The 111,017-nt window shown below is 32.0% G+C and overlaps 16 protein-coding genes across 17 annotated transcripts; 10 read left to right on the top strand and 6 right to left on the bottom strand.

The window, feature by feature from the left end:
* Positions 1-6,065: 6,065 nt before the first annotated feature.
* LOC110994675 (band 4.1-like protein 5) lies at positions 6,066-10,965 on the bottom strand. The gene is made up of 2 exons (XM_022261470.2): positions 10,686-10,965; positions 6,066-9,383 (listed from the first exon to the last, which is right to left on the bottom strand). The coding sequence occupies exon 2, from the start codon at positions 9,366-9,368 to the stop codon at positions 7,836-7,838; it is 1,533 nt and encodes a 510-aa protein (XP_022117162.2). The 5' UTR covers positions 9,369-9,383; positions 10,686-10,965; the 3' UTR covers positions 6,066-7,835.
* Positions 10,966-11,380: 415 nt separating this feature from the next.
* On the top strand, positions 11,381-13,307 carry LOC110994657 (eukaryotic translation initiation factor 3 subunit G). The gene is made up of 6 exons (XM_022261448.2): positions 11,381-11,536; positions 11,720-11,908; positions 12,044-12,208; positions 12,403-12,526; positions 12,733-12,950; positions 13,111-13,307. The coding sequence occupies exons 2-6, from the start codon at positions 11,720-11,722 to the stop codon at positions 13,252-13,254; spliced, it is 840 nt and encodes a 279-aa protein (XP_022117140.1). The 5' UTR covers positions 11,381-11,536; the 3' UTR covers positions 13,255-13,307.
* Positions 13,308-13,723: 416 nt separating this feature from the next.
* LOC110994658 lies at positions 13,724-15,272 on the bottom strand. Its single transcript, XM_022261449.2, has 2 exons — positions 14,691-15,272; positions 13,724-14,458 (listed from the first exon to the last, which is right to left on the bottom strand). Exons 1-2 carry the CDS (start codon positions 14,909-14,911, stop codon positions 14,095-14,097), a joined length of 585 nt encoding a protein of 194 aa, XP_022117141.2. The 5' UTR covers positions 14,912-15,272; the 3' UTR covers positions 13,724-14,094.
* A 1,011-nt stretch (positions 15,273-16,283) lies between these two features.
* Positions 16,284-17,566, top strand: LOC110994656 (probable tRNA N6-adenosine threonylcarbamoyltransferase, mitochondrial). The gene has a single exon (XM_045630555.1). The coding sequence runs from the start codon at positions 16,320-16,322 to the stop codon at positions 17,559-17,561; it is 1,242 nt and encodes a 413-aa protein (XP_045486511.1). The 5' UTR covers positions 16,284-16,319; the 3' UTR covers positions 17,562-17,566.
* Positions 17,567-17,916: 350 nt separating this feature from the next.
* Positions 17,917-24,895, top strand: LOC110994687 (cytochrome P450 302a1, mitochondrial). Its single transcript, XM_022261482.2, has 8 exons — positions 17,917-18,215; positions 18,867-19,098; positions 19,631-19,815; positions 20,170-20,371; positions 20,666-20,828; positions 21,058-21,306; positions 24,429-24,635; positions 24,779-24,895. Exons 1-8 carry the CDS (start codon positions 18,056-18,058, stop codon positions 24,893-24,895), a joined length of 1,515 nt encoding a protein of 504 aa, XP_022117174.2. The 5' UTR covers positions 17,917-18,055.
* A 2,019-nt stretch (positions 24,896-26,914) lies between these two features.
* On the top strand, positions 26,915-27,633 carry LOC110994688. The gene is made up of 2 exons (XM_022261483.2): positions 26,915-26,980; positions 27,257-27,633. The coding sequence occupies exons 1-2, from the start codon at positions 26,972-26,974 to the stop codon at positions 27,611-27,613; spliced, it is 366 nt and encodes a 121-aa protein (XP_022117175.2). The 5' UTR covers positions 26,915-26,971; the 3' UTR covers positions 27,614-27,633.
* A 7,421-nt stretch (positions 27,634-35,054) lies between these two features.
* On the top strand, positions 35,055-38,007 carry LOC123689611. Its single transcript, XM_045630589.1, has 2 exons — positions 35,055-35,092; positions 35,236-38,007. Exons 1-2 carry the CDS (start codon positions 35,090-35,092, stop codon positions 37,996-37,998), a joined length of 2,766 nt encoding a protein of 921 aa, XP_045486545.1. The 5' UTR covers positions 35,055-35,089; the 3' UTR covers positions 37,999-38,007.
* A 2,278-nt stretch (positions 38,008-40,285) lies between these two features.
* Positions 40,286-42,809, top strand: LOC110994680 (endocuticle structural protein SgAbd-6). Its single transcript, XM_022261476.2, has 3 exons — positions 40,286-40,415; positions 40,755-40,900; positions 42,548-42,809. Exons 1-3 carry the CDS (start codon positions 40,407-40,409, stop codon positions 42,768-42,770), a joined length of 378 nt encoding a protein of 125 aa, XP_022117168.2. The 5' UTR covers positions 40,286-40,406; the 3' UTR covers positions 42,771-42,809.
* Positions 42,810-44,730: 1,921 nt separating this feature from the next.
* Positions 44,731-47,622, top strand: LOC123689590. Its single transcript, XM_045630491.1, has 3 exons — positions 44,731-44,803; positions 46,743-46,870; positions 47,245-47,622. Exons 1-3 carry the CDS (start codon positions 44,795-44,797, stop codon positions 47,468-47,470), a joined length of 363 nt encoding a protein of 120 aa, XP_045486447.1. The 5' UTR covers positions 44,731-44,794; the 3' UTR covers positions 47,471-47,622.
* Positions 47,623-48,501: 879 nt separating this feature from the next.
* LOC123689586 (putative mediator of RNA polymerase II transcription subunit 12) lies at positions 48,502-50,672 on the top strand. The gene is made up of 2 exons (XM_045630458.1): positions 48,502-48,511; positions 48,757-50,672. The coding sequence occupies exons 1-2, from the start codon at positions 48,502-48,504 to the stop codon at positions 50,670-50,672; spliced, it is 1,926 nt and encodes a 641-aa protein (XP_045486414.1).
* Positions 50,673-50,993: 321 nt separating this feature from the next.
* On the top strand, positions 50,994-52,564 carry LOC123689594. The gene is made up of 2 exons (XM_045630526.1): positions 50,994-51,104; positions 51,763-52,564. The coding sequence occupies exon 2, from the start codon at positions 51,763-51,765 to the stop codon at positions 52,273-52,275; it is 513 nt and encodes a 170-aa protein (XP_045486482.1). The 5' UTR covers positions 50,994-51,104; the 3' UTR covers positions 52,276-52,564.
* Positions 52,565-55,289: 2,725 nt separating this feature from the next.
* LOC110994694 lies at positions 55,290-92,446 on the bottom strand. Its single transcript, XM_022261491.2, has 5 exons — positions 92,129-92,446; positions 86,465-86,514; positions 58,194-58,362; positions 57,117-57,235; positions 55,290-56,719 (listed from the first exon to the last, which is right to left on the bottom strand). The coding sequence occupies exons 2-5, from the start codon at positions 86,489-86,491 to the stop codon at positions 55,994-55,996; spliced, it is 1,041 nt and encodes a 346-aa protein (XP_022117183.2). The 5' UTR covers positions 86,492-86,514; positions 92,129-92,446; the 3' UTR covers positions 55,290-55,993.
* Positions 92,447-93,040: 594 nt separating this feature from the next.
* Positions 93,041-99,431, bottom strand: LOC110994696 (protein lethal(3)malignant blood neoplasm 1). 2 transcript variants are annotated; one of them, XM_045630572.1, is made up of 4 exons: positions 99,327-99,431; positions 96,388-96,536; positions 95,094-95,225; positions 93,041-94,831 (listed from the first exon to the last, which is right to left on the bottom strand). In XM_045630572.1, exons 2-4 carry the CDS (start codon positions 96,533-96,535, stop codon positions 93,474-93,476), a joined length of 1,638 nt encoding a protein of 545 aa, XP_045486528.1. In that variant the 5' UTR covers position 96,536; positions 99,327-99,431; the 3' UTR covers positions 93,041-93,473. The 2 variants fall into 2 exon arrangements, with proteins under 2 accessions (XP_045486528.1, XP_045486529.1); XM_045630573.1 differs by lacking the exon at positions 99,327-99,431 and having other exon boundaries at positions 95,094-95,227; positions 96,389-96,532.
* Positions 99,432-102,736: 3,305 nt separating this feature from the next.
* On the top strand, positions 102,737-103,684 carry LOC111001668 (flexible cuticle protein 12-like). The gene is made up of 2 exons (XM_022271653.2): positions 102,737-102,845; positions 103,229-103,684. Exons 1-2 carry the CDS (start codon positions 102,837-102,839, stop codon positions 103,592-103,594), a joined length of 375 nt encoding a protein of 124 aa, XP_022127345.1. The 5' UTR covers positions 102,737-102,836; the 3' UTR covers positions 103,595-103,684.
* Positions 103,685-105,799: 2,115 nt separating this feature from the next.
* LOC111001667 (flexible cuticle protein 12-like) lies at positions 105,800-106,560 on the bottom strand. The gene is made up of 2 exons (XM_045630512.1): positions 106,514-106,560; positions 105,800-106,255 (listed from the first exon to the last, which is right to left on the bottom strand). Exons 1-2 carry the CDS (start codon positions 106,520-106,522, stop codon positions 105,890-105,892), a joined length of 375 nt encoding a protein of 124 aa, XP_045486468.1. The 5' UTR covers positions 106,523-106,560; the 3' UTR covers positions 105,800-105,889.
* A 2,876-nt stretch (positions 106,561-109,436) lies between these two features.
* On the bottom strand, positions 109,437-110,015 carry LOC123689608 (cuticle protein CP14.6-like). The gene is made up of 2 exons (XM_045630578.1): positions 109,959-110,015; positions 109,437-109,823 (listed from the first exon to the last, which is right to left on the bottom strand). Exons 1-2 carry the CDS (start codon positions 109,965-109,967, stop codon positions 109,458-109,460), a joined length of 375 nt encoding a protein of 124 aa, XP_045486534.1. The 5' UTR covers positions 109,968-110,015; the 3' UTR covers positions 109,437-109,457.
* Positions 110,016-111,017: the final 1,002 nt, after the last annotated feature.

Raw genomic sequence — 111,017 nt, 5'->3', positions numbered from 1 at the left:
TCAAATAATCTATACTGTAAATTATAAATATTAATTATAAACATAATAAAATTGTAAAGTAATAACATATCATCATAAATTCGTTACATCGTGAATCAAGTACAATCATCAAAATAAAGTAGCTTGTAAATTGAATATAAATATTATTTAAAAATAAACGTGATTTAAATAATAATTATGTAAAATAATAACAAGTAATCTTAAATTCATTACATTCGGCCGTCCGACTACGTGCGATCTCCTGACGCACGGTATATAATCATGGTAAGGTTTTATAAATTCAAATAAGTACACTAACAAAATATTTTAGTTTCATGTGACCTAATTGTAACCTATCTATACATTTGGTTTTTATCAATTATTCATTACATTCATATAATCATGGTAAGCTTTTATAAATTCAAATAAGTACACTAACAAAATATTTTAGTTTCATGTGACCTAATTGTAACGTATCTATACATTTGGTTTTTATCAATTATTCATTACATTCATATAATCATGGTAAGCTTTTATAAATTCAAATAAGTACACTAACAAAATATTTTAGTTTCATGTGACCTAATTGTAACGTATCTATACATTTGGTTTTTATCAATTATTCATTACATTCGGCTATTATTTTCTTATTTTGGACGTTGGGGGGAGAAGCTGGAAGACTGCTTGCGTTTCTTCTTTGATCACTTTTTGTGTCTCTTAGACTTAGTTGCTGCTTTGGTGGACGATCGTGAACGCTTTCTCTGAAGTTCGTCATTACGAGTAGGCGAGCCTTCGGGAGTCATCGCTTCATCAGTATTCATACCTCAAGAATAAAATATCATTTTATCATGTTAGTATATCAATTCATTGTCTAAACGTACTGAAACTATATGGATATTTTTAAAACATTTCAAAATTAAGTATTTAAAGAAATAAACTTCATTTATTTGAAATTAATCCTTGACTGAAAACAAAATACAATAATGATCCTTTAACGTTGAAGCGCCCTAAGGGGCACGAAGTATTCTAAAGGCATACTTAACTTCTTATTTCAGCACGTTTTTCTTCTTCTAGGTACACATGACCTCTACTCCAACATACTACACGCTCACAGAGACATACATAGCCTCGAGTATCTAAAGCACACATGGCTCGATAGGCATACATAGCCTCTAGTAGCTGAAGCACACTTGGCTTCCTATTGTAGGCACACATAACCTCTAACAACTGAGCACACATGGCTCGATAGGCATACATAGCCCCTAGTAGCTGAAGCACACTTGGCTTCCTATTGTAGACTTAGTTGCTGCTTTGGAGGACGATCGTGAACGCTTTCTCTGAAGTTCGTCATTACGAGTAGGCGAGCCTTCGGGAGTCATCGCTTCATCAGTATTCATACCTCAAGAATAAAATATCATTTTATCATGTTAGTATATCAATTCATTGTCTAAACGTACTGAAACTATATGGATATTTTTAAAACATTTCAAAATTAAGTATTTAAAGAAATAAACTTCATTTATTTGAAATTAATCCTTGACTGAAAACAAAATACAATAATGATCCTTTAACGTTGAAGCGCCCTAAGGGGCACGAAGTATTCTAAAGGCATACTTAACTTCTTATTTCAGCACGTTTTTCTTCTTCTAGGTACACATGACCTCTACTCCAACATACTACACGCTCACAGAGACATACATAGCCTCGAGTATCTAAAGCACACATGGCTCGATAGGCATACATAGCCTCTAGTAGCTGAAGCACACTTGGCTTCCTATTGTAGGCACACATAACCTCTAACAACTGAGCACACATGGCTCGATAGGCATACATAGCCTCTAGTAGCTGAAGCACACTTGGCTTCCTATTGTAGGCACACATAACCTCTAACAACTGAGCACACATGGCTCGATAGGCATACATAGCCCCTCGTAGCTGAAGCACACTTGGCTTCCTATTGTAGGTACACATAACTTCTCACGACTAAGCACACATGGCTCGATAGGCATACATAGCCCCTAGTAGCTGAAGCACACTTGGCTTCCTATTGTAGGTACACATAACCTCTAACGACTAAGCGCACGTGGCTCGATAGGCATACATAGCCTCTAGTAGCTAAATTACACTTGGTTTCCTATTGTAGGCACACATAACCTCTAACTAATAAGCACATATGGCTTGCTATTGTAGGCACACATAGCCTCTAACTCAAATCAAAATTTATTTATTCAATTTAGATACGACTTAGGGTATGCTTATGAATATCAAAAACGTTTACAAAATTCGCGAAAGAGCAAAACTATGCCATTCGTTCGCCAAACTAAGAGGAGGCCTTGTTCTAAGGAGAACGGGCAAGAAACTCAGCAAGTTTTACCCTCCCTCTATCTACATACAATAATTCAAAGGAAAATGTCATAAACTACAACGTCATTTAAGTTACATAAGTGAAAAAAAATTAAATACAAATCTGTTCTGTGATTTACCACATTCACCATTACATACATGTTCACAACACTTCCAAGATTACAAAACAAATTATAACAATATAATTAGAACTATTTCCAATCTCTTCAATCAATATCTTCTAGATAGTCATTAACTGTGTAACGTAATTATAGGTGTTTGTGAAGAGAGAAAAAAAAAAAAATCTTCAAAAATATCCACAATCTCTGAGCTTCTTATCATCTACCTTTAAAAATAATGAATTATTAAGGGATTTAAGGTTTTCCAGTTTCTCTATAAATTATGATATTCCAAGTAGTTTTAATTTTATTACTTGAATTCTTAATTTTCTTACGTATATGCAAGGCCTTTTTATATTTACAGACTTTTCTAAAAGTTTTGGAATAATTTCTGACATATTTTATAAACACTGCGTTGTGATTATATTTTTTTTGAATGCATATAATTCATATAGCCTATTCCTACTCTTATAAATACCACTCGTGGCCCAGTCATCAAACTTGATATTTTTGTTGCACTTTGCAGTCTAATGGGTAAACTAAATCAAACTCATTTTGAATAACATTTAAAAAAAATCTTTCGCATTGACTCTCCGAATTATTTAGAATTGAGTAATCTAACAACACAGCACAAACCTTGGAATTAACGTTATGCCTAAAACTTTCAATGCGACTTTTTGTGAAGGGTTGATATTTAACGTGCTTGCCTTAATCTAATATTTTATCAGAGAAGCCAACTATCAGACCACAATGGTCAGAAGTAAGGTTTGTTATTACTGATTTAGAAACACATTTGTCACTCAAAAATATGTTCACTAAACAAGTCGCTGAATGGGAGGTGATTCTAGTTGGTTCAGAGAATTGGTTTACAAAATTCAAACATTTAAAAATTGAAATAAATCTAGTGCTTACTGAAGTACTTTCAAGTATGTTTAGGTTAAGGTCTCCGTAAATATACATCTTCCATTACTGACTCAAATTTGTAGTAATCCCCGGAAGGGGGCCTGTACACGCATACTATAACATAATTCTCCAGTTCTACACAAGATAATTCAATAACACATTCAATTGATAGACTTACAATATCCTTACGATCTTTGTATTTGACACTACTATTTACTAATATTAATGAACCTCCACGAATAGTATACATATAATATACATACACAATTGGAAGTTGTCAATGACAACAGTTTCATAACTTCTTAGCTAATGTTCTGTCATGTAAATAACTTCAATTTCGCGACTTTTTGTAAACAGTTCTAATTCTAATTAATTGCCAGCCAAACCTTGTACATTTTGATAAACAATTCTTAATAAAACTGGCTTGGCTTTTGTCTTAGGTCCTAGTTTAAATTTGTAAAAAGTACATTTTTCGTGGCAGTTTTACTATGTGTCACGGATACCTTTTTATTATAATCACAATCATATTTCTTTATCAATTTGACAGTTTCTTTAAAATTATATGCTATAACAGCTTAGCAATTTGTTCTTTTTTATTTTATAAGAAAGATACAATGTATATCTTTGATCAGTGTAAATTTAGTATTTAGTAGTTTAATAAGAAACTTGTTTCAATCAAAATATAAAAAAATATGTCACTATGAAGACATGTCAGATGGTGCATAAATTGATTTAAATTATAAATCTGTCGATTAAATTTATAATCTTGCATATAGAAAGAACACAGTGTTATTTTACATTTTTTTTTTCTGCCAAACTCCAAAAGTTAGTGATTGTTTGAGTAATGTGGGTTTTTTTACTCCCCATACTGTCAACACACAATAATATTAATTAAGAGCTGCTACCTACACAATGATAATTTAATATTTTATCTACAATCCCTTGGTAAGACATTCCAGGTAAACAAATAATGACATTTTGAGGTAACTCATACCCCAGTAACTGTCCCAGCCCATGCCCTAACCTATCTGAAAATATGTAGGTATTATTATTTCTTTGAGTGTTTGAACTGCTTGTAGGATAAAACTCTGGCACGTGGGACTTTTGTGATGAATTATCTCTATTCAGCTGTGAAGGAACTTGGTCATTATAAATTAACTTATTACCTTGCTCAACAGCACAAGTACAATGCTTACTGGTGAGAGATGCATACCTCTCAGTACTATAATTACATAAATCAATGATGTCATGCCTTGCAGATACTTGGTAATCTATTTTTTTTTTAACATGACATGATGATTATGACATTATTATTTATACATTGCTCCAGTTGATTAATTTTAATATTTAATTGTTTACTTATGCTCACATATGAACATTGACTTTCAATTACATTTTCTTTACAAGTTTTCCATTTCTGTTTTAATAATGTATGTTGTTGTCTTAGTAATAAGTGATGTTTCAAATAATTTTTCCTTTTAATTAATTTGTTGGTTTTTTTTTTTAATAAATTTACTAAGCCGGACATAATTTTTTTTAATTCTTTTCCTACTTGTAAATAGGGAACCGATTGGGTATGACTTATTGCACCCACAGATCAATATTGTTACATAGTTCATTTACAATACCTGGATCACAGCTTTTTAACTTACTGAACAAGCTCTGAGAGGCATTAGCTTCTATGGCAACCTTATTTTCAAGTATTTGGACAGTTTTATGTGCCTCTGACAAAGTTAATTCCAAGTCACTGGTGCAATTCAAAGCCTGTTCCTGAGTATCATAGCACTCTTTATAAGAGTCAATCCTGTAAATGCACACACTGATCCACAATATCTGAATATTTCATATGTATTTCAGATAGTTCACATTTAAGTTCACTGTTTTTCCTAACAATATTCTGAATTCCCGTTCACTGTCCTCGCGTAGCAATCTATTATTGAGATCCTGCAATTTCTTCTGCTCCAACAAAGCCTGTTTCAGTCTCATTTCAATATCTTTAGTTGTGGCTTTGCGAGTCATTATTTGTGGTGTTATTGTTTTCTAGACTTAGATTGGGTCTTATGCCACTTCTGAATTGAGATAAATTCTCTCTATTCGATTCTCGGTGTATAATAATAAACGCCTGCTTTGTTACAACAATAACTAAGTATATTTCCAACACTTCTTATCCTTAAACAACCACACAGCTTACAATTTAACGTCCGTCTTCGTCAAGCGGAACGGTCCGAATAATCTCACTTATTTTAGATCGTATCAAGACTACCCTTCATTATCTTTGTCACTGTCGGTATCGAGTCAATCAACTAACTTACATCGAGTAAAACATATTAAACAAATACAATCATCAAATAATCTATACTGTAAATTATAAATATTAATTATAAACATAATAAAATTGTAAAGTAATAACATATCATCATAAATTCGTTACATCGTGAATCAAGTACAATCATCAAAATAAAGTAGCTTGTAAATTGAATATAAATATTATTTAAAAATAAACGTGATTTAAATAATAATTATGTAAAATAATAACAAGTAATCTTAAATTCATTACAATATGAAACCTTTTTGGTAACCGATGTTACGGATTTTTTTTCGTTTTGTCATTATGAAAGTACACAACGGAGACATTTCCAAGTTAGTAAATCAACGTTTAAGGTAAGCAAATGTTTTTTTTGTGATTAAAGTATCCTCAGTTATATTGATTAAGAGAAAATCTATAATTAAAATCTTTATTTCATTTGAGATATTGTTACAATAGTAATATAACTTAAATGTAAGATAAAATATAATTATACAAGTAAGAAATTATACATCAGAAGAATAATTAATTCTTAAAACTTAACATTTAAATTGAATGTCATGTTATATTTCTTGTAATACCTATTATAATTCATAATGTTTAAATTAATAAAATACATCATATAACCCAAACTTGATTTGGCTTAATATAACAAATCACACAGATTTATTAAATGTAAAAAACTTCATTAAAAGTCCCACAGGTCAATTATGTTTCATTTATAATAAATTAAATGTTTTTCATGACCAAAGATAAAATAACATTATCTATGGTTTGGGTCACAGCTAAAAACATACCCAATTTTAAATCTCATAAGGCCAATAAATTCATAAGTATTACATTTTTTTACTTACATATGTCAACAGGTATAATTGTATAATATGAATATATTTTTATAAATTTTAAGCACCATTTTAAGTAAAATCTCTAACTATAAAACATTATATAATTTCTTTATTTTTCCTTTTAAGTACTCGGGCACTTGTATAGGTTTAAAGATAACTTATTTACTAATACAAATAAAACGAATGTACACATGTAATGCTGAACTTGGGTTTCATATTAAAGTCTGATTATCTCCTTGATGTTTTGGTTACATTTATATAATTTAAAATCAGAGTTAAAAAAAACAGAAACCCTGCAACAAACATTCTAAAACAAATAAATTGTCAGTTCAATAGAAATTTGCTATTTGTTTTTTAATGTACTTTGTAAAATTAGTCTTGAACACAAATAATGTGCTATGGCACCCAAAATATTCGTTAGTTTTTAATACTGAATATTGTACTCAATTACATTCAATAGAATAATACATCAAGTCTCGATATGTTAGCAGGGACGGTTCAGTTTAATACTACATTAAGTAATGATTAAATGGAATGTGATTTGGAATTTTACTTACATTATATGAATGCATGTGATAAGTACAATAAGTAGTTTAGGACTATCATTATTATATGTATATTTTTAAAAATTTCATGTTCAAAGTTAAAAAAAATTGTATTCATTTCGACACTGATTTGTTAACATTCTATGCCTCATACAAATAAACGTAGGAGTATATGAAGGGGGAGGTACCACAGAGTGGTGTTATGCCTATCTCGTGATATCAAGTTACCAATTTCAAATGCTAATCTATGGTTAAACCCATCTGGAAAATAACTATCACCAAATCGCAAATTAACTTTGTTTTTTTTATATTTCGAGTAATCAGATCAGACCATAATATAGCAACATTTCTATGACATATCAACAGTTTGTAATAATAATTTAGTCACCCACATAACTAAACTATATTCATAATATCGAAATTGTTTTTAATATAAGATATTGATTCTTTCATTCAAAATTATTGTCGTAATAACTTGTAAAGCTTTCGACCAGCACAATCGATATTCGTTTTCTATATACAGTTTGTTATTTTTATCAACGCTAATCAAGCTTCAGTGTCAATTAGAAGTTTTCATGAGTAATTTATAATAAACAACAAACATAAATCTTTCTGTTCGGTAAATTAAACTAAGTTGTTTACTTGGAGAATAAAAGCATTATTCTGATTTGATCGTTGTGATGACACAGTAATTATTATTAAGCTAAAGTTCGAAGTAAATAATCATTAATATTGCAAGTAAAAATTTCATAGCTACGCGACGGACGAAAAAGTTCCTATTTCTTGAGCCACCTATTTAAGTTGGTAAATCAACTTTTGATTGCTTTTCATTTACAGAATCAAATGTAAACGAGATCGCTGGACGTATCCACAGGGGATTCGCGGTTTTTTGAAAACCCTGTGAAGTTTTCATATCTAAACTTCTACAGTGTCTAAAGACCAGGGTATACAACCAAGGCTCTACCTCAGGTTCATTCGGGTCTTTTTCTTCTTTTTCTTCAATCTCTTCTTCTTTGATTTCTACAGACTTCTGGGATTCAGCACTACCTTTTCTGGTAAAAGGTTCAATGGCAGTTTCAGTATTAGTAACAGGAGCACTTTCGATTGTCGTGGTTGTTAGAGTAGGGGCTTCTGCTGTGGATGTACTAGGCACCGTTTCTGAAGCCTCTGTTTGAGGCGCAATTTCGGTCTTAGGAGTGACTTGCTTCTCTCTCTCTCGCAGAACATGACTCTGCCTTCTGGCAAAACGTTGGCTAGGCCGCCTCTCAAATTGTACAGTACGGCGTGCACGATTTTGTTGAGTAGTCTGATATTCCGTTTTTCCTGAATATTGGAAGCGTGATCCCATTCTAAAGAAGTTCTGCCGCGCTGATGGTCCTTTGACTGGGGCGCGTAAACGAAAGAATGTGTGATACTGGACGGCACATTTCCACAAATGCTTACAAGCTTTTTCATTATGAAGCCGAAATACAAATGTATGTTCCTGTTCTCGTCCCTGGTCATCATCCTCAACAACCACCAATGTTAGTTTTTTCTTTTTAAAATTTAATTTAGTTATTTTGGGCCAGAAGAAAAGACCTATTTTTTGTGGGCCTTCAAAAACAAGTATGCCAGTGGGAGTAAGGCCCAAATGGTATTCACAGCCGTCTTTTCCCAATACTATATGCATATCAACACCATACATCTCAAGCCACTTAACTTTATTAAGATAACTGACTTCGGCCTGGGCAGGAGTGAGGCCTTTGCATTTTTTGTACTCATCTAAAATTTCTATTTCCATTTCTTCAGACTGATTAGGTACAAAACGAAATTCAGATACAGTTGCTGGTGTATGTATTGTTTCATCATAATCTCCCAACTCAGACTGCAAAGCTAGTGCAGATAGCTCAACAGCAGTTGTATGAGGACATTCCAATTTGCTTTCAAGGACATCTTTCTTTAGTTGCAAGAAAAACTGATACCTAGTTAATTCTTCTCTTAAATTATTTGGTTCGGAAGAGTAAAATTTAACTTTAAGCCTCAAAGTATAGGGAGGTCCAATTTTAACCTGCTTTTTAATTGTTTTAGTTGGATCCAGCCAATGTTGAACATTATTTGTATCTGTAAATTGTAGTCCAAAGTAATCCTTTTCAATTAAGTCCAAGGAGTAAAAGACCTGTTCATATAAATCGGCAGCACTAGCTTTTTTTGTTAGATTTATTGTTAAATCAGTATCATCAAGTAACATTACCTTGCATTGAATTAAGTTTTTGTTTGTTGCATTTTTCTGACTCTGTTTCTTTCGAGTCTGGCTGGATGATCTCCCTTTTCTACTGAGGAATCTTAACATTTTTATTTGATGTACCTGTAACAACAATTATTTAAAAACATACTTTTCTTAACAATTGAATGGTGTACTTTTAAAAAGTAGGAACTTTTAATTCATTTATTTTTCAACAGGTGTTTTTGGTTTAACTTAAGGTATGGCCTAGTCCATAATCTTTCTGGTTAATGTACTTAAATGAATACAATATACACTATATTGTATTATCGAAATGTTGTATCATTAATCATAATATGATAACAGATGTTTTACTATCAACTATAGCTCAATAACACTCATAGGTTATACATAATTATAGACACACTGATCAATTATTGTGTCAGGGTCTTTTCAATATGGGGCTTCTTAAAAGTACTTCTACTTGGTAAATCAATTAATGAATCCCAAATATGTATTTATTACAAACATAATAATCATCAGATTCTTCAGAAAATTTCATAACATGTTATGTCAATAATTTAATGTTAAGGTAAGTTATATATAAATATATGCTTTGAACAAAGTGATAAAAAATATTGATGCCCTCAATGTATGGATAACATGATTTACAGGAGTTATTGCCTTATCTTCAGTATTCTAACTGAATACTTAAACCTATTTATGAAATTACCATGTTTTATGAATTATTGACTATTTGGTTGAATATTTATTGTGTGAATTTTACCAACAATAATACTGTTCTGTGATGCAAAAGCTGTTTGTAGTTGTAAAAAGATTGACATATCTAAAGTAGAACCTGTTCTATTTTTCATTTTAAAATTATCTATTATTATATAATATATTAAATATAAAAACATCTATGAGATTTTCTACCTTATATTTTTTTTAATTAAGAAAAGAAATAATATGTAGACAACACAATTTTCTGAAATTTACTTACATGAATTTCTTTTTTGTTAAAAATTAATATGAACATTAAGAAAATCATTAAAATTTATTATTTATTTTGCTGTATAACTTTATAAAATAATAATGATATATATATATTAATCAGTAGTGTGCCTACTGTTGATATTTATTCATTGATTGAAGACAATTTACCTAGTTATAATTTAATTAATACTTGTATATAATATATACATATCGATGTGGTAAGAATTATGTGACTTCTATTTAAGATAATTAAGCATGTTCTATCAATGATGAGCTCATTAAAGCATTTGTACGTCCTATTAAATATGAACAATGATTGATTAATAAATAATGCAAGAAATATGGTGATTTAGTAATGTCGTAATCAATTACTATAAAAAATAGGACATGAAGAGATTAAGAGACGCTTTATTTAAAAACAGTATGAATGATTTATAAAAGTATACGTACCAAAATTATGCTATAATTTATTTAACACAGTCACATCGATAATACATAGGTAATTCGTCATCACAGTCCGCGATTTCAAGTAGTCATCGTTTCTCACGCCACAGCAATATGGAATCATGCACTTATGGAATCATTTCGCCGTTTACTTAAATAGAAATCATTTCATTTCAATATTATTTTTGTTATGTATATATTTAATACTTTTAAGTTTTGAAGTGTAAACTGTAAAGTGTAAACTTATAGAAGGCAGCAGTATGTATGTACTTCACAGAAGCACAGATGGCTGAGGTACTTAACAGAACTACAGATTAAAAAATAAAAAATTTATCTGTCACTGTGTCACATATAAAAAAAACCTTAACAAGGATCTCCTAAACTTTTACAGAAAAAATTTAACACTGTATTTTTTTTAATTAATAGATTGCAATTGGGCAAGAGGATGATAAGTAATACCGATGTTAAATAATTACTTTGAATATACGTGATATTACATTCACATTGCTAATGGGCCCGGTCAAGAATAATATAAATATGAAATGCATAATTCTCGCCTCATAAAAATACGAGACTAAAAAGTACTTCAATATTTTTTGCAGATTATTTTATAAACAACAATTTATATAGATCTCCCACATTGCTTAACCACTATGAATTTGCGTATATTATTAATAAACAGATTGAAAGTAGAAAATAGCGAGATAGCATTATCTGTGGACATGAAAGTTTGGCCTTTTTGGCATCTTTGTAGTTTGATGTCAATTTCCAGTTTCTTAAATGTGATAATAATCGTCGTCATCGATTTAAAAACTTAAAAACCATTCAACTAAGTGTGGTATATATTTATTATTAAGGTAATTAACGTATGATTGATAATAAAATACCTTAAGTGAACATAATTGTACTAAAGTTTCTATTAAGTAAGGTTAGGACAAACCGTTTATCCTGTCGTTAATAGGACATCATGTTAATGTAATTATTAGTACTATTTTATTTTATTATAACATTAACATAGTTTTTTATGTCTATGTCTTCAGATGCCAGTTGCTGATGAAATTCAATCATCGTGGGCTGATGAGGTTGAAATAGACCAAGGTGCTCTACCTCCGCCTTCAGAAGTTGTTGAAAATGGACTTAAAATTGTTACAGAATACAAGTACGATAACGATAATAAGAAAGTTAAAATCGTCCGTACATACAAAATAGAAAAACGTGTTGTATCTAAGGTAAGTTTATTTTAAAAGCACAATAATGAGGATAGCATTATTTTCAGTTTCTAGAACGCAATGCATTGAATATTATGTTATAAAGATTTGTAAGATGAGATACTTCATTTATAATCGCTTGAATTTCGTTTTCAGAGCATTGCTAAACGTAAAACATGGAGTAAATTTGGTGACTCTGCTGAAGACAAACCTGGACCAAACCCTGCCACTACCAATGTTTCTGAAGATGTATTCATGCAGTTTATTAGTAGCAAAGAAGAAGCACAGCGCCCTGATGACAGTGACTTGGATGGATTAAAGGTAATAATTGGAATAAATTGTTTAGATTTACATTATTTTACTGAACCGTGAATTTGACTGAGCGTGAAGCTTGAACCTCAAATTAAAAGCCTGAGAATATGTATGATTATATTACACACATACATTGTATATGGCTTGATTAAAATGCAACAAATTTACTAAAAAAAACAATCATGTACTAAACTGTTTTTCAGCCCCCAACAAGTAGTGTCATTTTCAAATGTCGTACTTGTCAAGGAGAGCATTGGACTTCAAGTTGTCCCTTTAAGCACACCCAACTTGCTCAGACTAAAGCTAACGAAGCTGCCAAAGCAGCAGGTATGTAAAAATTATTATCAGCTTACTGTCTCTCTGTATTTATTATGAATTGATTTTAAAATTGAACAAAATTTTAAACCAAAGACTAGAAAAAAATATAGAAGTGTAGATTAAATGTGCTTATTAATTACACTAACATTTCTATGACTAAGTTAAGACTAATATTCAAGGAAAGATGATAATGAATATTTTATTTATCCTCGCAGAAGCTAAAGCAGCTTCATCTACAAACAAATATGTGGCACCTAACATGCGTGAAGGAGCAAGCCGTGGACCAGGCCGTGAACCTCCCGGTGCGAGGCGAGGAGATGATGTTGCTGCTATTCGTATATCTAACCTTAGCAACTTTGCTGTTGAAGCAGATCTTGATGACCTTGTTAAAGGATTTGGACCAGTGCACAAGTTATACTTGGCTAAAGAGAAGGTATTATGTTTATTACACTTCATTATTTATCAAATCGTATTCACTTGACGAAAGTTATGCTATACTGAATTAAGCCACCTAGTAAAATTGTTGGAAAACTGTTGGATGTAAATTTCTCTTTGTGTGTGAAATTATTCCTAATTATTTAATTTTGTTACAGAGCACTGGGTTATGCAAAGGATTTGCATATGTTCATTTCAAATTCAAGGCTGATGCTGCAAAAGCTATCCAAACTCTTAATGGACATGGTTACGATCACTTGATTTTAAATGTTGAATGGTCCAAACCACCACAAAACAATTAGGCATACATTTCATGTATTTTTGTAATCTTCAAAATATAATTGAGTTACTTGATTCTTTGTATTTTTCCTTTATCCGAACATATTGCATATATGAAATTGTTTCTTGAACTTTCAAAAAACACTGTAGTGATTAGTCATTCCTTTCATAATTATATTTTATTTGATAATTATTTTACTAATTTCTAAAATTGGGAGAAATACAACTTAGTCAAAAATATAAAAAACTCAAATTCTCTGGTATATCTCATTTGAAGCAGTAACTCATATTAGTAGGCGATCCCACAATGCTAAATGAGAATATACTCAAGCATCATAAAGTACTATTGAGTTGCAAAGCTTAGATATTATATTTGGACAATTTGGATGTGACGCAAACTCACGGTCAGATTAAAAGATATATGGTTTATCTTTTTGTCCTAGATGTTGTGTCTCATAATCTGATGATTATGTACGTAATTGAAATACAATGACAGCAGAAATAACAGTATAATTAACAATTGCACAAGACTAGATACAAATTGAATATTACATTAAACTTATAATTAGGAGAAGAAACCGTACTTTTTCAAGCATAAAAGAGGAGATAATCAGAACATACTACTCTAATCATTTACTCAATACACCTATGCAGCATTTGTATATATTACTTATTGTTTCCAAGAAATAATATAAATTTCAATATAATATTGAACAGGTCTTACTTAGTATAAGGATTGATGCAGAAGATAAAATATACTTTACATTGAAATAGTATGGAAATGAAACTTATTTTGCACAAAATAAATAACAAATTGCATTACCTAAAATATTTAATATATATATTATATATAACTTATTACCTTAAAGATCAATATCATATTTTTCATCATCACTATTTGGGCTGTATGTTTCATCAGGTAACCGAATCTCTCCACAAAACATGAGTTCTATATATTGAAAATAGTCAACTGCTATATTGGTGAGCATTGCTCCTGTTGACACACCAATAATAGTACCAATAACAGGTCTTTGGCCAATTGAACTTCTTAAAATGGCCCATAGAAATATTGATCCTAGTGGCCAGAGACAACCTCCTAAAAATGCCCAAGAAAACCGTCTAGCTGGTGCAGCAGCAGCTACATGAGGTCTTGCCCAGAGCCAAAGCCCAGCTCCACCACCCGCTGATAAGAAGAGGATGTCTGTGATATCTCGACGAGGAAATAATCTAAAAAAAAAATTATGCACTTAAAATTACCATAACAAACTGTATTTCTGCATCCAACTTAGAGAGCTATACTTAATGTAGCAAATATAAATTATTCAAGTATACTACAATATTTAAGCAAGAGAAAATAAACTACTGTTCAAACAGTGACATTGGACTGTCCTCAAAAATAATTTAAAAAATTTATTACACAATAGCATTTGCTACTCAATTATCTGAAACACCACAGTACCTGACCATTAGATGTGGGTTCATAACACTCACTGACAATGTTGTGTAACTAACAAGCCCTTGCATGGGCATATAATAATAAAGTACATTATCTCTTGTTAATGGAGGTACTCTTACATTATTAAGAGATTTATTAACAATGTCAACAGTTTTATTAACAGTTACAGGTAGTTCATTTAATTTTCTCATTAAGTTACGATAGACTCTTTCAAAGATTTCCATGTTTAAAATGCAAGAACGCCACTCGTTAGTTAAATTAGAACTATATGTAAGGTTAAATACTTTATATTAAAACTTGGCACCGGTAATGATTTAGTTATCACAAACCACGATGCTTAATTATGTATATGTAGTTTGCTGCACTGAATGATCATTGCACTAGGTGGTTCAGAATTAATGTTAACTGTATTCAAGTAAATCTTGGAATATTTCTTTTTTGTGTTGTCTATATTTTTATCAGAATTAGGTCATACTATTATTAAAATAAGATGTGTGATTGCTATATTGTACTTTAAGAAGAAATATGATTGAGAAAAGTCGCTTTAGTTGAAACAACAGTAATAAATAACTATTAAAAAGTTGTGAAATTGATCTATATTAAATTTTCTTTAGACAGTATGAACTATGCAGTACTTATGCGTTAAGCATCTCTTATAAGTCTGTGGTAACTGGTAACTGGTGAGGTGGTCACACAATGGTCGTCAACCAGTGCTGCCAGATCAGGGGATATCCCCCTAGATTTAGGGGTTCCTTAACAGAGTTAGACGTTCCTGATTTTTGAACTAAATTGAAGTACGAACACATGGTAAGACTAGGGTCCGTATGTTTAACCTTACTAATGGTACATTTGTTTGAGCTGTCTGCTTGGCTGAATGTGATTTGTTGAGCTGAAGAATGATGTGATTTTAATTAACTTAAAATTCACTACACAAGACTTTTTTTGGTATTTTGTAGGCTTTTGATCATTTTTTTTACTAAAAATATTATATAAGTGTCGCATTGGCTTTCAGGTTGTTCTTATGCTGACCTAGATTTCGGTCACATGTCGGTATCTCTTAAACATGGTGATGGGCAGAGGAGGGCCTTTCACAACTGGTGAGGGCATCCTAGGGGATTTCTGAGGGGACATTAAATTAGTCTAGGGGTATATCGCTGAGATCATTTGGCAATACTGTCGTCAACCCTTGCTCATACTTCATATACCACTTCTTATTCCGCAATCCGCTATACTAATCTCATCACTTCGTTTTTAGAAATCGATTATCATATCTTAGCCCTAATCTTGACTATTATTCATAAAGATAATTATAATAAAATTAAGGATGTACTTAAAGGTTTTGTTATAAATTAGTTATTTATTAGTCAATATAAATAAATTATGAGAAATATATTATGACGAAAACCACAGATGAATAATTGGTCTACTAATCACTAGACAAGCAACCAAGTACGTTATATAAGAATAATATTCTGATATAACGTTTAAATTATAATACTTTTATCAGATATATTGTACGTCTACTGGTCTATACTCTGTGATTATGATAGTCTATGCATTAATTAAATTAAAGAATACAGACAATAATAAAAATCAAATACTATTATTATTTATTAATATATATATTTTATTATGTTCTTAAACGGCTCATATAGGTCATTTACAGAATCAATAAAATCTTTACTATGTTTTACAAAGCACAAGAAATATACAGGAATTAAACGATATTCAAATGCTTTAATCCTTGGTATTGAGACTTCATGTGATGATACTGGTTGTGCTATTGTAGATTCTGAAGGTACGCTTTTATCTGAATCACTGCACTGTCAAAGTTTAATACATTTAAGGAATGGTGGTATAATACCAGATGTGGCACAAGATCTTCATAGAAGATTTATAGAACCAACTGTTGAGGAAACATTAAAAAAAGCTGAAGTATCTATGAATGACATAACTGCTTTAGCTGTTACACTTCAACCTGGATTACCACTAAGTTTAGCAATTGGAATGAAATATGCCAAACATTTATCTAGAAAGTTTAATAAGCCACTGATACCCATTCATCATATGGAAGCTCATGCCTTAGTTGCTAGAATGCAGCAAAGTATAACATTTCCATATCTTACACTTCTTATATCTGGTGGACATTGCCTATTAGCATTAGTTCAAGGTGTAAATAAATTTAAATTACTAGGCGAAAGTATAGATTCTGCTCCAGGAGAAGTGTTTGATAAGGTGGCAAGAAAGATGAAACTAAGAAATGTGTTGGAATATTCCCAAATGTCTGGTGGTCAAGCTATAGAAACAGCTGCCTCTAAAGCAACAAATCCTCACATTTTTAAATTACCCTTGCCAATGGCTGATTATAAAGATTGCAACTTTAGTTTTAATGGGCTTAAAACAGGAACATTTTTACATCTGCATAAAAAAGAGAAAGAACACAACATTGAGGCTGATGAATTGATACCAGAAGTAAATGATTTGTGTTCTGCTTTACTCATGGCTGTGACCAGACATCTGGTCCATAGAACTCAGAGAGCCATGGAGTTTTGCAAAACAAGAGAACTACTTTCTGAGCATGAGGGAAAGTTGGTAGTGTCTGGAGGTGTAGCATGTAACAATTTCATTTTTAAAAACCTTACAATTTTGTGTGATGATATGGGATATAAAATTTTTAGGCCACCACCTAAGTTATGTACAGACAATGGTGTAATGATAGCTTGGAATGGGTTAGAAAAATGGCGAGAAGGTCTAGACATTGTTAGAGATTTAGGTAGCCTAGATATTAAAGCAGTTAGTCCTTTAGGAGAAAACCTCATCCCAAATGTGAAGGAAGCTAAAATACCAATGAAGTTGTTAAAAATAAAAAATTAATTGTTTATGCGTTTTATTGAATCTGGAAAAATTCAGTCTCTTAATTTTTCAATGACTAATACTGTAATTATTACCCGTTAAAAAATAGTTTGAGTAATTAAATTAAAATTTCTCCCTCCATTATGAAAATAATAGGCAGAGACAATTTTTTATGGTTTTTATATTACTAAATAACTATATGTAAACATTTCTACTACAACACTAAACACTGTCTCAAGCTAGTCTTGAGTTATTTATTCAATTCAGGTATCGGCGATTTAATATACATTACAAAATGTTGAATAAAATAACAACAATCCTCGAAGTTTTAAGGCCGGATATTAAGCTTTACATTGATACAAACAGGTAAAAAGTTGAGATGAATACATTTGTCTGGCATTGTTTTTCATACTAAAGTATGTGCATCTCATTTGTTATCGTAAGCAGAGGGTGTCCGATTTCAGTATATTTTCTGCTTTCTTAGCTAGCGTATTGTTTTAAGATAACCTTCTAAAATGCTTTATAATATAAAACCAACGAAAACATTTCGATTTATTCCGCTTATTGGTACTCTGCGACGTCTATGTACTAATACAAAACTTGGAATTAAAGACATTCCGGGACCAAAAATATTTCCCGTTATTGGTAGCCTTTACAAGTATTGGCCCATTATAGGTAAGTTTATTACAATATTACTTAAATTTTCAAAAATAAAAAAGATATCGATAACAGATTGATTTTTAAGTAATTAGGTAATATACCACTTATACGATTAAACTTATTTTAAATACCTATAAGCAGATTATTAAAAATAAATTAATTATTAGGTTCTCTAATTGGCTTTTAATAAACGTACAACGCATTTACTAAAAATTATTAATGTGTTAATTTATTTTTTGAGAGAAAAATCAGATAGGTATACATACGTAGAGTTTATTGCCAGTTCTTCTCTTCCGTTCTACGCCCTTGATTTGAGAACTGGTAGTAAATGTAAAATTAGAAGCATTTAAATACCTAAAAATCTTTTTTTTACGTTCATAAGTGTACATGTAACCAAAATGAATAAATGATTTTGAATTTGAGAAGAGCTACGCTGTATGATCAATGTTGCCTAAAGCTTTTAGATTTTTACATTAGCTACAATTAGTTTACATCTTGATATTAGGAGATCAGAACTGATTCAACAATACTTAAAATTTAAGTTCATTGTAACCACCATAGCATAAGTTAAGGATGATATATACCAAATAAAAACCTAACTTAAACTTCATTAATTAAATTAATAAAGAGTTTAAGTTTCGTTTTATGTTATAAATTTCGTCCTAGGCGATTATAATGCTGATACATTGGACAAAAATGCTTGGCTGAACTGGCGTCGTTACGGGGGCCTTGTGAGGGAGTATCCGATTGTAAACTTACTCCATATTTATGAACCAGAATTAATGGAGATAATATTCCGGCAGAACGATCGCTATCCAGCCCGAAGGAGCCATATAGCCATGTTACATTATCGTCTCGGCAAACCTAAAGTTTACAATTCAGGAGGTCTCCTTTCCACGTAAGTTACGATATAGGTCTACCAGTAACTAAGTCTTTTTTCGTGATAGAGGAAAGTTCGCAGTAGGCAGTAGAAAAAAATATGAACTATGAACACTAACGAAAGTTTGTTGAATTCGGTCTCTGTATTGTGTTTCAAAGAATATCTCTACAAATTACAGAGCGTGCACTGTAATTTAGTTTATTCAAGAACTAACGATTAGAATATTACGTAATATGTATACATTGTTGATAAACTTAAAAATAAAAAATAAGCAAATACAAACACGGCTTTATTTTTCTGTATCTGTTAATATTTTTTGAGGTACCTAACACACACCGCCGACTTTTGGGTTCCTCACGAAGTATTTCGCGTACGAGTGTGTGTTATATACGCTAATAGTAAAGTCCATTGGTGTGCAACCGTGATTCGGAAGATCTCAGGGTCTTGCTGAAGCCAATAAGCCAACATATCGTTTTAACACTGTAACGCCCTACTAGAATATCTAATAAACATTGTATCTTGTAACGGTTCTTATAAAATACTCTTTCAGAAATGGTCCTGAATGGTGGCGTTTACGGGGTGCCTTCCAAAAGAACTTTTCTGGTCCTCAAAATGCGAAAAAATACGTAAAAATTACAGATAAGGTCGTCACTGAATTCATACAATGGATAAAAGATAATAATCGTACATCGGTTTCCGACTTTCTACCGTATTTAAATCGTCTTAATCTTGAAGGTACCTGAAACATTTAGTTTAGTATATTTAAATTACTGGTTTTGATTGCGAATTCGTCTGTAAACTATACATTAATTGATATCATAAGTTTAGATAGATAGATAGATTGCCGTAGATAACACAATCATAAATTACAATTATTTGCAGACTTTCGCCGCTACTTCCAAAGGCGATACCCATCCCTTTTTTATTTTATGACCACCTTACTTTTGTGACGATCATTGATCAGTAACAATTAAATGGCTGTTAAACGGCTGAACCGACATTGATGATAGTGTAATAAATTCGCGTTTAAATTAGTTACTCATAAATTTATTTTATTTGTAAATGAAATATATTTAAACTTATTTTCAGTTATTGGCGCGGTAGCCTTCAATGAGCGTTTTAACAGTTTTTCTGCATCCGAACAGACTCCCCATTCCCGTACTAGTAAAATAATAGCAGCCGCATTTGGTTCCAATTCAGGAATAATGAAGCTCGATAAAGGAGTTTTGTGGAAACTTTTCAAAACACCTCTATATAGGAAATTGGCTAAATCGCAGGAATATTTAGAAAAGTATGTATTCTCTCGTTTCTATGAGTTAAAATCAAATTAGTTGAGTTATCCAGGCATCCAAAGGATAGGCGTTTGGCGTTTCTTGAATTTTTTTATTTTTTATAGAGACAGTAGGATTGTCAGCCTTCTCTGCCTGAACATTAGATTTTGGGTTTATATGTTGGTTTTCTAACGATATTTGCTCACACCGTAGAAATAAGACGTGTAAATTGTCTACATAAAAAGAAATCAGGGACTTTGAGGGGGCATGACAGCCTATAATCTTCAGTTTAAATATTTTAAATTGAATTTTAGAGTATCGATGGATATTTTATTGGAAAAATTAAATTTCTATGAAACAAAAAAACCGGAAGTGGAAGACCCCTCACTCCTAGATAATTGCGTCAAACAGGATGGTCTGGATATGAAAGACATCGTTGGTATGATGGTGGACATATTAATGGCTGGCGTGGATACTGTAAGTAATTATTTATCATAAGTTCTATATTCCGATAGTATTATTTGTATAAAATGGTAATATTACTAATAAAAAATATTGAAAACAATTAAGTAAAAGTAACACCTTGTGCGTGGTTTTATTAGATGCCTAAAACTAGCTAGTGTGTGAAGAAAATTTTTGTTTCTGCTTCAACTATTTTTAGGTATACGGTTGTTAACGTAATGCACGTTTTTAATGTTATTTCCAGACATCCTATACAACAAGTTTTGCCTTATACCATTTAGCGCGAAACCCCGATTGCCAGGAAAAATTATTCGAAGAAGCAACAACCCTTCTGCCGAATGAAAATTCAGACATTTCTTCATCTGTCTTCGCGAAGGCTGTGTATTTGAAGAGTTGTGTAAAAGAAAGTTTGCGTCTTAACCCCGTATCTATTGGAGTTGGACGTGTTCTACAAAATGATGTTGATTTAAAAGGATATACTATTCCTGCTGGGGTGAGGTATTTTTTTTGTATCTATATATGTTTTATATGGCAACAACTACCAGCTTAAAGACAGGTCTACTGCAGTAGTTTATGGCGGCCTATAGAGACGAGTACGCTTTTTAATATTGACGCTGTATTTTAGAGTTTACGTGTCTTCAATTAAATATATGTATGTGCGTATACCATACCATTTTTGCACATGCATATAGCTTTGCGTGGAATATATAATATTATCTATGAATTAATCTATACAAAATGTATTTTTGTATGTAAGACATAAACTCAAAAACAACATCACCGATATCAAACATTCTTTTATCATATTTCTACATTACTCTTAAGTTCTAAGCCTTATTTATTTCCAAAATAAATTCGTTTTCTTGAAGTCGGCCTCCAGCCTTCTGCTTAGACAAGATAGAGCAAATGGGATGCACAGATACTATCTTTTTTTAATATTATAAAACTTCGAGTTCGAATCGAATAATATTATGTTGGCTAGTCTATTTGTCGAAGAACTTATAGACGTACTAACATCACACCACGTGTTTCCTCACAGTGAAGTGAAAAAGCTTTCATAATAAGTGCAACTCTCATCCCTGAGTAGGTTCGATCTCCGGCTGTGCACAGCAATACATAAAGGTATATTCATGATCATCCTATTTAACATTCGCTCGAACGTTGAAGGAAAATATCGTGAGGAAACCGCCCATTCATTTGACACAAAATTCACCCACTTGCCTTGATTAACAAATTATCATGAAACAGAGAAACTAATACCCAACCTGAGAAGGTAGTTATTTATTTATCAAGCATTCACATCAACACTAACTATGCAAATCGTTTTCGCGCAGCCTGGTCATACAACGACCAATATTTAAGCCTTGAATTTTTAAATCTATTGTTTGTTATTTACTTTAATCTAACATCCTAAGCACTGTTTAAAATAAACACAATATCATATGTGTTATATACGATTTATTTGCGAGCTAAGTAATTAGACGATTGGCACTTGCGACGAGTCGTTGGGAACATTGTGCACATTGAGACTTCCAGATCGAATCCTGCCGCTTTCATTACCTACGAAGCGAAGTTTACTTTTATTTTATTTTTTATTTTTTTACCACTAAACAACAATGGAAGACCAATTTCAAATGTTGTTTGAGAAAATGAGAATTGAAATGAAGGAACAGAATAAAAAATTGGAAGAATCTTTAACTAACAAAATAATAAATAGAATCGATGAGAAATTAAAACCTATCTTAGCAGAAAATGAAAACCTAAAATTAAAAGTCGCAACCTTAGAAAACGAAGTCGAACATTTAAGAAGAGAAAAAAAGGAAAACAATTTAGTCATTTTTAACTTGAAAGAGGAGGAATGTAGTAGTCGAGTTATTGCAGAATGTCCAAAGGCAATGTCTGGCGGATTTAAATATAACACTCGAAAAAACAGAGGTTAATAAAATATACCGTATCGGAAAACCGACAAAACAGGAAGGAAAACCAAGGCCGATTTTAATATCCTTCGTTAATAGTTGGAAGAAACAGGAAATCTTAAAAAATAAGAGAAAGTTCAAGCAATTGATTATTTCTGAAGACTTTTCCAAAGAAGTGTTAGAAAAAAGAAAATTATTGAAACTAAAATTAATAGAAGAACTAAAGAATGGCAAGATTGCATATTTAAAATACGACCAACTTATAGTCAAGGAAAATGTTTCTAACACAGACAAAAGGAAGAGAGAATTATCAGCTTCTCCACAAGCTGAACATATGGCTCAACCAAAAAAACAACAGGCACTTCTTTCGTCTAAAACTAATCGAACAAGTGCTTTTGACATGATGAGGGCCCGATCGAACTCTCTTTCTAAACCTACTTCCTCTGATAAAAGATCATAGCAACCATGTGTTGGTACCCAGAAAACAAATAAAATAATAAGAACAATCTCCCCCAATACGGCTGGTCCCCGTGGGGGAAGTAGACCACCACCCTCCACCCAAAAAAATATAAAAACACTCTCGCCATATTCAAGACACACGAATTTGTACAATGAATAAAACAAAAGTTTAAATGTTTTAATAATTATAAGATTAACATAATTGAAGTCTATGCCCCCACAGCGAAGTCAAGCCAAGAAAACATAGATATTTTTTTATGATAGCTTAAATAATGCACTAGTAGATTCTCTGCCATATACAATTGTGCTTGGAGATTGTAACGCACAAATAGGCCGAGCCACTCCAGATGAAAAGTTGGTTATGGGTTTATGGGGACACGGTAAGAGAAGCGAGCGAGGCAAACGACTTATTGACTTTTGTTTAGAAAAACAACTGTTTATTGTGAACTCTTATTTCAAGAAAAAAAAAACACCAAAAATAAATAGACATGGTTATCACCAGGTACTCGAACCGCTAATGAAATAGACTTTTTTATTATTAAAGGCCCTATCATCATACCGTCGAAAATATAGATATAATTAATACCACCCACCCAACAGACCACCGTATGGTTCGGGCAACAGTGAAAATTTCAGCAAAAATTAAAAGTAGAAAACAATTTAAAGGCAGACAAACAGGACTGAACCCACTAGAACAAGGAAACACTTAAGAATATTTTTTCGGTTCAACACACTGAAAAATCTAACAATATCCAAGAACAATATAATAATATTATACATCGAATTAAAACCAGTATCGAAAAGTTACCAACAATACCAGGGATAAAGAGAAATAACTATATTATAACTTAAAAAATAAGAGATATGATAAATGAATATGCCGCGCCTGGCCCGCGACTGACGCGAGTGGAACCGGAAGGAGGAGGCCTATGTCCAACGGTGGACAAACCAAAACTTAACTGAATTACGTTTTATCATCCCTAAATTTTATAGTTTTTTGGAAATAAAGGCTATTATTATTATTATTATTATTATTATTGTTTGTTATATTTTCCTTCAAGAAAAGAGCGTACCAATTCTTAAAAGGCCGGCAACGCACTCGCGAGCCCTCTGGCATTGAGACTGTCCATGGGCGCTTTCACTTAACATCAGATGAGCCTCTTGCCAGTTTGCCCCCTGTTCTATAAAAAAAACTTTATTAAGTGTATTACGAAATAAATAAAGAGTAAAATTCTTTTAGACGGTGGTCGTAACTCAAAATATGGTAGCATCACGACTACCACAATACGTCAAAAATCCTCTGTCATACAAGCCGGAACGGTGGCTCCGTGGGTCACCTCACTATGAAGAAATACATCCGTTTTTGTGTCTGCCTTTCGGTTTCGGTCCACGGTCATGCCTCGCTAAACACTTGGCTGAACAGAATATGTGTATTACTATATTAAGGGTACGTATTTTATTACGTTAGTTTTTTTAGTAGTTGTAAGGTTTATATAATTTATTTATTTTGATTTAAACGAATATTTTAGTAAGTAAAAACGCAGTCCGAAGAAGATTTTTAATTATTGATCAAATATTTTTTTTTTTCAGTTAATTCGCACATACAAAATCCACTGGTTGGGTGAAGAGCTCGGAGTTAAAACGCTTTTAATTAATAAACCAGATAAACCTATTTCATTAAAATTCACACCACGTTTTGAACTTTAAGGAAATAAAACTAACAATATTAAACTTTTCTGTTTTATTTATAATTAAATATATTACCTCCTTTTACCATGCAGTAGTCATTGCGACATATGTAGCTACAAGTGACACGATTATAATATTATATATATATACTCATCCAAATGCTTGAGACAAATACATATATTATGTATATTTGGACATCTTCGGTCTGGCCAGTTAGTGCCAGTGCAGACCTGAAGATTTCGATTATCGAATTCGATAGCAAACGCATCTTTTCTCCACCATCTATGTGATTTGTACAACTACGATTCACAAAAAGAAATAATTTTTAATTAAAAAGGTGGTTTCACAGACTTGATAATCATTTCTCAATTCATTTTATTGATAGTCAATTAAAAATACAAATATTACCTTATATAAATAATACCTACAAACGTTTAATAAATTGAAAAGAAAAACACGATTAGAAAGAAAACACATTTATTATGATATTATACCTTAAGAGAGAATAATTCTGAATCGAGACTGTATACTGCTGGATTTACCTAATATAAGAAGGTTATGGTATCTACCGCTTGAAACAAACTAGTAATAATACTATTAAATATATACTACAATCAGTTATAATACTAGGCTTACGCATTATCTAGAGATATGGAACATATCCACCGCCTGGCATTTGACCAAAAGTTTCACGCATGTGCAATTCCTCCATTGCATTAATTTGCGGTCTGCACATGGGTCCACATCTCCTTCGATAATTCCTCTTCCCTTGTAACCTTTGGGGTTGTATATTATAAGGCACTGATATTTGCTTTTGTTCGTTTTGCATGTTTTGTAGGTACGGTTGAATGTATTGATATAAAATTGGTAATAACTCACGAACGTTCAATGAACCTTTTAATACTGGTAGCGGTTCTGCGTGCCCCAATATGACTTGTGTATCTTCACCCACTTTGGCTATTGGAATTATTTCTGCATTAGGCTGTTTTTGAGGCTCGGACAACTTTGGATTTTCTAATGAAGATAATATTGGTCCTTTGGCGTATTTTAATTCATTTTTAACATCCGCTTCTACAAACTTTGTTAGCGGTTCCATAGGTATTGTTTCTTTGTAATTCGGCGAGTTAAAATGATGTTTTTGGTATTTAGGTCCAAGATCGATGTTTGGTTTGAAGAAGAAATTGTTTCCGTACTGCGTGAAGCTCATGTATGGCGAATTAAGGATACCTTTTTCATAGTTAAGCCTTTCATTGTCTGATGGTAAGAAACTTTTGAAATCCTCTATGTCGGAGCCTTTAGAAGTCTTTATAAGTAGCAGAAACTGTATAATAAGTCCTGATCTTAGATAGAATAACTGAAAATATTAATATCTGCTTAGTTTAACAGAATTAGTTATAAAATATCAATGTATTTTTTACTGATGGTAGTTTGCATATAGACCTAATATTTAGAAAAAAAGAAATTACGGAGAAATTTTGATTCTAGTCTCTGAATAGTTTTAATACGAAAACTCTTTGTCAAACTCCAAAACATTTTGACGTTTGCGACTTGACGTCTCGTTTTTAGAGCGTCATTAATTCGAATACATTTTTAGGTTTATTTTACTATAGTAGTTTTATTTTCTAGGTACATGATCTTTACATGTAATTATAAAATCAATGATGACTAAATATTGTAAAAACTGTTTTAAAAGTGTAAACTATGGAGTTTCTTGCCCATTCTTCTCCATATGAAACTTAAGTCTATGAACTAGGAAAGTAAAACATTCTTACCATTTTTATTTGATTGTATTTTATAAAATTACAAAATCACACACTCGCGGCGCAACATCAAAGTGAACTAAGGAATTAGTTTCAAGAAACCATTATCAAAGAATTTTGATAATTACTAATGCTAATGTGCGAATACTTGAAATTTGCATTACTTGCACTTATTAATTATAAATTAGCTATATTAAGTAATTAGGTATATGAATTAATTGTAAATTAGTTTAGTATATAAAGTGGTACTTTCTTGACATTGACATCAGAAAGGAACCAGCAGTCCTAAGAGCTTCAATTGTAAACTATTCGTTTCAACTAAAACTTTATCAACATGAAAATGGTAAGTTCTCGATTTTTTCATTGTTCTAAATTTAAATATTTGAAAACTACATTTAACCTTCTTCGACTTTGAATTTCAAATTTCGAACAGAAGTATAAATTGTTAAATTTTTTTGCAAGATTTTTTATTATGGTGTTTTGGTTTTGGAAACTTATACGAAACATCTTTCGCCTTAATAAAATTAATTGAATACTTATTATTCTTAAAGATTTCACCTTACAACATATAAGTGTCTTGTATTAATTACATATACTGATAAAAAATTTCAATTTCCAGTTCGTAGTAATCTGTGCTTTGGTCGCGGCGGCATCTTGCGCGCCCAGCGTAGACCCAGAGATCGCAGCAAGACGCGCATTACCTGCGCTCGAACATGAAGAGATCCACGATGAATTCGGCCAGTACGCACTGCGATACGTCACAGCCGAGGGTACCGTGGTCTCAGAGCGAGGAAGGTTAGTCCCCACTGCCAAAGGGGACTACGTACTTGTCACTGAAGGTGAAATCTCCTACATCGGTGACGATGGCGAACTCTACATCACCAAGTTCACCGCTGGACTCGATGGATACCATGTTGAAACCAATCACCAGCCCATGTCTAACATTCCTGAATCGGCAGATGCTAGTGCTCAGTGATTTAGATATGTATGATATAGATATATTAGAATAAATTATAAAAATTATCAAGTATTTCAATTTATTATCCTTCATATTTATCTCCATTCAAATAAGGCCAACTTTAACCCGTATGTAATAGATAAAGATCAATTTTATTTAACTTTAGGTCGATAATTAATAGTGATTGTTGTCTGATATTAGAAAGTTATAATCTTAATATATATAAATTACGTGTTTGTCCGCTATGGACTCCTAAACTACCAAACCGATATCAATCAAATTTGCACACCGTGTGCAGTTTGATCTAACTTAAAATATAGGATAGCTTACATTTCAATGTATACCCGCAATGTTATTTTATTGCAAATATGTGCTTATTATTTGATACAATTCTAACAGATGGCGCTGTGTTAAAAGTACCAACGTTTCACATAAGTTCTCCTACCGTTTCCTTTGAATAGTTTACTACTATGTAATATAACAAAAACCTTAGCCACAGCAACACTTGGCCGAGTCTGCTAGTAATCATATTTAGTTTATTTGAAAAGAATTACATTCACATTAATCACAAAAATCGCACGATCAGCCATTTTAAAATAGGTATGCAAATGTCACGTTATTTATAATTGTTATTTAAACTTATGGTCTAGATACTCTCCCAAACAATATACACTTGCCTCTAAAAAAGTAATCTCTTTACTTTGAAAGCATTACACGGCAATAATCTATATTTTCTGGGAAGGTGATTTAATAGTTTAGTAGCCATGGCGTAATAATAAATACATCGTGGTGCAATACGCAGGCACCATTCATTAAAAACAGATTGTTATGTTATAACAATTATATTCGAGGAGTGTTTCTTATCCTATGGGACTTATGCCCGCGAAGCGTAACCATCCTATTTGAGGAGGTAAAACAGGAGAACCTTGTAATTTTTGATCTAAAGGTACATAATATATTCAGTCTACCTAATTCATTAGATAATAAGCTTTGGGTAGGGAATGTCATTAAACATCTAGTGAAATACCTTCCAACTATTTTATTTCTATATACAGAAACTTGGTTAAGTGGGACCTGGATAAGTGAGAAACCATAACTGGAACTCATGCTGAGGTCCCAACACTTTGGCACTGAATTACCTCTGTTAGTGGAACGAGGTAAACCTCTATATCTGAGATTTGTTCTTTCGATTTATCATCATAGTTACCTCTATAACTGAGACAGCGAGTAAATTTTATATGCATAAACCTCTGTAACTGAGATAACATTGTTTGTTTACTCATTCTTAATCTACCTTCTTCTTCAGTTTTAGTTTCGCTTGTCATCAATGTCCTGTGTCATCAATGTAATCAATTGGTGACCAAAGCATATTTGATAAAATTTATAACATCGAAAAACATCTCATGGCTGATACTTCCAAACGACAAACTAAAATGACAGATTTTTATAATTGATACATTCTGTTTCCATATTCGTACATATTACGTGTAAAAACGTGCTTGAATATTTTTGTTGATTACATTTGTATGATTACCTTTAAGTACTATTTTTTTTTATTAAAATTCATTTACATACATAACACGTTATTTTATTTAACGATCGCACCTGTATAGCTGAAATAACCTGTATTCTCACCTCTATTAATGGAACCCTCTGTAAATGAGACAGATATTTATTTATACCTGTATATCTGAGACACTGGGTAACTGGAATACCTCTTTAAGTGAAACGACATTGCAGGTCCCTTGATGTCTCACTTAACCAGGTTTCACTGTAAATAAAAAATACAAATAGCCTTAATTCGAGTACCTACTACATTACACTAAGTCCACGTCATTCGTTTTTCGATCTCCGATTGAGTAAAGACCTTCTGTAATTTCTTTATTAATAGCGCTGATGAAACTGCAGGTGGTTCACCTGCCGCCCATGGACACTTGATGCCAGAGGGCTCGCAGAACGTTGCCAGCCTTTTAAAATTTGGTACGCCCTTTTCTTGAAGGACCCTAAGTCGAATTGGTCTGAAAGTACTTCAGTGGGCAGCTGGTTCAAATTCTTCCACTTGTCTGTATTTCTCGTGACAATACTAATTTTTACTCTATTTCTTCTTCTCACTGGGCCATTACAAATGCGAGCAATGTAACCGGCCCATTTCCACTTTTACTGTTTTGTGTATGTATTTACTATGGTTCGATGTAGGGAATCAATTTAAAATGTCCATCTCGTATCGTGTATAATTCTACTTAATAATTATAGTCTTAGCTAGACTTAAGCATAATGTACGTATGATATAGGTATCTTATTTTATATTGACACCATATCTATTAAAAATACGAATTTTCATACAAATTGAATGAATGGAATCCGATTACGGATTACTGGCTTGTTTATTTGATGTTATGGTATAACGATGCAGTTCAGGAGCCTACCATGAGTCTTCAATCCAGTTGAGTTTAGGTACCTAAAGTTTATTGCAGTTGTATGTTGTCAAAAGGCTTGCAATATGAGCTCATGGTAGGCCTTCAGTATTTGTCCCAAAAATGGTTAAGTGCTTGTGTTATTTAAAAGAAAATTCAAGAAATAGGAAAATATATTTCAACCGTCATTGGAAATGACTTGAAACATTTAATACTATAATATATTTACTAATAAGTGGGGTCATGTATTAGTAAATATATTAACAATACATATTAATATATTATAATTTTTATAATATATATTAATATATTATAATATATTATATTCTATATTCGACTACATTAATGATGTCGAATCTATTTTCATCCTATAGAAGAGGGCTATTCGTGTAATTTATAATGTAGGGAATCTCTAAGCGATTTATAAACTCACCTTTCCATTGCAATATATTTATGAAAATATTATGTATAAATACAATAAGTATACTAGAATTGAACATCCGCACAATGTACATATCATTTGCTTTTTAAAAAGAGTATCGAGAATTTTTTACGCCGGCTTTTTCTCTCGGCTTACACTCTCTGTCTTCTTTGCCGATGAGTAGGAGTATGCCTACACGTTCAAATTTAATCACGTGGAATAAGTGATACCTAAACGTATTTTATTTGTATTTTAATATATTAATTGAAATAGTGGCAAGTCCAAATAATGTTGACGATGATTCATACGAATTTAGGCTCTTGGAATACGTTAATTGATATACTTAAGTAATCCCTTTCATTAAGCTAGGAGGCACATTAGCTTAAATTTACTGGGATATCATTAGGACCTCGAGGACATTAAAGATTAACTCAAATAGTATATAAAATGTAGCTACTTGCAAAGGACCATCAGTTGTCGTGAACAGTTGAAGCCTGAAGGTGTAGGTAAGAAAATATTTTGAATTAATATTACTCTAAAAGTCAAGTTTTGATTGATTTATTACTCATGTAAATTAATATTAAAAAGGAATTATATTTTGCATATTCATCTCACTAATAGGTATTATACACATATATCAATATTGTTTCTTTTCCTTTCAGATATGATGTCTCCCATCGCTTTTACGATTCTGTATTTCGCTGCAGTTTTATCTGCATCGCCTATAAATCCCGAGTCTCATCACCCTCATGAATTTATTATTGCAAAAACAGATTCCAAGGACTTGTCCGGGGAAGGGAAATACAAAATAATTGAGATTATCCCATTCGAAGATCTTTCTGAGACCGAAAACAATTCTACAGCAAATGTAGAAGAAACTACCACCAGTAATCCAGAAACTAACAAACCAATCTACGAAGATAACAAAAATAACCAAGGAAATTATTCAGATCCACAAAAAGAAAAATATGCAAGGATACTTGAAGAAGTTCATGAAGCAGTGCCTGAGGAACAAAAATATGACGAACAAAATCCCGAGCCAGAACCCGAAAAGCGCCTTCAGAACCCGAGAGAGAACATCGAAATTCTACTTAAAACAGCAAAACCTGAAGTTCAGAAATACGACGAACAAAACCCTGACCCAACAAGCGAAAAGCAAATTTCTGAGAACGACCTGCCAAAATACCAAAACTTTGAACCTCAATATACGCAAGATGTGCTCACCAGAGTAATCGATCAGACGCACAATGGACCGTCTTACGCGGAAATCATCGAGATCCAACCTGACTCAGAGACCTTGAAGCACTATAAAATTGACACGCCGCAAACTAGTGAAACACAAAACCCGGATACTGAAGATTCTGGGAAACCCATTGTTGAAGTAAGACATAAACCGAAATATGAAGTTCCCGAAGCACCAACATTTACTACGAGAATATCTGTACCTCCTCTACCGATTTCATTGTCATCTATTCGTTCTATGATGATACATTGGCCTCATGAAGTGCCATCTATTTTTAAGGCTCCCAGAATTATATATTTGGGACACCAGTAGAGATTTAGTATGATGTACAGGTTTTAAAATATTTATTTAATATTTAATTTAGTTTATAGCATAGTGTGTAAGTAATTTAAAATAAATTATTTTCCCAATTTTTTTCTTTTATTAAAGTCATTGTTTGTAAGATGTATAAAATGTACCTACCGCAGTTACCTACCGCAGTTTATACAATCATTTTACACATTTTAAATCGATTAAAGAAAATGGTTACAAAATATTCACAAATAGACAAGCTTCTTATGCAGTCTTGTAAGCGTATACAGAAATATATAGACGTATTTATACGTTTATGAACGTAGACGTATACGTCATCACACGAGTTAAGTTCGGTGGCTGTTGTTGTAGATATGTTCAAATATATGTTAAATGAATCACTTTGTTTGAACTGGATCCTTATGTTTTAAACAAGAGCTTATAAGAAATATAAAATTACACGTAGTGTGGTTGCAGTGCAGGAAAAACTAACTTGACTTATTGAAGAGTTCTTAAATCTAAGTGACACTTATGTTATTGGCCAATATAGGAAACGAGATTGTTAAATTTTAATTTATGAGTGTTGTAAAAAGTAAGGGGCTCATTTTGGCTACAGGTGTAGGAAGATTACTTACATTTTGTTTATTCTCCTAATTATTAACTTATTATTATTATAAGGTCTTTGACAGAGCCAGTAAACGATATTGGTTCAATATAATGTTTTTAAGTTTTTATGTTTTGCAATACACCACCAATGTATGTAGTAAACAAGGTCAATGCGTTATTGATATGGTGAAGAAGCATTTACAACGATAAAAAAGTCTTTTGTTTGTGTTATTTTTATTTTATAACAGGACAAAGTCAAAACTATCTATAACCTAAAAACAGAAACTCCTTACAGGTTTCACTAAGTCTTCCCAAGCTAGTCAAAAATATGCCTTGGAATTGAGAAAGGTTTATTCCTAATTTCTCATTATCTGTTAGCCCCTAAATATATAAACAATAATACTTAAAAAACTTGCAACTAATGTATAGGCATCAATCAAAATGGTTTTTAAAAAATAATACTAAGGGAACAAATTTTTTTTGAAAGCAACATTTTAATAGCAAGCTTGTCCTGGATAACTTTAGGATGTTCCTTAAATACAATTATTGCATACATATGCCATGATATAATAATGCAACTAAATAATCATTGAGGGAATGTTTAAAGTTTTTTATTCAGAAGCTGGGTGTTAACTAGCTTGGTCGTTTAAAATATATTAAGCTTATAACTTAATTAAGCTAAATCTTCAGGACCAGGACTTCTTCGCGTTCAAGATCTAGCGTCCTGCAGCTTCTTCGTCAGGTCCTAAGTCCACATAGTGATTAAAGTCATTATTGTGACTTTAAATGTTGCTCAAGTTTAATACAATGAGGTGTGTTAAAACTTAGAAGTATCACATATATACACTTTGTTTTTTTTTCCAATTCAGAACTGGACAGATGTTTCGTCACAATCCCATCTGATGTTAAGAGAGATGTGATCAGTCCAGAAGATTACTTTTTGAGCAGCGCTTGAACCCGTAACATACTGTAGAGGGAAAATGGAAAGGAGCAAGAAGTTTTATTTATTTACTGATTTTACATGAACCAAATCGTGTGGTGGGTACCAGATGATGTTAAAAACAAAACTCTAGAAACTCCAGCGTGCTTATAAAATTGTATTGAACCATCTAAAAGCAAATAATTTTTCAGTGAACATGGTAGTAGTATCGTGTTATAAAATGAAACAGAACTTCGTAATAAAATTGATTTAGTTTTGAAGTTATACCTCTTTTGGCGCGTTCGAGGAAAATTATGAGAGTATTTTTTTCGATCCGCGCTCACACCGTCATAAAAAACCTGCATCCTGAAGTCAGCTATAGTCAAAGTTTTTTTCTATTTTTAGTGCAATTTTTGTCTGGAAATGAAGAATAAGACGAAAGATAAAAAAAATTAAAATATTTTTTCTTGTTGCGCCAAAGAAGTATAACTAACTACCAACGCGTGACAAGTACACACACTTATTTTCATATGGGGAGAAATAATTGTTTTACTTTATTACTTAGGTTTGGATTTTAGTTAATAATCTTAAGGCCATATATCTTCTTCCTTAATCATTATATTTTAAAGGCAAGTCGGCAATCAAACTTCTGTGATACACGCATTGGAGTTTGAGGGAATACATATGACTGCTTCCTGACGATGTTTTGTATGTATGAGCAAGTCTATTACTTACGTACATAGAAAACTCAATTGGAGAACAACTGGGGTTCGACAAGCGGTGTGAGTCGTGCGCCTAGGTACTGTATAACTTAGTGTAGAAAAAAGTTGTCTGTAAACTGTCAACTTTACACTTAAAGATATTTTTCAGCAGATATTCCCTCTTTTAAATGCATATATTATGTAATATACAACAATGATAGCCTGTATATTTTTTAAAGCCACTCTTTATTGTGACTCTATGCAGGGAAACCACACTCTAAATGCTCTTTCCACCACATTTCATCTCATTTTTTGCTTTTTCTTTTAATAAACGTATTTCTCATAGCTTGATTTCTGTGACAAACAACTGTTACTATATGAATAATTAGCGGCCATCTTGTTTAACCCTCCTATACTAAGTAGTTAACTTTTTTGATTAATGGTTAGATATTTTACCATTAGTAACCCTAACCACGGATCAAAAAACGAATTTTGCTGAATTTTAACTAATAGTTACGATATTTAACCAAAAGTTGAGTTAACTACGGATAAAAAACTGGCCCTTATGGGCCTAGACATAGTTTTTAACAATTAAATATTTAAAAATCATTTTTAACCGACTCTGTATTAGGAACGTCTCCATTCATGCTTACGCAATTTTTTTCTCATTAGACGTTCAATTATTGTTAGTTTTTCATTAATTAATGAGTTGCGATTGCAGGTTTTGTTTCTAAGAAAACTTATTGGAATGCCATTAGCTTATTATAAGTGCTTTCATTTCTGCTAATGATAACAATTAACATAAAATACTTGCTTTGAGAATCACTTATAAAATCGTGTATGAAAATAAATAGATCAGTATTACAAGTGTTATCAAATAAGTCAGGTGATGTTATAGAATGGTAAGTTTCATTATTTTGTAATTTTTGCATTAATATATTTAATTTATATATTTTCTCTTGTTTTCATAATATATTCGACAATAATTCTAGAGTATTTTATGATCCTAAATCGAGGTATTAAATTATATTTTGATTTATTTCAGATGTATTCTCTCGGTTTGTTATGGTTGTTATCATGCGCAGCTGCGTCACCAATTGTCACAAAATATGATGGGAGTCAACCGTCGGAAGATGTATCAAAAATTTCGTATATAATTCTAGAGCCTGCTGATTTCTTCCAATTGGGTAATTTTCCATGGGGCTCCGAAGTAAATGATAACTCGGAAGGATCAAAAATATTTGTAATCAAAGGAACAGGCAACAAAAAATTTGGTCATTTAAATGCTTTAAAACAGCAACAAATAAGTGGGGGAAACCAATTCTCAATCAATGACTATACAGAAAGTAATAAATTAGATGGAGCAAGTAACATCGATGGAACAAATTTATTTGATCGACCATGCAATCGATACCACGCAAACGAGGCTACAGCTAAAGTAAATGTGGTAGAGCCTGAAGTAAAAATTAATAGTGTTAAAGAATATAACAAAAAAGAGGAAGACCAGAAACAAGAGCAACCTGCTTTCACAAGCAATAAAGAAGTAAATCGCGTTGACACGTTAGTCATCCCCCCTCCACCATCTATTGACGTCTCCACAACTATGGTCCAGAACCAAAATTCTTTAGTTTCAGACGAATCGAGTTATAAATACCAACCTGAAAGCTACAAATTAATCAAGAATAAACCTGAGCTGAATGAAGGACAGGGTAATTCAGATGTCAGTATAGGTATTTCTGTACAACCACCATCATCTATTAAGTCTTCAAATTTAGATGAACAATGGAGCCAAGACAATATGGATAATGGAAGTGAACCGGTTACAAATGACCTCAGCATAGTAAATCAGTCTAAAATTAAAATTATAGAGAACCCTGTGAAAGAATCTGACTCAAGCGAAGAAGACCCAAGACCCATAATAAAGTTGAATATTCCTGCGCCTCCGTCTATTGATGGTTCTATTACATTACCTTCAGGTTATTCTACATTGTCAGCTCTTCAAAACGAGGAAAGAATTCTTATGGAGAAAATAAAAAATCTGAAATTGCACATTCATGATCAACCTGGAAAAACCCCTAACATTCAAGAAACTTTAACTGTACCATCTATCGACGCATCAGCTATCCATAACACAGCACAATGGAGCAAAGTGGAGGAGACACCAAAAGAAACGCCAAAAATAGTTGAAAATAATAGTAACTTGGGATATTATCCTGAAACCGAAAGCGTACAAAAAGAATCAGAAGAAACAATGACAATCAGAAAAGAAAAGAAACCTGCCGTAAAGTTGAATATTCCCGCACCGCCGTCTCTTGACAATACTATTACATTACCATCTGGATACTCATCATTGTCAGATGTCCAAAATAAACTCGACAGACAAAACAAACAAGAAGCAACTGAAGCACTCGTACAAGCCGACAAATATGAAAGTTACCATAGCCATCCTGAGATATATAAATTGGTTAAGGGTAATATAAATCCCGTTTTAAATGCTGATATTGTCAATAATGAAGCTAGTGCACAGGACGTCAAACCTGTCGTAAGCATAGATGTTACTTCCTCGCCATCTGTAGATTCATCAGTGGTCCACGATACAAACCAATGGGTTTCTGAAACAGTTTTAGATGAGAAACCCTCTGAAGTAAACAGTGAAGATCTCACAAACACGAAAGATAATGAACCTGTAGTGAAATTAAATATTCCACCTCCACCGTCTATTGACAATAGTATCACGTTACCTTCGGGATATTCATCAATAGAAGCTCTTCAAAATGATGAAAGAAATATCCTACGTAGAATAAAAAATATTAGAATTATCAAACAAAAGCAACCTGGTCAACTTATAGAGTCGTCTAACTTCGAATATCATCCTGAACAATATAAGGTTGAGGCTGTGAAGAAAACTCCTGATGTCAGCATAGAAGACGTGAAACCTGTCATGACGGTGGATATTCCGGCACCACCGACAATTGATACATCAAATCTTTTTGATAAAAACCAAGTTGTGGAAGAAAATAATGGGAAGACACAAACAAAACCTGTGTACGTTTTACATCATAATAATGAAGAAAACTATTCCAAAACTAACACGAAAGAAGTTATCACTGAAGAGTCTGAACCTAACCAGGAACCATTGAAGCCTGTGGTCCCGTTACATATTCCGCCTCCACCATCTATCAATGACGCCATCGTGTTACCTGCAGGATATTCAACACTACCAGCGATCCGGAACGATGAAATTATTTTACTTCAAAAAGTGAAAGGAAATATTCAAAAAGGCCAGAAGCAACCAGTAAAAATTGTAAAAGAATCAGATAATTATCCTGCGCAAGCCAACAGAGTGGAAGTTGTTCAAAACCAACCTGAATCTAACGTTGTCGAAACGAGTCAAACAGTTAAGTACAATGTTCCTGTGGCACCTTCACTTGGTCGTTCGATAGCTCTACCATCAGGTTATTTAACACAATCAAATATTCATGATTTCGAAAGATGGATTATACAGAAAATTAAAGAACAAAGACAGAAACAAACCGTTAAGGTTTCAGAACAGAAGGATGTGGTGCCTGTCAGAAACGTTGTCGGGTTTAAACCTGCTGTCAAAACAAATATCCCTCTTCCGCCATCAATTGACCGTGTTTCACTGTCGTCAGAATACTCTGAGTATCCTAAACAGAACAAGGTGAAAATTGTCAGGAAGCTGCCCCCTGTCCACATTCGAGGACCAGTAATACGATGGAACACCCCAGCGCCACCGACTGTTACTAAAAGGGTAGTAAGTGTTTCCTCTGAATATCCATCATTGTAAGTTCGTAGTAATGAAAATAATTAATTAATAAATATATTTAATTTGAATATGTGTTTTTAATTAATGTTTATTGTTTATCTCATTACAAAAAAAAAAATTACATGTGAAATTTAATATTATGTATACAAGCGAGATACAACTGGCCATCTCAATCTTAGTCAACTATGTTCATTCTAACATGCATCTTTAATGCCTTTTTGAATTTGTTAAACGCACCAATGTTGCGAATTGTAGATGGTAATTGATTAAATAATTGCACAGCCTCATACCTATTAGACTTCTTCAAATAATTTGTACGCGGCTTCGGCAAGATAAGCCAACTCGCTCGACGAGTATTGCGTGTAGTTGTGTATTTGATTATTTTAAATGATAAGCTACTATGGAGAGAGTTATTTTTTTAAAATAAATAATTAAATAGCTCCTACTTAGATGTCATGTTGTCACGTTGTTCACATGATATACATCATATCAAAGATAACAAAGTTTTATTTTTTCATGAACGTACACAAAATTCTTCTATCATAAAATGGTTTAATGTTAATAAATATATCTAGTTTGATTTACTAATTAAAAGTTATATTAGTGCAAAGGTTAAGTAATAAATATTGAAATTCAATGATTTATTACCTTAACCTTTAATATTTGCTCTATAACAGAACTGAATCAAACGGCCGGCAACGCACTCGAACTCGCACTGTAGGTGTCAAGGGTAACGTGATTAAATGCCAGTTGGGCCTTCAGATTTGAAGATTCAAATGACTGTGTTCCATATAAGGACGGTCGTTTTGAAGTAGCACTTTAATTGGCTATAATATAAATTCGAAAGCAAGTCCAATATTTAGTCAAGATTTATGGGACCTTGGACGTGAACATAGGTTAAACTTTGACCTTGTTCAACGCAGACGATTAGTTTTACATAGAATACTTGAAGTCCCCGGCGATTTAGTGCTTGTGGAAATATATGTTCCTTAAATGGAAAATCCAATAAATAAAATCAATGAAATATTTTCCGCGACTGAACTTATATAAATTACGAATAAAGATATAAAGCAATAAACATTTCTGTTTATGATAAAAACACGTAAAAACCGGGAATTAGTTTTATATAGCTTGTTAAATTATTTTAGCATTTCGTCAATGATCAAAAGACACTATGAAAATGTCAGAGTTCATTTATTTAAAAAGCATAAAATAAGAGAAAACAAGTAAAATTTTATATCAAATTATATGTAAGGTAGAAAACATATTATTTATGTTTTATATAAAGGTCAGCCAACACATTTGAAACATAACATATTTAAACAGATTTTGCACTATAATTAATAGGTGCAGTTACAGACTGCACCTATTACACACTTATTTAGCCTTTGTACCAACAAATGATATCGTTTTCATCATTAAATAGGAGAGAAACAAAATGTTACATACCTCAAGCAAGGGAAATGTTTCGGTCATGTCATGAATTTGTTATTCTTCTAACTCAGGTTTGACTTGATCATGATTGGTGCCTCTTTTCAAAATTACCATTAATGATTCATTTTTGAATGGATACAGGACAAAATTAGCTTTATTTCACGCTGGCCGGATTGAGTCACATCAAATCTATGTTCTGTTTTCCCTGTTCTGTTCTGGAGTTCCTAATTGTCTTTTATTGACGCCCTAAGATATTAAGGTAGGGTCTGTGCCGGCCATTGATTTTGATGTAAAACGTTATTAATATTAATTAAAGTCATTATGCATTAGATGCTTGATTTTATTATCTTATTTCTTCTACTTCAGACTGGTTTAAGAAAGATTTACACTGGATTATTTAATTGGTTTTATTTTAAAACGAAGACGAAATTTGCCGTTTCTGTTGCCTTGGTTAAGGCTTTATTTAGAAATTAATCGATAAAAATTTAACGTCTATTATTAAAGTCTTATATTAAATTATATCATCTTTATCGTATTAATAAATTCAGACATCGCAAGTCGAAAAGAAAAATATTAATGTAATTTATATTGGCTTTATTTTGAAACGTATACTAAATTGGCCGGTTCAGTTACGTTTTCAGGCATTTAGTTAGTAAGCGATGTATTATTAAATGTATCCTCTTTGTTATCTTATTAATAAGTTTCGACTATGCAAGGCGAAAATAAAAAAATAATGTAATTTTAAAATGTCTCGATAAATTGGATGAATGCCCTTTTTTAAAGAAACTTAATAGTATAAAAACATATACAGTTGACTAATGTTATGCACTATGACATCGTAGAAGTTGACCTTGACCAGTTAGCAATGTGTTATGTATAAAAAACATGAGGTGACGGGATTTGGACGTTATAAATATGAAGTTTTGATACAAAAGGCGGTGAATCAATAAAATAGTTTTATATTCTTTGAAAGCATCAACGCGTGATCACCGAAGATGAGACAAGTTCGTAAATATTTTAAAATTTATTTTTAAAATTAGTTTTGTGACGACCATTTTAATTTACAATAACATTTGTTCGGATTTCAAACGCTGTAACATATATCCCGGATATTGTGTTGGGACAATATAAGTTTGAAAAGGACTCAGTACTTATAAATTATTCTATTGTAACAGTAATTTTTCGATGTTGGTGTTTGTGCGATTTTTTAAATCTGTTTTATTAAAAAAACTGTAAACTTTGTGGTTTTTATACTATGTGGCACATTAGTTCTTTGAGAAATAATATTCGTTTTTAAGTACATAATGTTAGATATTTCCATAATACACTACATTTTATTACAGATCATTGTTCTGGCCTTTGTCATCGCTGTAGTAGCAGGAGCAGCCGTTCCAACAGGGGAAACCAGACGGGACTACTACTCTCCTGCCCAAGCGCAGATTTTACGCTATGATGTAGATAACATTGGTCTCGGAAACTACAAATACGCGTGAGTTATTTAAAATATTTTATGGTTTAGAATCTCCGAAGTACGTTCATAAGATCAAATTGATGTTTGACTTTAAACTGTTGCATTGACTGTTCTACATTATCTTGTCTATGGTAGCTTTTTTACGACCGAATCCAATAATCAATCCACAATCTCAGATTGAAAACTATCTGAGATAAGACAGTGACAGTGGATCGATCTCCTATATGCATCATAATAACTGAATCCTGCGAAGAAAGTCCGTTTTTGGCGACGGATAGAATGCAATTACTTCGTTCTTTACACTCATATTTGACAATCAATATAACCAAATAAAGTAAAGTAAATAAAACCGTACAAATAATATTAAAATATACAGGTCTAATGTCTATGTTTAATACATCAAATAGCTTTTTAATTGTTTTAAAAACTGGTGTATGTTAAAATCTTAAGATAGGATATTGGCACTGTTGAACTGTCATTTTCATACAAAGGTCTATCCACATACACCGACCTACCATGGATAGCTTGTATCGATAGATGGCTATTACTACCCGTCGATTGGTTATTGGCACACCTTTATCAATATTAGGATTAAGATGTCTACGTCGGACGGTCAGAAATGGGTTATGATAGGTTATTGGGTTTGGGCGTAAAAGTTACGGTTGTATAAATAATATGGACAACTATTGGATACCTCTGAGGATTAAAAGTTTTTTAAATTTCGAATGTGATGTTTTAATCGCCAAAGAGATCGACCACGAGTATTAAACAAATACACGCTACGAAAATTTTAATTACAAATCTTTCCTAGATCTAATTCCTTATTTTCTGTTTATTGTAATGTAAAAGTAATTCTTGTTCTTACCTAATATTTTCTTAAGTTACTTTCTTATTCTATGAGAATAAAAAGTAGAGACTCACCTCGAGAGTGATACTAAAATGAGTTCGAAAAATCGTGTTTTGGATCAAATTATTTGCTCTTTTGTTAATGTGCCATTTAAGAGAGTGTATTTCTCTATTATCTATTATTTGTGTTTGTGTGTTACGTTGCGTATTTATTGTAACTTATGTTGCCTAGAAGGGCAATAAGACATTCCTTATTATTATAATATCCTGTTCGTTACTTTATCGTGCAAATAAATATAAAAGTTTTTATGTAAATTTATGTATAAGAAACGTGTATCAATGATGTCATATACGACTTTTTATTGTAGAATCTTTAATTTAAATTTTTGGGCCATAAATAATATTCTAATGTCATAGTCTATCGTTTTCTTAATATACTCGATTAGGAATTTGATTAAAATTAAATTTTTGCGGATCTAAACATAAAGAATTTTTTAGATATTCGACAGATAAATATTATATTTTAGATGTTTACGTATTAAATTACCTATAGAGCAGTTTTGGTTTAGTGGCTTCAGTGTGGGACTCTCATCCCTAGCATCGTAGGTTTGATCCCCGGCTGTGCACCAATAGATTTCCTTTCTATCTATCTATTTAATACTCGTGGTGGAGAGATCGTCAAAGTCGACGGCGTGTGACAGACATAGGAGGCCAATCACCTACCTGTCTATTAAAAGTGATTACAAATGATCATGAAGATACAGAAATCTGGCCACTGATTTATTCGTCGCGATTCTAATTCACGTTTTTATCTAACAGTTACGAACAAACAGACGGCACAAGGCAGGAGCAACAAGGAGCGATCACAAACGAAGGACGCGAAGATGAAGCTATAGCGGTCAAAGGTTCCTTTTCGTGGGTGGCACCAAATGGCGTGAGGTACACTGTGACATACACCTCTGATGTCGACGGTTATAAGCCAACGTTGGAGGAAGGTCCCGGTGGACTTCCAGACGTCGCTTTGATTTCAGCTCTCGGTTAATTATGCGCACCTATTTATAATAAATTTTTGTTAGTTTAATTATGTAGTTTTTATGTATACCCTACTGGCTATAATATGTCTGAAATGATAAATCCGGCATATTCTGTTTATGCTTTTCAAATCAAATCAAATCAAAAATAATTTATTTATTCATATAGGTAACATAATGTACACTTATGAACGTCAAAAAAAAAAGAAATATACATAAATTGATTCTAATTTTACATTTACTGCCAGTTCTCAAATCAAGGGCGTAGAACGGAAGAGAAGAACTGGCAATAAATGTTCCATATGACATCTTGAGTAATAAAAAATAATAAAATAAATTAAAAACGAAGCTTTGCACCCGTATCAATCGACGTCCGCCGTTCCACAACTAAGCGTTTTGCAAGGTTTGCCGCACCACAGCTAGTGCAACTAGTGCCCAATGAAGTATTTCAAGACCCATTCAACTTAGGGCCCTTTAAGAAAAGAGCCAACCAATATTTAAGGGCATCCGGTTAGTTCCTGATAGGTTTTGGACAACTATTTTGACTTTATAGCAGCATTATTTCAGTGTTAGACAAGAATCTAATAGATCCAGGTTCACATATAACCCTTAATTTTGATATATGAAAATTGCATATAAGACAAATGATAACGCGTAAACTGTATTTATCTGAATGTGTTTTTTAGAATTTCATGGCTATTAATAACAATTATTTTATTACAATTTTTATGGTCGAGTTGTTGAATTAAATGCCTTAAAACAACTTTCCGATTTACATACGATCAAGATGCAAGAACAAGCCAACCGTTCTTAAAAGGCCGGCAACGCACTCGTGAGTCCTCTGGCATTGAGAGTGTCCATGGGCGGCAGTATCACTTAAAATCAGGTGAAACTCCTGCCCGTTTGCCCCCTGTTCTATGTAAAAAAAAGATAGTGTATACTGCATTATGCCAGCCGAATTCTGCAAGTCTTCAATGCTGAAACTAGTGTTACCATCGCGCTATTCCTAATGTATATGAAACCTTTTCGTTTTCTTGACTTCAACCTTAAAATATGAAGTTTAACGGTTACACAACTATACTTAATCGCGATATGTTACCCTTTGGAAACAAACATCAACCACAGCACATCATAAAGAACGAAAAGCTTTTAAAAACGTACTTTCTTCGGCCAACGTTTATAGATATTCCAAAATTTACATACATTCCAAAAACATAATTTCCACTCTGGATTTTAAACTTAATACATTTTTAAATATTCTTAAGCAATATTTTCTAAAGCTGTCTCATGCCCCAACCGGAATTTTACTTCTTGTGCAACTGTAGTAAAAGTATACTCCTATGTAGAATTTATTACCTTAAGTGCAAATACTATAAGTATGTCAAATGTAAGATACTAGCTGCCCACGGCACAGGGAATCCCAGTATGGTGGGGCACTTTCTCATTTTATTATATATTGATTTTTATGTCAAAGTCAAAAATCATTTATTCATATATGTACACTTATGAACGTCAAAAATACAAGTACCTATACATGAAATGCATCTAATTTTACATTTACTGCCACTTCTCAAATCAAGGGCGTAGAACGGAAGAGAAGGACTGGCAATAAACTCTCCGCCACTCTTTTTAATCGCCAAGTTATTTTTGGTTTTACACAAAGATTGTAAGGAGCTGCAACCATTACACCATGTTCCACATGACATCTTAAGTAATATATAATATAAAATATAAACAGAGATATGTCTCAGATTGTCAAAGATCCTCTTTCAGCAGGAAAGGATTGGGAACAATACGCAAATACATAGTCGAAATGTATGTGTTAAGTTTATCTCTTCTTTTAAATAAGGCGTAAACAAACAAAACTATAAAGAACAATAAAAATTACTTGAAAAATGCGGATGACCCTCAAAAGTTAACAACGTGATACAAAAACGGGGATTTGAAAATGTTAAATAACAAGTTCTGATACAAAAGGCTCATATCTTGAAAACGGTTTTATTATATCCACACCACTAACTCACGATCGTCTAAGATGAGATTGGTTCGTATAATTTTTTTCTTATTTATATTTAATTAAAGAAAACTTTATTTTTGTAATACCCAAACTATGATTATGTTTTATTACTATGCAAAGTATATTAGACGAGGTGTCTTTAAATTTATTTAAAAACCTTCTTTTTGATCATTCTGCCTCGTAATTAGCTACATACTTATATATATTAATTGTGAATAAATTAACCCTTGTATTTGCATTTACATTATTGTTTATTTATTTTAATTAGATTTTATTATGATTTTTTTTATTTTGTGTTCTTTCTATGTTAATATGCTCTTCTTAATATGTTCTTTTTATGCTCTTCTGGCAATTTACCATCTGTAGATGTTTCTTTTTTGCTGTTTCATACTAGGCTTGCCTGGATGAAATCACTTGTTAGCGATAAGGCCGCCCTACGCCTATAATGTTTTTATAAGGTAACGAAGTATGAATAAATAAATATGTGTTTGTGTTTTAGTGTTACATTTACATTTTTAAAATACTTACTTATACATTCACGAATTTAGTTTATCTTGCTAGACCTTTTTTTTTTCTCCGTCTCACTGCTGTACCTTGAAAATGTACTGGAATATCATACAGGAGTTCGCGCTAAGTTTCGTTTCGGAATGTTAGATTCAGGCCGTCTGTCTGTCAGTGAAAAAAGGCGTGGTTCAATTTTACACCACATGGATTACCTAGCCACTTCTCTAATCTCATTTAATTGTGGCCAACCTCTGAATAAATTCCTTCATCAGTGGTTAATGATGGAAGTGTCCAACTGATTCGTAAGTATTGAAATTTAGACATATGTACGTCCATACTTAATATAGATAGCAATCTATAGGTAGTGTTAGCCTAGTGGATACAGCGTGAGACTCTCATCCCTGAGGTCGTAGGTTCGATAGCCGGCTGTGGACCAATGGACTTTCTTTCTATTCGCATTTAACATTTGCTCGAATGGTCAACAAACAAACACATCATGAGGAAACCGACATGTCTTAGACCCAAAAAGTCGACGACGTGTGTCAGGCACTGGAGGCTGAGCACCTACTTGCCTATTAGATTTAAAAATGATCATGAAACGGATTCAGAAATCTGAGGCCAAGACCTAAAGAGGTTGTAGCGCTACTGATTTATTTAGACAGCTATCTATATAGTAAGTACAACGACTTAGGTAAATCGTAAACAATGTATGACATTTTATTTATAGAATTTGCAACTAAAACTTTAAAGTACTCACTACAGTATATTAACCTTCTGAATACCACTTGAACACCGTATCAAAATCCGTCGTGTAAAAACTAAGGTCAAGGGTAATGTTTGACATTAATTGGTTTTTTGCAAAATCTTCGAAATATATATATATACTAGCGGATCCGACAGACGTTGTCCTGTCTACACGACTTTAATTTCAAAATTTCAATTTTTAATAAGCCATTTTGATGAAAATTATTATTCAAATGTTATGACAATATCTAACGATCCAGCACATGGTCACACACGATATAACACAATGATAACAAAACTTTTTTTTAATTTCGGGACAGACTAAAATTAAAATTCGAATATTATTTAAAATTTGACACTGCGATGGTAGCGCCGTCTGTCGGATCCAATGTAAAACATTCCAAAATCAACAACAACTAATAAATTGAAAATTAATTAAAAAAAACATTGTCCAGCGGACCAAATTGTGAATCTAAACCATTCCCAGATCCCCTTGAACACACACAAAAAATTTAGTCTAAATCGGTCCAGTCGTTTAGGAGGAGTTCAGTCACATACACACGCACACAAGAAATACATATATTAAGATACTTTAACATAATATTTTGACTGTTTCATTAAAATTTCGTTCAACAAAGCTTAGTATTCTTACATATTAAATAAATACATTCCTAGAGCCATTCCAAATGTTTTAATAAATGTCTGTATTTTGTTATAGGTTATTGTATCAATACTTGTCGCTGCGGTGTCAGGGGCAGCTATCTCACCCGTTAAAGAGAGATTAGAAAACAATTCTACTACAGGAATTTTGGAATCTGAAGCAAATATAGTATTTCGTAAAGATGTGTGAGTTGTTGTTGTATCATATAGATTATTCTTTCGAGATACTAATATATTAATTTGATACCGAAAAGAGGAATATTTGAAGGAACATGAATCCCAAAGAATGTGAACTCAACACAGAATTCTATCGTCACCACGTAGAATACATCTAGTTGACCAAAATAATGTATTCTTTATTAAGTATAAATTATTCAAAGCATTATTCCCCTTCAAAGAATTGATTTTATATACATTCATGCGAATATCGCGACGGTCCAAATCAATCATTATTCACTCCCGTGTCAATTGTTATTGAGTCCGTGTTATTAACGGCAATAACTACTTAGTTCTAAATTTCTCTTTAGTAAGGTAAACCAGCGACTTGGATTTTTTTATAGATACGACAAACAAAACAAAAACAGAAATAAAGAGCAGACAGCAAATGCAAATGAAGGAAACGAAGAAGAGACTACTGGGGTAACAGAATCCGTTTCGTGGGTGCCGGAATCTGACATAAATACGACAGTTGATATAAACGACGAGACCACAACGCAATACACGACAGACTTGATTTCTGTAGAACGGGTGATTCCGTTTGAAATTCTGTCCTCAGCCTTGGGCTAGTATGGCTAATAACGGATCAGCTAAAATAAATGTAACACATATTTTACTTTATTGTACGTAGCAGTTGGTAGTGTAATCATAATTTAATGTAATAATAAATCGATGAACTTGTACTTTTTGAGGAAAGTTGGTAAATAAAACAATAAATTTTACTGTTTATTTATTTTAATTCAACATTCAAAAATCAGATTTACCCTATTATTTCTTAATTTACAGCAACTATAAGCTTTTTAGCTCTATCAGTACAAAAATTACATAGCATCATAGGCATCATCATCAACGACATCCTTTCGCGAACAATGACTCAATTCCTAATAGAAAAAAAGTGTTTTAAAACAATAAACAAATTCTAAAAATTGCCTATAGATGTCACCATTATGAAGTATGATTTATGTTTACCAGTGTTGCTTGCAATGTGATGCCAATGAAATTTTTTTAGGTTTGGGCCTCAGATTCATTCAATCAGTATTTTTTTTTATGATTATCATCATCATGTCAATCTAATAGGCAAGTTGGTGATTAGCTTCCTGTGCCTAAGACACGTCGTCGGCTTTTTGGGCCGATTTCCTCGCAATGTTTTCCTTCACCGTTCGAGCCATTGTTAAATGGGCTCATAGAAAGAGGTCCTTTGGTGCACAGCCGGGATATTGAACCACTATACGTATGTGAGTTAGGGCTGAAGCTACTTGTGTTGCAATTATGTGCTGGTATTCGTACCAAAACTAAACATAATCTTATTTGAGCAATGCAAAAATAACATTTTTTGAATCTATAACTCTTGAAAAAATATTTTGTTTCTACGAATACAATAATTAAATTATTCAAATCATATATGTATCAAACGTGCTTAACAATAATGTAACTTAAGCTTGTTACTTCTAATCAGTCAGACCTAATATAGATAATATCTTTTTCTTACAATTTTCATTACTAAATTATGAATTGTAATATAAATTAACTAATAATAAATTAGGTTGAACAAAAGGATTATTATAATTACTTAATGAGTTGGGTATAATACAGTTTTGATAATGTATCTTGGTGACTTTATATAGGGGCGTAATTTTGAGAGACTTTCATTGCTATTTTGACAGTTTAAGCTATACTATGGTTAAAAGCATCTAGCGCTATTTTATTATACCTACTTAATACGGGAACGAGGTAAAGTATATTTTCTATAATTAGAAAAAAGTATATTTATTTTGATGATAATATTTATATTCCTTAATTATATTTTTATTTCTTTTAGATGTGTGTATTTACAATATTATGTTTTGCTGCGATAGCTACCGCGCTACCTCTTAATAATACAGCTTTAAATAATATTACTGAGGGTTCGAGTACTGAAAAACTATCCATAGGATCAATAAATTTGCCTCCATCTCATGACAATTTGAATCAAGGCAACGCAAGTAGTATTGAAAAGTCTGATAAAACTGAAAATAATTCAAATGACTATCATGAAGGGAGGGGAGACACACCTCTGCTTGATTTGGGAGCATATGAGGAACAGCATAATAAAGAAAAAGAAATCGCATTAAATACCACTTACGAAACTACTATAGAAAATGAAAAAATGGAAAATAATGTTTCTAATGAGTTTGCAGAACCTAAGTCAACAAGTAATAATCCTATTACAGAGACAACCACATTATTAGTAGAAAGCACTACTTTACCTTTCTCTACTGAAAAGGAAGTAGAAACAACATTAGTATCTACATCTAACTCTCTTCAGGAAATAAAACAATTAGAAAACCAAAAGACTACGCCTTTACCTCTGTTTGATATTCAACACAAACAGTTGAAACAAAATATATTTTCACCAGCACCCAATGCTGGTCCAAAAAACGAACTAGTGTCGGAAAAACAAGAGATAACATCTTCCCCTGTTCTTAAATCTAATAGTCAACAAAAAGAACAAGAATTAAAGAGTAAATCGAGTAAAGTAAGTGAAGCACCGAAAACGCCTTCATCAATTCATGTACATGTAAGTCAACCAAAAGAACAATTACAAGAAAAACAAGAGATAACATCTTCACCTGTTCTTAAATCTAATAGTCAACAAAAAGAACAAGAATTAAAGAGTAAATCGAGTAAAGTAAGTGAAGCACCGAAAACGCCTTCATCAATTCATGTACATGTAAGTCAAACAAAAGAACAATTACAAGAAAAACAAGAGATAACATCTTCACCTGTTCTTAAATTAGATAGTCAACAAAAAAAACAAGAATTCAAGAGTGAAGCGAGTAAAGTAAGTGAAGCACCGAAAACACCTTCATCAATTCCTGTATATGTAAGTCAACCAACAGAACATTTACAAGAAGAGCAAGAAATAACATCTTCACCTGTTTTTAAATCTGACAGTCAACAAAAAGAACAAGAATTCAAGAGTGAAGCGAGTAAAGTAAGTGACGCACCGAAAATGCCTTCATCAAATCCTGTATATGTAAGTCAACCAAAAGAACAATTACAAGAAAAACAAGAAGTAACGTCGATAAGTTTTCCGAAATCACAAACTCAATTAAAGGAAGAAACCTCAGTAAGTGAACCGAAAACCGCCTTAAATTTACCCGACACTGAAACACAACAAAGCGGACAATCATTGAAAAAACAAATCACGCCATCTTCAAATTCATTTGCTTCTGGTAATTCAGAAAGACGAGGAGAAACAAAAGGTGAACATAAAAAACAATCCTCATCGCCTGTAATTAAAAGTGAACAAAAAGGACAAGAATTAAAAAGAAAAGACAAAACATCACCATTGTTATCAGCATCGAAGGTAAAGTATCAAAAAGGATTTGTAATACCTTCATCTGATTCTCATGTTTTACAAAAAGAGCGAGAACCAACTGCAGAAAGGAGTAATCCTGCAATTAAGCTAAAAGAACACAAAATGAAACAAAAACCCGAAGCTGTAGGTACTGTACTTGAAAGTCTACAAAAGCATAAATTACCAGAAAGGGAAAAGATCACTTCTTTACCTATATCTGATATTCAGAAAGAAGATGAATTAGGAGAAATGTATAATTGTGAAGATGGAAGAATTTGGTTTAACGTAGCCGTGCCTCCTCTGCTTTATGGTAATGGAATGCAGGCGCATGTTCCGTTAGATCTTTCACCATTGCCAATTTTTTTACCATATCCAAACCCCTTCTTTTTTAAACGGCCGCTTATAAGATATCCTAATTTTATGATTGTTTAATTTTTAATTATTTATTATTACAGTTATTTAAAAAGAGTATCAATTATAAATTTAAAATAAAAATGTCTTTTTATCTGCCATTTACCGAGACCAAATATAATTACGTAAATCGTATAGTGCTTGTTTATATCAGTGGATTGTAAATAGTTCTACGATTGATCTTAAAAATAAGTTATTATTGAACTTATTTTAATAAAGATTTTTCCAATAAAAGGTATTCGGTAAAAGATATTGAAAAAAATATATTATGTCAATCAAAATATTCTAGAGCATGTGACGTCTCTCCAAACTTTAGTAATTGAATAATTCATTAGCTATATTATCAATTTGAAATAAATGGTTTTAGTAATTATTAGAGTATAAAAAGCACTAAAGGACTACATAAATTGTGTATTGATTTAAATTTATACCTAAAGGAATAGTGATTTTTAGGTAAGGCAATTCAATTATTACTTAATAATAACAAATAAGTATTAAATAATTGTAGCATATTGAATGTTTTGTTTTATCAGTAACAGATTTGATAAATGCCATTTCCCATACAAAATCTAAACTCTTAAACGCTCTTGCAAGCACTATGGTTTTATTCCGTTTGTCCACCGCCGCCGTTACCAAAACGCCGACATCTCAGCCGCCGATATTTCGAGTAGTTCGGTGTGACCGCTAGAATTCGGCCTGGTTTTATTACTGGCCGATGTGCCGGCTATACAAACACGATTGTTCTTGTCCACACGTATTGTTCACACGAAAATGTAAGTGCGTGCTCCTATTTCACCATGCCTCTGGCTGATAGAGGACAAATCTTTGTTTTTAATTTATTTTATTATTATCCATTGCTTACGATGTCATGTGGACCATACTGTAATCGTTGCAGCTCCTTACAAACGTGTAAAAGAAAAAACTTAGCGATTAAAAAGACTTAGAGTTTATTGCCTGTTCTTCTCTTCCGTTCCCTTGATTTGAAAACTGGCGGTAAATGTAAAATTAAAAATATATTACATGAATAAATGTTTTTATTTGATAGTGCTTAAATAACTCTATGTATCCCTTTTTGTGCACTTTGACATTTTAACTTTCTTTTTATGTTTAGATGAAGTACGTCGTCATTTTTTGGTTAGCTGCTACCGTTGTAGCTATACCATCTACAGAAAAAGATGCCTTTATACAAATAGGCAATGATAGAGATGGTGCCGATGTTGTGGCTAGGCCAGCTACAAATCCTACAACGATCGGCTCCATTAATGAGCAATCGAATATTCATAACTTTGAGAACCAAGAAAAGGATACAGAGAATCTTAACGAAAAAGAAAACGAAGAAGAAAGATTTGAAGAACCAGTTCAGCCAAATCTGGTAAATGGAGAAAATCTATATAGCAATGCTGCAATAGAACCTGAACCAATTGTCATACCTGGCCCGGTATATGAAGATACATATGTACCATTCAGACGGCCATCCATTTTCTCGGGATTATTTTCTTTTCTTCCTTCATGGATTACGTCGTTTCCCTCTAAGTGGCCTTTCAAAAAACCGTTTTTTCACCGAGCATCTATATTATATCCAGACTATTATCCCGAGGATGAGATTGAGCAAATGATTTACTAGAATGAAACCGTAAAACCATTTTAATGGTCCAAACTCAAAATTTAACATCTGAATGTTAAAGTTTGAGAAATTTGATTATGTTAAATACAGAATGATATTAAGTTTATTGGATATTTACTTATATGTAAAACAAAATCGGAAATAAACGGGTGTATAATATACACTAGAGGAGTCAACACTAGGTTTTAAGACTAATTTTTAAGGATTGTTATTGTTGATTTTTCAATTTTTGTATCGTTCCCTTTTATTTTTAATTTTAATCAGAATAAACATTGTTTCACATTTTAAATGAATGTGCTTTTTTAGGGGGGTGGTGGCCAATTTCTTGCCGTTTTTGGACAGGGGATTTCATAAGCTTTTTCTTTTTTTAAATGATACTAATAATGGTAGGAAACAGGAAGGATCTTGGCAGTTATAATCGCTTAACACGAAAATAAGAAAGGTGCGATTTATTTCACGATGAGTTTTTTTTTTAATTTTAAACATATTTATTACATGATTTACATATTTTTCTTTTAAATTGGTTTAAATTGTTGGGTTCTCGTAGATTGGCATGTTTGACTGGTGACAACGAGTAAATTTTTTTTATGGAAGCCGGAAGAGGGCGGTGTTTTAACATGCTTAGTTTTACAAATTTAGTTCATAAAAATCACGTAACGTTATACATCGCTTAATATAAAAGTTAAAACAGATTTAGAAGTTAAAAAAGATTAAAACAAAAAGAAATAGATATTTACTACAATTTATTTATTTACTTAAGTGTAATTATTTCCCAAAACCGTCATACCAGGGAGAAAGTGTTGGGGGAGGTGGCGGGGGACGCTTATCCTTTCCTGTTGACTGACTCCCAGATATAACGTTTTCATTGTGTGCAGTAGTACTTGTCGTGCTCGTTAATGTTGTTGGTTGTGTACTCGTTCTGATATGTCTTAGCTTGTTTCGATAACGCAAACGACGTGGACTGCTTGTCGTACGATTTGACAATCCTTTTGTATTCATAGTACTTATTATTGACTGATCACTCGAAGTAACAATTATAGAACTATCAGTATTTGAGATCGTTGTGCTGTTGTTGGTCTCTACATGATTTTCCTCTAAGGTTATTGGTAACGATGACACATTTTCTACATATCTCGTGATGTTGGTAGGTTTTTGAACATCTATATGAGGATTTATTACTGTAGGAGTGATATTTCTGTTTCTATTCCATTTTCTGAATTTTGTTTTTGCACGATATTGTGTGAATGGTGAGGTTGTTGTAGTAGTACTATAAAGAACATTGTCAGAGCTTGGAACTGAGATACGTTTTTGTGTTTCTTCAATTGGATTTGAAATCCTGTGAATTCCGTGCCGACTTCTGAATTTTTGTTTTGTGTCTCTATAAGAGGTAAAACGACTTCGGGGTGTGGTGGTTTGAACTTTTGTGTTATAATGGTCTCCAAGTCGCTGAAATAATGCTGTTGTGGGTGTGGTGGTAAGATCTGTAATTGGACTGTGAGTACTAATTGTAGAAGCATCTTCTTTTTGAATAAGTATAGTTTCATTAGTGTTCAAATCTTCGATTTTTCCTGGGGTTATATTTAAAATTTTATTCTTCTTTAATTTTCGTCTTCGGAGGCGCCTTCGTGGTGACTTAACATTTTTAATTCCATCGTTGCTTATTAATTTTATATTCATTTTGGAATCGTCGGTTTGATTTGATAAATTTGACAGTAGATGACCTCTAATACCCCCAAGCCTCATTTCAGTACTAGGTTCTGAAGTTTCAGTGACGACAGGCGATAAAATAATGTCGTTTGATGCAATACTCACATTAGATTCTTTAATTGGATTGGCCGTGGATTGATCGTACAATAGAATTTTGTCTTCACTCTCTTTTAGAACCATCACACTTTCTGATGGTTCACTTGCTTCTATAACTCGACCATCGATGATCGGTGATGGTGAAGGATCAGGAACTATGATTAATTCTTCAACAAGCAGTTTTGGTACGTTGTCAACTGTATCATTCATTTCCCACTTAACGCCTCCATCAGATAATAAAAGAATTTCTATTAACGGCGATGAAGAAGCCAATGTGGTAGTTTCTAAATAATTATATTTAGTTACCATCATAGTAGGACTCTCTTGATTGGGTTCCTCGATATGTAGTAACTCTGTGTTTTCAGCATTTTTTTCTAATTGCAACCAGGGATTGTTATCAGTTTCTTCTTTATTATTAGAATCAGGAGACATCTCGTTATTTTGAGTATTTGGTCTCACATCGGTACTTAAAAGTGATTCTTGAGGTGTTACCATATCATTTAAAACAGTTATTGTAGCTTCTGTCACATTCCCCGCAGTTACGTTCACATTATTTGTATAATTTGTCTCTTGCATAAAAGGTAGTATTATGGTTTCTTCTGTGACTTGAATTAGCTCAGGTAACTTGTCCAACACGTAGTCATCATGTTTATTCTGAGCCATATCGTTTTTTATGAGATACTCCTGTGGTGTAGAATCAATTTTAATAACTGATCCATTAATAACTTGATCGGATTCACCTAACGGTATGGTACCTACACTTTCCTTTTGTATGTGAAAGATTTTCCTTCTTGCAATCGGCTTACGTACTCGGAAATAGTGTCGAACATTTTCTTTTTCTGCTGGAACTTTAGAAACGTGGTCCGTCTTTTGTTGCTTGTATCTAAAAATTATTTGTGAACTAGGATTTTGTGCAAAACCTGGTCGGTAGATAGCGTTTGAATAATCAATAGGTTTAAGGGTTGGTGCCTCCCGACCATCAAAGCCATTTTCGTTATTCAAATTCGACTCTTCACCCGTTACAATTAAAGCTATCCATGTCAGGCTCAATATGAAGATCTTCATTTTCCTGTAAAGATAAATACAGTTAACTAAACACTCTCACACACAAGTTAAAATTTAAATATCAATATTGATGAGTCTACTTACATTGAAAGCGATTTGTAATGTGAAAGACTTGAGGTAAACCAGGATCTTTTATTCAAAATACATTGGTAATTAAATAATTTAATTACTGTACATAGTTAATCACTGAGTTTTGTGCAAATTACTGTCTATTCCTGTTATTTACAATTTATTAATGAGTAACTAATCAATACATGATTTCTTATGAAAATTACTTATAAGCAATTAAGTTAATATAATGAAAGAATTGGTCATCACGCATCATCTCATTATAAATGGTATTTTTTATTATTGTAAAGTTTATTTTTCCATACATACTGTATGTTAAACACTTTGCAACAAATATTTAAAATTACCATATCAGTGTTATTGGAACAAGTCGTCATTATTTTTCTAAAACAAATATGTTGATTTAGATTATATAAAATATATTCAATGACAAATTATTCTCAATAACTTTAAATAAAACCCTTACAAAGAAAGAAGATTTAAAAACAGAAAAAAATCAGTTAAGGTACATTTTTATCTTAACGATTTCTTTGGTTGACTCATACTATCGTATTTAGCATCCATCGTATTCAAGATATTAATTTGTTTAGTTTTTATAACAATTAATTAATATTTTGTGCTCTTAATAAATAAGTAATAGCTATTAATAAATTAAAACATTATCTTATGACTAACTTAGCTATATGTAGTGGCTAAGAATTCGTTCGAAGATCGTGTTTGTCTCATTTTTATTAAATACTGATATGAGGTGGTAACTATTTATCATAATAGAAATTTCATTTTAGTTAATCGGCCTAGGATCGTAGGGTGTTGCATCATGGCCAACATATCTATTATTTTTACGAATTTGAAATCCTTGCCCCGGTGCTGTATTATAATATATTACTCGTCGAATACCAAATGGGTCGACATAACCAAAACTACCAGTTCTCTCATCCGAGTCTCGTGTTTGCTCTTCATGGTACTGTTTTGGTAGGTAATATCGGAAACCATTCCGCCTAAAGGCAACACCGTCGTATCCCGGAAATTGGGGAGTGTAGCCATCACCAATTTCTTGACCCTGCCTTTGTCTTTGTCGTCCTGCGTCAGCGTGCCTATACGAATTTGGATTAAAGACGTCATAGCGTTTGTATGGAGTGCTGTCACTGGCGTAGTATCCGTCAATTGAATTAGTGTTTGTACCGTCATAATCATAAGGACTCTGGGATGAAGTCGCTTCTTCCGATGTTATGGGAGGAACTGTTGGTCTGAAGTCATATGTTGATGAATCGATGGAGTTAGGCGATACCTCGACTCGAGGCGTTGAAGAAGGAATGTATGGTGATGGTGTAGAGGAAACCGTCACTTCTGGGTATTCTGGAGTTTCTAAGGTCGTCGATGGGGAGGGAGGAGATTTTGTGGTGGTACTAAATCTTGGTGTTCCCCGATTTGGGTGTGGTGCAGCCGGCGCCGGTGTAATATTAAATCCAGAGTCAGTTGGTGCTGTTTTGGCTATTTTCAGTGACTCCTGAAAAATTATATATAAGTTGATTTTAATGATTTCATTTACTCAGGCATAATATTTTAACTACATCATAAGGTCTTAGTGGTTATAGATGATATAAATCGTTATTATATAGCGAAGCATACAACAGGTGATTTACACCTACCTATTTATAGTCATAACACGAAAGAATTGTATACAATATCCAGGGAAGCAATAATTGTTTCGCATACGAACTTATAAAAAAAGGCCTGACGAATAATCAACGAAATGGCTTAGAAATGTGTTGCATTATTGTGGCGTTAATTTTCAAACACTATGTATTTGCTTTGCTATTTAAATATAGAAACTCGTTGAATCTGGTGCGTGTGTTTCGCCGTAGTCGATAAACAATACCATTTGCAAACCAAATTATACTCACTCCTATAGAACGGTCGCCCACATATACAGTCTTTGATTTGTATATTCTGTAACCTTGGTCGTCAGCTATGTAATCTTGTAACCGAAGGTAGCCATCGGCGCCAACCCAGCCAGTTGTTCCTGAAATCACATTTATACATTTTAAGCTATAGTAATCAAATTCTATGAAAACAAAATAGATGTACCATAACTAATAAGTAACTGCGTGCTCCTATTTCACCATGCCTCCTGCTGATAGAGGACAAATATTTATTTTATTATTCTTGATTATTCAAGATGTCATATGGAATATGGTATAATGTTTGCAGCACCTTACAAACGTTGTGTAAAAAAAAACTTGGTGTTTAAAAAGAGTGGCGGAGAGTTTATTGCCAGTTCTTCTCTTCCGTTCTATGCCCTTGATTTGAGAACTGGCAGTAAATGTAAAATTAGAAGCATTCAATGTATATTTCTTTTTTATGTTACCTTAATGAATAAATGATCTAAAAAAGTAGATACCATAGATAGTGATTTTACAAAAGGCAGAAACGTATTGTTGACATCCATCATTGAACTAATTGACAATCGTGGCTCAAAAAATAGTGACAGGCGCTACCATAGCTGTTTTAAATTTTAATTGTGTGACACAATAATAAATACAAACTATATGATAAAACAAAATATGCGTTTATTTAAGGGATAATTATTATTGGGTAGTGTTATAAAACTAATACAGTGAAAACTCTATATAACGACACTCAAGAAACAGTGCATTTAGACGTTAAAAAGAGTTGGCTTAAAATGGAAAAAATCTGTATTTAAGAACATTTATTTCAGAAAAAATTTATTTCAGACTAGCGTTAGTAAATACATAAAAAATATTCTTAGAACGCTATTCTATATAGTCTATTATTTTCCTGCACCAGTTAATATTGTGTATCTTCTAACGAGTAAGTCCTTTAAAGGAAAAATAGGATAGGTATAATTTATGTTCCCATTATTTTAAAATTATGTTATGTATGTATGGCATAAAAAAGGTTGGAAAACACTCAAAGAAATAGGTCATCACAAGTAACAATAAAATAAAAAAATCACTTACCTACAACAGAGCCATCTTTTAACCTCCTCTCTTTCCTATATTGGCCATTGTGCGTTTGATACAGGAAATATCTCTCGTCATCTTCGTCTGTTTGAATATGGAACTGATCGGGATATTGTTGCGCACTCGCGCATCCGTCCAATGCAGCTAGTGCACTGTAAGCTAACATCTGAAATAATATTAATGTACATTTAGTCGTCTCTGAATAGGTTTAATTGTGGCTTTAGCATAAATATGTAAATCTAGTTTTAGTTAGTCTATCTATTCTTAATGCTAGATTAAAATTTTATATATATACTAACTAGCAGACTCGGCCAAGCGTTGCTGTGGCTAATGTTTTTGTTATATTACATAGTAGTAAACTATTCAAACGGTAGGATATGTATGTGAAAGGTTTATACTTTCAACACAGCAACATCTGTTAGAATTGTATTAAATAATAAACAGATATTTGCAATAAAATAATATTGCGGGTATAAATTGACATGTAAGCTATCCTATCTTTTAAGTTAGATCAAACTGCACACGGTGTGCAAATTTGATTGATATCGGTTCGGTAGTTTAGGAGTCCATCGCGGACAAACGACGTGACACTAGATTTATATATATTAAGATATTAAACAATATCTTCTGAACCAGTCCTATGTGAATCGAAAAGTATTGAGTAGTAGTTTTAAGTATAAAATTATAAGGGTAGTAAAAAAATATTCTTTTGTTTAATATGTCAAATGGCTACTAGCTGCCCACGACACTGGGAATCGAAAAGAAAAAGATTAAGTTTTTTATATATAATCCTTATGAGGGCTCCGGGAGCGTATTTCGAACTAAACTAAAGCACGAACAGGCATAGTTGAAACCTTATTCTTAAGCTGTTAACCACTGACATTAATCGAATGGTTCGGTTCGGCTCCACACTTTGATGCTCATTAGGTCCGTTGTTCGTATGACGTATATCAATACTTCAGGTAACTATTGAAAAGTACGTGCTTTATACATTCGAAAACCAGATAAGTAATAGAGATACGGATTTAATGTGAATTGATTTTTTTATGAGTAATCTTACAGCTACATAAATCTTATTATAAAAGAAATCACTTAAACAATTCATAAAGCCAAAACAGATTATTTATTTATTTACTAACACTTCGTTGCATTACATAAAAGGAAAAAAAAATATTAAACATAATTTAATGAAAAGCAAGTTGCAGCCTTATCGCTTTCGAGCGATTTCTTCCAGACAACCACTCATTATTAAATAAAATATGCGAAGTAGATAAAACGAATAATACATAAATAAAAACTGGAATGTAACATTAATTAATCATATTTAGACGTATCTTAAAATTCTCAATACGTTAGCTGTAAGTTGGCACGATGCTGGTGTTTCGATAGTACGTCGATCTGACGTCAATCTTAAAGCACAAGGGAATACTAACAAGCCCATGAAGATAAGCTTCATTGTAACTGAAATGGGTGGTGAGAATGTGAAACAAAAGACGCAAGACGTAGTGATCGATTGTGGTTCGATAAAATGACATCAATGTCGCCTTTTTACATTGCTATGAAATGAAATTTGATATATTAACACAAAAGAAAAAAATAAATATGTATTCCATGAGTGAAATTTAAAGTGTGTCTCAAAATTGTCTTTTGCTCCATTATCACCAAATGGCGATGATTGGGCAACTTCTAATTCCTTTATTAACAGATAATTAAGTTTATAAACCAAAATATATTTTTTACTAATGCGTAACCTTTTGCGTGTAAGGTTATTCTTCCTATCATCTAGTACATCACGTTTGATGATATATGTTTTGTAAAAAGAGATTTTCAAAACCCAGACTATGTTGTCGTCGGTGGTATTGAAAAACTTACGTATATCTTACAGTAAATTCCAGAAAGATGCTTCTTTACATGTTTTTGAACATTATGTCTAAAAATTGTATCGGTTACTTTTATTCCCATAGCTTGTTCAATGTCATACCAGCCGTATCCATTTATTGGACAATCAGGCAAGATATGTAACACCGTTGCTTCAGCTATATATGTACGCTTTGTCTTACTAAGTTTTGGTTTTAGAGATGAGAGAGAGAGACTATATTACGAAACTATAGTCAAAGTCAAAGTCAAAATTAATTTATTTATATAGGTAACATAAAAAATAACAATACACTTATGAATGTAAAAAAAAAAAAATATTAAATCAATTTTATTTTACATTTACTGCCAGTTCTCAAATCAAGGGCGTAGAACGGAATAGAAGAACTGGCAATAAATATTACGTAGTCTCTAAAATTTTATTATACAATTTATAGATGTAATTATTATATTATGTGGTGACGGTCTCTCGCTACAAAATATATCCATATGCCATATTTTATTTGGCTCCGAAGGCAGTTTCAATGCCTTGTTTAATTTGCAATGTTTCCAATTAATCACCGGCTCAGGCGTGGGTTCACGCCGGTTGTAGGTAGGTATTTAACCTAAATGTGTCAAGGGACCAATCTGTAGTGCAAGTTGTAGGTTTAGGTACACTGCAGTATAAATATCTTAGGCGTTCGTGATGAGGCCGATTCTCTTAACAAAACCGGACCGATGATATACTACATATCATCGCAATGCCCGGATTCAAAAATCAAAAATCATTTATTCATGTTGGTAACACAATGTACACTTATGAACATCAAAAAAGGAATATACATGGATTGCTGATATTTTTACATTTATTGCCAGTTCTCAAATCATCGGCGTAGAAAGGAAGAGAAGAACTGGCAATATATTTTCAAATTTCATTTTGCTTTATCGAGTTTGGTATTAAAAATCTCTATTACTAATTAATGTTTCGTTGGAGAATTTAATGTATATACTAAAGGTGAAATATGAATGTATTTATTTATTTTTTAAAGTACACTACACCATAATATAAACAGTGTAAAGTTATAGTATAAGTAATATTTACACACAAATATGGCGAACAAAAATTATACAACGAATAATATCCAACTATAAATGTTAGTTGTCACAAGTCCTTTCCCATTAAAAATTATTAATCACCTATTAGTTATTAACAATGCGGCTTGGGTAGCTGATAGGCGCTAAACAAAGCGGCTTTTAAAATTGATCAGCCGTTTTTTCGTGCTTATTATGAATCACTTAAAAATTATATTGATACAACATACAAGCACGATAGCCATTTTTAACTTCTTTTATGCCATATGTGTTTAATTTAAAATGCTATGAGACACGAAAGTAAATTTGTCAAAAAAATAATTTAATAGGGTGCTGTGTGGTGCTTTCCTCGCGCAACGAATAGGTATCGTGATGCAACATATCGTATGGCAGCGTTAGAAAGAGCCAAAAGTTTTAAAAATCGTTTCAATTTTCTTTTCAGTGATAATTAATTATTATTGCTATGTAGTTTAAGATAATTTTAAATACTGTATATTTTGTTATTTATATAATAAAGCTAAAGTAAATATTATAACAATAATAAGCGTTAAAAGTGATATAGAAACAATAATACAGACCATGACGTACATACTGGTTTTACAATTGGGTCTAATCATCGCATATTTAAACTTGCTTAGTTCTCAAAAATGGATTTTACGTGTTTTTGTCAATTTAAGAGTTTTTTGCGTGGTAATATTCGTGATGTGCAGAGTCCGTGAAATCGGGTAATCGTCGTTAAACAATGGATTTACTTAAAGCAGGAATGTAATTGAACAATAGTTAGTAAAAAGATGTTCAAGGATGCATTAGCTAATTAATTTTGAAGACACGGAAATATAATTAAGTATTATAATTATGGACTCATTACAATATCAAAATCATTTGTGTCTTTCCTCAAAGAATAACACAGAAACACTTCAAACAGAAGGTTCCCATGAACCTTAGAGGAAAGCAATAACATTCAACTAAATTTTTATTAAAAATACCACTGACATCGGTTCAGGGTGTTATCGATTTTACTTATTGCGTTATCTTGCTGTAATGTACCCAAAACGGATAAATATCAATATATTTAAAGCCTGTTTAATTTGAACTTAGACAAATAAAATAATGCATGTTAACACCACTAGATGGAGTCACTCGTTTCATAAGTTGTTTTAATATTATTTATTTATATTACATACACTCAAGCTACGCTCGCCAACATGAGCTGAGCTGTCAAGGCGCTTCAGGGTATCAGCAAGGTTGCATTCATAATAAAAGTATATACATACTAGCGGATCCGACAGACGTTGTCCTGTCTACACGTCATTAATTTCAAAATTTCAATTTTTAATAAGCCATTTTGATGAAAATTATTATTCAAATGTTATGACAATATCTAACGATCCAGCACATGGTCACACACGATATAACACAATGATAACAAAACTTTTTTTAAATTTCGGGACAGACTAAAATTAAAATCCGAATATTATTTAAAATTTGACACTGCGATGGTAGCGCCGTCTGTCGGATCCAATGTAAAACATTCCAAAATCAACAACAACTAATAAATTGAAAATTAATTAAAAAAACATTGTCCAGCGGACAAAATTGTGAATCTAAACCATTCCCAGATCCCCTTGAACACACACAAAAAATTTCGTCTAAATCGGTCCAGTCGTTTAGGAGGAGTTCAGTCACATACACACGCACACAAGAAATATATATATTAAGATATAGTTATCATATTATTTATGTTAAGTATAGATTAAGTTAATAACAGCCTTCACCGGTAAGGGTGGTTTAACTCCGTGCTTCGGTCAAGCTGAGGTCCGAGTCTCAAAGATGATGCCCATTCGCTAGGCGTGAGAAAAACTCATTGGCAGTGCTGAGTTGTCATAGGTCAGACCAACGGCGATATTAAATTTAAAAACATTTGTTTTATTATTAGTCAAGATTTTGCTTAGTACACCTACATTATATAACATAAATTTGCATTATTAACAATGCGAATTTATGTAGTTATTTAACACATACACACATACGTACATAATAAAAAAAAAGTTTTTGATCTGCGGATCCGATACTCAATTTTTAAGATCAATGGAAATTACGAAGAAATGTGACTGTATTTTATTATTTGTTTGTTAAACCGTAAACGATGGATCAAGCGTGTCGTGTTGTCTTTTGCATTTTAACGTCATTATTATTAGCTTCATATACGAGGAACTAGGATTGAAGGTAAAAGGAGAAACTGTCTGAATAACAAAGAGATAAGTCTATCGAGACCTCGGTACGTGAACTGGAAACTGAATAGGAAAATTGATTTATCTATCACACTGATGAGGAACTTCGTCAATATTCTATGTTCTTATTTATGTATTCACACTTCAATTAAAAACACAATACATACAAATTTTAAGGGATGCAACGCGCGGCTTTATCGCTAACAAGCGATCTCTTCAACCTTCTTCAACAAGGCAACCCTACTAAGAGAAAATGAAAAAAAGAAAAATTTATGAGTACAGTGCAAGAAGTGTAAATGTTTTATAAAAAATATAGAACCTTAATCTTAAGTTATTCAGAACGAAATATTAATCTGACTATATTATAAACTGATTTTTAATAATTATAACTTTACAATAATACATAGCTTCAATCCGGTAAAAAAGTGTTATCTTTAAATGCGTAAAAGCTATGTTAATAAAAGACAATACTATATTTGAAATTTTCATAACATACATAATAAATATAAAATATTATAAAAAAACCTTATTGTACACAGTGCAAGTTTGGTCAGTTGATCGTAAGTGAAAAAGTCCTATCAACGTACATCACATCTGTAGGCGTTTGCTTCAGGGATCTCACTTACCCAAAAAGGGAGCATGACAACATCATTGATGTCACTACAATGTTAAAGAAACCGATGGAATTCTAATAAACTTCCTAGAACTTGTACTGAATACGAAAGATAAATAGTGATTCACGAGATGACGCCTGCTCTAATAACTAAAAAACATACATTTGAACCGTGCAAATATTTTAATTAAGTTCTTCAAATTTTTGACGATGACCTTCATTGCTCACGGAACACGGATTTTTGAAGTTTTATTGTCTTGAAATTTATTGATAAACATAATTAAAATATATTATTATCATAAACTTAATTGAATCTGCCCGTTTACAAAGAAGCTAAGAAAAGATCATTTAAAGAAATAATTACTTTTTACAGCTTCATAATTGGTTTTTAATATTCTCAAAAGACTGTGTTGGTTGGTAGTCAGGAGACTCAAACATGAGTTTATATGTTCAAGCTAGCATTAAACACTAATGAATTTATCTATCTATCATAGTTATTACCTAGATTATCAAGTATACAATGACTCCGATATGCGGGCGTCGATTTGTTTGAATAATTTCTTTGAACTTAGTCTGTATTGCGTTTATTCCTATAATTTGTTCAGTGATATACCTATTCTGTGTTGTAGAAGGCTCTTTGTCTAACTCCAAACCTATAAAGATACGATAAGAAACCTCTGCAACGTTGATGGAAAGCATTTTAAAAGCTAAAATATCGTAAAAAAATAAAAATTGTCGGTGTGTGCCACACATACAATGCACAGAAGCGATAAGAACTTGAAAAACAGAAGGTGATCGCGTGGCCACTCACCAACCAGATGGACAGATCAATTGAGAGACTCATCGTCCTCGAAACAGAAAACTGTCATAAGTCTTCTCTTCTAGCGCTTCCGCTAGTCCTATGGAAACAGATAGTCCGCTCCAGATGCTTCCTTGTTGACGACGATGCTCAGAGCTGCCGATCACAGAGAGAGTCAGGCACAGAACAACTTACTAAAACCCCTCCTATATTTGCTGTTTAAGATTAATTGGGTTATCAGGAAGTGATGTAAGGATTATAACAATTATGAAACTTACATCCCATTAAGGTATCAGATGAATTAATTTATGTGTACACATGCTTCAATTAAATGAATCATCGGTAATGTATGCGTCCATTTTGTTTACAGGTTCCATAATCAAGCTTACGTAATTTAGCTAATTAAAATCAAGTTATGTATATTTTGTAAGTGAAAACGTGAATTTCCCTATGATCTAAGTTGCCATGGTGGAAGACTGTCTGGTCTCCGAAAAGTTGTCAAGTCGACGGCTATTTGTAAAAAATTGTATGTCCATATTTTGTCTAACAAAAACTGAATGAAATGAATGGAAACATTTAGAAGCGGTTTATTTTAAATGTCTTGTTTATTACAGTGAAATCTCTATTACTCGAACCTCGTTTAGTTGAAATCCTCAGTAAGTCGAAAAAAATTGGCATTTCTTTCCACTGAATATGAATGTACGATACAGATAATATAAGAATTGACTTTGACTAATAATGTAAAATATAAAATTACTTAAAACAAATTTGCGCGCCATTGTGTTTGGCAGAATTTGCGAACGATTGTACCACCATATTTTTGTACCATATTCTTGCAATAAATAAATTATTATTATAATGAACCTTTAAATACGCGGTATCTCGAATTATTTGACTTTGTAACTCGAACAAAATGTTATTTCCCTACGAAGTATTGATATAACATATTTATACTTAAACTCAATTATCAAAACGGAGACTCCAAAATTCGTAGTTAATAAAAAATAATGACGTCTTACTTGGAATTCTCCGAAATAATAGCAATAAAATCCAAAATGAATGTTCGGGTTGGAGGCTTCTAATCTATTGTTTTTGTCTTGCATATGTGGAACAAATGAATAAATTTATACATTTTGATTAGTTTTACCGTTTACTTGATTTATATGTAATACGTTTTAATATGTAAAAAATATATGCTTTCCCAATAAAAAAATATTATTTAATACTCCTTTTAATAATATTTTTTAATTATTAAATTTTAAGGTTAGTTATTAGGTATATTTTTATGTATTATGTTATTTGTTTTGAATAAATTAAGTTTAATTTAAGTTGAAACATAAGTTAGATTGTTTAGGTTATAATATTTAACCATACATATGTGTTTACAATTATATACGAGTATAAAATGACATTTTCCTAAAAGTTGGAGTGATCAGCACAGAGTTTAGGATCATAGGTAACATAAAACACTATTCGGGATGACGTAAGAGAAAAAAAATTGGCAAAAAGTAAATATTTGTAACAACAGGAATGAAAAAACAGTCACATGGTGTGCATTTTCTGGAATAACAAAAAAAAATATCCATAACTTCAAAAATACATGACTTATTTTTTTTTTCAATTTTTCTGATAACTGGTGTGGCATTACCTATGAGAAAGTTTCGTCTTGACGTCGACTTTTGGGACACCCTGTATAAATATTTTTAACTACAATTATAAAAAAAGATATGCTGCGAAACTTAAGTTGACTTGTTAATCAAATTCATCTGGACAAATTAAATAATACACATAGAAATCGTACCTCCGTTTTTGTTAAATCCAAAAACTCGTTAAGTCGATTTTTTTGCTTATCCCCATTTCACTGTCAATTATAAACCTGAAACGTTTACATATTAATTTTCAAAAAAGGCAAAATTTCTAATGTATGACAAATGTTGTTTCATTAGTTTTCCATATTAGGTGAGGTTTTAAGGTGTACCTTACACATAACTGGAAACACATACTGAATCACTAACACGATGATTGCGGATAGCCATAAATGGTTATGAATTAGGTTCAGCCAATCTGTCTTTGTATGCGTAAAGCGGTTGTGTCATGGGAGGCCAATCAAGATTAAAGTATACAAATATAGTCTTCCGCGCGGCGGCTCCCACTTTTTTTAATTATATGAATTCGTATTCATGTTCGTAGTAATTGTAACAAGTGCTTAAGGTTGCAGTTTCATTGGACCGTGTCCATGTGGGCGACGCCTTCGCACTGTGTGGGCTTAGGGAGCGCAAATCCGCATTGCATACTATAACCTTGAATTATTCTGTTTATCTATGGTATAAAACTTTTAGTATCGACTGTAAGCTTTGTAACTGTACCTAAACGAAACACGATCGATGCTAAAAGAAAACTCCATCTCTCGTTTAATGTTTATTCATTAGTGCGTTCTATACAGATTGTATAGAATAATAGTGCAAGCATATGATTACTAATATTATTACAGGTGACAAAAGTCTTGTAAAGTTTTAAGACCTAACCAAACACCTAAACAAATCCTTTATCTATAAATTGTAATGTAAATTTACAAAAGTAAATCAGAAGAAAAGAACTTGGAAAAACTGATCGTGATTGGTAACACAGAAGGTATAAGATCATGTGGTCAGGTAGAACCAGTAGGATCAATGGTAAGACTTTTCCTCCTCCAAACTGCAATAAGATAGGCGCTGGACAGAAACCAGTGGAAACAGATAGTTCCTGCTGATCACGACGTTCAGACATCAGCTTCCAACTTCAGATAGAGAATACATGCGTAAGTACAATAATTGCTAAATGTTTTATCTGTATGACACGGCCTAAATGTAAAAAATATGAAGAAATAAAACGAGTTCTTAAATGTTTGCCGTAACAAACTAGCTCTCTTGAATCATTTTATACAGAAATTTATTTTAAAATACTATAAGAATTTTTATTACTGAGCAATTCAAGAAATCATAAGCAATTTGAATTGTTTAAGCCTATTTAACAAGTACATAATTTAATAATAATAATTAAACGATTAAATACTTTCTTCTTTTTTTTTAATTAGTACATGGAGAGTTAGGTAATACTAAACAAATTAAATTAGTTAACCTAGTGGCTTCAGCGTGGTTCATCCCTGAGGTCGCAGGTTCAGTCTCCAACTGAGAACCAACTTTAAGTCTATGTGCGCATTTAATTAAGTTAGTAAGTAAGTAAGGAAAACATTGTGAAGACCGGTCCGAAAAATGACCACGGCGTGTCAGGCACAGGAAGCTGATCACCTACCTGCCTATTAGATTTAGAAGCGATAATGCTAATAACTGAGGTCTAGACCTATACAGGTTGTAACGCCACTGGTTTGAATAGTTTATATAATACATTTAAATGATGTAAGTAATATGTAATGTAATCCCTGATTACAAACTTATTTATAAAAGAAACACTTTTATGAATTTCCAGTTCATCTGAAGATTAGTTACGTCGTTGAGTATGTCTGGAATAGAACTAAGGTAGTTCTGAGTCAGAATAAGGAACATACATCTCCCATTTATCCTCCTAATTATTCTTTAGTCGCACAATCTGGAGTTTAAAATCAAAAAAGGTTCGCTAGAAATTCCAGTAGATGTACCTTAAATACCTGCGACGTTCCAGTTTCAATAGTGAATGTTACCATATAAGGAAATCTATTCAACTGTTCTTAAGAAATATCTAACGACATTTCCCTTCGTATTCAAAGTAGACAGTGGTATTCCACATTCACAAGCTAAATCTAACTGTAAATGGCCGTGGTTAGATCGTACTGCACAAAATCTATGGGTATTTTCCTCACTGATATAATTGTATACAATTATTTCTCATATAACGTTCAAGCATATTGATGTTGCGGTATGCCTCAGATTGTTCGTAATTACTGGACCGATTACCAAGTTTTATATCCTATTTATGTTTTTAAACTATAGCTTTATTTTTTATTGTAGACTAGCTGCCCCTGCGAACTTGGTTTCTCAATGCCTACCTTTTTTGTTCATATAAACATCGAAAATTTTGGTATGCTGCCCTCTGAGGTTTATATAGAGAACAGCCAGAGACTGTTCAAGTATAAGTTTTTAACTAACATAGAAAAATAGGGGTATAGGGTAGATGAAAATTAAAGTATTTGTATTTGTGTACGCTGTATCATAAAAAAATAAAAACAAAAAATTTGGGCCAAAAATAATGTATCACCTAGCGGTTTGAGAGATAGATAGTGCCCGATTCTTACTGAATACGCATAAAAAAAATATAAGAATCGGTCCAGCGGTTTCGGAGAAGTATAGGAACGAACACGTGTGACAGAATTTTATATATATATATATAGAGATACTTAATAAATATTTCACATATCCAATATTCATCTAAGATATGTTCAACACGTTTTAACTATCCTTATCAACTTCACATTTCGGTTATGCAAAATTATTTCGGGACTTTTTTGATGTTTTCGTATGTACCAGCCCATTTGTGGCGTCTACTGTGAGCATCGTCCTCGGTGCTCATTTCACCTCGTTTTAACTTAGTTAACCACATCTGAACGGTTGATTTTCCTGACGCAGATTCCGAATAATGCTCATCAAGCCAAGGCTTATCTTCATAGTATTTGTTTCGTACAAAGAAATGCTTTATTAAATAAGGAAAGTGGGAGATTTTGACACTTCCCTGTTTCTTCTCGGGTACAGATCTAGCTGAACACATGCCTGATCGGCTGGTATATGGGGTTGTAAGAATTTAAAAGAAAAATAAAAAATACTAGTAGTGCCATCTGTGTTAGCCTACGAACTTCTCAGCATATATTGTAACTACATCAAATTAAATAATTATATCAAAATTAGTTAATTAAAATAATTTTAAAATTATAATGCACGTTCTTTGAATACCTAATCACGTATTAAGATGAACGATAAGAACAAGTAATGGTTTCATTCCGCACTTCCCCGGAAACAAGGAAAGTGATGCGCAAGCGCAATACAATGTGCGGTTCTCACGCGAAAGCAGTTGACGTAATTGCACGTCAACGCATTGTAACCTTGTCGAGTTGTCACGCGATTACCATTTGAGAAACATAAAGATTTATATTGTTTAATCTGTCTTAAACATTCTTCAAACCTTTAAAACCGAATATACTGTGCAAAGTAAGGTCAACACCAAATTTTAATTAATGTAAATATATAGTATAAGATAATCTGTGATAGTGTATATAATAGAAACTGTAGATTGTCTTAGATGCAAGGGGAATAGTGCAGTAAGCTTTTAAGTAAATATTACATGGTAACATTTAGCAAAAAGTTGAATTCTCTTAAACGTCTAAAATGTATTTTAACATACAGAATGAATCTCGTCTTAGACAAGTAACAAATGTAGATAATATTAAAGTTTACTAGTATAACATATTATATTATTATTACAACATTTATAGGTTGAAATATAGAAACCGATATTTATATAAGCTTTTGTTAATTAATTATAAACATGAAAAGAAAGAACCACTTCTCACATATGGAATGCAAGTCCAGTTATTCAAGAATAACATAAATTATTATACTTGAAAACATTATAGAAAACTAGATTTAGTTCATTTAGAAATACTAAATCATATGACCTAATCGTTCCAGTTTGCTAATTTGTCATTAAATCAAAGTTACCAAGTTGTAATTTCGAATACTGGTTGGCATATAAAATACTTGTAATAATTAAATCATTTAACGCATTGTAAATTGAGATATATTGAAGTCGAGTGAAATAAACGTTTCGAATCGACAAGACATAACCACAATATTCGTTATGTATTTTAGATTTAAAATGGTGAGTAATGAAAAAGGATTAACATAATATACATATGTTGCTTGTCAAATATTTAGGCATGCATTCCGAATGTAAGATGTGTAAACTAAAGATAGTAGTACCCTTAATATTTATTTTTGTAATAATATAAAAAAAATCCAGTCCAACATTAAATTTGTTTCTTTTGCAACTCGGGCCTTGTGGTTCAAAAGAGCTAGTGCTTTTCTTGCTCAACCGATCATCAATTCAAAAGTATCGCAAAACAGCGAGAACATGCTGTCAGCAACTAGATACACTGATATAGGGACCAAATGTTTAAAGTTTGTTTTAATTTTATATTTATCAACTTTTAATGGATATACATAATTCTTAGTGACATAATTGTAGTTAATTCTATTATACCTAAAACCTAACCTTAAAGTTTAATAATTAAAATATAAAAAGGAGTACCTTTAGGCAAGGTTCCGAAGATACTGGCAGCGTTCCCCCTTTGAATAGCTAATTATGGTTAGCTTAGGAATGTTGTAAATACTATATATTTTTATAATCATTTCATTTAATTTGTAACAACATTAACTGTTATTAATAGGCGGTACGAAGTTCGGTGGGTCACCCATATATTTATATTTCATAGTACTCTAATATCTTCGTTTGCCACTTTTATATAAGATGTTAAAGATAGGCGGTGACAGACAAATAAAATCAATTATCTTTTTTATCACGTTAAGATCCTGTCAGCGAGTTATTCAACATGTCCGATCGGAAGTCAAATAAACACATGTATTGTTACACAATGTTATTGCAACAGATACACTTTGGCATGTGCCGAATGCACTTTCTAATTCAATATTCACTTACATGATTAAATAAGTGTACAATAAATACGTGCACTTAATGAAGGCATGTCAAGTCATAGTAATTGTAAGTCACTGACTTAAGGCTTTGGTTATTTGTCGAGGATGTTAGATGTTATGAGGAAAACTCATATCAAGAACATAATCGGCGGCATCAGGCATATTCTGACACAGGGAATATGTATTGTAAGTTTAATAAAAATCTGTTCCGTTGGTTTAAAGACATGGATGTTCGCCTCTACAGAGGAATTATACTACATATATATAAGTCGATAATATTGACGATTATTTGAGGTTGTTTTATTTTTTGTGAATTATTTTAATTATTATTATGAGATATGAAGTATTGTGATTAGTTATAGCGTGCGTACTTTATAGCGTGCTTTAATGAGTCGATAAATCCTTCTTTATGGAGGGATAGAGTCGTTACCATCAGACTACAATTTGCCGTTTACGGTAAAAATATTTTATTTATACAAAGTTCGCACAACCTATCCGCGCCTCGTACGAATTACCTCGTACGCTTAGTGTGACCCGTGTCACACTAAGCACTATTACTGGACGGTAATAAAACAAATGACTATCGTCGAAAACATTTCCCGATCAAACAAAACACAATCTTAAAAACCTCTTTGAGTGTAAGTAGAAAAAAGTTGTCTATGTAAGTTTCTATTAGACACGTCTACGGTTTCTACTTATGTTCTGTACATCTGGTCGTCCTACAACTTTCCATATTTACGAGAGCAGGATGCGTAACGTAGGTTCATAAACCGATGGTTATTTGTAATATGTGAAATCACATCCTATGTACTAACATGGACCCTTAAAAGGATATAAGTTGCGATGACTTTCACCCACGCTATACCAATGAGGTCAACGTTTCAACGCTTTACGTAAATCAATTCGTGACCTGCTTAGTATATGCCTTAAGGACTTGGCGGATGAAATTTTCACTTTTGACACGCATTATATCATATCACATACTATTTTTTAATACGTTTCGATGTATTCGATATACCCACATAAAAATAAAAAATTAAATACGTTTATTTTGGAACATAAGATAGACAGCTATCACTTATTCCACGTCATTAAATTTGAACCTGTAGGCCAATATCCCTACTCAACGGTAAAGAAGACAGAGGGTGTAGGCCGAGAGAAAAGGCGGCGTAAAAAACACTCGGTACTCTTTTAAAAAAGCAAATCATCAAATAACAAATAAACAAACAAATATATCAAATTTATTAGAAGTAGCCTGCCCAGCACTAGTCCCAGGCCCCTTTCATCAACTAGACAATTGTCTAACTAAGCAATAAGTTTAACTGATGACTATCTCTATTCAGTCGGTAGCTCACATCTGAACGTTATGGTCAAGAAAAAAAATCTTGAGCGGACAATCTGTTTCCACCAGTTTCTGCCCAACGTCTCTCTAATGAGGGTATACTTTTGAGGACGATAAGCCTTTCACTTGAACGGTCCATCTTTTGCCTTCTGTTTTGCCAACCACCATCAGTTGTGTTGCTGCGCTTCGGTCTTTATATTGACAGGTGTATTTTATTGTGGCAAAATTCAGTAAAAAATAATTTTCTATATTTAAGGACAAGAAAGGTTGTTTTATGAGTTAAATAAAATCGCGCGTAAAATACTCAACCAAATCAGTAACTTCCCACAGTTTTACCTGGAACACGGCCTGTAGTAACATGTTATGAATATCATGAATTCTTCTGTATAATGAATTCATGACATCATTACCTAATACTCTCATTGAACTACTAATACTAATATTGGTGTTTAATCTCATGAAGGAAACCCATACAAAATTGTGAGTGATATATTTGTAAGAGTAACGTGTATTGGGTACACGCGATGTATTAGTTTCGTTACAATTTGTCATGCTTACGAAAAAATAACGAAATCAGTTTTTGACTCCAACAAGTTGAATAAAAACGAACGTTCTTATTTTAAAATTTACAAATTCCCAACTATATTGAAAAGGTTTATATACAGTAAGTTTCTTATGACTTCAAAGTCAACAACTGATCCAACAAATTGATTTTACAGAAACTTGAAAAACTAACGTTCTAATTTTAAAATTTACAAATACACAACTGTGTTAGAAAGGTTAACATACAGTAAGTTTTCGTATCACTTTTCGCAGATATGGTTTTACCTAGTAGTGTTACCTCAACGGGTACCTTAGTGTCAATTCGTACCTTGGACTTTCGAAAACAAATGCACTCTTCTTTCAATTTACGCAGAACATGCCAGACCCAAAAGTCATGGCTTATTGAAGCATTGTTCAAAGATATCAACTTTAGGCAAACATCCGAATTTCCGAAGGAAATTTATCAATGAATTTTGTAGAATTTTTGAGAAGTATTGAGAACATTTAATATTCTCACACAGACTTTTGAATTACGGGTCATCATAATTACATTTAATAGGTTATTGTATGATAATTGCATACAGTGAGACATTTGGTCGAATGATAACAATTCATAATCATTTTTGAACTTGACCTTTCAGAGCCTATGTTGAATATTTATTTCTTTCACTTCGATGCGGTTAGCCATAAAATCATTTTTTTTAACATGTAACAATAAAAATGAGAAATTTTAACACGATACTCACCCGATTTTTTGGGCCATAGGCAATTCAATTTGACTTAATCTGAATTTGTGTAATAAAAAGTTTATTATGGTTATAAAATTCTAAATCATAATTATATCATCGCTTATTCATTAGCCATGTTATTCATATGTTTCTAGTATAAATAGCTTATCCCAATGGCACTATGGAAATATTTTATAAACTTTGTCTTCAGAATTTAAAATATTAGTGTTTATATGTAAATGAGTTATTGATAAAGGTACTGAAACGCCTTGAAAAACAATTCTAAAGAAGGCTTCAAGTATTGTGATCGACGACAAAGGAACCTCGAATACGGTCAGTCAATTGATAACAAGGATAACATTCCATTGTATGACCGGTGCCGTGTTTTAGTGTGAATTCTTGCGTAGCTCAAATATACTGTATTATTTAACGTGAATTTCAGACAAATTAACTGTATATTACTTTGGACAGTTAAACAAAATCAGTAGCGTGACCACCTTCTTAGGTCTGTATTAGATTACTGCATCTGTTTCATGATCGTTTTTAAATCTAATAGGCAAGTAGGTGTTCAGCCTCCTATGATACACGCTTTCGATTTTTTGGGTTTAAGGCAAGCCGATTTCCTGGGGATGTTAAATGCGCACATAGATAAAAGTCTATTGTTGCTCAGCTGGGGATCGAATTCAGGGATGTGGATCGGACGCGAATCCACTAGGTTAACAGTGCTCTTTAGGCAGATACGTTTTATAGATTAATAAAAAAACAAAAAAATCCTGTCACTTTTGAAATTATTTTGATATATTTCTTAGTTCTATATATCAATGTTTAGTTATTATTATTATTACTTTAAATATATTATAATATATTATGGAAATAGTATTAGGATAGATAACGTCTTATGGTTTTTCTAAAGGTTTATTACTAGAAAAAACCTTTATCTTGAGATGTTTCAATACAAAGTGAAGTAATTAATCCAAGATACCATTCTGAGTTAAATAAAATTCATACTGTTTTTATTGTAAATCGTTTTCACTCCAGGGCTATAAAGAAACTCAATTCTGTAGAATGAGATAATTATATAATCATATTTGGAAACCATTATATTTACGCAATACAATAAGTTTTGATTAAAACTTAATTGACATGACGCTAAGTTATAAGCAAACAACGGGTGACTAATTTAAGCAAATTCTCTCATATTAATAAAATCGTGGGTGCTTTTCAAGTAGTTGATTGAACGTGGGTAATTTTTGGCAAAGACCTCGGTTTACCGTCTACAACTGGCAAGGTAACGCTTTATACGATTAATCTCTGTCACATAGCAATAAATTGTTTTTGCGGTATAGTAAGTTTTAGAATTCACTGTCTCCATGGTAACCGCTTGCGATGTGATACAGGTCGTAGACTCGATTTATGACAGCTGTCACATATATGCTTTAAGAAATATTACACAATGTTTTCATAGTAAGAAGTGGATAGTTAAGACACATTTATTTCATTTTTTCTCTCAATCATCACGTGTGCAAATAAGAACTATCAGATACGAATTTAAGTATGTTATAGACAGAACTTAAGACTCTATCCCAGCACGAATTGCTGTGTTAATGTCCCGGGGTGGAATGCGGTGCGCAATGGAAAGGCGCGCCGGCCTATTAACAATTAGTTATTTAAAACATTCAATTAATGTAATTTTATATATTTTTTCTGAAATGTATTACTTGGCTTGCGATAAAATATATAGTGCAAATTTCAAAATCATATTCAATATTAGTCATTAAATTGATTCAAAGTGTCGAAAATTGTCGGTGTTTCGATATTTTTTCTATGGAGCGAAGTTATTTAAATCGTGTATCGATCTTTTAAAATAAACAAACTACTCAAGTCTACCATATATTTTTTACATTTGCCCTTCTTTGACAAAAGGATGACAAAAATGGAAAGAAACAATGTACTTTTTTGGACTTTGTCGGAAAATGTGCGCCGAGATTTTTCATCACAGTTTTATTGTAAATCACATCAATCATCATATACTTATAAAATATTTCGATTGTTATTTAAGTAGATTCCTTAATATTAAGTTATATTCATATGTATGAATTAAATTTTTTGTTCTACCAACTCAGTAAGAAATAACGAATTAAGATAATCTCTATTATTTTAATTTACTCAAAATCTTAATTAGATTTCATGGTTGAACTGAGGCGAAATAAAACAATATTACGTTCTAGTTATATTTCTATTAATTTCTTATAAATCTTCTAATCTTATAAATTTCTATTAATTTCTTATAGTCTAATTGTACACTTGAAACGAAAGTATGGCTGCGTCTTTTTTCAACACAGCGCCAAAACAATTTGTTAAAAAGAGACGAAAGCGTTTTTAGTAAAAAACCTGACACCAGTTTTTGTAAGTAAAAATCTCTGTATGGATCCTGGGTAACCACAGTGCTTTAAATAGTTTGCTCTATATAGCCCACTCGGGTAAAACAATAGAATATAAGCAACATAATGAAATGTTAATTGCAGTGTAACGAATGAATGCAATGGAAAACTTGCAGATACTACGTATGGCTATACTTTCGGGGCGTATTTCCGACGATTTAGAAAATCCCCATGCTTATAAAACTAAAAATGCCTATGTGAGCAAAATGTACAGCCTTGGCTTTAATAACAACAATAATTTAAATAGGATTTGTTTTTATAAAATCGTAATGCGATTACAAATTGATTTAATATCGCTTTCAAATCCCGACCACGTAGAGAATAATAAACATACTATTTGCGTCTTGGTATTCTGAATATAAACAATATGCTCTACATAAATGATATTCAATTGATATTTAAATTGGTACACGTCATGATTTAATAATCTTGACGTTAAATTCTTGTAAATAAATGAACATAAGCGAATTAAACTTTGCTTAGAACATTCATGATTTTTATAGCGATTTGTTGTGTGTATTAACTTTTATTTTTACGACGGCTACCTCATCTATCTCGTGTTCCTATTTTTTTAATTCATCCGTTGTTGATTGGTTGTCCAACGCCAAAAAGCGTTCAAGTATAGACTTTAGTATGTATAAAAATAAAACAAGTAATGTTTTTAGCCCGAATATATTGAAGACCCGAATATATTATATAAATCAAACACCTATGAAATATGTTACAAAAAGCGATAATAAGATCTATGAAACTTCCTCGCAATCAAGTAGCCTGAAATATAGCAGCACAAACTCACGGGGATTCTTTGTATTGTCGGATATCGTTTAAATTAATTTATTATAAAATATAGGGTTAATATTTTAATTTGAAGCATTCATCATTTTTGATTGAATGTTTCTGCTAACTTTACCAAGGAATCTCTGCAGAGTTTACTGATATTTAAATTATATATCCCGTCAATACGTGTAAATTGCAAGTGCCTATCTTTCCTCTAAGATTTTCTTGGGTTTTTTGAACCTTCGTAACTTAGCTGTACATTACTCAAGATTTATACATATGCAGGTTCTTGTTGATTTCCTCCAATACGTTAGATTTTTAAATGCTTCTAATTTTACGTACAAAACAAAAAATCCATTTTGTTATGTTTTATACATACAATGTATTTAATATTCATTTTTAATATTTAATAAGTACTTCTCCCTTAGGTGAGAAGTATATATTTCGGATCGTACACATAAATTTTGGCTAGAGTTTTTGAAGTGTAAGAAGTAAGAGTTTTTGACTCTAGCATATTATGTTCTTGTCTTGGCAACAATATGACAATTATTATTATCAATGACTTATTTATGTGACCTTGACCAAAATAAAGTAATCTCCATCATTAATTTTATATGATAGCTTGTATGTTTAACAAGTATATGTTAATTGCACTATACATTTTGTCTTATACTATATAATATAGTATTCGTTAAAGTCAATTGTGATGTCTGAAAATCCTTCTCTGATAAGAGACAATAGCTGCTGGTCTTAAACTAAGAGCCTACAATTAGCCGTCAATGTATAGTTACTTTAGTGAATAAATTCGTTTCACTGCCACATAAATGAGTTAATAAATCCATCACAGTCCGCGCAAATAAAGTTCAGTGTATCAAAGAAAATTTGATTTTGTTCTAACTTTAATGTTATTCGAAGAGTAGAATTCAAATTCTGCATTTAGTTCGAAATATTACTCCCCAATATGTGTTTGACATTGGAGAGACATTTTTCAAGTCTTCTAAATTTTACTCTAAGTGGCTGACCATGTTTCAGAGGTAAACACAATTTCGTTAATGTTATTATTCTCCTGTCCTTGGGCCTTTCATAACAACACCCACGCATGTTAAATTCGCATTCAAAATTAGTCTTTCATAAATCTGCGATTTTCTAAGTAGGTCACTAACGAATACCATAGACTCAGGTTTATAAAATTAGTGGGTGTATCCGAATGGTCAGCGTGAGACTGACGGAAACTTGCGAGTCACAGCGCAAGCGCAGGGTTGGTAGTTAATAGTTATTATAATCTGTTTTATTATGTCAAGTCAGAAAGAGTTTATCATGGCTACGTATTTATGCTTGGGTAATTAAAAAATATATGCAAAGTTCAAAAAAAATTATCAATAAAAATATAGACTAGCTCATTGTTTATGTGTTTAAATCACGGCTTAATAGTTTGCCGGCGACGACGCGACGGCAAATATCGTGAAGAAAACTGGCATATGTTAGAACCAAACATCGAAGAAATTACTAGCCATAAATTAAAATTATTATGAGCTACAGAACTTCGAGATAAAAATCCAAACGAACAACTCTTTTTCATTGGTTATATTCTTGAATAAATATGGAACATTTATAAAATGTCAATTGTAACAATTATTTAACAATAATAATGACGGTTATGTATTTATGATCTTTTTTATAAAGAGTAAGTACTAAAAGAGACCAATCATATATTGCAATCCACTTCATCGAGTTAACTACTTAAAATACAAAACGTCAAAACAATTATGATGTTTATATCTTTTTATAATCTGTAATAAGGAAAATAAAGAGTAAAAGACAAATCCTATATTGAAAAAATACTTAATCGAGTTACTATTTGAACTGTAGGAGAATGAACGATTATGTCAGTGTATTACTGAGAAAAGAATAAATTAATAAGTAACGTTCAGCCCTAGATAACACTGCGGTCATGCATTACGCAAGCCGCAGGTTACCGGCCCAATATGTTGCTCCACATTAGCTTTGTTCTACGCTACTTGCAGTTTACAACTCCTATTAACAGCATTTTTGTGTCCAGCTAAAATTTATAGTACGACTTGGTAATAAAGATATGTATCAAAAAATGTAGGTCGAATTTTCCATTATGTTAGAAAAATTACTTGTATATCCACACTACTAAATATTTCCAGACATTATAAATTCTTATTAACTACATAATTGTTTTAGATGATAAAAAATGTTACTGAATTCGAAACGGTAAATATATTTGTTTGTTATTTGCTTCTATGTTGAAAAAGGTAGAGAGAGAAGCTCATTTAATGATAAGTAATTCCTCCCATGACTCTCAATGTTAGAGTGTCCGCGAGTGCGTTGCCGGCCTTTTAAGAATTAGTACGAACTTTTCTTGTAGGACCCCAATGTAATTTGGTATGTAATTAATAATAAAACAGATTTCCTTTTTGTTTGTATCTATGCCTTTCTGGTTTATACTTCAATAATCATGATTCTAAACCAGATTCAAGCAGCAGCAGTCTACTTCGAGTGGTGTTGGGCTAGTGGCTTAAGTGTGTGACTCTAATCCCTGAGGTCGTAGGTTCGATCCCCGGCTGTGAGCCGACGGATTTTATTTCCATGTTCTCATTTAACATTCGCTCGAACGGTGGAGGAAAACATAGGGAGGAAACCGAGTTGCCTTAGACCTAAAACTGGACGGTGTGTGTCAGGCACAGGACAATTGATCACGAAATAGATAGAGAAACAGAGGCCCAGACATACAAAGGTGGTAGCGCCACTGATTTTTTTAAATTAGTTTGAAAAATGTTCTATGTTCTTTAATCATAATATTAATTCCACAGACTTACATTTTGGAACCTTCTACAGCCTTGGATTTGAAACATGATCTGACCCAGATAGTGGTATTTTGATTCTTATCACGTTTACCATATGTTTTTGTTATCAATGCCACAGTCGTATTGTGTTTCAGTACAAATACGCCCCTTGATGTTTTAAATCGTTTCTAATTCATTTTGTTTTTGCAAATGCGTCCGGGATTCCATTTAAAGACAAAATGGCGATAGAAACGCGTATTACGATGTTTCACTGTAAATAGACTTTACGAAATGCAGTTCTTAATTTTGTAATATGTAATGAAAGAATTTACAAACGTTGCCTTTTTCTTCACTTTTGTAATGCGATTTCAAAAATTCTTTCTCTTTCAGTTGTATTTTATTTAATGTCAGCTACATATACCAACGTACTTTTAAAAATCCCCTATATCCGGATCGAAAATCTTGTAACCATGGTAACTCATACGATCTTTAAATATAGTCCATATTTCTGTCAAACAATTAAGGTAATTGTACGATTTAGAGTGGCAAATTTAACACTCGAGAAAGTCTATTACAATATGTAAATTTCTTTATTATATTTATTGTTCTTGCTAAATATTTTGTTTCGTTACTATTGCTGTATACGTTTAGAGTGCAATGCGTTTGTAATATCTAGCGTATATAACTCAATTGAATATATATGATCTTATTTCTTTATTTCATTAGAGTATACAATTTTAAATATCGAACGTCTGAGGTTTGTACCAAGAAGGTTGTATTTTTTGTATAATCTATGAAAAATTATTACGTATCACTGCTTGGGTTGTATTTTTAAGTTTTGGTATCGTTTAAGTTACCTTTCATTTATAATACTCCTTATGTTTGAGTATATAAGTTTATAATATTAGGTCTGTTATAGGTTTTTGTACTGATATGAGAAATTACAATTTTACGGCCATTAATTTTAATTGAAAAGGCATAAGAAAATCCGGTAGACATAAGGAAAACAATTGAATTTTATTGTCGTCATACGCAATTGATATAACAATTATATAATTATGTCCGGTGCGATATGTAGGTGAATTGGAACTTCGTCCACTTTCACTGGCTATCGAAAGTAAAGGTGATCTCAATAGCCGATATAATATTGATTTGTACGTAATAAACACAACCATAATATATAACATAGATTATGAAACATATTTTTAATATTATTATTTATTTGTATATTATGCAGTGTTATAGTTCAAAGTCGATCGAATTGAAATTACTTTCCGATACTTTTATTTATTTATTAAAATTTACCACATTATTCACACCTACTTAAATTACATGATATCAGTATGACAATTTAGGTAAATATAGTTGTTAAAAAAAATTAAAAATAGAATAAAAATACCCAAATTATTAACCACAAAAGATACCAGCAAAACAACGGATTTAGTTCGATATAGGCAATGCATTGTTTAAAACTGATCATTGCAATACTTTGTGATCTTTGATTGTGGACTACTTATTGGGTTCGTGCGTTAGATAGACATAGACATTTTAATAGACATAGTCCATTGGTGAACCGCCGTACGAACCTACCTCGGGAATGAGAGCGGCACGCTTAAGCTACTAGGCCAACACTGCTTTAATACACTGAAATACACATTTTAGGTTTTTTATTTCCTAGTGAGTTTGACTCATCAAAAATATTATGAATAATATAAAATACTCGATACGTTGAACATGTCATAATTAATATATTGTTGTGTTGATTGAAGTTTTTTCAGAAAATATAAAAAATAAATCGTAATGTAACCTTCACAAAGCTTACATCATGGTGTTTCAAATGAAGATGTTCTTTCGGCTTTATATGTAGACCTGTATATGTTTCTAGTATAAGAGTTGACAACCAAATTAAAAGGGTAACTTGTTAAAAAATGTTATTTAAAAATTACAAGCAGCTGAGTTTACTTCTTCATCATCAGATACCTTCTATTCCTTTCTATAGCTTTAAGTCTCCCAAGCCTCTAAGTCAAATGTAAATTTAGTAGAAGTAGAATGGAGTTCTGTTGTTAAGGACCTTTACCTGAGCCAGCCTGCTAGTGGTCGGAGAGCATTATCGTTGGAAAGACAGAGTGATGGAGCTGAAAGCCAGACACTTTTTGGGTCGCAGAGCCAGAGTGATTGTGAATAAGAATTCATTAGATTATCCTGAGCCCCTCTGCTCGTACTAAATATACGAGATTGGATGGAAAGTTTTCAGTACTAAATAATGACAAAAGAAGACAAAGTGGTGGAATAACCTCAATATAATATACTAAGCGTTATTGTTTCAAAACCAAAGTAAATTTTTACTGACCTGCCATTAGAACAATACTAATTTAGTCATTGTTTTGTAGGGTAGCCTTGAAACAAAAGAAGAATTGAAGCAACGTATATTTTGTTTATGTATTGATGAATAGTTTTAAACCGGCTTCTGAAAATGCCTCAAAATGTTCTATTATTTTAAAGATTTCTTCGATTCTATTCAAAACATCTTGATTGACAGGTCTTAATTAAGTATTGTAACGTGTGATTCTATTGTAGAGAATTAAACGAAGCTAATTACTTTAAACCGACGACTAGTGTATATTAGCTACATGATTATATAATAATTAAAATCCGCTGTTTTGTATGTCATATATACTTGACCAATATTATGTGTACTTAAGAACTCAACCAATCTCGTTCGTTGTAAACTGGCCTCATTTTGCTATAAAGCTCCTTGCAAACTTGTTGTCGCTTTGCGTAATAGCACCGATACACTTTGCCTCCAGGCGGTTCGTAGTGGTCCATTCTTCGAGTCGGTGTACTAACAAAACCGCACCAGTTATCAATACAATTATACTCAAGATTAACGAGCATTGTACCCGTTTTTAAAACGATGCTATTGATTTTAATTTGATCTTTCTGTTTCAGTGCATCACCGTAAGGTACGAAGCGGTTGAAGTCACATACAACTCTTTCGCCTTCCTCGCATATGAATTCGTCTTGTGATAGAATATTGGCTTCTTTTGGTCGGACAATGTTGCCTGTGTCAATTAGCTTAGCGTGGGACTCGTCCTTCTTATGACAGACGTGCGCACCTTCAGAATAGACGAGGCAATCAATTAAATAGAATTTTTTCCCTGCTATGTTATTTGATAGGAATAAAACTTTGTCTACGGTCTTGTAGTGATTGTATTTGAGTTCTTGGCATTTGTATTCATTGCTTTGTTGATAGCAGAAGTTTAAAGGGTTTGATACTTGGGTTAGAGAGTACAAAGTGACAGGTTCACATACGCCTGATGAGCAGTTGTAAAATTTTCCGTTTTTGACGTTTGGTAGCAGTGGTTCGTGTGATGGTAGGTTGGGATTTTCGTGTTTCGGTTTAGTTGTTTCGCATATCGGTACTCCCTGAAAATTTACTATTATTTTGTTGCTAAGTGAAAACATATAGGGTCAGGTGTAGTAAGAACAACATATTATGTATAAGAGAAATATTGGTATTTTATTAATTTTAGTATATATATGTAATTTATATACTTATAAGCAAGTGTTTCTAAATTGCTGGACTAAACAGTTTTCTTCACCTATTTTTTTATTCATCTGATGTTATCAGTAAGAAAATGTTTCGACGACAAAAATCTCATTAAGGAGAGTACGTATTTTTGACCGCGTTTCATTATAAACGAACAAATAAAAATAAATTCTTGCAAAATAGTTACACATGGCGTAGAAATTTGATATATTCATGAGATACTTTTCTATAAAATTATTTATGTTAATAATTTGCATAGGAATTTGCGGTTACGTTATATTTATGAATAAACCACATATACTTACCGAAACCGGAAATAGATGTAACTCATTATAAAAAGGTCTATATATAGATTTCACAAAAATAGAAACTGTTTACCTTTTCAATAATACATATAACATCCTTGTTGTATAGCTGAAAAATAAGTTATGATAAATAATGTATTTATATAGGAGCAGTGTTGTCCTAGAGGCTTCAGCGTGTGACACTCATGTCTGAGGTCGTAGGTTCGATCCCCGGCTGTGCACCAATGGACTTTCTTACTCACAAAAAATGACAAATAATAATGAAACATATCTGTTTCATCATTGCATCTGCAAAATCTGAGGCCCAGACCTCAGGTTGTAGGGCCGTTCATTTTTGAAGTGAAAACTTCTTTAGCGGATTGTACACTTATTTGGAATGGGTAAAAAATGTTGAACTCGTATCAGAACACGTGACCTGATCGAAAATTCGTAAGACGGATGAAGAGTAGACAGTTGACGCGGCGTATTTTTAAATTTAGTAATAATAATTAAATATTGTATTCTACCGCATAAATGATTCTTTTATACTGATAAATTAAATAAAGATAAAAGATTTTGTGACTGGGCAAATGTGGAGTTACATAGAATAGGTTATAATAATGTGAAATGTATGATGAAAAGGAATATAACACCAGTGAGGAATTTAGGGAATATGTTAGGTTGTTTTCTAATAATTTCAAAAAAGATTGCAAAATCACGATATTTAAGTTCAAAAATAAAAAATAGCATGGATAAAGTAAAAGCTACCTGGAAAGTAATAAATGAGGAATCTGGTAAAGTGTCTGACAAACGAACCGATCCTTAATTAAAGCAAGTCGTGCAAAATTTTCCCTAACCATTTTAAAATATCGAAAATGCAGAACGTTAATATGCAAGTTTTCATTTCTGCCGGCACTCTTTTTTAAAATAGTTTATTTGAAGTAAAACTGAACATTCTATCTACATCTACATTTACATATCTACATTTATGTATCTTGAGACTCAACTGGTATGTCTTTAATTATAATCAGAAACAATTATTACTCAGCTGGGAATTGCAGGATAAAGTATATATACAAATTCAATTATTAAAGACTTTTTTAATATTGTTGTTCCTGCTGATTAACAACTGGTTTTTTTTTTAATTTTTATAATAGTCTGTGTAACTCAAAGATCATGTAGCATTTTAATTGTGATTGAATGTTTTTAATTGATTCAGTAGTAGTCAGTAATGATTTTTAGTTTTTTAGTTTCAAACAAAAATACAAATATTTCCATTTTTTCTATACAACAGTCATGACTACATGACATCCATAACTATGCTTAAATAATCATCTTAAATATATCTTACTATCCGGATATATATATATATAGGTTTTGCACTAACATGTTTGCGATATCAGGACTTAGATATTAAAATAATTGATAAAGTTTATTAAAGTTTCGCATGCACAGATGGACAGCGCACCAAAGCCTACACTTGATTTCTCGTTAAAATGTACGTACATATGGTACACAATTATATGACGTCATTCGTTAAATAACGAATATAAAACGCTTACCGCATTAACACTTAACAATACATATGTGAGAATACAAAAAGTGAAACTCATTTCTGCCTTAAAGAAATATACACGCTTCGTTGGTTATTAATAGTTCATGCATTTTATGGGTATTGATTTTTAATTGGTATATGATAATTTTATGTTTAAATTTACTAAGCTTATACGGGTTAGGGCGTTATACGTGAAAGCGCTCTCAAGCATTTTTTTTAATAAAATAGAAATAAATACGATTATTTTGGAACATAAGATCATCATGGTATCTCTTATTCCTCGTCATTAAATTCGAGCCTGTTGGCATCCCTACTCATCGGCAAAGAAGACAGAGGGTGTTAGCCTTAAATTTTATCAACGTTCTATTAAAATCCGGCCCAATTCAGACAAAAGCGCTTTTTTGAATACTTAAAAGCGCTTTTGTCTTAAGATTCGGTTAAAATGAGCGTAAGGTCGGACCAACCTAAATATTAATATCAGTTTATATAGTTTTATTTCAAGTCATCTGTCCTTTTTCATCACAGTCTAAACAAGAGAGAGACGAGAGAGTGCTTCAATTACTTGTGTAATTAGGTTGATTTATGACTGTGATAAATCTTATTCAGCGCCTACAAATAAAAACATTCGCTACATTTGGCGGCGAAACCGCTAAGTTGGCGGTTTTTTGTAATTAATTAATTTAGGCTTATTGGTTGAAAATGTTTTTTTTTTAATTTTAAGCATCCCCTGGCTTTTGAACCTTAGCCATACGTAACATTAAGTAATATTAAAAAAAATATGTTATATGTTTATTATAATAATGTGTTTATTTATACAAATTTTTGCACTTCTCTGTGTTGTCCAAGTTCATGTGTATAAAATTTTCACTTTACATATATAGTTCACAACTAAAACTAAACTTAGTCCGTCGTTTCATTATGATATTAAAAGTAAGTTAGTAAACTCGGCTAGAGGAAGAAAAAAATACATACCAAGAGTAGCAGCTTTTGTTTATACATTTTTCATCACAGCTGTGTAGTATCTGAAAACAAAAACAGCGTTTGAAATACCATTTCTAGAGGAGAAGATATTTGACATAAGAACTTCCCAATCTTAAATTTAAAATATGTATTTAATTAAAGAAATCTACCCAACCATTTTAAAAGTTCATGAATAAAAATGTTTTTGAAAGTTTTGTAACATTAATTTTTAACGCATCTGCTGTATTATTTTAATTTTTTTAATTTTTATAGCCTACATAATATCAAGACCCAAAAGAAACTTTACTTTTTATGTACTAGCGACGCCATGCGGTCGTTTCGCCATTTTTTTCTAGCTTTTTAGTACCTTATAAATATTAAAGGGTTTGCTATTCTACCCCATAAGCCAAATAAAGCTACATTTGTACTATTCTATATTATATAAACCTTTATCAGTGTTCAAACAAGAAAAAAGAGTTCGTAGTCGTGCTATGTTTAATGTTCCTCACATCAACACAAACAAAGCAAAAACTCAGTTTTGTCAGTTTTTGACCAATGTAAAGTCAAATCAACCAAGCCTTGATTTGACTTCGCAAAATTACCTGCATCATGAAAATGCCTCCTTATACCCTCACTGTTACTCCATCACACATCGCAATCAAATTAGGTATTACTTATGTATTTAATAATTTAAATCGTTTTGTTTCTTTTGTAAATGCACCCTTTTGTATATATTGTGTCTTCCATCTTTGACAAAATAAAAATATTTTTATTTATCTATGTTTATTCAAAAATTGTTAGGTTTCTTGCGCCACAAGACAAGATTTCAATACCTAAATACGATTAATTAGACACATCAATGCGCTCCACATTACAAGGTTGGGCGTGGGTGTTGTTGCAAACAAAGTCGTGACCATGTGAAATTATCGTGATATTGAAAATGTACGAGTAGGCTGTGACAATTGAAAACAAAAAACAACCTACTCTATTAAAAACGTACTAATAACTAGGAATTAGGTAAGAATTTTCATCATCCCCAACCCAACTCCGTGTCATCATATTCCGACAACAAACTATTTCTTATTTCAGCTATACAATGCGCAGAGGCGATGAGTCACCACTTAGGGGTTTGAAATATAGACAGTAGCCGATTCTCAAACTTATTGAAGACGCATAAAAATTTCATAAGAATCGATCGAGCCGTTTCGGAAGTGTAGGGGAACGTACATTATTACATGAGACAGATATATATTAGTCAAATCTTTATGCCTTTTTTTAAACTACTGTTAAGACTGCAAGTTTGAAAGTTCATGTTTAACATGATTCATTATCTGTGACCCAGAATTTAAAATTAGCTATCATGAAATTATAATTCTCTGTGACTGGATCAGATAACAAGGAGGCAATTTTATTGTACCTTGTCTATAAACAAAATATGCATCGTGTGTTTATTATTTTTATTATACTTTGTCATTTCAGAGCTGATAATTATTTTTTATATAATGTTATGGGAACCTTTGTTACGTGTACATTGTTGATAATATCTACATTACATAATGAAGGGATCTAAATCGTGGTAAAAAATTCTGTAGGTTTATCAAATTCGTAACATTGAAAGTATTATACAATTCTGTCTTTATGTAATCTACCCGTTCAACGTCCACAATTTAAAAAAAATGTTGAAGGATTTGCAGTTTTATTGTACAAATTTTGAACATATAGGTACAAGAAATAAATGTACATTTTTGTAAATAAAGTATATTCCATCTTTGACAAAATAAATAAAAATATATTTTTATTAATATAGATTTTTGTATTAAAAATGTATTAGGGTCCTTCAAGAAAAGACTGTTACAATTCTTAAAAAGCCGGCAACGCACTCGCGAGCCCTCTGGCATTGAGAGTGTCCATGGGCGGCTGTATCACTTAACATCAGATGAGGCTCCTGCCCGTTTGCCCCCTGTTCTATAAAAAAAAAAAGAAAGTCAATAGAAACTTAAACCTTATTATGAACGTAATTTTTAATGTTAATAAAATTACGGTAAGTAAAAATATGAAAAAAATCGAAAAAAAAATGTTGATGTGTATAGGATGAGATAATAATTGATGATGTCCAAATTAAAAACAGTTGCCAACGTTTCTCGCAATATATTGCGTAAAGGAAGTCATATAAATAAATAATTATCACAAAATCAATTTGTGTTTAAACCAGATATTATTTCGTAAGGTCTTTCTTGAGTAATTCTCTGCGTAAGTGGTACAATTTGAAACGCGGATGGGTAACTCAATAGTGGGCAATAGTTGTGGTTTACTTGAAGCACGTAACTAATTATACACATACAAATATTGTGTATTATGTCATGTTGGAGTCGTAAGAATTTAATACTAGCTAACCAGCTATCGTTGTTTTGTACAAGTTATGTTTTAGCAGGTATTGAAGCCTGTAAACTAAGTCTAGGAGACCTATACATCGGGGTACTCCGCACTTCCAATGGTTCCAATGAAATTGTAATTTAACAATCCTTACCAGAATAACCTTTTTATAATGAAAAATATAAAAACTAACTAAAACTTTATTAATACTAAATAATATATCCTTCAAGAAGAGGGCGTACCAAAATGTTCCAGGTTAGTATGTACTAAAAAGAGTGGGCTAAAAAAATCACATCAAGGAGAAACGAACTTCGCATGGGCAGCTAGTATTGGAATATATTATTAATATGATATAAAAGTCAGAAAGAAGCTGATTAAAACTGGAAATAATGAAGAGAAAATATTTGTTTTTTTCTAACAGTACCTCCTTTCTTAATTTCCTTAATAGTTTATTGACAGACTGCATATAAGGGAATGAGTAGGTGAAAACGGTTATATTTTAATAATAACTACCTTTTGTAGATATTATGTGTTCATTGACATGTATTTACGTAGGCCTAGCTAGTTAATTTGCATCGGATTATGGATATTGGTCCTTTTTTCACGCCTCTTTCCAATAGATTCCGTTAGTTGTAGTGACAAAAATTTTAAGACCTGTCTCGGCAGTCCATTTATTAGCAAATAAATAGATAAAAATTTGCAAATACCTCAACGTTCTCTCTCTATAGGCTTTTATGCTCGCAGTGCAGACCTGAATCTCTTTTACATCTCAACTCATTTTATGTTACCACGAAAAGAGTGCTCGACCTAGAAGACATCTATTTATTTTTCCTATATTCCCCTATCATAAAAATGGACTAGTTAATATTTACTTACTTGGCGTTTCCTACCGTCCCGTGACTCTATAAATATGTTTAGTAATATTTTGTGTTTAGTACTATTTCAAACGTGGTCATAGCTGATATCATCAATAGACTTTTCATAGACATAATGAACGTAAGTTCTACATAATGAGTGATTTGGAATATCTTAATATTTCCGTATATTATGCATTGTGTTATTTAATAGTTAATCATACGTGTAATCAATTATCATTCAATCACTGACTTAACTTCCGAATTGGTTAAGGGTTTTATAACCAGTGGACTAAACGATTATATAATACCATCGCCTTTTACAAACATTACGAATTCTGACATGTTTGAAACATTTGTTACTTAATCCCCAAAAAAAAAATAGCCATATAGTATTGTCTTTTATTAACATAACTTTTACACATTTAATAAAACACTTTTTTACGGATTATAGTTATGTATTATTGTATTTAAACTTATAATTATTTGGACATAATTTTAAATTTAAACCGACGTTTCGCGTGCTTTACAGCGTGCGTGGTCACGGTGACTGAAGACAAAAGGTGTTAAATGTCAAAAAGTATTACAGCTGCAGAAAATGTTGTGTTATCTGTATTTATTTCCCCGGAGTTGGTATCGATTAAAATATTTGCATCGTGAGCAATTTCTGCAAAAACCCTACATACTATTTACATACTGCAAGTGAGGATAGACTAATGAATAAATACTCATAATTATTCTTATCTACCCACATACTCTTGAAACAACTAAGAAACACAAAGAAAAACTGTTTGCTGTAACGGCATGCCTGCCTATAATTTTTATTAAAAGACAAAGATTCTGCAAATTTGGGTTATGGCTTTTCGAGATAATTAATTCTATTTGTGCAGTCGGTCAAGCAGAACTGTTAAACGTGTCTGCGTCATTGTCACGCTTAGGCAATTATTCGTTTAAAATTAATTGATCAACGGAAGGAAGTAATTTGTATGTTATTACACTTAATTAATCTATATACATAATTAATGGTTATATTTTTGAAAAATGCGTTTTTAGTGTTACAAATTTATAGGAAATGAATTAAGCACCAATAATTATAACATGTACTATGCTTATTTTAACTATCCTTTGAAGTAATACTTCTTTTGGCGCGTTAGGGAAAATTGATGAGAGTATATTCTTACGACGCGTGCGTACGTTGTCACAAAAACCGACACCATGTTTATGACAGCTTCAGTCAACATTTAAGTTTTTTTTGTTATAATCGAACAAACTTTATTTAACGAGATAATGCATTTTAATACAACTTTCAATGTATTAAGTAACTTTTTTCTATTGTGTAGTGTTTTTCTACAATCGTAGAATTTTGAAAAGATTTTTATCTTGTTACGGCAAAGAAATACAACTTGTAACTTGTTTTAACTGAATCTAGATATTTTAAATATAAAAGAAATAACTTTTTGAAATACTTATATCTAATTTACAGAAGAGAATACAACAGGGATTCAGCGGTTTAGTTCTAGAAGATTGAGTTTGTATGCTAAATTTAATTTGAGTCTATTGTATAAATATCTTCTTTAACGCAAAGCCGGTGTAAAAAAATTAAAAAATTTAGCAAAATCTTATAAAAATAACATAATATATTCAAAGAAAGAAGATTTATATAACAATATATATTCATATATATATTGTCAAGAAAACAAACTAAAAATACACTAAATTTAAGATTCTTATATAATAATTATCAAATATTTTTATTGTTTTAGTAATTCCTATAAAAAGACCTTTTTGTGGTAGCTTTTTTTATCAAAATTAATCTCTTAAAAATAGATTACAAATTAATATTTTGTTTAGTGAATTAAAGATCTAAATTATTACGTATGTACTACATCTATATAATTAAGAACTAAGGCCACTTCATAGACCTGCAAATTGAGACCTTCGCATTTCAGCGCAGTGATATAACATACGCTAATAATGACAGGTTCAAGTTTTGACATTGACAGGCAGGGTCTTTCTGATAACGAGTGGGTTTGATGAATTAAATATAATATATGCTTTATGTTGTCCCACAACTCGTCGACAGACCCAGCTCTGTAATGTAATTTTGTTTAGGGCGTGTTCTCTCTGGGAATAGATGCACCATGTTAAAAATTCCATAGGTTATAGACACTATGTACCTATAAAAAATATTTTAGCAACAAAGTCGACCAAATCTTATAATCACGAAATGATATCTAAGCAATTTTGTAAATTGCCAATATAAAATAAAATAAAAATTCTCGCATTCATGTAGCTTAGTATTCTGATAAATTATGTTTTGTTTAATATTTCGTAGTTATTAGCGAAAGTTTTTACCGTCCCTTTTCATTTTGGCAATTTACGTAGCTTAGTTTCAGCAGAATTTGTCTCACGTGTGGTTAATATTATATCTACTTAATAATATACAAACCTCTTAAATCTCAGCCTCCGTCAGTGACAAGTTCACAAATAGAACGACGTTTAAATTCACAGGGGCTGCTTGCATTTAAAATTTCCGAAAGTAGAACTAACAGCTATTGTAAGCTAACAAAGAATATTCACAGCATGTAAAAGAGAATCGCAACAATAGGAAATGAGGTGCGTCCTCAATACTTCCATTTAAACAAATTGTTAGAACAAAAAGATTAAGAGACAAAACGTCGCGTTCGCGATCGCATCGGGCTTGGATTTGAATTTCGAACGCGTGTACCGCACGCGCCGACTCTGCTGTTACTGCTACAGATTTCCCGCCAAAAGTATGCGCTATCAACCGTACTATCTCATTCATCGGTCTTATGCAATGATTTATTGTCCATACTGTTGCAGATCAGGTCAAATGAACCGTTGACCCACAAATTCAAGGTCAATTTTTTAGATAGAAAAGCGGTCTTCATGATATTGTATTACTGTTTTCGCGCCAGTTTAGTATCGAATAGAAATTATTGTCTTCGTTACGTAGTAGCTTAAACGGGTATATAGATATAGTTTAGAACTGTTACGTTTCTTTAAATTAAAAAAAACATACTTCATTAGAAATGTTGAATTATACATTTTTCTATTATTTAAATAAATATTAAATTTTACAATTACATAAATTGGCTATAATATTTGACTTATATTTTCATTTTTAGTCTATGCTATGTCACGAAATATCGTAAACAGATTGGTGAACATATATTAAGTGTTTAGTTTAAAAATGCCTGCTACTAATAAACAAAAATGATTCTTTAAGCATAGCAATTGCCTTTTAAAATTATTAGGGGCAAAAAGTACTTGTAGTGCAATTTAACTAGCCATACATTACTGATAACAAACAGACAGTCTCAAGTATAAAGGTCAATTATAGTCAAAAACATACAGATGTGTTTTTATTTCATAATTATTTCATAAAAATTACATAATTATTTTTCTCACTTCATAATATGTATAATCTAGTTTTATATACTTGTAATTCAGATGTTTTATTCGAGAATTCTATTAATTTTACAATTAGTAGAAACCAGTTAATACTAATTGCGTTGTTTTATAAATAGGCGTATTATTATATACTTTGATATGTGGAATAGATATGAGCTTTTGATAAAATAGCTTATGTTGTATTATACATTTGTATTCAGTAGAGTAAAGCCGAGTCGTAGTAAATAAATTCTTATATAATTAAGTCTTATTATATGGGATTATATTAGTTATTTTTATTTAATTTATGGCAGTGATTTTATTTATTATTATTATACAAACTAAAGAAAACAGTAGAACAAGGTCAGTTTTCAGACGTTTTATCTTTGTTTTGAGCCAACTGGGAAATAAAGCCATTTGAATTCATAGCTTTTAAGCCCGTACTGTGGTTGCTTTTCCGTTTCAGGTTTTGGCACTTCATCAGAAATCAAATCAAGCACCTCTTCAGTAATTTTAGGACGGAAACCTTTTTCATCAGCTTCGTAATCTACTCTTGTTCTAACTCCGTTTCTGCCTGTCACGTAGTAGTATCCTTCCTTTGAACCATCAGCAAATCCCTTTTCATAGTGTCCATGGAAACCAACCGTGTAGTTGAAGACGTATAACACCCCCATCATATAGTCTTTTGTAACACCTTCTGGGAGTCCATCTTTCTCACCAGGATTTTTGTGATAAATATCCGTGTTTTTGTTAACTATTTGCATTTGAGCCGATAGTAGTTTTGGAGATTTTGGAGGTTCCAACTTTGTTGTATCGTATTCATTTAAATTGACACCTCCTACAGCGCTTTGAGGTACTCCTACAGTGTTTTGAGGTACTCCTATATTTGGTTCGTAACTTTTCGGGTTACGCTCAATTGAATGACTTGGTGAGTTTGAGACACTTTGACTCTGTGCATAATTCTGAGGTATCTGTGGAGTACCTTGATATGAATTACCAAGAGGAGGTTCTATTTCACTATTTGGAGCACTTATTTCCGGATTTTGAGTATTGAATCCAGATCGAAGAAGATTATTTGATGGATCATTTGGCCCTTGGTCTGCGTTATCATAATTGTTGTTTGATCCAATATTTTGCATCCTATTATCAGTTTCTGCATTTTCGTATGATGTAACTTGATTATTGTAGTTTTGTTGACTTGGGTTATTTGGGGGAATTAATTCTTGCTGTGGTAATTCTGCTCTTCTATTTAGACCCTGATTGGAAACTTCAGGTATTGCTTGAGAGCTTCCTTGGTAATTATTTAGGAGGTTAGTCTGCGGTTGGTAGTTTTGCGAGGCTTGATTCGTAAACTGATTATATTTCTTTTCAACTGGAATGTTGTCTATTTGACCTTCTTGATTAACTTGAGAGTTATATGGATTTTGCTGATAATTAGTTGGTGGATCAATTCTTGGTGCAACTGTAGTAGTTGTAGGTAAACTACAATGAGAGCAGGCCTGTACAGGTGAAGCTGGTTGTTTTACTATTTGCAATGGTGGCTTTGGCCCATTCTCGATTCTTGTTCCATCAATGTTTGGATGGTTGCTTTCAATTGATGAAGTAAGCGACGTTCGTAATAGTGGCGTATCTTTGTTAGGCGCTTCATTTCTTTGGACTGGACTCGATGGAGTTTTTGAAGTGCTTGTTAGAGACAAGGAATGACCAGTCCGTGAATTTTGAGAAGCAGTTCCAGGATCTGAAATTTTATATGAAATTTTTATTAGCATTGAAAAAGTAAACAAGCTTCACTTGGAGACATTAAACATTGATACAAGTGAATAGAGATATAATTATTAACAGAATGATATTTTAATGCAGTGATTTCAGAATAATTACGATATATATAATGAAATAAATTTATTGTTATATGAATTTTTTTAGACAACTCTTGGAAATCAATAGAGATGAATTTAGCAACTGCTCAAGAGCAGTTTCATTAAACGGCGTTATGAACTTACATGGCTTAACGCGGATATTTTTCATAGACAATATTTTGAAGGCGCCATTTTCGTCAGTTGCATAGACTGTCACGTGGTATACTCCATCTGCTGTGATGAACCCAAACTCTCCCATTATAATTCCGTTTTCATCTAAAAACACATTGTTGGTTTATTACACTTGGTAAAAGAAAAGAAATATTAAAAATCTATAAATTAAAAAAAAATATTACATTGATACATTCTATCAAACACAAAACCTCCACTTACATTTATTTATTTTAATTTAATTTAATTTTTACTTTGATTAAATAATATTGATATGGAGAATAGATAGCAGAATGTTTTAAATAGCCGTGATCCTTCCAAAGAACATACTACTACTACAACGATACGAATTTGAAATATAATGAATATATATAGAACAATTTTCGAAATAAAATCTTTACACAGTTCCGTTAAAGTCCGATAGTTTAGATACCCGTTATATTTTTCGTTAATAACACGTGATTCGTGAGCAAAGTCCCTAAAGTGTATAAAATACGGAGACAGGAAAATATTAAAAAATATCTACGCGGATTGAGATAATCTGCTATAATTTATTCATCAACTCGAATAACAAATTTGATTGGATTTAAGAAAAGATATGATTAATTAGATTCATTTACAAACAGTTTAGCTTTAAAATTGTAATTAAACATAGAATTAATACTTTACATTTTTAGATTATTATTTAAATATAACGAACTTTAAATACTCAGCGTAAAGCGTACCTTTTTGTTAAGGCGACATGAGAATAAAGTTTTAATAGTATCAAAATATTGTACTACCTACTTTGAATACCTAACTATGCCTCCTACACTTACTGGACTTATTTTAAATCTTAGTCTAGACTCTAGACAAATATTTTAGAGCTAGAGACTCTAGAGCAGTGTTGCCCAACCTTTTTGGCGCCATACCCCCCTCTCTATGTAACATACATAAATTTTAGTATTTTAAAAAAAGTTTACTTAAGAAACATAAATTACAGATTTAAAAGACAGTAAGTAACTTTTCAATAGATAATAAAAAACGTCGAGTGTTTTTTCGAATTGCCTCTTAACAATAAAATTTTAATAAATGGCCCCCTGTGGGTGAGTAGGCCACACGTTCGCAATCACAGTCGCTCGTTGCCCATCGGTGGAGACCGTGCTGAGAGTTCGCGATCTAGACACGTGCTTCACGGATCGACTGGTGCCCATCAGTTATAGGCTATTAAAAATAATAATCTACTCATAATCATCATTAAATAAAGGTTATACAAATTAGGAGCTACCTTTTTTCTCATGCCGATGCTGTTCACCATCTATTGTGAAGCCAAACTCGTAGGGTCTGTTCTCATCGGTATATTTATCGACTCCATTTGCATTTCTTGATAATATTGTTAATATGGATAAAGTAATTAGTACTTTAGTGAACACCATTCTGAAATTCAAACCATATAGTCATCATACATTTGGTAATTTGGTTATTTTATTTGATTGTATATTTGTATTATCTTGTATATGTTTTTAATGGTATTTCTTTTAATTCCTATATATATTTTGCAAAACTTATGTTTACTGTCGCAAATATTAGATATAAGGTTTTATAAAATTATCAGTAGAATTCGTAATATGTATGATGTTGTAGACTTAATAAATAAATACATAATACTATAACTACGTCATAAGTAACAAACTCTTTTATGTAAAATGTATGACAATTTAAGTAAACATAAATGTTAAAAAATATTAAAATATATACAAGATAATATAAAAATGAAATGTTTGTTAAGCAGATAAAAAAATATCAGCAAAACAGCTAATTATGTATAAAAGAGGAACTTGTTGATGTTTTATTTAAAATTGACATTCCACTACCGAATATATCCAGCTCTGGGTAAGTATTGTTCAATCCGTTATAGTCGTGAAGAAATTGAAAAAGAAGTGCCTGAACTCCTAACTTTGTTTTTGGACACAGAATTTGTAAGGGGTCGTCCCTCATACCCATATTCCCAAGGTCTATAATCAGCAAAATGTTCCAAATTCCGAGTGCAAAAACAATGTTAATGTCCTGAGGTCACTGCTTTTGAAGATCTTCGATCGTATCGCGATATTTAAATTCGCTAAGAGTCAGTTGGTACGGATGTATTGGAGAAAAAAATTGTAAGTGTTAGTTAATGTATGAGTGAGTGATGGATCATTCTTTATGAGAAGTAGTTGTCTTCCGTCCCTAGTCTTCCGCACATTAATTGTTTAAGTACCATGTTTCGTTTAAAATCTTCTTATGTGTTATTTGTATTATTTTGCCTTTGTCTTTTAAGCATAAAGAAACGGTATTCGAATTCCGAACTGATATTAAGAAGCTGAAGACTTAACAGAGAACACCGTATAACAACGTAGAAAATAGGACACAGCTTGAAATATTATGAGCAGTGTTGGCCTTGTGACTCTCATACCTGAGGTCGTAGGTTCGATCCCCAGCTGTGCACCAAGTGTGTGACTTTCTTTTTATGTGCGCATTTAACATTTGCTCGAACGGTGAAGGAAAACATCGTGAGGAAACCGACATGTCTTAGACCCAAAAAGTCGACGACGTATGTCAGGCACTGGACAGCTACTTGCCTATTAGATTTAAAAGTGATCACGAAACAGATTCAGAAATCTGAGGTCAAGACCTAAAGAGGTTGTAACGCCACTGATTATTTTTTTAATTTGTTATTTATAAATATTATACATTGTATGCTATATACAAACCCAATTATTTATGGTCATAACTTCTTCAGTAGACGGATGTTTGTACGCGGTAATAGTACATAATACGACGTCAGTACATACTTAACACGTCTTTGAATTTGACGATGACATAACGGACAGCATCGAATAGAACAAACTCAAAGCCGCATATTAATACAAGTTATTTTTGGGCATTTAAGCAAAAATTTGTAATTAAATATAATAACTTGATCGTAAATATCTTTATCGATGTGAATATTCGTTAATTTCAATGAATTTTATTGTGTTTGTCTAATTCTATCGATAATATTCAATTTTTTATTACTCATGAATTGCAAATTAGAGGATTACCTTGGCCATCAGAAGAAATTGATTGTATAACGACTTACAATTTAAACTTCCGTCTAAAGTTATTAGTGGAAATGAATTATGTACATATACTAGTATTAAGAATATTGAAAGAGCACAAAAACTATGTTTTCTTATACAGTGCCACAGTGATGAATTTAATTTAAATATCAATTCAAAATTTACTAATGTTAAACTAATTTTGTTTTGTTATAAGAAGCCATTTTTAAACCGATCTTTATATACGTTTTTTAAAAGATTCAACGATTAAAAAATTTTACACTTTATATGATTGGCTCCCGTACCTGTACGTATATAATATTTACCAAAAAAGTACCCTTACGGGCGAAGCCAATACGAAAAATATATACGCACAGAATTCTGATCTGACACTTCCACAGATCAACGATAGAAAAAAAAATGCATCCTGCACAGTCTCTATTACTTATGAAAATTTTATTTTATATATTGACTTAAGAAATTTAAATTTTAAATAAAGAACATCTGCAAACAACACAGAACTTACATATTTAAATTATTGTAAACATGGCTAATTAGTATGCCTTCAATATTTATTGATTCGATAATTAAATTTTGGTACTTTCCATAAGAGTATTCCAATTATTGTAACAAACATGAGCATTAAATGTTTTAAGGCAAACATTTTAAATATTTAAAAATAACACTGCGTAAATTCGCGACAACGTATCTAAGCATTTGTGTAGCAATGGGTTAACTGTATAGGTGCAACGTCATTAATTAAGTAATATAGCATAACAAATATAAATACGAGTATTAGGATTTATAACTACATTTTAATATTTGCACGCGGCCGAAGTGATGCAAAATTATAAAAGTCAGTTATTTAGTAAATTCAGTAGGAAAACGAAACATTAGCGCGTCACAGGTGTATATAGTAATAATTAAGTACAGTTTAAAATGAACACAATCTAAACAAAATTTAGGATCACAACACATCTCTATGGTCCAAGAGAAGAACTTAAAAAAAAAATATAAACCAAATGTTAATTGACGGCTACAAACGCGAATAGATAAATTTAAGTATTTTCAATCAATTCACATTTATATCCTTATGTTATTAAAATGTATTGTTAAAGATTGTACATGCATTTTATTTTTTAAAAATTACCTTATAGTTAGTCATAGAACGCGCGGAGTTGCGGCCTATTGCGCAAATGCCGGCACGAAACTGTGCCGATACATAGATCGATCGAACTTATTTACTTGCCAGAAGATGTACGTGGATAGAAGAACATTTTAGATTCGTAAGATTAAGGTAAACATTTATCGATGTGTATAAAAATATTTCATACAATATTTTATATTAATACGGGTAAGTCGTATTAGATTTGAGATCTTAGCGCTTAATCTGGCGTCTGAAACTTACACTACAAACCAATGTAATAATAATAATAAACCTAATTATTAAATCATTTAAGTATCGAATTGAAGATATGCTTTTGTAGACCCTACAATCATGTTTTTTTAGTACCTTGTCATTTAAATATACCAAATTCGAATTAATTTTTTTTTTGACAAAAAAAATCGAGAAAATATTATACTGGAGAACAGGAAAGTTCTAAACTTTATTATTTTTATTATCACCGCTAAAGAAGATAGAAAAACGAGAAAACTAATAAAATTTTAAGAAAATGTTACTTACCAGTTTAGTTTAGTATGACTCTTGACTTTTGCTTTAACTTAATACAATTGTATATAGTTTAACTCAATATAATAAACAATATGTTATTATTAAAGAAAGTTATAACTTTAATTGGTACAACATAGACTTTACTTCAGTTATGTCATTCTGTTATGGTCAATAGGTAATAAAATCATTTAATATTGGAACATATTCTATTTTTAAAATGTTGGTTCTTTTTTTAATTTAAGTTTGGATTTTGATTTTTTAATTAAAAGTAAAAAGGTATTTTGCACAGAGTAACGTAAGCAATCGTAATTTACAAACTAGTATTTTAAACAACTCGAATAATCTGTGCATCCAATGTTACGTAATTAAGGAGACACTTAAAATATTTGCTTATTATAAGAACTTGACTTTTTAAATAACTCCTTACATCATTGATTAAAGATTAACTTGTCAACTTTATGAATAGAAACTATTCGTATAAAATAGTTTTAAATTTTGAATTCAATAAAAGATAAGGTCACTATTGAGTGGCTTATGTTTATTCTACAATTACCGTGGCAATCAAGGTCGATTTTAGACAAAATATTTTTTCATATTGAGTCGCAGAGAAGGCTATCCGTAAAATTTGTTATAATTAATAATATAAATGATCACATAAATACCGAGAATGATGCTATATCCTATTTTGTGGAGTCCATGTATTAAAACTACGAACTAGTAAAATATTGTTGTTGTTATTGCATTGTTCTTCTATAAAAATATATTTGGAACATATTGTATCTATTTTATAGTATGGAATATCACTTCAAATCGTAATTTTGTGTTGCGTTATCGTAATTTTATATTACTTATATGTTTTCCGTCGCAATATAAACCTTAGGAATGTGTTAAACAAATTATATTAAAAAAATATTAACGTACAAGTGGCCTGAAACATTCATATATAACTGTACAATTATTGATACCACCTTTGATAAAACATTAATTCCAAACGGCATAGACAACTGTCTTATACATTGTATAAGCATTTTGCTAAATATTTTTGTGCTACAAGGTTAATAAAATATACCTATAGAAATAAAGATACGTATAGTCTAAAAACTTAAGCCTGGCTGAAAAGCAAATAAAAAATATTACACAAAATACATGCCGACTCCATCTTAGATCTCAGCAGAGTAATATGACCTATGCTAATAAAATAATAGGATGAGTAACTAGTGTTAATAAATAAATTGTTTACTTGACTGATAATGATTAATGGCTCCAGGAAACTTATACAAGGATATACGTGTGAAGTATCAATAAAATACAATTTATGTGTAACAATAAAGTATACTTTTATGGGAAATATTATTTAATTAATACTGGCAAACAATGGGTACATATAATTTCAATAAGGATCAGTTAATTTGACACAAATAATAACTTAATTCTTATTCATAATAACAACAAATATTTACTTCACATACATATCTAAAGACAAATTCAAACATTTTTTTCTCTCTGATTCATTATTATTATGTACTAAAATGTGGTGTCTTGCTACAGAACAAAAAACAAGTTGTCTGCAACCCTTGGTCTCACCCACAGATTTCGGTGTCGTCATTTGTTTTCTCTCAAAGGAAAGAAGGCGATGCCTAACAAAAGCCGACGTTTTGAGCTTAAGGAAGTCCGGTTCTCTCAAGAAGTTTTCCTTCACCGTCAAATGTAAAAGTCGTAAAATTCCATCGGTCTACAACTGAATTTGAACCCAGTGATAAGAAGCGAAGACTTCAGCCAACCAGACATGAGCCAACTTTCGATGATCAGATGTGTAGTGACACTGCTGCCAGAACACTCACAACGCCGCAACTGGTAACATTTTTTTTTCTTCAGGGAGAAGCTGCCGTAAAATATCAGTTTTGGAACGACGAGGTGACAGGTATATTTTTGCATTCTGCTTCGACGAGTGATGAAACTGTAGATGAAACTAAGCTAACCCACTCAAATCCTCCGAACTCTCTCCATGGTATGTGTGGTAGAAGATGCAGAGAATCCATGTCTATGCAACGCTAAGGGACCAAGCCGATTAGAAAGTGACTGGCGATTTGAATCACTCTTCGTTGATGAAGAGTTGATAAAGATCCTTTCTTGATATATTGGTATAAATTATATTTTTCTTTACATACCTATTATAACAAAAAATCCTTGGCCGCGTCTGCCTTGAGGTAGACTCAATAACGAGTTTCACCAATAACTTTGTGTAAATTGGTTTTAATATAATTGTTATTAGCTACTGTCTGAAACCCTAATACCATAATACGTCCTGTGGTAAACCTTATTTTTCGTTTGATCATGTATAAGCCACAGATCAAGAGATCTATTGATAGGAAATCACGAGTATTAATGTCATCACGATTTTGTAAATACATATATTAATTGTTTCCTATGTGTAATATGTTTAAATAAGTATTAAATAACATTTAAATACAAAACGAACTCATAAGTCATTTATATAATCATCATTTCTGATACAACTCCAAACTTTTATAGACTACTTCAGTCACATTTTTCATTTCTGACGCTCGTGTTAACTCTTTAAATTTGTTTGAAATTTTTAACTATTATTATTATTACTACGTAGGTTATGAATATAGTAAATACTGTATATTTATGTGTTGGAAATAAATTAAAAGCCAGAACGTTCGTAATTTTTTTTAAATTATTACCTCGTTTTTTTAACTTTGGACTCTGCTCTTACATATAAAGATATAATTCCCATAATTGCCGTGACTCCAATCAAAAGACCAGTCCTAATTAAACTACAGAAACTGTTCGTGTAAAATTGTTCAAATTCCTAAACATTATTGCACAAATTGCATATTATATACGCATTAGTCTCTGTAATTGTATAATTAGCAAAACTATAAAATGAGAGTAAAATTTGGCACAGTATCAGTCGTTCGTCGAGAAAAATTATATTAACGTCAAAATCTCTTTTATTCAATAATGAAGTCGGTAAGTAAAATTTCGTAAATATAAGTGTGAAATACATTTCGAGTGTTCCAATTTCAAATTTACATTACTACCAACTTTATGGCATTGTAGATACACTAATGTACACGCGTACAGTATAACTTCTATACTTTGGCATGACAAGATATAAATCTTTTCAAAGATTTTATTATTTCTTTTATTTTTTGCCGTAGAAAAAAACGACACTAACAATAAAAACCCTAAAATTTTAAGGTTTCGCTTTTTTGTGACATTAAAAAATGTAACTTATGTTCATTTTACGTGAATAAAAGTGGTTCCTAAATGTTGCTGTGTCTACTATTTTAATTGTCGTATAAAATAGAATATGTTATAAAGGATAGGTTTTAACAAGCAATTTTTTTCAGTTCATCATTCTCTCAGCGTTAGCAGCAGTCACATTATGTGCTCCAGTTGATCCGGAGACAGATGTGGAACTAGCTCAGCTTATAGCTAGAAGAAGACTGCCCGCACTGGAACACGAAGAGATCCACGATGAATTCGGTCAGTACGCCTTACGCTACGTCACAGCTGAAGGCACTGTAGTCTCAGAACGGGGAAGACTGGTCCCCACCGCGGATGGAAAGGATTACGTCTTAGTTATTGAAGGAGAAGTTTCCTTTATCGGAGACGATGGCCAGCTCTACGTCACTAAGTTTTCAGCTGGCATCGATGGCGTCAAAATGGAGGGTGCTCATCTTCCTAAGGCCCCTGAACCAGAACCAATTGCATAAAAATTACTCTGATGGTTGTGTTAGTGGCGCCGCAAAACTTCCTCCACTCTTCCCTATCTTCGGATAAAGTTTATAGTAACGAAATATAACAGTGATACCAAATAAGTTTTTTATTCACTTTCTGTTTAACTTATTTTACCACGTTTGACGTTGGCGTTTTGTTTTTTTCATTAGTTTATGGTTGGCTTGTGTTTTAAGCCCTAAGATTTGCATTCGAAGTTCGTCTATATACCGATTTTTATTTCTATGGCAAGAAAGTTTAGAACAAGTTAAACGCCTGTCAGTTTTATTCATACACGTAACAGCCTTCCTTAATCATATACATAGAATGGTCATGGAATTCTAAATTCAAAACTCCAAAGAAATATACGTAATATTCTAGTTGGGTTAACTTGGGTCATGAACAAATCTTAAGATTCCTTAGATTAACTAAGATAGCATCTTAGTTAATCAATGGAATTAACTAAAATGCAATTTTTTGTTTAAATTATGTAGGTAATATTTCAATTTGTTTTTTATAATTTACGCCTGCAAGTATTAGCTTATGAAGCGTATTACGTAAACAGCTAAAAAAAAATGTTTGTTATAGAACATAAGATACAGGAATCACTTTTCCGCGTTTTGAAATATGAATCTGTAGGCATCCCTACTGATTCGCAAAGAAGATCGAGGCCGAGAGAAAAAGCCAGCGTAAAAAAAAACTCTCGGCACTCTTTTCAAAGAGCAAATCATTAAACAACACTTATTTTAAAACAAATATCGCAAATAAGTTTTAATTTTTTTTTCAACTAAAATATTGTACGTCGTACGTAATATTTTTTTGAAGGTGCTGTCCACATATAATTGTCTATGATGCACTTACGTTTGGGTTTTTATTTACTTCTGATGTGCGGTGTCATTTAGAGAATCATTTTAAGGGCCAGTTTCACAATGTTCGGATAAGTTCCAAATAAGCTATTTGTTACTTATTGGTATGATAAATAGTATTTTTGCGTTTCACGACTGTCAGATAGCGCTATTCATCATGAAATTCAAAGTATCTTATTTGGAACTTTTATCTTAGATCGAATAATTTATGTGTTGCATAGCTATTTGGCACTTTATCCATACATTGTGAAACAGGCCCTAAATATTCTCTTATACAAGTAAACACAATGTTAGTAATTACTAACATTTTATTTTATTGCTATAGCCACTAGTCCACCCTATCAATATTGAAGAAGCATGTAAATTTGAAACTTAAATTCCATAATCATTGAATATTTAAGAAACAATTGATAATAAACTAAAAAAACCGCAATACATTTACCTACATATATTGTTTGTATGTGTGTAAGTTTGTATATGTATTTGATATTTTTGGGTTGGAAGAAACTGCTTTTAGCAGTAAGACCGCCCATTGACATCCTTGGTTCGTTTATGTAATCTTATTTTCTCCTTTTGTTACTTTGATGTAAATAAAGTATCAATTAATTTATATCATTAAATTATATCAAATCAATGAAACTCTATAGTCTACGGCTCCACTGTCAGGCATTTCATTTGCGCTTTAAAACGAACTACCATCATTACTGGCCGTACAGCAGACTAAATTAAACAATCCTATTTGTTAATGGACGTTTTACGCGGTATCTGCTAGAACTGTTTCATCTGTTGAAAACTTCAACATTCAAGCTATTTTTAACGAATGTCATTAAAAAATCAATAAATCAGTGGCACTACAACCTGTTTAGGGCTTGGCCTCAGATTTCTGAATCTGTTTCATGATCAATTTTTAAATCTAATAGCCAACTAGGTGATCAGCCTCCAGTGCCTGACACGTTGTCGACTTTTTGGGTCTAAGACATGTCGGTTTCCTCACGATGTGCAATGCAATCGTGCAAATGTTAAATGCGCACATAGAAAGAAAGTCCATTGGTGCACAGCCGGGGATCGAACCTACGACCTCAGGTATGAGAGTCGCACGTTGGAGCCACTAGGCCAACACTGCCCGAATGCGAATGAATATCATTGGTTAGGAAATAATCTCGTGAAATTATCGGCAGTGTTAAATTGCGTTAAAATTCAAATGGAACACTTGAATGCTAATCCTAGGGGCTTTAATCACGCGCCGACCATAAACTTTAAAAAAAAACGTCAACGTCAAACTTAGTAAAAGAAGTTGAACAGTAAAGTAAGTGAATAAAAAACTTATTTGGTATCACTGTTATATTTTGTTACTATAAACTTTATCCGAAGATAGGGAAGAGTGGAGGAAGTTTTGCAGCGCCACTAACACAACCATCAGAGTAATTTTTATGCAATTGGTTCTGGTTCAGGGGCCTTAGGAAGATGAGCACCCTCCATTTTGACGCCATCGATGCCAGCTGAAAACTTAGTGACGTAGAGCTGGCCATCATCCCCAATATAGGAAACTTCTCCTTCAATAACAAGAACGTAATCCTTTCCATCCGCGGTGGGGACCAGTCTTCCCCGTTCTGAGACTACAGTGCCTTCAGCTGTGACGTAGCGTAAGGCGTACTGACCGAATTCATCGTGGATCTCTTCGTGTTCCAGTGCGGGCAGTCTTCTTCTAGCTATAAGCTGAGCTAGTTCCACATCTGTCTCCGGATCAACTGGAGCACATAATGTGACTGCTGCTAACGCTGAGAGAATGATGAACTGAAAAAAAATTGTTGATAAAAAGACCGACACCTTGAAATTTTAGATTTTTCATTGTTAGTTTCGTTTTTTCTACCTCAAAAATAAATAAAAATTTTTTTTGAAAAGATTACATCTTGTTACGCCAAAGAAGTATAACTTCTAACGCGTGTACATAAGTGTATCTAAACTGCCATAAAGTTGGTAGAAATGTAAATTTTAAATAAGAACACGCGAACTGTATTTCACACTAAGAATATTTACGTAAATTTTACTTACCGACTTCATTTTTGAATAAAAGAGATTTTGACGTGAATATAATTTATCTGGACGAACGACTGATACTGTGCCAAATTTTACTCTCATTTTATAGTTTTGCTAATTATACAATTAGAGAGACTAATGCGTATATAATATGCAATTTGTGCAATAATGTTTAGGAATTTGAAAAATTTTACAAGAACAGCTTCTATAGTTTAATTAGGACTGGTCTTTTGAGTCACGGCAATTATAGGACTTATATCTTTAAATCTTAAGAGCAGAGTCCAAAGTTAAAAACTAGAGAATACTTTTAAAAAAATCGTACATATTCTTGCTTTTAGTGTATTTCCAACATGTAAATAAATAGTATTTACAATATTCCTAACCTACATATTAATCATTATAATAGATAAATATTAAAAAAAAATGACCCAAACAGCCTGTGGCTGTATGGATCAAATTATTTAATTTGTTTACAGTACTACTTACTTAGTACTTACAAGTAGTACTTTAATAACAATAACTGGCAGCGTTTTGTTGCTTTTATTTATATCAGTCAAAAATATATTTTCTTTTACGCCACTTCATATTTTATTTATTTATTTATCAAAACTTCGTTGAAGAAATGTAATAGTATTGACATAATAGCTCTTCCAGACAACCACTCTGAGAAGAACAAATTAGAAAAGGTAAGCAAAAAGTGCAAAAATAGATAAAACATATATTTAGAAAAAACTACAACAAAACTAAAAAAAGGACAAATAATAAAAGTACAATATTAATCTTTACACAGAATAGCATTCTCCAAAGTAGTTAGCGTGTAAGAGTTTTTAAAATAATTGACACAAAATAAAGCCATCGAAGAAATCCCATATGATTGATGTGTCCAAATTATTGCGTTTAAATGATATAGTTAATGGTAAGAAGTATATCTCATTAGGCAGTCTTATTAAAGTGTTTTCTAAACAAAGCAAACTTAAGCATTTTGCATCACGTCGATTTAAAGGTTTGGCGTGCTTTGTCTGGAAAAGTTAAATTAGATTTGTATTGTTTATTTTCTTTTTAATTAAATGATTTAAAATTTGTATTCCTTAATCTAGTTATAGTTGTCATATTTGTTTTCTCTAATATCATCGTTTCCTTTTAAATGTTTTGCACATGTATTGTGTTTTTTGTATGTCGTTTGCTCTGTGTCTATATTTTTTTCGCTAGTATGCCTTTAAAAAGAAGCAAGAACAAATCTTTCTCCTATTGGACCATTTTAGCTTAAAGTTAAACATGCATTTAGATAAATTGTTTTTATGAATATTGCATTGATATATAAAGAAGGATGTTACAAAAACTTTATGAATCAGCAAATGGTTAAAGGTGGGTTCTATAATGTGTGCTAACTTTAGCACTTCTTCCTTCTTTCTTTCTTCTTCTACTTTCTTTTAGTTTGCTTGTTTTTTTTGTTAGCGTATTAAAGTGCTCCATCGGCATTGTAACGCAATTTAATACTGCTGATGAATAGCCAACAATTTCACGAGTTCATTTACTAACGGTATTACTAATGACATTCGTTAAAAATGCTTTAAATGTCGGAGTTTTAACAGATCAAAGAGTTCTTTAAACGATGTTGGGAATATTAACAAATAAAATTGTTGCTGTACGGCCAATGCATGTGTGAAATATCTGACAATCGAGTCGTTGAAGGAGAATTGAAATTCCTTGAACTGTTTCAATCAGTTTTTGTATTTTTTATTATAATTTAAAAAAAATATTATTGTTAAAAATGTATAATTTTCCAACACCATTTTCGACAATATTACCAGTTTAAGTTTCATCTTTATATTATTCACTGACATAAAGATATTTTGATATATCCGAGCCGCTTTGAAACAAATATAGTATGCACTAGTTGATTATTCTGACATAAAAGCGTTAGTAAACCAATTAAATAAGTTCGAACAGAATTAACCATGATGGTTTAGCCTGCCTGTTTAATAAAGAACTTTATCTTAATACTCGATAAACAAAAGCTTAAGTATAACTGTTTTTTTTCCATTGTTGTTGATCAATTTTGGTTTTCGTTCAGCCTTAGGAAGATGATTGCCTTCAATCTGGGAGCCTTCGATGCCAGTCGAATACTGACGTAGAGCCGGCCAACCTAACTAATCATCAAAACATTTATAATTAATTAAACTATAATGGAAACAATAATATCATTTTTTTATAGAACAGGAGGAGGAGGAGGTAGAAGGAGGCTCATCTGATGTTATGTTATACCGCCGCCATGGACACTCTCAATGTCCGGGCTCGCGAGTGCGTTGCCGGCCTTTTAAGAATTAGTACGCTCTTTTCTTGAAGGACCCTAAGTGGAATTGGTTCGGAAATACTTCAGTGGACAGCTGGTTCCACAAAGTAGGCATAAGATCCGGGATTAGAAAAATATACCCTCATCTGTTATTTAGATGAAATAATTTTTTATAAGCTGATTTCAATATCATGAACTTATAAAAACAACCTCTGCCATCAAATAAAAATCAATTACTTTTAATTGCAGCAGGCTTATTATGGCAGAGGTTGTTTTTATAAGTTCATGACATTGAAATCAGCTTATAAAAAATTGTTTCATCTAAATAACAGATGAGGGTATTTTTTCTAATCCCAGATCTTAGACGAATATAAAGTGAGTAAACTGTATTCGTTTCGCGTTTTGAATTTAGAATTCCTGACGATGAGTCTAACATTACGGAAAGCTAACTTGTTAACTGGTCAAAACATGACAGGCCCTTAGAATGATTCTAAACCATTTGTAAAAAAATCGTTACATAGACAAAATTTGAATGCAATATCCTAGGGTATAAATCACACGCCAACCTTAAGCCACAAAATCTATTGAAAAAAATAACGTCAAAGTTAGTAAAGTCAGTTAATAAAAATATTATTTGGTATCACTGTTTTATTTCATTACTATAAATTAGGCAATTGGTTCTAGTTCAGGGGCCTTAGGAAGATGATCGCCCTCCATTTTGACGCCATCGATGCCAGCTGAAAACTTAGTGACGTAGAGCTGGCCATCATCCCCAATATAGGAAACTTCTCCTTCAATAACAAGAACGTAATCCTTTCCATCCGCGGTGGGGACCAGTCTTCCCCGTTCTGAGACTACAGTGCCTTCAGCTGTGACGTAGCGTAAGGCGTACTGACCGAATTCATCGTGGATCTCTTCGTGTTCCAGTGCGGGCAGTCTTCTTCTAGCTATAAGCTGAGCTAGTTCCACATCTGTTTCCGGATAAACTGGAGCACATAATGTGACAGCTACTAACGCTGAGATGAGGATATACTGAAAAAAAAATACTCATAAATCTTTAAAATTGAAGTGTTTTCAATTGAAGCAGTCGTAAAATGTATAAAAAGTTTCACTTCATATAATTTGTGAACTGAACAAGAAAATATTTATAGCATATAAAAATCTTACCAACTTCATAATTATAATTGTTTAAAGTTTATAGATAATATGATCAATCTGTGTTTGTGACTGATAGTTCGGAACTTTTTATTTACAATTTATAGTCATAAAATGTAATTTACAGCAACTTGTTTTTAATGAGTACTTGTTTTGTAATTAGTTTGTTTGGTGATCATTTCACGAATTTTGAGGTTTAAAGGTATGTGCAATTTTTTTTGATGATGTATTTAAAAATGGCAATTAATATTTCGTCATATCTATTACAATATCAAATTTATTTAATCAATATGATGTGATCGCTCTGGAAACTAGATTAAATGTTGTTTCACATTCCATACGACAGTTATGACCGTATAATTAATATCTGAGGAATAATTTGGATCAAGATTTAAACCTTAAATTCTAGCAGAATAAAACGTCTTTTCTGCTTTAATTATTTGCTTTATTGTGCTACTAGTTAAGTAGATAACATTAAAAAAACAAGCAAAGCCGACGCTATGCAAAATTGCTCAATATAAAAGATTTAATAAATCATTAAGAAACGCTTCTTGGTAATCAATATTAATTCGTAATGATGCATTTTCATTTGCAGGCATAAAAATATGCAGTAGCCTGAAACAATGTAGATAGTAAGGATTACAGTACTGCTTAGAATGGCTTTAAACACTTTGGAGTTCAATTACATTAATTTTAATAATTGCTATAACCTCTTTGGTGGGCTCAATTTTCTTTTTCGTAATCATTTGTTTTTTTCTAATATGCCAGCAGGATTCTTTCTGTAGCTGTCTATGGTTTTTCTTCATCGTATGGGCGACTGCTAAATGAGCACACAGGTTTCAAACCTTCGATCTTAAGGATTGAGTGAACATGAAACCACTAGAATAACTGTTATTCCAAATTGCACCCGGGAATAGCACCTAATACCATTAAGATGCAATTGCCTTTACACTGAAAAGCATAAATTTATATGATTTAGTAGTGTATAGTTGTTAATAGTATAATATTTTTCCACAAATGGAATCTGAAACCATATTGCACAACCACTAGTGGTAATGTCTAAAAATTACG

This window comes from Pieris rapae, chromosome 12, assembly GCF_905147795.1.
Source record: "Pieris rapae chromosome 12, ilPieRapa1.1, whole genome shotgun sequence".
NCBI classification, from domain to species: Eukaryota; Metazoa; Arthropoda; class Insecta; order Lepidoptera; family Pieridae; genus Pieris; species Pieris rapae.
The sequence above is the reverse complement of the archived record's forward strand: the minus strand, read 5'-3'. Positions and strand labels throughout refer to the sequence as shown.

Coding starts and splice junctions, on each gene's coding strand:
- LOC110994675 (XM_022261470.2), bottom strand. CDS start 9,368: ATGTTAAGATTCCTCAGTAGAAAAGGGAGATCATCCAGCCAGACTCGA.
- LOC110994657 (XM_022261448.2), top strand. CDS start 11,720: ATGCCAGTTGCTGATGAAATTCAATCATCGTGGGCTGATGAGGTTGAA. Junction 12,209..12,402: donor GTGACTTGGATGGATTAAAG/GTAATAATTGGA, acceptor ACTGTTTTTCAG/CCCCCAACAAGTAGTGTCAT. Junction 12,527..12,732: donor CGAAGCTGCCAAAGCAGCAG/GTATGTAAAAAT, acceptor TTATCCTCGCAG/AAGCTAAAGCAGCTTCATCT.
- LOC110994658 (XM_022261449.2), bottom strand. CDS start 14,911: ATGGAAATCTTTGAAAGAGTCTATCGTAACTTAATGAGAAAATTAAAT. Junction 14,459..14,690: donor AACCCACATCTAATGGTCAG/GTACTGTGGTGT, acceptor TTTTTTTTTTAG/ATTATTTCCTCGTCGAGATA.
- LOC110994656 (XM_045630555.1), top strand. CDS start 16,320: ATGTTCTTAAACGGCTCATATAGGTCATTTACAGAATCAATAAAATCT.
- LOC110994687 (XM_022261482.2), top strand. CDS start 18,056: ATGCTTTATAATATAAAACCAACGAAAACATTTCGATTTATTCCGCTT. Junction 18,216..18,866: donor CAAGTATTGGCCCATTATAG/GTAAGTTTATTA, acceptor ATTTCGTCCTAG/GCGATTATAATGCTGATACA. Junction 20,372..20,665: donor TCGCAGGAATATTTAGAAAA/GTATGTATTCTC, acceptor ATTGAATTTTAG/AGTATCGATGGATATTTTAT.
- LOC110994680 (XM_022261476.2), top strand. Junction 40,901..42,547: donor CTCGGAAACTACAAATACGC/GTGAGTTATTTA, acceptor TTTATCTAACAG/TTACGAACAAACAGACGGCA.
- LOC123689590 (XM_045630491.1), top strand. Junction 46,871..47,244: donor ATAGTATTTCGTAAAGATGT/GTGAGTTGTTGT, acceptor ATTTTTTTATAG/ATACGACAAACAAAACAAAA.
- LOC123689594 (XM_045630526.1), top strand. CDS start 51,763: ATGAAGTACGTCGTCATTTTTTGGTTAGCTGCTACCGTTGTAGCTATA.
- LOC110994694 (XM_022261491.2), bottom strand. CDS start 86,491: ATGTATAAACAAAAGCTGCTACTCTTG. Junction 58,363..86,464: donor AACAAAAGCTGCTACTCTTG/GTATGTATTTTT, acceptor ATATTATTTCAG/ATGTTAGCTTACAGTGCACT. Junction 56,720..57,116: donor TGGGCGACCGTTCTATAGGA/GTGAGTATAATT, acceptor ATAATTTTTCAG/GAGTCACTGAAAATAGCCAA.
- LOC110994696 (XM_045630572.1), bottom strand. CDS start 96,535: ATGGTGTTCACTAAAGTACTAATTACTTTATCCATATTAACAATATTA. Junction 95,226..96,387: donor GCATCGGCATGAGAAAAAAG/GTAGCTCCTAAT, acceptor ATGTGTTTTTAG/ATGAAAACGGAATTATAATG. Junction 94,832..95,093: donor AAATATCCGCGTTAAGCCAT/GTAAGTTCATAA, acceptor ATAAAATTTCAG/ATCCTGGAACTGCTTCTCAA.